General features: G+C 43.3%; 2 protein-coding genes across 2 annotated transcripts in view; one reads left to right on the forward strand and one right to left on the reverse strand.

Moving 5' to 3' along the window:
• stk32a (serine/threonine kinase 32A) overlaps positions 1-28,630 on the forward strand; it is a gene marked incomplete at both ends in the record, with an annotated part of 196,378 nt that extends 167,748 nt beyond the window's left edge. Inside the window, 2 exons of the mRNA XM_080749165.1 lie at positions 27,579-27,643; positions 28,504-28,630. Of these exons, the coding sequence (XP_080605291.1) occupies positions 27,579-27,643; positions 28,504-28,630 (192 nt within the window). The remainder of the gene's footprint in view (positions 1-27,578; positions 27,644-28,503) is intronic.
• An 11,467-nt stretch (positions 28,631-40,097) lies between these two features.
• On the reverse strand, positions 40,098-121,287 carry dpysl3 (dihydropyrimidinase like 3). Its single transcript, XM_080748859.1, has 14 exons — positions 121,161-121,287; positions 95,401-95,489; positions 90,434-90,618; positions 83,104-83,268; positions 82,390-82,451; positions 81,009-81,089; positions 77,958-78,026; positions 74,970-75,090; positions 70,361-70,517; positions 68,376-68,517; positions 65,424-65,594; positions 53,956-54,135; positions 46,350-46,506; positions 40,098-40,221 (listed from the first exon to the last, which is right to left on the reverse strand). Exons 1-14 carry the CDS (start codon positions 121,206-121,208, stop codon positions 40,130-40,132), a joined length of 1,719 nt encoding a protein of 572 aa, XP_080604985.1. The 5' UTR covers positions 121,209-121,287; the 3' UTR covers positions 40,098-40,129.
• Positions 121,288-122,151: the final 864 nt, after the last annotated feature.

Below are 122,151 nucleotides of genomic sequence, written 5' to 3' on the forward strand. Positions count from 1 at the left end.
ATCCCTATGGGAGGTATTGCAACCCTAGATTCATCCGAGTATAAAAAAATCTAGTGTTGCAATTTGCGGCTAGGTGCCTAGGATGAAACATGTATTTACAGGGGTGCCCTGAGCCAAAAAGGTTTGAGAACTGCTGCTGTAGGCTAGCCGCAAATTGCAACACTAGATTTTTTTATACTCGGATGAATCTAGGGTTGCAATACCACCCATAGGGATTCAATGCATGAAAACAGTTTTTTGCTAACTGATTGTATTAAACGACTTCAAACTCACCAATATTGTGGCTCTATGGAAAGCTTGGAATTTACTCTTGCTAACTGCAAAGTGTTTGTTTCTGAAAAATCCACCGAAGAATTGTTATGATTTATTTTCTGTTAATAAAATCCGAGCAGCCATGTTTTTTTTTCTAAGTCTTGAACTTAGGAAGCGCTCGTCTTCTATAACACCACGTCCCGCTGCCTCCTGCATTAGGCTATGTGACAGAACCAGCTGGTACACAGGACTGCTGAGTGACTTCCCACGAGCGCTTCCAAACTCCAGCACTTAGAAAAAATAATCACCCGAACTGAATTTCTTGACAGAAAATAAAATCATAACAATTAACACTTTGCAGTTAGCAAGAGTAAATTCCAAGCTTTCCATAGAGCCACAATATTGGTGAGTTTGAAGTCGTTTAATACAATCAGTTAGCAAAAAACTGTTTTCATGCATTGAATCCCTATGGGTGGTATTGCAACCCTAGATTCATCCGAGTATAAAAAAATCTAGTGTTGCAATTTGCGGCTAGCTGTAGGCATACACTCACAGTCACACACGCACGCACACACACACACACACACACACAGACAGACAGCGAAGAGCAGAAAGGTCAACACAGATCTGATACTCCATAATTTGAAGAAAATGCTATTTCTTACCTTCTGTCTTCATCTTTTTCCTTTTATACAGCTGTCTTTCAAGTCTCTCTGGGTTCAAGTCCTTTATAATGTCCTTAAAATCCATCTGTTTGGCCAGTTCACACTCAAATAGAGCCTCTATGGAGTTCAAATAGTTCTTCATTGTTTTCAGTTTAGTGTTTAGTGAGGGGTGACAGGGTCTCTCTCTCTCCTCCTGCCACAGTTAAACGTCCTCAGTGCAATACAAAAGTCCCCAGCTAGCCATGCTAACATTAGCTGTAATGTTAGCCTTGTGACTGCCTGACTGGGAGCAGCTTTCTGAGCTGAAATGATGGTTGTTACTTTTTTTAGGTGGGTCTAAACAAGCCCCATGCCATCTCTCTTTTTCTATCCCAATTTATGTAGGCCTACAGTTTTCTGGCATAGCAAGGTCACCAACTAGTAGTTTGGTTCAGACAATGTTTTCAGATAGTGGTGGCCAGCATTGTTACACTGCATTTGGTGTCCCATGATATTCTGTGACCTGCCCTCACCAGCCTCCTGTGGTGCACATTTGTCACTTTGAGGTGGTGCCGTATAATATGCAATTATGCCTTCCCTGTGTATTTTTGGTTACCTCCTGAAATCTGGAAGCATTTGAGTCAAAAGGCCCAATTGGAATAGACCGATATAATGACATCATAAAATCATCCCCTCTCCTTTTCACCATCCAACAACATCTATATGGGTGTGGCTAACTTCAGCTGGGTCAGAACCCACCTGACAACAAGGTAATAAATCTTTCTCCAAGTATAATCATAATACCTGATGATTATGTTGTAATCCAAGTCACTTAATGGTATCACACACGACACACGTGCATATCTCCTTGTATGGGTCGTTCTGTCTGTGACTGTCAGTTATATTCAGTTATTATATTCAGTCAGTTATTATGTCTATACATGGAGTTCCATGCTCAGACATACACACAAAGCCAGACGTATGAGTGATTAGCGCCGCTCAAAAAACAGGAAAGGGGATTTTCATTAGGAATCTGGCCACCTTTTCTTAAAGCTATAAAAATAATAATTTGTTTTATAATAAGTAATTATTATGAGAGGAACAAACCAGTGGAAAAAGAAACACACCACAAAACCTTCTACAAACCTACACAGACAAGACTGGTCCAACAGTTTGCCCGATGGCCAATGATCACTGGTTCAAGATCTACAGCAGACTAGTAGAGACAATGTACGTGTTATGGATTCCATTCTTGAATTCATGTCACATCAGCGCGATCGCAGCACGGCACAAAGTCTAAAATTACGCAGATGCTTGTCCGGTTTGAATTGCACGGCTGCTGTGTTAAGTGGTCTTGTGGGTAGAGCTTTGGGAAATCTTTTCACCCAAAAGTTTCTCAGGTCATTTCCTGTTTTAGAGTGACCATTTCGGTCATGTCGACCTTCCTCAGCGTTGGCAATTCTCCAAACGACATACGCCCAGGTGGGCCATGGGTAATTATAGACCTACTAGCGCAACATCCTGACACAGGGAGCCATGCATTGGTGTAAAGTAACTAAGTAAATGTACTTAAGTGCTGTACAATTAAGTAAAATTTTGAGGTATTTGTACTTTACTTGTGTTTCCAATTTCCAGTACTCCTACTCCACTACATCTCGGATCCAAATGTTGTACTTTTACAATTGAGTTACGTTGTAGATTTAGATTATTATTACAAAACATCATTAACCATTTCAGCCCTATACAGTACATTTCGGCCATTTGAAAATAGCCGATCTACAAAGATTTTTAAATGGGACATTCTGCATACGAGTACTTTTACTTTAAGTACTTTAAGTACATTTTGAAGCCAATACTTTTGTACTCAAGTACATTTTTGTGACTAGTGAGAATTAACTAATTGATTTGCATTATTAAAAATCAAACCTTGGTTCGAAGTGAAGCGGTAAACCTTTATTCTATGTGTTCTAGAGCTTAAGAATTCTGAATTCTGAATGAATGAATGATTTTATCTGGAGGGCCGAATTGTCATGTGAAGCTTGACCAATCCTCAAAGTATGGTCTCATTGGACATTTTTTATCATCCAATCATCAGACCGGGACGGACACTACACACATATTCTGGACGTACGGGACAGATAAAACCTGTTCATTCTGGACTGAAATGACCATATATGGACATGGGGGGACACACATGGGACACACATTTACGGACAGATAAAACCTGTTCATTCTGGACTGAAATGGCCATATATGGACATGAGGGGACACACATTTACGGACAGATAAAACCGGTTCTTTCTGGACCGAAATGACCATATATGGACATGGGGGACACACATTTACAGACAGATAAAACCGGTTCATTCTGGACTGAAATGACCATATATGGACATGGGGGACACACAAAGCCACTCCTTGGAAGCGGCTTTCACCACTTAAAAAATAATGTTACGTCATGTTGTAGTTTTTTGCACTCATCAGGCGGCCGTTCTTCCGTTTTAGTCCACGCCTAGACCGGATCTCACGGCCCGTTTAAAAGCAATACCAGGCTTTCCTCTGAGGTGGAAAGTCTGACACAGGTTACAGGTTACATATAAGGTGACAAAAAAGACCCCAAGGAGTGGGGAATTTCTGATTCTATTTATTAAGCTATTTGAAAAAAAGCCCATCTGCAAGCTCACAACGTGTTGCCATCTGCGGAGATCTGCTGCTGACCACTTGGCGCATCGCAAGTCTCCATATATGGGCATGTTATGTTTGTGACGTCCACTGAAAGTCAAAGGCTGTGGGATCGTGCTAAAACCATGCCTAAATAAGGAGCCATACATCATAAGTTCATCATCGATGACACATGAAGCTGTGATGTAATCATGTGACATCACGACACATCACAAATATTCGGTATATAACAGACGCCCAACCTCACAGCTTTCAGTGCGATAAGAAGAACAATCTCTTTCTTGCCTAGTTGACATCAACGGACGAACCAGCTCAAATAAAATGGAAGTTGCAGTAGCAGAGAATCTGAATCCCAACAGCGGCTGTGAGGGACCAGAAGCCATGTACGTGAGGTTGATCTCTGCCGATGGCCACGTGTTCATCGTGAAGAAGGCGCTCGCCCTGAAATACTCCAAGACCATCCTGGCCATGATGAGCGGGCCAGGCGAGTTGGGGGACGACGAGGTCAACGAGGTGTCCCTCAAGGAGATCTCCTCCCACATCCTGGTCCTGATCTGCAACTTCTTCGCCTACAAGGAGCGCTACAGCAACCAGGTCGGGGACGCCCCGGACGCTCCTGAGTTTGATATCACCAAGGAGGTTGCAATAGATCTGCTCATGGCTTCCAACTTCTTGGATTGTTAGGACGGATACACTAAAGAGAAGAAAAAGACAAAACAAAAAGAGACAGTCCTCGGTTCGTTTCGTTCTCTACACCAACTATCAAATGAAATAACAGCATAAAATGCCAGAAGAAACAAAAACTAAAAAACAAGCATTTGACAGGCTGAAGCAATTTCATGTTGACTAACCTGAGAACACCAAAGGGAGTTGGTGGAGGGAGAGAAGAGATGAAGGCTTGGGGAGACAATCTAGTCAATCAGTGATTCTACTTTTTTTTTTTTTTTTCAAGGGATCACCCCCAGTTTGATATGATCTTTACCTCTGGGACCCTCACACCGATCTTTGTGTCAATACAAAGAAGCCTAGATGCGCGTTCATGTTTCTGGCCCCAACCGTTAAAAAGCTGCAGTACCTCAAACGGCCACCATGTCAATTTGGCTTCAGGCCTCCCCTGGTGTCTGCGGGCTTGGGTGACGCGTCGCGAGGTTACATATAATGTGACAAAAAAAAACAAAGGATTGGGTACATTCCTATTCTAGTCCCCCCAGGAATCCGTGGAGAAAAAGTCATGATTCCGCGGAGAACAATCCTGATTCTGCGGAATTCTGCGGAGAACAATTCTTGATTCCGCGTACATTAAAAACATAACCTAAAATGACCGGTTGTCAAGCAAAATAATTATTTTGTTCTAATAATCAAGTAAAACCCTTCATGAAATAGCTAATATTTAAATCTATAATTTTTGTAATTGTTATCGTTTTTAATATTTAATTTCTTTTGCAATGACTATTGTCATCCAAACCATGCCCATAGTAATTACATTTTAGAGGATATCTAGTATAGGTGTAATATTTATTCTCTTCTACATTAGCATTAGCATTGCCAGGACCATACAGTAGGCATAGAGGAACTATATGTCAGGACATAGTTTCATGTAGGAATGTGGGACCATCCAGCGTCCCACAGTCAAACTATTGCCCCAGGGCCTTGAAGCAAAGTCCTATGAGGTGGCCTCACCATGTAGGCCAGTGGTTCTCAAACTGCCTGGGGGTCCCCAGATTATTTCGGCGGGGTCCCCAGGTGATTAACTTCATGTGCAACATTGTTTTCTCACTCAACGATAAACAAAACAAAATAAAGTTTAAGTGTAGAGAGGGTATCTGCACCTTTCTAAAGTGACAATTTAAGGATTTTTAATCCCTCTAAAATTACAAATTATAAACATTGGCCACATTGTCGAATATTAGAGGCAGAAATTATGCTATTTTGACAATAGCACCTTATCTATCTATAAATGCGAGAAGTCTCTGCGTGTGTCTGTCTGTCTGTCTGTCTGTAATCCGTGTATCTCGAGAACCGTTCGTCCCACCGGCTTCAGATTCGGCACACGCGTTCCCCGCCGTGGCGCGGAGTGCAGTGCTGGGTCTCGACCCGACCCGATGCGCGGTTTTCCCGAACCGGCGCGAAACGTTCGGAATCTCCTTATGCGGGGTTGATTGTTGACATCAGACTGTTCTGGAGGAAATCGGTGCAAGTGCTGACTCATTGTGACATCACTTCATAAAAGGCTCTGACATCACGTACGCCACATGAGTCAACAAAAAATGCCATGGTTACGTATTCTGATGTTCCTATATGGGCATAAAAGGACACAGGCAAACATATGGTCAAAACGGCTCTTATGACAACAGGTATAATGGGGTTTGCAATAAAGGGTGGGGCATTCATTCCCTATTTCAAATTCGGCACACGCGTTCCCCACCGCAGCAGGTAGTGCAGTGCCCGGCCTCGACCCGATCCGATACGCGATTTTCTGGAACCAGCACGAAAGGTTCGGATTCTGATGTCTGACATCAGGGTTTTCCGGAACCGGCACTGTGTCTGCATAGATCTCCATTTATGGGCATAAAATGGATGCAGACAGACAGATACGGATATCTCCTTATATGAGCATAAATGGACACAGGCAAACAGATGGCAAAGATCTCCATATATGGGCATAAAATGGACGCAAAAAGACAGATACAGATATCTCCATATATGGGCATAAATGGACACAGGCAAATAGATGGTCAAAACGGGTCCTATGACAACAGGTATAATGGGGTTTGCATTAAAGGGGGAACCAGCACTGTGTCTGCAACACAGTCGGAGGCACAGACAGATACAGAGATCTCCATAATGGGCATAAAGGGACACAGACAAACAGATACAGAGATCTCCATATATGGGCATGAAATGGATGCAGACAGACAGATACAGATATCTCCATATATGAGCATAAATGGACACAGGCAAACAGATGGTCAATACAGATCCTACAGAGATCTCCATATATGGGCATAAAATGGACGCAGACAGACAGATGGTCAAAACGGGTCCTACAGAGATCTCCATATATGGACATAAAATGGACGTAGACAGACAGATATCCCCATATATGGGCATAAATGGACACACACAAACAGAAGGTCAAAACAGATCCTATGACAACAGGTATAATGGGGTTTGCATTAAAGGGTGGGGCATTCATCCCCTATTTACATTGTTCCCGAGTTGGCCAGGGCACCGACTAGACGCTTCTAGTTATACAAAATGTAATGCCTCAACTCTTAGTGCAGGGTGGGGGGTCCCCAGTTAAAATACGATTATTTGGGGGGTCGCCGGTCGCGGCCTGAAAAGTTTGAGAACCACTGATGTAGGCTACAAATCGTTTTATAATAGGAGTAATAGCGTATACTGTATAATGTCAGGTTTCACTGTTATTCCGCGGACGGCAGAAAAATCAGCGAATGGCCAAGAAATCCGCGATTCGCTGAGAAATCCGCGATAATTTCCGTGATTGCGGAATCGCGGATTCCTGGGGGGACTACTATTCTATTAAAAAGAATACCAGGCTTTCCTCCGAGGTGGAAAGTCTGGTGACAAGAGTTACATCTATCTATAAATTAGGGAAACATATGTCCGTCCGCCCGTCTGTCTGTCTGTCTGAGTCCTTACTTACGCCACCCAATGGGAAAACCCTTGGAAAAACACAGGGTGACGTCATCCAAAGGGAAAATCCTTGAAATAACTCAGAGTGACTTCATCATGGAAAAAGGGTGACATGAAATCAGGGTTTACCTTAAATGAGATCAGCATAGAATAGAGAAACAAGTAAGACCCCTCAGGTTAACAAGCCCAGATGACATGGCGCGACATCGCCCTTTAGGGCGAGCTCGCTTGTCGCCAGGTGGCAGTTGGCAGATCCTGAGAGATACACAACACATATCAGTAATCCATGAAGTATCGATGATCACAGCCCAATTCACTTTCTATTATAAACGTGCTAAATACCTGCATGCGTGTGTATTTTGTACTCCATGTGGTCATAACATTTTAGGGACACTAACAGATACAGAGATCTCCATATATAGGCAGGCTTATCAGCATGACCATTGCCCATATATGGACATATACTGATGATATCAGGGATCTCCATATAAGGGCATACAGTAAAGGGGACCAGAAATGATAGATACAGAGATCTCCATGGGCATAAAAGGGACAAACACTGACAGATACAGAAATCTCCATATATGGTCATATCAGTCAGATTTGATAATATATTTATAAAATCAAACCTCGGTTCGAAGTTAAGCGGTGAACCTTTATTCTATGTGTTCTAGAGCTTAAGAATTCTGAATTCTGAATGAATGAATGATTTTATCTGGAGGGCCGAATTGTCATGTGAAGCTTGACCAATCCTCAAAGTATGGTCTCATTGGACATTTTTAATCATCCAATCATCAGACCGGGACGGACACTACACACATATTCTGGACGTACGGGACAGATAAAACCTGTTCATTCTGGCCATATATGGACATGGGGGGACACACATGGGAGTCGGGACACACATTTACGGACAGATAAAACCTGTTCATTCTGGACTGAAATGACCATATATGGACATGGGGGACACACATTTACGGACAGATAAAACCGGTTCATTCTGGACTGAAATGACCATATATGGACATGGGGGACACACAAAGCCACTCCTTGGAAGCGGCTTTCACCGCTTCAAAAATAATGTTACGTCATGTTGTAGTTTGTTGCACTCATCAGGCGGCCGTTCTTCCGTTTTAGTCCACGCCTAGACCGGATCTCACGGCCCGTTTAAAAGCAATACCAGGCTTTCCTCTGAGGTGGAAAGTCTGACACAGGTTACAGGTTACATAATAAGGTGACAAAAAAGACCCCAAGGAGTGGGGACTTTCCGATTCTATTTATTAAGCTATTTGAATGAAAAAGCCCATCTGCAAGCTCACAACGTGTTGCCATCTGCGGAGATCTGCTGCTAACCACTTGGCGCATCGCGAGTCTCCATATATGGGCATGTTATGTTTGTGACGTCCACTGAAAGTCAAAGGCTGTGGGATTGTGCCAAAACCTTGCCTAAATAAGGAGCCATACATCATAAGTTCATCATCGATGACACATGAAGCTGTGATGTAATCATGTGACGTCACGACACATCACAAATATTCGGTATATAACAGACACCCAACCTCACAGCTTTCAGTGTGATAAGAAGAACAACGTATTCTCTTTCTTGCCTAGTTGACATCAACGGACGAACCAGCTCAAATAAAATGGAAGTTGCAGTAGCAGAGAATCTGAATCCCAACAGCGGCTGTGAGGGACCAGAAGCCATGTACGTGAGGTTGATCTCTGCCGATGGCCACGTGTTCATCGTGAAGAAGGCGCTCGCCCTGAAATACTCCAAGACCATCATGGCCATGATGAGCGGGCCAGGCGAGTTGGGGGACGACGAGGTCAACGAGGTGTCCCTCAAGGAGATCTCCTCCCACATCCTGGTCCTGATCTGCAACTTCTTCGCCTACAAGGAGCGCTACAGCAACCAGGTCGGGGACGCCCCGGACGCTCCTGAGTTTGATATCACCAAGGAGGTCGCAATAGATCTGCTCATGGCTTCCAACTTCTTGGATTGTTAGGACCGATACACTAAAGAGAAGAAAAAGACAAAACAAAAAGAGAGAGTCCTCGGTTCGATTCGTGGCTGGCCAGACCATTTGCTGCATGCTGTTCCCTGTACTCTCCCAGATTCCCGTCTCTCTACACCAACTATCAAATGAAGTAACAGCATAAAATGCCAGAAAAAAACTAAAACTAAAAAAAACAGGCATTTACATATAAAACGTATGGCAGGCTGAAGCAAGTTCATGTTGACTAACCTGAGAACACCAAAGGGAGTTGGTGGAGGGAGAGAAGAGATGAAGGTTTGGGGAGACAATCTAGATCAGTGATTCTACTTTTTTTTCCCCCGAGGGACCACCCCCCAGTTTGATATGACCTTTACCTCTGGGACCCTCGCACCGATCTAGATGAGCGGACGATAGCTTTGAGGCAGATTGCAAAGAGCTTGATGCTGAAAGTGGGAGAGTCCACGCCTAGTCCACGCCTAGACCGGATCACACGGTCCGTTTAAAATGAATACCAGGCTTTCCTCCGAGGTGAAAAGTCTGGTGACGCGAGGTTACATAATGTGACAAAAAAAAACCTGAAGGAGTGGGGACATTCCTATTCTAGTCCCCCCAGGAATCCGCTGAGAAAAAGTCTTGATTCCGCGGAGAACAATCCTGATTCTGCGGAATTCTGCGGAGATCAATTCTTGATTCCGCGGACATTAAAAAAAAAAGAAAAAACTAAAATGACCAGTTATAATAATCAATTAAAACCCTTCATGAAATAGCTAATATTAAATCTATAATTTTTGTAATTGTTATCGTTTTTAATATTTCATTTCTGTTGCAAAGACTATATTGTCATCCAAACCATGCCCGTAGTAATTACATTTTAGAACAGGGGTCTTCAACGTTTTCAAGCCAAGGACCCCTTAGTTGAAAGAGAGATGAAGCAGGGACCCCCACAACCTGTTCATAGATTCCATATAGTTTCATCGTTTGACAGCACAATCATCAGTGTATTTTGGATTCATGTCAGTTTGTGTTTTCAGATATTTAACCATTTGAGCTGTCATTACCTAATAAACTTGACCTTTTACTTTGTAATTAGTCTGCTCTTTTCCCCTACACTAAATCTCTTTGCTGAAAATAGCCGATAAACAAGCTCACGCCTCGCAGCGCGAGGCGTTGTGAGCTTGTAGATCTGCTATTTTTGGCTACAGTTCTCAGAATATGGACACTATAGGGTTCAAGTTCTTAATATAAAAAGGATTGGAAGATTTGGAGGACCCCCTGTAGTAACTCTTGAGGACCCCCTAGGGGTCCCGGACCCCCTGTTGAAGACCCCTGTTTTAGAGGATATCTAGTATAGGTGTAATATTTATTCTCTTCTACATTAGCATTAGCATTAGCATTGTCATTGCCAGGACCATAGGCATAGAGGAACTATATGTCAGGACACAGTTTCATGTAGGAATGTGGGACCATCCAGCGTCCGTTAGTCAAACTGACAAAAAAAAAACCCAGAAGGAGTGGGGACATTCCTATTCTAGTCCCCCCAGGAATCCGCTGAGAAAAAGTCTTGATTCCGCGGAGAACAATCCTGATTCTGCGGAATTCTGCGGAGAACAATTCTTGATTCCGTGGACATTAAAAAACAACCTAAAATGACCAGTTATCAAGTAAAAAAAAAATATTTAGTTCTAATAATCAAGTAAAACCCTTCATGAAATAGCTAATATTAAATCTACAACTTTTGTGATTGTTATCGTTTGTAATATTTAATTTCTGTTGCAAAGACTATTGTCATCCAAACCATGCCTGTAGTAATTACATTTTAGAGGATATCTATGGGTGCAATATTTATTCTCTTCTACATTAGCATTAGCATTGTCATTGCCAGGACTATAGGCATAGAGGAACTATATGGCAGGACAAAGTTTTATGTAGGAATGTGGGACGATCCAGCGTCCCTCAGTCAAACTATTGCCCCAGGGCCTTGAAGCAAAGTCCTATGAGGTGGCCTCACCATGTAGGCCAGTGGTTCTCAACCTGCCTGGGGGTCCCCAAATTATTTCGGCGGGGTCCCCAGGTGATTAACTCCATGTGCAACATTGTTTTCTCACTCAACGATAAACAAAACAAAATAAAGTTTAAGTGTAGAGAGGGTATCTGCACCTTTCTAAAGTGACAATTTAAGGACTTTTTAATCCCTCTAAAATTACAAATTAAACATTGGCCACATTGTCGAATATTAGAGGCAGAAATTATGCTATTTTGACAATAGCACCTTATTATACAAAATGTAATGCCTCAACTCTTAGTGCAGGGTGGGGGGTCCCCAGTTAAAATACGATTATTTGGGGGGTCGCCGGTCGCGGCCTGAAAAGTTTGAGAACCACTGATGTAGGCTACAAATCGTTTCATAATAGGAGTAATAGTATATACTGTATAATGTCAGGTTTCACTGTTATTCCGCGGACGGCAGAAAAATCAGCGAATGGCCAAGAAATCCGCGATTCGCTGAGAAATCCACGATAATTTCTGTGATCGCGGAATCACGGATTCCTGGGGGGACTATTCTATTAAAACCAATACCAGGCTGCCTCCGAGGTGGAAAGTCTGGTGACAAGAGGTTACATCTATCTATAAATTAGGGAAACCTATGTCCGTCCACCCGTCTGTCTGTCTGAGTCCTTGCTTACGCCACCCAATGGGAAAACCCTTGAAAAAACACGGGGTGACGTCATCCAAAGGGGAAATCCTTGAAATAACTCAGAGTGACTTCATCGTGGAAAAAGGGTGACATGAAATCAGGGTTTACCTTAAATGAGATCAGCATAGAGAAACAAGTAAGACGCCTCAGGTTAACAAGCCCAGATGGCCAAGACATGGCGCGACATCGCCCTTTAGGGCGAGGTCGCTTGTCGCCAGGTGGCAGGTGGCAGATCCTGAGAGATACACAACACATATCAGTAATCCATGAAGTATCGATGATCACAGCCCAATTCACTTTCTATTATAAACGTGCTAAATACCTGCATGCGTGTGTATTTTGTAACTCCATGTGGTCATAACATTTTAGGGACACTAACAGATACAGAGATCTCCATATATAGGCGGGCTTATGAGCATGCCCATTGCCCATATATGGACATATACTGATGATATCAGGGATCTCCATATAAGGGCATACAGTAAAGGGGACCAGAAATGATAGACACAGAGATCTCCATGGGCATAAAAGGGACAAACACTGACAGATACAGAGATCTCCATATATGGTCATATCAGTCAGATTGGCCGTGCAGACTGAGGGCCACCCTCACCTCTAATATATATATATATATATATATATATATATATATATCTATTAAGGGTGGGGGAAAAAATCGATATGAATCGATTATCGGTTTCAACACTAGCGATACGGCCGCATCGATGCGCGTTTACCCGGATCGGTCCAAATCGCGGCCGTATCGGTCGATGTATCGGTCCTAAAGTTATTAATCGGATTAATCGGATTTTAGCATTAAATAATTAACCTGCTGTGAAATTCTGAACTTACTTACTCATCGTTTACTGTTACAAATCATTACTTCAAAAGTGAGCGCTGCTAGCAGTCAGTGCTGCAGTGCAATGGAAAGAAAAAAAAGAAAAAGCTGCCTGCTGCTCTGTCCTCCGCTAGAGCTGGGTTTCCGCGTACTGCAGTCACTGTCCTGCGGGAAGCCGCAGATCTACAAGCCCACAGGGTGTTGTATGTGGATGGGTTGTAAACTTATAGATCTGCTACTTCCGACATAGCACACTGGTGCGTGTATGACGCTCGCATGTGCGACACACAGCGACTTGTAAACAAACCAACAACGTGGTAGACTAGTTCCATCACTATTCACTATGGGTTATTCCAGTGGAGAAACGCAAGTTTGGATTTTATAAGAATGCGACAGTAATGGATTGGATAACACTTTTCCCAGTAGAACCATCAGAAGTCCCCGCGCTTGTCGACAGCAAAGGTAATAATCACAGCATCAGCTTTTATTGCAAAGGGCGACTATAGAGTATTGGTTTTCAAAGTGGGGTCCGGGGACCCCCAAGGGTCCTTGAGGGAGTTCTAGGGGGTCCTCGGCAAAATGATAGGAACCAAATGGACCCTTGGGTATGTGTAACTCAGCAGGGGAGTGTACAAATGGAACCAAATGGACCCTAATGAACCCTTGGGTATGTGTAACTCAATGGAGTGTACAAATGGAACCAAATGGACCCTAATGGGTCCATTTGGTTCCATTTAAACTTAAGACAAGAGCCTGATCCATATGTCAAACTGGGGGTCCTTGACATTGATTTTTGATTTTTTTTAGAACTACTGCAGTAGAGCCATACGATAACAAGTAGACATGATGTGTGCCAGACTTCAAATGTTGCACTTACTTTATACTGCTGTTGTTACTGTTGTAAAGTGGATCTCTTCGAAATGATCTTATTGACTGAATAACAGCAGGCTCTTTTACTAGTTTTATTTGGTGATCTGATCTGTGGCATTGCTGAGGATTGATCTGATCTGTGGCATTGGTGAGGATGTATTTTAGTTTTTCAGTGTTATTATAGCAGCTTTGCAAAGTACAATTATTGCACTGTACTGAAGCCTGAAGGGCCAGGCCTTTTGTGTGTTTGTTTTATATTTCTCCACCTGACCAACTGTAACTGCTAAAGTGAAGCTCTTAGAAATGGGTGTGTGAGACAGATTTTCAAACCATGTCAGTAGGCTTTGTAGTTTACATTAATTATTTGTTGTATCTACATGTCTGTGTCTATTTAGAATGAACACAACAATGACATGATACTAAAATGATTTGTCATCCATCTTTCTTTACAATTTTCTGTTATTCCTTGGTCTTTTATGAGATATCCATTATTTGAAGGTCAGCCATGCTACTTTATAGATCAAGTTTCTTAATTAAAAATGGAAAATGTATGTTTCATTAAACGTAAGTATCAGATCACACCGTATCGCATCGAATCGTATCGAATCGAATCGAATCGGATCGAATCGAATCAAATTCCACAAAATCGAAATCGTATCGAAATTGCACCAAATCGAATCGTATCGAATCGTTCTGTATGTAAGCCGTATCGTTTCCGAATCGAATCGTTAGCCCATGTATCGGATACGTATCGAATCGCCTTGTAGGGGATGGATACACACCCCTAATATCTATCTATAAATGCGAGAAGTCTCTGCGTGTCTGTCTGTCTGCGTGTATGTAATCCGCGTATCTCGAGAACCGTTCGTCCCACCGGCTTCAGATTCGGCACGCGCGTTCCCCGCCGCGGCACGGAGTGCAGTGCCGGGTCTCGACCCGACCCGACGCGCGGTTTTCCCGAACCGGCGCGAAACGTTCGGAATCTCCTTATGCGGGTTGATTGTTGACATCAGGCTGTTCCGGAGGAAATCGGCGAAAGCTCTGACTCATTGTGACATCACTTCATAAAAGGCTCTGACATCACGTACGCCACATGAGTCAACAAAAAATCTCTGTGAGTGTGTGTGTATGTATGTAATCCGCGTATCTCGAGAACCGTTCGTCCCACGGGCACGCGCGTTCTCCATATATGGGCGTTCGTCCCACAGGCACACGCGTTCTCCATATATGGGCATAAAATGAATGCCCCCATATATGGGCATAAAATGGATTGCAGACAGACAGATATCTCCATATATGGACATAAATGGACAGAGGCAAACAGATGGTCAAAGATCTCCATATATGGGCATAAAATGGACGCAGACAGACAGATACAGATATCTCCATATATGGGCATAAATGGACACAGGCAAACAAATGTTCAAAACGGGTCCTATGACAACAGGGGTTTGCATTAAAGGGGGAACCGGCACTGTGTCTGCAACACAGTTGGAGGCACAGACAGATACTCCATATATGGGCATAAAATGGACCCAGAACTATAACTGCAGTGATCTCCATATATGGACATAAAATGGACGCCGACAGACAGACAGACAGATACAGATATCTCCATATATGGGCATAAATGGACACAGGCAGACAGATGGTCAAAACGGGTCCTATGAAAACAGGTATAATGGGGTTTGCATTAAAGGGCGGGGCATTCATTCCCTATTTACATTGTTCCGAGTTGGCCAGGTCGCCGACTAGACGCTGGGCCGCCCGAATGAGGTTTGCATTAAAGGGGGAACCGGCACTGTGTCTGCAACACAGTTGGAGGCACAGACAGATACTCCATATATGGGCATAAAATGGACCCAGAACTATAACTGCAGTGATCTCCATACAGATATCTCCATATATGGGCATAAATGGACACAGGCAAACAGATGTTCAAAACGGGTCCTATGACAACAGGTATAATGAGGTTTGCATTAAAGGGGGAACCGGCACTGTGTCTGCAACACAGTTGGAGGCACAGACAGATACTCCATATATGGGCATAAAATGGACCCAGAACTATAACTGCAGTGATCTCCATATATGGACATAAAATGGACGCCGACAGACAGACAGACAGATACAGATATCTCCATATATGGGCATAAATGGACACAGGCAGACAGATGGTCAAAACGGGTCCTATGAAAACAGGTATAATGGGGTTTGCATTAAAGGGCGGGGCATTCATTCCCTATTTACATTGTTCCGAGTTGGCCAGGTCGCCGACTAGACGCTGGGCCGCCCGAAGCTTCTAGTAATATATAATGTGACAAAAAAGACCCCAAGGAGTGGAGACTTTCCGATTCTATTTGTTAAGCTATTTGAAAAAGCCCATCTGCAAGCTCACAACGTGTTGCCATTGAATATTGATTGAATATTTTATTAGACAAAAATGGAGAACAGTATAGTCAATACAATAGAAAATGTAGTACGGTACAAGTACAGTTAAACACCCTGCCAAAAAGGAACATCCCAACCAGTGTCATATAAATAGAGAGTTATGACACTTATGTCGACTCCCATAGTAAGCGTGGAAAGCCTATTTACTCTATGGTGGGAAGCTAACTTAGCCTGGAGCCTGTTCTCATTCCTAGCTAGCCTCTGCTGCTCTTCAGCCCCGTCCGCCCCCATTATAACCGAGGCATTTTCACTCGCTGGTAAGTAGACTAAAATCACTAAATCACGTCTTTTTCACCCTTTTAATAATGTTATCTACCTTGGAGAGGCCCGTGAATGCGTTAACATGGTGAAAAAGACGTGATTTAGTCTACTTACCAGCGAGTGAAAATACCTCGGCTAGAATGGGGGTGGACGGGGCAGGAGAGGAGCAGAGGCTCGCTAGGAATGAGACGGCACTTCCAGTCTGCGGCGAGTTCAAAGCGTGACGCCACTCTGCTTACACTGCTCTGATCCCAACATCCCAAACAGGTCCTTTTACGGTCATGGGCAAGTTACGTTTGTGACGTCCACTGAAAGTCAAAGGCCATGGGATCAGGCTAAAACCTTGCCTAAATACGGAGCCATACATCATAAATTCATCATCGATGAAGCTATGATGTAATCATGTGACAGACATATAACAGACGCCCAACCTCACAGCTTTCACTGCGATAAGAAGAACAGCTTAATCTCTTTCTTACCTAGTTGACATTGACGGACGAACCATCTCAAATAAAATGGAGGTTGCAGTAGCAGAGACCCTGAATCCCAACAGCGGCTGTGAGGGCCCGGAAGCCATGTACGTGAGGTTGGTCTCTTCTGATGGCCACGTGTGCATCGTGAAGAAGGCGCTCGCCCTGAAATACTCCAAGACCATCCTGGCCATGATGAGCGGGCCAGGCGAGGTGCCGGAGGACGAGGTCAACGAGGTGTCCCTCAAGGAGATCTCCTCCCACATCCTGGTCCTGATCTGCAACTTCTTCGCCTACAAGGAGCGCTACAGCAACCAGGTCGGGGACGCCCCGGACGCTCCTGAGTTTAATATCGCCAAGGAGGTCGCATTAGAGCTGCTCATGGCTTCCAACTTCTTGGATTGTTAGGATGGATACACTAAAGAGAAGAAAAAGACGAAAACAAAAAGAACAAAATTTGTTGAGGGTCCTCGGTTCGATTCGTGTCTGGCCAGACCATTTGCTGCTTGCTGTTCCCTGTACTCTCCCAGACTCTCTACACCATGAATGAAATAACGGTATAACATGCCAGAAAAAAACAAAACAAGCATTTACATTATAAAACATAAGTTCATGTTGACTAACCCGAGAACACCAAAGGGAGTTGGTGGAGGGAGAGAAGAGATGAAGGCTTGGGGAGACAATCAAGATCAGTGATTCTACTTTATTTTTCCCCCCATGAGGGATCACCCCCCAGTTTGATATGATCCTTACCTCTGGGACCCTCGCACCGATCTAGATGAGCAGGCGATAGCATTGAGGCAGATTGCAAAGAGCTTGATGCTGAACGTCGGAGAGGAGAAAGCAAAGGCCATAAAATTCCAGGAGGTGATGAAGAGGAAGAAACCTGTTGTCTAAGGAAGAATAAATTCAACTTTATTAAGGGTACTCTTTGACACCCTGTCCCCGAAACACTGGTCAGAGACCTGTGCAGGCCATCTCTACCTGTCTGTACATATGGGGTATTGGGGGACCCCCTGTATACAGGCCAATGGGGGGAAGGGAAGCAGGTCAAAGGAAACCCCACCACCCATGCCATATTTGTGGGGAAACATGGCTGAGCTCTTAGACTCTGAAGTGATTCTAAAGTCTAAACTTTTAGAATTTCGTGGAGTCCTGGAGTTCATTATTAAGAATGGTGGGAAGCACCCTACTTTTTTTTTACCGTTCTCTAAAATTAAAAAAATATTACATATTATAAGAATAAAAAAATATTTATAATTATATGATCATTACTGCGTGAACAGTAATCAACAAACTACACTAAAAAATGGTCAAACATTGGCCAAATTGTCAAATATTACCTAGGAAAGATTTTGATGTATTGAAAATAGCCCATCTACATGCTCATATGTATGAGCTTGTAGATCAGCTATTTTCATATATTTTTCAAATTCGGCCTGAAAAGTTTGAGAACCACTGACTTTTAACCATTAGATTTTAGTGTTGACTATTAAAATATAGCACATATTTTGTATGTGCTATAAAAACTTTTGTTCCCTTTCTCGCCATCTCACGCCATTGTGACTGCTTGTCGAGCTTCATACACAACACATTTTGTTGTCATGGAGGTTAGCCCTGGACAGACAGAGCCACGCTATAAAAAGTTTCATGGCTATAGTGCATGAGGTATAGGCCCCTGACGCACGCGGGACATAACACCCTTCAAGGCAGTCTGCCAGACATACTGTAGCAGCCCAACCCAGTCGTCACTTTGAGTGGCAGTTGGGGCAAAAGCAGTTCCCACAACAATATCTATACTATTCTGTCCCTATTCTGTCCCTATCGAAGTCCGCTGATTCGGTTCCAGCGGACTTCGCAAGGCTTAGCCCGGCGACTCGCTTGCCTTAACCCGCTTAGCGAGGCCTCACACGGCTCAAGTTTGCTTGGGACGGTGTGCCTCTGTCGCGGTCTAAAACTATATTTTATCGGCAAAGGAATCCGGTTGGCGGATAAATATTGGCGCAGGTGGGATTCTATACCAGGAGGTGTGAATCAGGAGTGTAATGATTATAGTGAGGCAAGCCACTGAGGCCAGTGTTGAGATGGGGTTTCGGTCTGTATTTGAATGTGACAACCCAACAACATCCTGTAAAATGTCAGAAGCCCCATCCAGTAGGGTAGACCTACCATATTTCTGGAAGAGGGCCTTCAGGGGTGATTTCCGAGCTGTTATTTCCTGAGTCGTGAGCTTGTAGATCGGTTATTTTCAGCACACAGCCAAGTAGAACTCATGCATTAGGACAGCATCACGGTCCACCAAAATACATGTTTGTCTACTAACTCAACTGTATATTTAGTCAACTAAATCTTATGATAGTCTTATCTTAATCACACAGAGTGTGAAGTGAGCGGTGCCTTTTATGAGTTAATCTCATTTACGTCTTGGCCATTGGCTAAGCTTCAAATGTGGGACATACGGACGGACATACTGTACACACAAAGCCAGATGTAGGAGCGGTTAGTTCCGCTCAAAAGACAGTGACTAAAATATGACTGAAACTAAAGACTATGACAAAAACTAAATAAATATTTGTCAAAATGAACACTGCCATGAAGGCCACTGTTTCTCAACATCTGTTCCGGGCCCTGTAAGGGTCCATTTGGACCCCCTGGTGGTCCCCGGATCCCATGTTGAGAACCAGTGAGGTAGACTATAATTATGACTGTTAAAAGTTTGTAGTGCCCCGCTTTGGCCAAGCAGTAACATTCACCTCAACACCATTTGACATTACCCGCTACCTATCTCAACTGCCAGGCCGCGCGGAACTCCATATTTAGGGGAATTACGTTGCAGTGTGACGTATCCTAAAATAGGGAATAAAGAAATCGCACCGGTGCGAAGTGAGCGGTGCAAACATGACACACGTGCATATCTCCTTGTATGGCCGTTCTGTCTGTAAAGTCAGTAACTTTATGGGTATGAGCATTGAGCACGGATCTCCATACATGGAGAACCATACTAATAAAAAGTGGCTATTAAATACACACATACTAATACACACAGAGTGAAACATAGGAGCGGTTTGCACCACTCAAAGAGTTAATGAAATAATAATACGTACATAGCAGCTATCAGATAACAAAATGGCAGGTTCTCACAGTAATGCAAACAGGCTGACATTAGCAGACAAAAACAGCCAACTGACTGGCAGAGTGCAGGGAGGGGCTTCAGGACATGGTGGACACAGTGCCAGTCTACACATCCTCAGTCAACTCCGTCCGGTGTACAGGCGTGCACAAGAGTGGCCTGGCCTGATAGGCTGAGGGCAAAGAGGTCGGTGAGGTGACACGAGTGACCTGAGGTGAGAGACTTAAACTCGGCATCGCTGATGACCCTGCCATCGCTATATGCCCATTATGGGCATGTATACTGATGACATCAAAACTTATGAGCGTAAAAGGGACATACTGTAGGCAGACAGACATATATCTCCGTATATGACCATCCAGTATGGGACACAAAGAGACAAATCTCCATGTATAGGTTATTGGCATGAAAGGTACGATCGCCTAAAGAAGTCTGTGTTTCCGAGGCTAAAGGTACCCAGACAGACAGACAAACAGATATACTGAAAAGTGAAAACGGATACAAGGGGTATTCTATAACTGCATGGTGGGGAAAGACTTCCCAAGTAGGCTGGTGCCTGAGCACCATCAAGATAAAAGATTTAACTGCTTGTACAGTGCCTTTTTCGCGATATACATTTAATTTTGTGTCATTCACGGGTGACATTCGTCATTTGCAGGGTCACACTCGTCATTTGTCTTTCACGTCACATCATTTGCATCTTGTTTCATGGTGACCGTGCCACACCTATAGTGGCGCCGGCGGTCAGGTTTGCCGCAACAACCAGGGATGAACTAATCCATGCATTACACGTGTACCACTGCCGGGTGGCAGCAGTGTCACCGTGTCTCTACCTCTTTGCCCGTGGGTACTGGGTAGGTCCCTAAGCTCTTGAGGGTAATAATTACCAGTAAGACTCCCTAATCGGGAGATAAGCGACCGTTGGTCGCTTATCTCCACAAATATCACAACCTCCACCTCTCACGTCATACGGGTAGCCATAGTTACACCTGGAATGTTGAATCTCCATATATGGAGATAACCTACGCATCACACAAAGTCTGACCTCACCAGCCCATACTTGGGCATGGACGACTTATATCTCCATATACGGAGATGGCCATATATGGAGATACGATGACATCACAGAGTCCACAGCTGATGATGTGGCGTGATGTCATACAATACACAAACAAGCCCTATATAAAGGGGCAATTCTCACCAGGGAAGAGAGCATTGCCTGGAATGTTGAATCTCCATATATGGAGATAACCTACGCATCACACAAAGTCTGACCTCACCAGCCCATACTTGGGCATGGACGACTTATATCTCCATATACGGAGATGGCCATATATGGAGATACGATGACATCACAGAGTCCACAGCTGATGATGTGGCGTGATGTCATACAATAAACAAACAAGCCTTATATACTGATGCGATACGATGACATCACAGAGTCCACAGCTGATGATGTGGCGTGATGTCATACAATAAACAAACAAGCCCTATATACTGATGCGGAGATATGAGCAGGGCAAAGGTGTGACGTGTGACGTGTGACCGACCGACCGACGGACGGCCGGTGGAGGTTTTCATAGTAAACTGCTCCCTGACGGTCGCAACTACACTGTCAAAACGTGTTCTTTGACCATTCACAGTCCCAAAGCACGCTTCAAGGTCACCTGCATCTGCAATATTGTCTGTGTTTGATTTGTTTGCCCAGGCAATTGCTTAGTAGTCTCTTTAACCCATTTAGGCCTAACCTATAGTTAGGCCTAAATCAGAAATTAGCCTACAAAAACAAATATGTTGCTACATACTGTACATGTACTGTAAGCCCCTCCCATACACTAAAATGTGTTCCCGGCCTGAATGGGTTGTTTAAAAGGAATCTCGGGAAGGCAAATTACATAATACAAATCAGAGAAACGGTCAGATTACGATGTATTTGTGTTTTAAATTGTTCCACTTTTTGGCTGTCTCTCTCTGTGTGGCAGTTATTGCCAGGCCAGCAGTGGTAACAAAGTCCCCTGGGCAAAACAAAAAACATAAACAAAGAGTGACACAATGCCACTTTAATAAGAGATTAATCAGTACGGATGGAGAGTGCCCAAATCTTTGGCTCCAACAACTACTCAAAATCAATACTCCCATTCCAGTCTATGATGAATGTCTCCTGCCGATGAAATGGCTCACACTGGCCACCCGCCAGTCAGAGAGGGTTCGGGTTTCCTTGATTAAAATATAGCTTAAATGTTAATTTAGTGCACAATTATAGACAAGTATATCAAGTTTACAATAGGGCAAGGGTCTTCAACAGGGGGTCCGGGACTCCTAGGGGGTCCTCAGAGTTACTACAGGGGGTCCTCCAAATCTTTGGGTGATACACTTTCTTTCTCCTTTTTTACATTAACCACTTGAACCCTAGCATCCATAATATATTTTTAGAACTTTAGCCGAAAATAGCAGATCTACAAGCTCACAACGCCTTGCAGTGAGCTTGTAGATCGGCTATTTTCAGCAAAGAGTTTTGGTGTAGAGGGGAAAAAGAGCAGACTATACTGAGTGAAAGGTCAAGTTTATTAAGTGTGGATGGTTCAAGTAGTTAAATATCTGAAAAATACAATTGGACATGAATCCAAAATACACTGATGATTGTGCTGTCAAATAATGAAACTATATGGAATCTATGAAGAGGTTGTGGGGGTCCCTGCTCCATCTCTCTCTCAAATAAGGGGTCCTTGGCCTGAAACGTTGAAGACCCCTGCAAAAACACATTCTGTCTGTTGATTGGTTCTACCTGCACTTCTCTTGATGTGTTTGTGACTTCTCAGTGCAAGGTGCAGTCGCACCACTCCTCCCTGTTTCAAAGCAAATAAAATGGAAAATGCAAAGTTTTATATTCTTATCGAGACTCAACATCTTGAATACATTGTTCTCTGTGATTCATTATTTGATCACATGCAGTCTGCCTTACGCGTGGGTTTTGCCCTTGCCCAATGCAACTGTTTTTCATGGCCCTTAAGGGTAGAAATAGCATTTTTGTAGATAATCTCTCCATACACCAAGGCAGAAAGAAGCATTCATCAAATCTTTTTTCTGATAGCCATTGGAGCAAACATTATTCCAATACAAAATACAACAAAATGTAAGTTAAAAAAGTTATAGTTTTTTTTGCCAAAGTATGCACATGGTTCAATGTGGATGCCCAAGTATTTATAATCAGTAACCCTGTCGAATTGAGTACCATTATAAGTACGCAGTGGCGAGATCTTCAGAAACCACTGTGGTCTTTTAAACAGAAGGGCAGGTATACCAGGATAATGGAGTGTCATAGTAAGGTGTTGCTTCTGTTATCAGGCACTGTAATGCCTCGAGGCTCTAGATCTTAGAGAACAGGAAGAAGAGCGACATGTCAAAGTGCTGGTTGCTGAGTGATGCTGCTGTCATAACCTTATCTCTCATATACCAACACGCCAACATTCTCCCTGCCAGACCTGCCTCTGGGTATGTCTGCCTACTCTTCCTTTCTACTGTGTCGCCCACACACACAAAGCCTTTCTCCCTTGATCTCCAGCATAATCACAAATTCCCTGTTGCGCAATATTCATGTGCAGTACCACACACACACACCCTCTCATCTTCTTTGCTCTCTTTGTCTCTCTCTCTCGAAAAAACAAACAAACAAAACATGAATTGTTTCTTTTTGTCTCCTCTCTCTTGTCAGTCTCATGCAGTGCTGGAATGTACTTGTTACTAAGTACAGTAATATATTACTGTAATTTTGTTACTTTCACCAGTAACGAGTAGTGCAAGAGATTACAATCGCCAGAACAGTAATCATATTAAAGTTACTAACCCAAGTAAGTGCATCACTTCTGGTAAAGTACTGTACTTCTAAAAGGATCTAAACAGGTTGGGTGGGGAAGCAAATGTAACATACCGGTACGTAATGTACATCAGTAACATAACTAATTGCTTTTGATAATAATAAAGTAATGACCTGACAAAGATGTATTGATAAGCGTCACACTCCTTTTCTCCTTGCACCCTGCTATTAAAAAAGGCTTCAACTGTCCGAAATGCTCCAGTGCCTTCCTTCTTAATTCTTGTACCGATATGTACGTTAACGCTCGCCCCATTCTGGCGGGACTGTTGCCAATACGAACAGCCGTTCGTTCGTTCTTTACCTTGTTTGAGCACTGTAAGCAGATGAGGGGTCGTGCGGGTTTTTACAGTAAAAACAGCTCCCGTAACGCTGCTCTCAAATCTCGACCACACATAAACAACAATGGAGGTCGTATTCACTTCCTGACTGTTTTCTATGGACTGCTTCTAGTTAATCCATTTCTATGCTTAAAAGTACTGGATCAAACAAGGGACATTTACACCCTCGTTCATTGCATTTGGCTGCCCCCTGCAGTCAGGGTGGCTTGATTACAGCTATGTCTGAGTGTTCAAAAATAATTCGTTTTAAAATAATGGATGGATAATGTTTTATAACATTGCAAAGGTAAGCTACTTTTAAACTACTTTGATGGCAAGGACACAAATAAATAAATAATAAATAAAGCAGTAAAAGAGTTAAGGACAGTTCACACCTACAGTATGCAGCTACTTGCAACCATTATCCCAGATGGCAGTTGCAAGGAGTTGCATTGGTGTGGACTAGTGGCCATAAAACTGTTTTGTCGACCAGTCTTCAATACTACCAGTCCCGGTCCTGAGATGCACCGGATCAGCCTGATCCTAACATAACTAATTGCTTTACTTTTGCTAAGGAAAGTAAAGAGTACCTTATTCCCCTTCTGAGTAACTTGCCAAACACTGGTCTCATGTGAATGCTCTATCTCTCTCTCTCTCTCTCTCTCTCTCTCTCTCTCTCTCTCTCTCTCTTCTCTCTCTCTCTCTCTCTCTCTCTCTCTCTATCTCTCTCTACCCGCCCTCCCTCACCCCCTCCCACCGTGGCAGCACCTGCACCACCACTCTCCTCTGCTGTGTGATCAGACTGACAGTGTTTTCATGTGGCGCTGGATATACGGTTTGCACCAGTGGCTCTCAACCTTATTGAAGCTCTGGACCTCTAGCACTGTGAGCTCTTTGCACATCTGCTATTTTTGGTGCATGACAGACAAAGCACGTGCAACAAAGTATATCAAGCAAAGCCCAACAGTCATTATTTCATTTAAAGCTTTCTTTCCCCCCACACTGTGCCTATTAATTCAAAGTTTGTCTTGTATTTGGTGGGCTACTGAAATTGAAAAAGAAACGCCAAAGAAACACCATAATTACATGCAATTACTGTACGCCATGGTCAGTGGAACACTGGTTGAGAAACAGCAAGTTTCCTGCCAGAAGAGTGCCACATGAACACCATAGTATGCTAAATAATAATCTGGGGAAATCAATCGCATCGCCTCCATCTTTCATTCAATTTTCCAACCATAAAGCATGTGAATGGGTCACAGCATGAGTCGGCTGGCCCAGTTATGATGATGCATTCCAGACTGAGAAAGCTATGACCCATCGTCACTTGTCAGTTCCCTTACAGACAGAGAGACTGCCTGGCTGTGTGTGTGTCGCACACAAAGAATACCAAAGAATACTTGCACGTACGCCGTACACGTGCGTTCTTCCTCTTATGCACTTGTTCAGTGTCGCTTTCACGCGCGTGTGCGCGCACACACATGCAAACACAACTGCTCCCCTGTACCGTGGAGATCACTGTCAGGATGATGATTTATCTCGATAAGGTCTCTCCTCACTTCATCCTCTGACTGCTTTTCACAGGTGACATTGAGGCTGTGCTTGTGACAGCGCGGTGCGGGAGCACAGGGCGGCTCTCACATGATTAAGAGGGATTCAAATAATAGATGTGGTGCAGATGTCAGGGGATTAAGTGTCCTCTAAACATTAAAGGAGTTGATGCACCACGAGTCAACATTTATTTCGGCTCCCCGCAGCGGACAACACCTGCCGTCGAGATATTCTTGAGCAAGTCATTGTTACAACCACCCCTCCCTCTTCAGGCTTTTAAGCACAGTATGCAAAGCTGTTTAGCAGTTGTTGCATGGCACTGTGTGGCTCCCAAGCTGTGATGTACTTCATCACAGCTTGGTCAGGGGTCTTCAAAGTATTTCGGCCCAAGGACCCCTTAGCTGAGAGCTAGAGCCCCAGACTACAGTACACATTGAATGCAATAGTGTTGCAATTTAAACCTTTCCATAGCTTCCATAGATAGTTGATTTCATGTTAATATGTATTTTCAGATCAGTTCACTTATTAAACCCTCGATATTTTGTCAACTTGACCGTTGATACTTGGTCTGCTCTTTTTCAACTCTCCCAAAATAGCCGATCTAGAAGCTCACAACACCTCGCAGCGTGAGGCGTTGTGAGCTTGTAGATCTGCTATTGTCAGCTAATGTTACCCATCACACACATATTTGACCCCATAGATTAAGAGGTCCCGGAAGCCCTGTTGACCCTGTTGGCCCTGTTGAGCCCATTTGATGAAATTTTGCCTCTCAGACCCAAAATGTAGAATATTTTTTATAGTTGGAGAAAATGTAGTCCACAATTCCATGCTGTATTGACGTTGCTACCATAGGAGAGATAAGAGGCAAAACATTAACAATAATGTAACTTTTGAGAGTGTAAAATGAAGAGTGTAAAATCAGAAGAGTGTAAAATCATTTTACACTCTCAAGAGTTACAGATTTATAAGGGTCCATTTGGTTACCAACCTCTTCAAGGACCACTGGTGGTCCCCGGACCACTGGTTGAAAACCACTGCCCAAAATGCTCCCCCGATGAGCGCTCAGCCGAAAAGAACGTACGCAATTGAGCTAAAAGTTGTTTTAGCTATAGGCCAACTTGTTCCCCACATCCATAAGTTAATGGAAATATTATGTATCCTTTTCATTATAACAACTTTGTAGTGCATTGGACCACTACGTTGCTACCTTTCTCTCACCATTCTTCCAGTGCTGTTTGCCATTGAATGCACATTACTGCACTGAAGTGGTAGAAAGAACACTGAATGAAGAATGTGTTTACACAAACTGGTCTTGTACGCTCCCCGTACTGTTTTATGACAATAGATTCTCAGAACGAGCTCTCTTGGTTGCTCTTAAAACTCTATTATGACAATAGATTCTCAGAAAGAACTCTCTTGGTTGCTCTTAAAACTCGCCTCATCACCCGCGGTGATCAGGCTTTTACGGCCCAGGCTTAGGCTCTGGAAGAACGCTTTACCAGAGGATCTAAGGCTAGCAAAGTCAGTGTCATATCTTTTAAACCGTCTTTAATAGCAAAGTCTTTTCATCGTTTTTATTGCCTCTCTTATCCATGCTCATTTCCTTGAATCGCTTTTCAAGTTTGCCCTGATTGATGCGTTTTGTTTGATGTTTGGTTTAACATTAGCTTTTGACTTGCTTTTCCTTACGGCTGTGTGTATGCTGTCTTGCTATTACAAAGCACTTTGTAATCTTTGGTTGGCACTTTGGTAAGTACAGTACATATGCTGTGAAAGGTTTCCTGTTATACTGTATTTAACTCTATGATCTATAGTCTATGGTTGTAATTCCGACTATCGTTGTGTTATGACTGACTGACATCGTTTTTCTGCCTGTGTTTTTGTGTTCCCAGAACGGCCAGCTGCAGCAACGCCTAGAAAATGTTGAGAGAGACTTCCTCGTCTTCAACAGAGAAAAGTGAGGACCACATTTCATCCCAGTACACCCAACCGTCTGCCATAAATAACGACTCACTTTAACCACACAAATGAGCCCTAGTTAAGTGACCTGTTGTGAGCTTGCAGATAATCTGTTTTCGTGAAAGAGATTTGGTGTAGAGGGAAAGAAGAGGGGACCAAATATAGACCCTGCTATGAGCGACTTAAGTATAGGCCTATAGGGTTTAACCATTTTCACCATATACTTAGTTGACGGGGGTGCCCCAGATTGGACGGGCGGGAGAACCATTGAAATTAATTGCTATTTTCACGGGACGATCGCACTATGAACGGTGAACGTGAACGAATCATTTGAATGGATTATTGCCGTGAACGTGAACAAAATGATTTGTTCACTGAAATTAACGGTTTTGCCCACCACTACTCAGAACACATTCCAATGAATATACTGTAAGTCACATCTCCTCTATGCGCTTGACATCATCATCATACCCGGAAGTTATGTGGGAACGCCTACTGAGTGGCAAAATACATCTAAACAGAAAAGTCCTATCTGATTGCACTAAACAACGTTAGACAACGTTAAAATCACTTTGCCACTCACCTTGCTACTCAATTTGCCACTCACTTTATGCATGCGCATAACCTCTATAATAGGTCAGTTCCTTTCCCCAGCAAAAAAGAAATGCGTAGCAATATGGCATGCATCGCCATGCTGTGAGCTTGTAGATCTGCTATTCTCGTTCTGCCCGGTATAGTGACGCTAGGGTTCACGTGGTTAATTGGAATAAAAAAACAAACGACAATCAAGACAGCAAAGACGTGGTCACAAACATTTTTGTTCAATGGATATAAAAAAATGTGTTCTCTTCCCTACAGGTCAAGTAAAGTGGTAGCGGAGCCCATTCAGCCCAAGCCCTCTGAGCTGTCCTCGACAGAGAAGACTAAGGCTATCGAGGATGGACAGAACAACAACGTGGAGCCCGCAGCCTTCATATCAGGATAGACTGAATAATGACTTTAGTCCCCAATCTCATTTGCACCCAGATCAGCTTGTAGATCAGCACTTTACCCCTAGTTTACCGATACTGTCATAATAGAAATCATCAACACAGGATCCGTCTTGAATTCCCCCATGTGTAAACAGCACACACACACACACACACACACACACACACACACACACACACACACACACACACACACACACACACACACACACACACACACACACACACACCTATGTGCATCAGCATTCAACCCCTGTAATAGTCTTACCCAGAAACTGTGGGTCTCCTGGAGCTGCAACCATGCCTGACCCACCCAGACCTTCCACTCTTGTCCTGCCCAAAGAGGGACTCCTCCAGAGGCATGGAATCATGCCATTCGCCCCTGACCTGCTCTGGTGCTCCCTGGACAGAAAACCACTCCGCTGACCAAAAAGGGATACAAATCTACACCAGCCCAGTGCTAACAGGAAACAAACTGATTTTGACCGAATAATAATGTTGACAAAATAATTATTGCTGGCCTGCGAAGATTAAATTAGCGCTGCATGGACGCGGACTTGACATGAACTTGGCTTGTGGCATTTGGGATGGCTTTAAATTATTATTGCAAAAAGAATCTAACAAACGCAAACACAGACCCGTGTGCAATGCTTCTGTGGGTCGATATACTGTGTAAAAGACTTGAAAAAACGATGACTGGTCAAGATGACACTTGAGAGGTTAGCTCTAAAATTAGATGGCACGAGGCCTTTAAGGCAGCAGCGACAGACTCCTCTACAAAGATAGAAAATAAAAGTTGCAATGTAGCCTTGAGCTTAGCATCGGATAAATGGTTGTATTGGACTTTTATGCTAAGCTTAGCGACGAGAAGCTAACAAAGATGGTAGGAGTACAACATGTTGTACTAGGCCTCCCCTCCTTCACCAGTGGCAGATACAGCGGGTAAGCTGTGCTGCAGGTTTACTTAAAGGAGAATTCCAGACACGTTTTTATTTTATTTATTTTTTTACCGTAATCTGACCGTAGAGGGGTTGGGATCTAGTGGCCGTTCGCAGCCCATTATTGTCAAAACTCTGGGGATACATCTCCGCCATTATGAAGGAGCGATGTACAGTAAACAAGAAAAATTAGGATTCGAGATGAAGAAATAAATACAAATAAAACTGTACCGATCGTTCTGGGATTATCATAACATCAGAGTAATGTAATAAAACGGCAAGTTCGGAATTCTCCTTTTATTTAAAATGTGTATACTTTTAACCTGGAGGTTTACATGACCGTTGGAAATTTTGACCAAAAGTTAGAGATAAAAGTGGTGGAAAAAAGTACTGAAATGTTTACCTCAGTAAAAGTACCAATACTGCAATGCAGAAATACTGTACTCTGTTACAAGTAGAAGTCCAGATTTCAAAATTGACTTGAGCAAAAGTATTGGTATCAAACTGTACTTAAAGTACAAAAGTAGAAAGTACTCATTATGCAGAATGTCCCATTTCAAGTTTGCAAAAATATAAAAATATTTGAAAATAGCAGATCTACAAGCTCACAATTGTGAGCTTGTAGATTTGCTATTTTCAAATGGTCGACGTGGTTAATGTATGTTTTTTTTAATCTACAAAGTAACTAGTAACTAAAGTTTTCAAATAAATGTAGTGGGGTAAAAGTACAATATTACAGTAAATCGTTACCAAGAAATGTCTTCACCAATGTGTGTCTAAAGGTGTGTAATAATATGTACTAAAAGGTTGAAATTCAACTCCCGGGGGAAACCTCATAAAAGGTTTGTATCCCATTAATTTACTATACAGGAAAATAATACAAAAAATAAATATGCTTTAAGTAGCATGTGAGGGGTCAAACTAGGGGTTTCTCATGATGCTGAATCCATTGCAAGCATTTGTTTTGCACAAAAAATATTCTGTGGGCTACAAATGGCCCCTACAAAACGGTGAAAAGTGATCATTCATCACTAAACCATCGTTTTGTGGGTCAATTTTTTGCTCAAGGAATATTTTTCATGCAAAACAAATGCTTGCAATGGATTCAGCATCATGAAAAAAACATAGTTTGACCCCTCACATGCTACTTAAAGCATATTTATTTTTTGTATTATTTTCCTGTATAGTAAATTAATGGGACACAAACACAAATCATTTTTTTTTATGAGGTTTCCCCTGGGAGTTGAATTTCAACCTTTTAGTACATATTATTACAAATATCTTACAAAATCCCCTTACTAAAAGTATTGGAAATTGGAAATACTCAAGTAAAGTACAAATACCTCAACATTCTTCTTACGTAAATGTACTTCAGTTACTTTACACCACGGCTTCAGCGGCGCTTGCCATGATCTGCCACGGGTCAATGAGGGCTGTGAAACGGTAGGAAAGGAAAGGTAGATAGATGGTAGATGTTATATCGTGTCTTGCACTGAACCTTGCTTTGCACTTGCTTCTTCATTAATAGTAGCATTTATGTATGCACAATGTTCTAGTTGATAAAGCTGAGTAAGGAAACTGCCTACCTTAGGGACAGTTTCACTGGTGTGGATTTAGCCAAGTCCAAACCTAGAATAAATCAATTCCTAAAATGAGATCTGCTTCTAATGTGGCTTTGACTCAAATATATACCGTAGCCATCTTTCTATACTGATGCATTGGTTTCACAGTAATTAAGAAAAAAGCCACGAGGCGATCTTGTCTGTGTGTCTGTATATGATATACATTGTTTAGATATCAAAGTTCCTATAAAAGAACAGGGACGTTTTACATTCCACTTCAGTAGCAACATGCCGAGTGAAAAATCGTATTTGAAACTCTGCACTGTACTTTATATTTAATTAGATGGGTTTTTGCTGAACCGAAATTACCCTCTTTTCCAGATAAACTCACAGTTGCCATTTTATCTCACTTAAAGGAGATTATTTCAGCTCGTATGTTTTTTGGCACTGAACCTTTTCGTTTACAGGTTCAGATCCCCACAGTACACAAGGCTGCTTTTGGATTCAGTGTTGTGGATAAACTGAACCTTTTGGTTCATGAATCTAATCCTCTTTCAAGTGTCTTTGTCCTTCTGATAATCAGCTGATTTGTTTGTTTGTCTCCAGTGTTCAGACTTGGCTGAAACCATACCTTGAAAATGAGACCTACAAGTAGCAGTTTATTATAGGGGTGCCTTTTTTCAACGTAGGAGTGCCTACTTTGAACAACGGTACATACTCAGTTCCCCTTAAACTCAAGTATGTACTGTAGATAGATACTTTGATGAAAAAACCCAGAGCGTTTTCCACTCTTTTAAGTAGGTGATGTGATTTCTACTACTGCATATTATTAATTCTATTGACCTTACTGTATCGGCAATACAACTCTATCCTATCCAGTCTGTAATACTTAAAACTAATAATGTTTAAAACTTTGTTCACTACTATCGAAATGAATTCATTACTGTTGGCACTTTTCTATCAGTACTTGGTACAAATGTTTCAACTTATTGCCTTTGTGTTGTTGTCCTTGGTGTAATTTCAGACCCAAAGGTGATTTCTTGTGTTTCTTGTACAAAATGTATTGTTCTGTATCGCACCGTAGAGCTGTTTGACAGATGGATTAGCACCTGGCTGTGTGTGCTATTAAGATTTATGTGAAACAATATTTGCAAATGATTCCAATTGTTTGTTTAAGCCTTGCCAAAGTAGAGTCTACTGAATCGGGACATTTCATATGTCCTTCACAGAAAGGGACATGAAATAGAATTTCAAAGACTTTCAAGTCTTATTTTGTGGATCCAAACGCATGTGCCCTTTTGGAAAAACCCACCCATCTGCTCTATGCAGGTTAAAAGAAACTATTTGCAAATACTGTTTGACCAACACCCGATAAGGTAATTTCATTTTTCGACAGGTTACCATGTGAATGTTACATTTTTCCGGGGTTAGATTTAATCCCTATTATGTGAACCCTTCCACCTTCCCTGTAAGGTTTTGTCATCATCCTTGTGTCACGTTATGTGTGTTTCTGTTACAAAGTTCAGAGTGAACCCCTACAGAGTGAGAGATTATGGCGAGGTCATTCTCGCGTATAGGCAGACGATGGGAGAGGTGAGGTTTAACAACATACATATTTTATATGACAGAGGAGTTGAGGAGTGATGAATGGCGTGGGCAGGCTAGAATGGCAGGCAGATTGGTAGGCAAGCTGGTACACAGGCAAGAGGTTAGCAGTCAGGCAAGCAGGCAGGCAGGCAGGCAAGTGAGGAATGATGCTGATCCAAGGAAAGACCATGGGTAAAAAAGCCTAGAATCAAAGACACTTAAAGTAAGTGTTCAGTATTCTGTGGAAAGCCTGTCGCTATCACTGGACCTGAAACAAGCTGGATCTGATGAAGAGTGAGCCAAAGAAACAGGGTTTTATGTGCTAGGAGAGGTGAGGAGATGATGGATGGCAGGTGTGTTGTGGCCCGAGGGAGGCGAGTTGCTCATTGCAGGCAGGTGTTCACGATCCAGTTGAGTGAGTGGCAGGACAGTAACACACGCGCGCGCACGTGCGCACACGCACGCACTCAAGCATTGTATTACTATACTACAGTGTTTCTCAAACTTGTATATTTCAAGGACCCTCCCTTAACTCTGACAGTGTACACATGGTTCCATTTGTACACTGTCAGAGTTACAGACTTGCAAAGGGTGAATTTAGAACCCCCTCAAGGAACCATGATAGTCCCTGGACCCAACTTTGAGAACCAGTGCTATGCTTTATTAACTCTAACCCCAACCACTAAACCTGAATGCCTAATCCTAACCCCAAATTGAATGCTTTTCTAATTCTAAGACTACTTCTAAAAAATATATATATATTTTAACCATAAAAACAACCACACCTCTTGTGAGGTCCTGACAATTATGTCTATTTCTCAAATTCGAATATACAGGTACTTGTGATTATATTGAGCCCTCAACAGTAGTAAAACAAAAACACAAACGCTCGCACACACACGTGCACGCGCACACACCGTGTAGAAGGTGAGGGGAAAGCAAGGGAAGATAGAGGGGTGTTTCTTTCTTGTTGGGATGTGATGGAGCAGCAGATATAAAGGTGTGCCTTAAATAATGATTTCTTTTTTCTGATCCAACCTCATTGTCGTGGCCTCTTCTTTATTTAGTCTGTTCTACTTTTGTGTCGTTGATGTTATATATTTTATGTTATTACAGCAGTTTCTGAGGGCCATGGCTGAAGTTTGTGTGTGTGTGTGTGTGTGTGTGTGTGTGTGCGTGTGTGCGTGCGTGCGTGCGTGCGTGCGTTTTCGAGCGTCAGCTTCCAACATTTAAACAAAATGACGTTATCGGAAACAACTAGGTTCACAGTGGCTTGGGGATTATACTGTATATTCCTTCTCATTTATTGGATTTATTTTGAAATAATGGTCAGCATCTCACCAAAACATGGAATAGTTTTGAGCCACAACCAGTCACTCTCTCTCTCTCTCTCTCTCTCTCTCTCTCTCACACACACACACACACACACACACACACACACACACACACACACACACACACACACACACACACACAGGCAGGCAGACACTCAACATTCTCAACCCCTAATTATTTATAGCTGAGATTTTTATTATGAAATGAAACAATAATATGAAGTCATTACTGAGGTCCGGCCCTTGGTGACTTCATAGCAGAGGCGTCAATTGGGTATGGCAAGCTATGGCAACTGCCATACCTTGGCTACAGGGAAAAATAATAAAATGTACTGTAATCGGCAACATGACTGGTGTCTTGCACGCGCGCGAGGGCGCCCGTGCAAGACACCAGTCATGTTGCCATACCTTAGCTTTTTCTGAACTGACGCCGCTGCTTCATAGCTGGCTACAGCCAAACTGGGGTTGAGGATAATTATCCTGGGGGCCTCTTGAGACTCCCTGAGGGAGCCGTGAAGATGAACCCCACTTTGAGAACCACTGCTACGCATAACAACACCAATGAGTTAATAATAGCCCACTGAGCAATAGACGACTATTAGACGTTGGTCTAAAATTGGTCTAATAGAGATTTGAAAGTTTTTTAGACCGTTGATTAGACGTTATTTCAACGGCTATATATAGACACGGTCTATTTATATACGTCTATTAGACGTCTAAAATATAGACTGTCTATATATAGACGCCTATTAGACATCTAATCAACGTCTAGTCTAAGCTTAGACGTCTAAAAAACTTTCAAATCTAGACGTATATTGGACGTATTTTAGACGAGCCTTTAGACGTATATTAGACGTCTAATACACCAAAAAATGTTTAGCGGGAGCAAATGGATATGATGGAAAGAGAGTTGCCACCTAGTTGCCACGCATTGTGAGCTTGTAGATCGGTTATTTTCAAATGGCCGAAATATATAGGGGAGAACGGGATAAGATGAACCTGTGGGTAAGTTGGACCATCCCCTGTATCTTTAAAACTATACGTGAGTCGTGTGACTTAAAATAAGAACACAACCATCATTTCCACCTGGCTGTGGAGTTGACAGACACATGGGCAAAGTGGCAAACATATTTCTACACAAAAAAGTGTTTTTTTCCTGGTTGAAGTAGATTTTTTACATATCTGGTATAACGATCTTTATGTTAAAGCAAATGTACCCAGGTCTAAACTTATATCATGCATGTTGGTGATATTCCAATGTATAAAACTATGTGAATCATTTGGCTAAAGATCAGCCTGAAGCTAGACAGGTTTTGCCAAGTTAATACATTATTTGTTCAAGTTTAAGCTGTTAAAGTTTAGAATATCATGTGGGTCAGCTTGACCCTTGACTTGGATCAACTTACCCCTAACCTGGGGCATGTTGAAAACTTTTTTTTAATAAGTCAATTTTTTATGTCCCTTTGTCATAGATGGTTACTCATAATTTCAAACGAGAAGACATGTCTATGTCTTTGCTTCCAGGGCAACTTAAGCAAAAAAAAAAGTGGTTCATTTTACCCTGTTCTCCCCTATATGGTTGAAGTGGTTAGTGTACTGTATGTTTTTGTAATAGTAATCAATCTTCAAAGTAACTAGTACTAAAGTTTTCAAATAATTCTAGTGGAGTAAAAGTACAATATTTGCCTCTGAGATGTAGTGGAGTAAAAGTAAAAGTACTGAAAATTGGAAAATACCCCAGTAGAGTACCAAAACCTACACATTTTATAGTCAACTTTTTCATTGTAGGGCCGACACTTTGTTTACATCCAGTCAATAGACTAGAATGTAAACAAAGTGTCGGTCTGACAATGGCCAAAATGATTATTTTATCTTTAGTTTACGCTTTTTGTGGTCATTTTTTAATAAAAACACATATATGAAGCTTATTTATTTATAAAATATTTTCGAAACATTATTTTTATTTTAGCATCCGTTTTTCAAGAAAAAGTTGACTATAGCTCCTTTAAGTAATGTACTTATAGTTACTTTCCACCACTGTTATACAGTTGTACTTTATCCCACACCAGACATTTAATAGCCCTTCCACCCACTGACTGTCTGTAGGACACCACCAACTGGAAGAACTAAAATCAGGGCCACAATGGATAGAAATGTTGATCTCTGTGTGTAATATACTGTATTGCGCACTGCCCAGTGCCCACTCTACTGCCTGCCCTGCCACAATGAGATACTGCCCTCTAGTGTTTCCACAAGGTATTAAGACACTTTTCATTGATTACTACAGCAATTATGTGAGAGAATAAAGGGCATTTGTGTTTTTTTGGCAGTACATATTATATAAAAATGAAATGTTGCTACGCGTTGTGAGCTTGCAGATCGGCTGTTTTAAAATACCCCACTATTATGAAATAAGGTAGACTAATAGTGGTTAAATGTGTTTTGTAATCAAAATCAAAGTTCAAAGTTCAAGATTCTACTTACAGTAAGTAATTGACTATATATAAAAAATCTAGGACTTTCTACCACTGATCATTTATTTGTATAGAGTCTAAAAAAAGATCCATCTAAAGCTGTATTGTACAATATGTATGATCACATAGCCTGTAAGTTTCATGGAGAAAGAAAGCTATACTCACCAATAAAAACCCTGTCAGTCCTTTTTGCTTTCCCCTCCGTTCTCAAGAATGTTGTCAAAAATCTGGCCCGACTTCAGGCTATGCTCCCTGAGCTCCTCCAGATTTTGTCGGAACGCCTTTGGCACCTCTTTTAAAATCACACACTGTGTATAGTGTGCAGCACATTTGGAAAAAATGAATAAAAATGTACCGCCAGCCACTCTGTTGTAACTTCATGTTTATTCAAGAAACAAATCATACCTCCACGACACACCACATTGTTTTTTTTTATACCTGCCATCTCTGGGTTCTTGATACAACAGTAAAAAAAAAAAAAAGAAAAAAAAAGAAAAAAAATCAATAACATAAAAACATTAACAAAGATAGTCAAATAAACATAAATATAGAACAAACCATCAGACTGCCTTGGCATTCCACCTCACCACCATTAACCAGAAACATCCCCTTCCTTCTTTCTCTCCTTCTAAAGGCCTCTCCATACTTCGACCGAAATGTTCGGTGAGTTGTGTTTTCCGACGTGCAAATTTCCGAACTCATATTCGGTCTAATGCTTTTCAGAAGTCCACATGGACATAATTTCATGGTCGAAAAGGACCTTTTGACCGAAATCTTCGGTTTCGGTCGAAGTATGGACAGCCCTTAATACCTTAACTCCTCCCTGCAAAACAGAAAGGTCCCCGTCCTTTAATCAGTATAAAATGCACCATGATCCTCTTGCCTTGTTTGAGAATAGCGCACAGACCAAAGAGACACAGAAAACAACACACATATCCCATATCCCATCCATCACCATAACAGCGTCACCATAGTGGTCAATCCAGGGGGATACAGGTAGAGCTTTTATACGCTATGTCGCTTGCTGCATTCGAGGGGCTAACGTTGATTTAGAAATCATCAATGTGTTCGTGATTGTGAAAGGAATGGAATAGTCTTTCACTTTTTTTTTCCTGTTCTCAAACAGAAGCCCACAGTGTTGTCAGGAACTAAAAAAAGGGACAAACAAAAGCCAGATGTGCATTACTGTTATATCAAAGCAGGTTTTTCAGTTCCTTTATGGTTTATTCGCTTTAGTTTTTTTTTTAGTTTTTAGTTTTGTCATTGTCCTTGCTTACAAAGCTCATCATTACAAGTTCTAGACAGCTGAGCTTGGTATTACTTATTAGCGACTTTACGCCCCCTCCCCCGCCCCTTTCCCCTCTGGAGATGTTTTGCTAAAAAGTTTGACGCGAACAGGCAAAGCGCAGGAAGCAAATGCGAATGTCGTCTCATAATGTTTTTTTTTCTCTTTTTTTTTTTTTTACAGCTATGAGAAATCGCATGGGGGGGCATGAATGAGGCAGAATTACATTTGGGGGGAAAAGAAACATGAATACCACAACCATCATGCGCTTTCGGGTTCACAAATTCTCTTCGTTCAATAGTTCCGTTTATTAACTTTCCTACATACTTATGCTAGAGATAAGCCCCAGGATGGTAATTAATCAATTTGGTCAGAGCAAGAGTGCCACTGTCTGGAGAAGACAAAAGCCCCGAGGTACTCCTCTGAAATGGCACTGTAAAAATGCAATTTCTCTGACTACTGTAAATCCTACATCATCAGTTTCGACATGTGGAAAAACTGAGCTTTCAAAATTGCAGTGTTTAAAAGTGCAGGACTTTGGGATTTCCGATGACAAATGTCATCATCATGGATCACATGGGCTCTGTCTCTTAAGTCATGTTTCCATAAACGTATTCGAATATAGGAAACGAATGATCAGAAATGCGCATTAAGACAAAGCAAATGTAGCTTGTTTCCATTAAACTGATGAAATGCGATTCTTGGGAGATCCTGCCTGGGTCCATCTGACCGACCTGCTATAAATACTTCCCGCGGGCTTACACAGTGCACAGAGGGATGGGGCTGATTTTTTCAGACCGAATCCGGATGCGAGCTGCTGTGAGCTTGTAGATTGGCCACTTTTGGCACGCGCAACACGGTGTGATGACGAAGGGTCACTCCGTGTGTAACAACCGGTTTGTTTTGTGGGCTAACGCAATACAATGGACGTTAATTAAGCGGCGGGGGAGAGTGTTATAGGAGGACCAGAACGTCATAATTTATTCGCATATATTGTCTGACCCGTTTCCATTCACAAATGCGCATTTGGTTTATTCGATAAAGCCTCAAAATCCACCTCCTCCAAGCGGATAAAGGTTTTTGCGGATAATGAAAGTTTCCATAAAAAGATTTATTCGCAAAACTCTTAATACGCATTAAGAGGCTTTATGGAAACGCAACTTTAGTGGCACAGTGCTCCAGCTCTGAGATAAACAAAAAAAAAGAGAGATACCTCATCCTTGACCTTGGTCCAACAAACTCACACAGGGGTGTGAAAAAAACATCATTCACAAAGCTACGTTACATCTACAGTACACACAATGCCACCCAAAGAGCTAATCAACGGTACTGCATGATATTATTACACTGCTAAAAGAGGGAACTAGACATTCTTTTAAATGATGTTCTTGCTGAGGAATGGCTACTGTAGGCTACTCAACCAAAAGGTGTGACATTACAAGCCGAACAGGATGGAAGAACCGTAGCATTGTTCTGACTAAAAGCAGTATTCATTTTCCCTTTTCAACGAATAACAAGTGACATCTTTCTTGGATGACAATGTGAGGCCAGACATTTTTCTTTTATACTTTAACTATTGAAAAATAGCAGATATACAAGCTCACAGCGCGAGCTTGTAGATCTGCTATTTTTGAAAAATCTTTGAATATCTTTGACCCAATCTTTGACCCGACTTCTAAATCCTTCCTCTAAATCAGTTGTTCTCAAATCTTTTCATGTCAAGGACCCCCAAAATTACAAGTATTTGGCCGCGCTGTGAGCTTGTATGTATCTGCTATTTTTCAATAGTTAAAGCATTCAATAATTCTAGGCCTAAATGGCTTAAATGACTTTCAGCTCCCTAACACCAAAGTACAGCCTTACGGCTTGGATGTGGCTGATAACCTTGCAATGTTTCCACCGTGTTCCTACAGTTTGGATTTCTGTGACGAACATGTGTGGGTTTTGGTGCAAAATGTACCTTATTGAATGTGATTAAAACGGCTGCCGATATTCAGTGCTTTGTGGCATAACCTCCCCTCCCCTCCCCTCCCCGACCAAACACACAGACACACACACACACACATGCACACACCCAGGAAAAGGAATACTGTTTTCAACCGAGCAAAGGTAGCATTGTGACACAGATAAGGCATGAGGATTCAGTGTTTTGTTCTTTTAACTTTTTAAACTAATGTTCTCCTTCATCATCTTCACCTTCTCCCCCTCCCCCAACCCCTTTCCCTCCCTTTCTCCATCCATTTCCCCCTCCCTCCCTCCCTCCCTCCCTCCCTCCCAGTTGGCCGTGGGGCTGCCATTCCCTCTCCCAGACACATTTAGCTGAGGGACGTGATGTTGGAACGACCACCAGGGGGCACTACGATACGCCGTCCAGCAGGCCTGATGGGGATGTCATCTGGGGAGGGAGCTGTGTGGAGGGAGAGAGAGAGAGAGAGAGAGAGAGAGAGAGAGAGAGAGAGAGAGAGAGAGAGAGAGAGATCAGAAAAGAGAGAGTAGGAGAGGAGGGAGGTAGGGAAGGAAGGGAGGGAGGGAGGGAGAGAGAGAGAGAGAGAGAGTTTTTCAATGGTGGAAAAAGTAGTCAAATGTTTTACTTAAGTAAAAGTATCAATACTGCAATGTAGAAATACTCTGTTACGGTGCCCACACACCAAAGTACCTAGAGTGGAATCCGCCAATGCATTTCAGTGAGAATGGAGCATTTTTTGGAGATTTTTTTGATCTACAAGCTCACAACGCGTCGCATTGCGATACATTGTGAGCTTGTAGATCGGCTATTTTCAAATAGCATAGGAATAAAATAGGGCTAAAGTGGATTAATGTATGTTTTATAATCTAATAATTTATATCTGCAAAGTAACTAGTAACTAAAGTTTTCAAATAAATGTAGAAGAGTAAAAGTACAATGTTTGGATCCGAGATGTGGTGGAGTAGAAGTAAAAGTATTGGAAATTGGAAATACTCCAGTTAAGTAGAAATTACTCAAAACTGTACTTAAGTACATTACTTAAGTAAATGTACTTGGTTACTTTACACCACTGGAGTTTTTACAATCATGAATCACATCATGCTGTTCAGTAATGTTCTGTGTTGACCTGGGTGAAGAAAAGACACAGCAGATGTTTTTCTGGCATTATTTATAACATTGAACTGGACTGTTGCACTACGGGGGCAGCCTCGGAAGCCTTTGAAATGCAGGCCGCCTCAACCATTTAGTTTAAACCCCAGCTGGAAAAATGGCCATCTGTCAACGTAAAAACCTGGCTAAAATGCATTGTTTTATGTAGGCCAGCTATAAGCCAGCGACTCGATGGCATTTCGAGACACAATAGAACTATAGGATTCACATTAGATATCAGTGAAGTTGCCCTTCTTCAGCAAAAGCAAGCTCTTCCAATTCCATTTCCAGATCTAATTGCTAAGAAAAAACAATAACTACGATTTGTGTGATGATATGTGATACAGTGTGTGTGTGTGTGTGTGTGTGTGTGTGTGTGTGTGTGTGTGTGTGTGTGTGTGTGTGTGTGTGTGTGTGTACACTATGTGTCACACCTAGAATTTAAAAAATGGCATTACTACATAGTACGTGGTCTGAATCACATCTGAATCACAAGGGCACCCCAGTAGCTGACCAGTCAGTCCGTTAGTCACCCATATAATTGCAAATGTTCCCAGTTTGATTCCAGCTGCTTGTCCTTCCATCTCTCTGCACTTATTGTCCTGTCTCTCTCTGTTGTGCTATCTGAATCATAATTTGAATCCTAGTCTAATAAATCTACAGTGTAGTAGAACATCTTATAAACGAGATTATAGGTCTCCGTTTTTAATCCTCCCCGTAAGACGGAAGGCCAATTAGAACGTGCTCCCACGTGACTTGAGATGGACTGGATTAGACGGAGGATTAAACAGACATACTGTACAGTAGATCCTCTTCTCTTCTCCTCTAGACCGGTAGATTAGGAAGACTCGTGCTGAGATTGTTCAGTGTCTTTACAGTGTCAGACAGAGATCTCTTCGGCCTCTCTTTCCAGAGGGAATACAGACGGGTTTTTTTGAGCTGTGCTGTTTGTACGTATGTCCTGCCTCATCCCACATTGGCCAAGCTTTGCGGGACGCTTTAGCGAAATGAACCCATAAAAGACACCGCTCACTTCGCACTGGGTGTGATTTCTCAGATGTAGTAGTGGTACTGGTGTGAAAACCTGATACTTGTGGTATTCTTATTGTGACACAAATGTATTTTATCATAGTTTTAATTTAAGTTCCCTTTATGAGGGATTAACAGCATGTGTATACAGAGACAAAACGACATGTGGTCTCCTATAAATGCTATGGATGCGGTAAGAGGAGACAAGAGTGTGAGCCGTTTGGATTGGGACTCATTTTCAGCCCGGGAATTTGCATCAGACCAGCCCTGCATGCGAGTGCGCACAGCGCGCGATATATATTTTTTTGCATTATTCATTAATACAAACAGTAACAAACACCTATTTATCCCATCTACTTTACTTTAAATGAGTGGTGGGAGTTTCAATATATGCAACTGCTCCTGTCAGGGCCTGATTAACCCTGTGTGGTGCCCCAGGGTGACCTCAAATTGAAGTTTCCCTCCCTCCTTAATCATACCGGCCGCCGGTGGCACAGCGGCCGACCGGGAATTCTCCAGAGTCTCCAGATGGCCAGTCCGAGCCTGCGTTTGATAGCCGCTGAAATATTGTTCACATCTGTCCGACAAAAGGAGCTAGTGGTCAGTACCAGTAGGACGCAGCAGTCTTTACTCTATTTGAGTTTTTCCAATGGATGAGCCAAGGGAGTCTGTCTGCTACTACACCATCACAATGAGTAGCCATAGACAGGAATGTGTGGAGTACAGTACTGTGGGATTGATCCCCATGTGTCGCATCATAATGATGTACGTCCGGCGTACTGTACTGTACTTACTGTACACCACATCTAAGACAAGGATATTTCAAATGAACGTCCAGACAAGTAAATCAACTCTGCAGGTGATGTCTGGGATAGGTGCGCTGTAGTGATGTCTGGGATAGGCGTGCGCCGTGCTGTAGGGTAGATGATCGACTCATTTCTGAGGAGGCCCACGCGCTCAAATAAACACGCACGAACAGCACATGGACTACATTACATTGATTATAATATTTAATCCTTTAATCTTCATAAAAGGAACTGCATGACACATAGACGTGTCCTGCACACATAGACACACACTACAAACAGCATCACCATTGCAAAGCCTGGGAAATTGGGAGAAGTCTAGCCCCCCTGTAATGGTGAAATTCCTTCCAGTGGAGGTCACCTCTTCCTCTGCCCTTCATCATCACTATTCACACATCAGATAATGATGCCTGCGGGGGCTAAATAATATGAGAATGATGGCATGAGAGTAAAAGCCACTGTTTAATCATTTTCGTATATTTGGCTAATACTGCGCAAAAAAACTATTTTCTGAAAATTACAATTAGCTTTTTATTTATTTTCTGTTGCAACGCCCTTCTCAGGCCTTGATTGTCAGTTTACGCTTGTGTTTGCTATCCTAAACTGGAGTGTGGGTTTCTGTGTGCCAGGCAACCAACCAAAGGCTGACGTGTTCAAATTGATTTCCACTACCTCGGTGTGCCCACATCCACATGCCCAGAGGCAGCCTGCTGGCAAGCAGAGGCTGCACTGTTCACACAAGTTGTTCTTAGTCAGCCACTTAACCACTTAAAACCCACTAGACTTGGTAAACTGGACATGAGGTGTGGCAGGGGTATAGTGGCCGGTAGAGTGGCCAGATTGGAACCGCAAGGTTCCCAGTTCGATCCCGGGCTCCCCCAGACTTAGTGTCAAAGTGTCCTTGAGACTCTAAACCCCTAATTGCCCTAGATGAGTAGGTTGGTGCCTTGCATGGTTTCCTCCGCCATCGGTGTATGAATGGGTGAATGTAATGCACAATCTATGTAAAGCGCTTTGGATAAAAAGCACTATATAAATGCACCATTTACCATTTATGAGTTGCCTCTGTGTGTAATCTTGGTCTGCTCTTTTTTCCATCTACACCAAATCAAACCAAATTTTAGGTGTACAGTAGACCACTTCACAACCAAAAACGTTCCCCCCAGAATAGGGACGCTAGGGTTCAATAAATCCTATTTTATACTTTGAACATTTGAAAATAGATTATCTGTAAGCTCACAATACGTCACATCGCAAGCTTTTAGATCTGCTATCGTGAAACATTTTGATAAATTGTGAAGAGATTTGCCTACAATGACACAGAGATGGCGCAAATAGCCAATCTACAAGCTCACATAGTGTCACAAACTCACAACGTGACGTGTTGTGAGCTTGTACATTGGCCACGAAGACTACCGACGATGGCGTATATAGGGATCAAGTGTGAAGTTTACACCGTGACCAATGTGGGAAAATAAGTCTATGTGCTGTACATTCTGCATTATACCCGCTGTCAAGCAACTCGAGGAAAAACACATTTTTACTGTAATCTGATGTAATCTAACGTCTATACGTTTTATACGGTTTACATATGGGCGCAATCAGACTGTCAATCTGTGGATTGTATAATGAACAGATGTCGTATGTCTCATATGCACTGTTACGATGATCAACCTCATTAGGCAGGCTTTTGTTAAACAAACCATGACTAAACTCCACAGATGTCTGATATCTATATGTCTATGAAGCCTTTTTTCAATGCGTTCCTACCGGGTCTTGGATATCTGTAGTAATCTGCATTTGAAAGCTCTGTATTTTATCGTTTTCCAGAGGGTTTCACGCTAGCTTTAAGTATGAATGCAAAGATGAAAAACCACCATGGCGGGAGCTTATATAACTCCAGAAAAAAAGGTCAAACGTGCACACATGCTAGTGACCTGACCCGTTTGGGCTTTCTGTGGAGGCGCTGACTCATGTACAGTCTACGAGACATCAACAGAAGATGATGAGTCAGAATGTGAGCCTGTAATCACTCAAAGCATGCACTACGTAACCCTCATTATTTTGTCTTTACCGGGGACTCAGACCCGCGTCCCCTGGTGCACTAAGTGCTGACATTTTTTACCACTGAGCTAATAGAGCACGCCTGCACAGTCAGTCAGGGGAGAAATTGAATTTTGACCTTCAGGCGGAATCACTTGTCGACCAGTAGTGGTCCCTCAGCACCAGTCCAGACCAAAGGATCTGCAGTTCTCAGTAGAAGAGCAGGGAGGGGGCCTCTCCTGACAATGAATGCAGCTTTTACTGTGGTGAAAGAAATGCAAATGCCCTCTTTCCATGCCATACCTGATTAACCTGAAGGCAGCATTCAAGAGAATTGCCTTGTCCAAACTCTCCTGAACTGGAATGCAGCTTCTTACAGTATGTTGAAAGAATTGCCCTCTCTGTGTAGAAATCTACGCCACATCTCCAGTATTGATTATGCTTAGTTCAGTGTGGTATCAAGCACTGAAAATAGCCGACCTCCAAGCTCACAACGCGTCACTATTGTCAATATTTTTCACCAAAAGGCCCTTTTAGAAATTCCAGTCCCTGCCTCTCTAACATTCTCTGCACGTCCCTGAGGGAGACCAAATACAACCACTGCAGTTGTGTTAGTTATATTGTACTATGCCGATGCTTGATTCTGAATCAAAGGCCGCTGTCTAACCAAAGGGACAGAGCACCTGGCTGCACCGCTTGAATGTTATGCCTCCTTGTTTTCCGAGGCGACGGTGTTGCACTGGGTGGACGGCCAGTGCAACACTTATGGAATACTTTCATTACCGTAAGCAAGAAAATACTTGGTTTTGTTGTTACTTTTGGGCCAATTTATTTATTAAGTAGCCAAGTGACGACAAGCTACGCGTCGATGCCTTATCACCCTGTCTGAGATTTATTTCTCAATAATGACCAGTGACCCGGCAATTATCCCTTGTCTAACATACTCTTCTACCATACAGTAGGGCATTAACAACTTGTGATTTTTGCAAGTCGACTCAACTCAGTAAAAAGTTGAGTTGAAGTCGACTTTATTGTTTGACATCAAATTGATGGATGGGGGGTGCATGAACGGAGGACAAAACCCGAAACCTTGTGCTTAATTCTATTGAAAAAACACAGTTGGAAAAGGAGAATTCTGTCCTTGACAATAAGCAATCCTACTTTGAATGCTGTAGTACACACACACACGCAAAAATAATTATGAAAAAATACGTTTTTAATTTGATGTTCGATGTTTTTTTTTTTTCAACTTTCGACTTTCCCTGGTGGGAGTCGACTTGTGCAATGAAGTCGACTGAGTCAACTTGTCTACTTTTTGGTTAATGCCCTACCATACAGATTGGTCAAAATAACCTTTCATTCACTGAAACAAAGTGAAGCCTCTGTATGGGTCTCTGCACAAAACCAAACCACATCTATACCAGTGTATGTTATGGAACTTATGGTCAGGTATGGAGGGGTGATCAGGAGTAAGACCGCTGGTCTCACGGCAGGGTTCAGGGTTCAGGGTTACTGTACCTGCAGGGTTCAGGGTTACTGTACCTGCAATGCTAAATCCAGTCTGGTGGTGCAGGTTCCTGATGGGCTGCTTGGTGGGGGAGGTGCGGGCCGAGGCCGAGGGGGTCCCGCCGCGCGACATGGAGAACTCAGACACAGGCCCGTCGTACATGCCCCTGGGCACTGCCCTCAGCACCGCCAGCTATACAAGAGAGAGAGAGAGAGAGATGAAGAGAGAGAGAGAGAGAGAGAGAGAGAGAGAGAGAGACAGAGAGAGAGAGAGAGAGACAGAGAGAGAGAGAGAGAGACACACACACACATATGATTACATACTGTACACACACACACACACACACAGAAATTGATGACTTCAACTTGGTTGGTTGTTTTAAGAGCGATGCAACCAGTGGTGGACAGTAACAAAGTAATGTACACTTACTTGAGTACAGTACTAGAGAAAGATTTTAGAGTAACTGTACTTTACTTGAGTATTCGTGTTTAAGCTTGTGACTTTTACTCCACTACATTTCAAAAACAAATGTTGTACTTTTGACTCCACTGCATTTCCAGGAAAGGACACCCATAAACCAAACTTTCAAAAATACATCAGGAATTCATGAACTCCTTAAGCCCTATTTCATATAGTGAAACATAGCCAATCTACTACATGCTCAAAACACTGCTATTAGACAAGTTGAGAATTTATAGCTACTGTATATATGCATTGGTATTAACGCTTCCAGTGCCAGGCCACTTGGGGGCGCCCAAGGTCTGTTGAGTGGCCAGGGTCTCTCTCATAGACGAGTGTAGTAACATACAGGGACCCACGTGGCAGTGACGCGCGTGTACACGTTTGTGCATGTGACACAAAAGACCCGGATGAAAATAGCAACAGGATAGCTATAAGCTATCACGCATTTAAAGCCCGATTTTCGGCGATTTAGCCGTAAATAAAACCTTCCCGCTTCCACAGAGAACACAGTTCAGAGAAAAAGGGCTTCAAAGATGTGAGTTTTTATTGGATTCGGCGGTGCGATGCGGCGGCGTTACCCGATTACGGGCCGGTGGAAAGGGCTTTCGGTCGGCGGCCTAGATTGAAAATTTAGAGCCAGGCTTCGGTGCGGCCTCGGATTATTTTATTCATTTTATTAAAAAAGCCGTACTAGTTCGGGATCGGCACACTGGAATACGTCGCGCCGCCGACAGTGAACATTCGGTGAACATTGGGGGGGGGTCTAAACTTTATTTTAAACCATTTTCAATGGAATAAATCGTCGGACCATCTAAAATGGCTCGCTGGAAAGCGCTGGACGAGCCAGGACCACCCACGTTGGTCCAAGCAGCTCAGGGTGAGTAAAAAAAAAAAAAAAAATGTTTTTTTGCCAAAAAAAGCCAATGCTGTCGGGATAGTTGAGTTAAAAATAAAATGTGCTTTACAATACGTATTTTTCTATACTTGCAAGTAAGTACTCCAGTATTCTACTCAAGTATAGATTTGACTGAGCATTCTCTGAGGAGAAGAGGCATTTGACAAGAGTCAAAGGGACATCGTGCCAGGGTTTCTCAACGTGACGTGTTGTGAGCTTGTAGATCTGCTATATTTGGTGAATGTTCCCCCCAGAATAGGGATGCTAGCTGGGGTTACACTTATAAACACCAGGTTTTCCCTCATGACATAAACAGCGCCGTAGGCGGGAAAGATTGACATATTTACGTAGCGCTAATATGACATAAGGTGCTATAAATGTAATTGAGGGGCGCCGTGGATGAAAAGGTTATTTACAAGGGTGACATGAGCCAAAATGTCTGAGAAGCATGGCTCCATGGTGCGTAAAGTGCCCACAGATAAGCTGTCTTTAACAGAACCAAGCCGTCTCTATGCCCACACCTGTTTATCATTATTACATTCATGAATCTCATATGGGCTGTTTGTGTAACCCTTTGTGCCTGAATGAAATATGCATATTTCACATCCTGTTGCGGGGAACCAGCTACAGATTTATACTGATGCATGCAGATGCTCAAACTCTCACTCTCTCTCTCTCTCTCTCTCTCTCTCTCTCTCTCTCTCTCTCTCTCTCTCTCTGTCTCTTTCTCTCGTTGGGATACACTGGTGACACACTCACGTGCATGCACATGCTGTACTTACGCAGAGATTTTGTGCATTTATAGTATGATGTTTTTTTGTTGTTATGACTAATTTGAATAGTATTATGACTAATGCTATCGTATGTCTTTTTTTATTTCTGTCCACACAGGCTCCAAGTACAAGAACTGTACTTCCTGCAATGTTATACCACAGCTGTACTTTAAGAGCATGTGACAATAAAAAACTTAGACCCTAAACCACATGGCACACACACACGCGCACACGCGCACGCACACGCACACGCACACGCACACACACACAAACACACACACACACACACACACACACACACACACACACACACACACACACACACACACACACACAAACAAACCAATGTGTACATGTGCAGTTTGTGCACACACTCATGAATGCATATATAGACACGCACACACAGACACACACACGCACGCACACACACAGCGCACAGTAAAATCCCAATTGATAGTAGACGCATATAGTTAAGGCGTGTGTGCGCACGCACGCACGCACGTGTACACACACACACACGCACACAGAACACTAAAACGCGGTGTTCTCAGTCTCCGCGGACAGACCCTCCACTGTCTTCCTGTCAGAGGGGTGACTCAGTGAAAGGCTTTGGAAGCCCAACTTCCCAAGTTAAAAGGAACATCTGTTAATGAAGAAAAACGCACACACTGTCTGCTACCAGGATAAACATCTCGCTGTTGCCATGGCCCGCGCTGACAAACAGCACCGCTTTCTCATCATTCAAGCGGCTACAGCATGAGTAGAGGGATTGTCATAAGGGTTTGATTTCATAGGCCCCGGGGGAGGTGTGGTGGGTGGGGGGGGGGGAGGCTTTACAATTAAGATCTGTATTCAGTTTAAGTAATTAGAGAAGAGAGAATAAAGTCATTTTATGGTCAATTCACTTGAATTTCCAAAACGTTAACAGTAATGGCTGTTTATTTTTGCTTGACGACAGCAATTACAAAAGACCTGATAAAAGACAACGTCTCTCAGTCACTGGAACTTGCAGAACGACTAACGGATCCTTGTAACTGTCCAAGAAGTTGAGAGAACAACAAGATGTATTTTGTTTAATTCTTTTGTTCTCACAGTGTCTTGATGACATCAGTCTGTTTGGAGGGGTTTGGAGGATTTGTGTCAAAATAAATCCCAGAAAAGACATCTGCGCTGTATGATGATGTGTGGCCCAGGCCTTTGTTGGACTTACGTGTAGAGCCTGTAGACGTAGCTACAACAGCAGCTATTTTGACAGGTAAACACAGCTGAAGGTAATACTGCTAACAGTGGGTGTGTTTCATTTAAGGTTCGTCTGTGTGCCAGTATCAAAGTTCACCGAAATGAAACACCCATGTCGAATAGGACGTCTGCTGTGAAAAAGGGTCCAGGGTTGAACAGCAACAGCAGTGTTGTTTTTGACAGCAAATTTTGATTTAGTTTCAGTCATAGTCTTTTGAATAAAATGTCATTTAGTTTCAGTCATAATTTAGTCACCTGAAAAGTTTTAGTTTTAGTCTAGTTTTAGTCGACTGAATATCATAAGATTTTAGGTGACTAAATGTACAGTTAATTTAGTCAACTAAAATGTATTTTGGCAGGCCTTGATGGCATCGTAATGACTGATTTTACACTTGGTTGCGTGCTGAAAATAGCCGATCTACAAGCTCACAACGCGCCGCGCTGCGACGCGTTGTGAGCTTGTAGATCGGCTATTTTCAGCACGCAACACCGGAGAGAAACCAAACATAAAATTACTCTCTTCTCCACCGGTCCCTCCCCAACATTTTAGTCTAGTTTTTATTTTGTTGACGAAATTGTCAATAAATTTAGTCTTAGTTTTAGTCATCACAGCTTAGTTTTTATTTCATTTTTATTTAGTTTTTGTCAGTGAAAAAAACGACAAACATTTTTTGTCATAGTTTTAGCTGACAAAATCAACACTGTTGAACAGCCGGATAATCTATCCCATCCCTCGAGGTATTATTGCTCCTATCTACATCAATAACTTTCCCCGAATGCTTTGTGTGGTTTTGAAGGAAAGTATCCTGACCGCCGTACACCACTGACAGGCAAAGCTTGGGTCCTGCTTTCACCACGGAACGAGTTCTAGGAACAATGGTTTTCATAGAAACAAGGCCCAGCGGTACCTCCACCAGCGACAACCCACATCAGAAAGCTTTTTCATCCTCGTAACATGAAACAAATGTTTCCTCCCCCCCCAAATAGTCTTAGGAAAGGCTGACGGTAGTACTTGCAGTCTGGACACGTTTAAGCGATATTATCGTTTATCGTGATAAAAATCCCTTGAGATAATCGTATCGCGGAGATTTAATTTATTGTGATATCGTCCTCCGACATGCACTGGGATCAATTCACCATCTATTTGCCAAGCTGCATATCCGGTACCACTTAAACCCTCTATAATTGGTAAAAGGTACAGTACTTAATAATAATATACTACAGTCTTTTTTCCACTCTCTATCAAATGTCTTTGCCAAACAAATTGCCGATCTCGCGTTGTGAGCTTGTAGATCGGCTATTTTTGGCAAATGTTCCGCCCCAGGATAATGGATTTTGATTATCGCGATAATATCTTAAATCGTGATTTCTTTTGTCACAATCATCGTGATATGAATCGTGATATGAATATCGTCCCATCCCTGGCTGCGTTTTATACCTACTGACAGCCCTTTTGTGTGGAGGTGCACAAGCTATGCACGTTGGTGGACACTGCACCTCTTCTACATTCATCAGACCACCCTGGTAGGGGAAAGGTTTGGACAAAGTACAGCCCACACCCTCTGGTTGACATAATAAAAGTCTGATATGAACCTTATCTCCGCCGCATCCATCCACCCCCCTCCCTTCTCTCGGCTCCATCTCTACTCCTTTCTTCAATTTCTTTGTTCTCATGTCTCACTCCCGTCCCATCTTCCATCTCTCTCACTACCGTTGAGCACAGCTAAAATGTCCATGCGTTTTGTCTTTAAACAAGCTACTGTAACGTGACTTTGTTGTCACAAAGTTGTCAAGAGCTCCCTAATGTTTTTCTTCACAACGTGGCATACGCCATTTGATGCACACTTCCACCGAAAGCAACGTACAGAAGGACCACGGTCGAACATGATTCCCATGTTATAACCATCCAATTATTTTTCTATAATCATATCCCATGGGGGAACTTCAGTTTCCAGCTTCACCCAGCTGACTGCTTCCCACAGAGGGGAGTAGTAGTTAGGGGTTAGGTGTCTTGCTCATGGACACTTCAACTCATTGCTGAGAGCTGGAATCGTACTTGGGACCTCCAGAGTCCTAGGCAGGCTCACTGACCATTCAGCTACGGCCGCCCAAAACATACGTAATGCCCCTGAATTCCCATGAGTAAAGCTTTTTGTATATTTTTATTTAATTAGTTCACCCTGATCTCACCACAGAGGCAACAGAATCGAAGAAAACAGAAAGATTATGCAGCATTATTAACAACATCTGATGTCCATTTTCCCCTTTTCCTTCCACCTCTCCTGTTTCCCCTACCGCATCTATTCGTCCTCCTTTTCCAATCTCTCTCTCCCGTGTCCTCCTCCTGCGAGACAAATGAGCTCACACTGCTTATAAAAGGCACCATTACCACATTCTCCGGCTATTCTGATCCGCCTTAACACACTCCCAGTGCTATTTTTACCCTGACGCACAATTCAGTGGACAGGACTGCAATTAATCCACGCTTAGCCGTGAACAAACAAACATGCAGATGGACAAACGGAGCTAGAATGAGACAGTGTGGGACAGATGGACAGAAAGTCAGGAGGACAGACGATGGATAGATAAGATAGAAAGACAGCTTCTTCTGTCCTCTCTGTTTGGGTAGGGCTTGCTGTTCAGGCCAGCAGTTTTCTGTCCCTACTAAAAAACACCAGGCATTCTTCGGTCCACACCACAGCAACCCAAATAAACAGGTTTACTGTGACAAACAGCTATGCTGCTTGAGAATATGACATGTTTGCTACTTTAGGACACGACTGGGAAAGCCTAGTAAGTGGGGTTTTAAGAGACAAAATGAAGCATTTGGTATAACATGGCTATCCACACTGGGAAAAGCATACAGTGTACCCTGTCATAACTGTTTCTACACTGTCTGTATTGACAGACATATAACCTTTGTGAAGGTCCCACTTATCATACAGTGTATCAGTTGTGTGGCTGCTGCATGGGGCAGCAGTGGCTCAGGAGGTAGAGCAGCCGCTTGGGAACCAGAAGGTTCCCAGTTCGATACCGGGCTCCCCCAGAGTTAATGTCAAGAGTCATTGAGCAAGACTCTGAACCCCTAATTGCTCCCGATGAGCAGGTTGGTGCCTTGCATGATGTCCTCCACCATCGGTGTATGAATGTGAATGTGAATGGGTGAATGTAAAGCTCCTTGGATAAAGGTGCTATATAAATGCACCATTTACAATTATATAATGCACCATTTACCACAGAGGAATTAAATCGATGCACACGTCCAACATGCTGTCCATCAAAGTAAAGTAAGCCTTGCCGAGCCATGAGGCACATAGGGCAGGAGTTTATCTCCTGTTTCTGTAGTGTGAGACAGCTTGATGTACAAGTACACCCCCTGGACATGACACTAGTATGTTGCTAGTATGTCGCAGGGACCCCAATCCAACCCTTGATGCTGAGTGCCAAGCAGGGAGGCACTGGGTCCCATTTTTCAGAGTCTATGGTACAGTATGACCCCCATTGACCCAGCTAGGAATTGAACCCCGGCCTCCCAGTCTCAGGGCAGACACTCCAACCACAAGGCCACTGAGCTGGTACATCCAAGTAGACAGAGACAATGGCCTCCGTGTGCACTTCAAAACTAAACTAAAGTGTTATCTGTGCACCTGTAGTCTTGCAGATCCTCAGATCTGGCCATAAACACCAAGATCAGGATCTTTAATTCCATGGGGAAGCCTGTTCTGCTGTTTGGAGCAGAAACTGGGGAACAACTGTCAACACCATGAAAAGAATCCAGGCTTTCAACAACACCTGCCTTAGAGGAATCCTCCTCTAAGTTTGCTGGCCAAACACAATCAGTAACCTGGAACTCTGGCAGCGAACAAGGCAACACCGTGTTATGTAGAGGAATAAAACCTCCAAAGACGCTGGCGACGGATTGGCCACACTCTTCGCAAACCTGCATCTAATTATCACAAGATACACCCTGTTCTGGAACCCACAGGGGAGAAGGAAGTACCAAGAAACACCTGGCAGCGTGACCTGGATGCAGATGTGACGAGAGTTTGGTACAGTATTTGGTCTCAGAACTGTAGTCCTACCACCTTCTACAGTCTGCAGCAGTCATTTCATCAATTAGAAAAGCGTTCTGCCGTCATACGTATGTAGTTCCCTATCTATCCATAAGTACAATCATAACACTTGATGATTATGTTGTAGGGGGGAAATCATGGCACCCTGTCTTAAAAAAAAAGAAGAAAAAAAAGCACAAATCCGACCACAAAGACAAACCTGCTTCCTGGCCTTGACGCGCTTGTAGGCGTAGTCTGGGAAGGGGGTGCAGGGGATGAAGCGGCCCGCGCCGGAGGTGGCGTGCATGTTGCCGTCCTCCAGGACGATCTTGCCCTGGCAGATGACCACCAGGGGCGCCCCGCGCAGCTCCATGCCCTCAAACACGTTGTACTCGGCAGCCTGAGAGCAACACACAGGATGGAAGGGTTAGCATCGTGTTATCAGTCATGGAAAGCAAATGGTGGTGGGAAAAAGTATTCAAATGTTTTACTTAAGTAAAAGTATCAATACTGCAATATAGAAATAGAAAAAGCAAATGGCCAGAAATAGTGCTATTTACACTAAATTTTGAAAATGTCAAATGTCAAAATGTATGAACATTTTCCACATGGAAACGATTACAACAATTGCACAAAAATAATTGCGATTATCTCAAATAATTGCGGAGAGATGATTCTGTAAAAAGTGTGACAGCCCTAACAAGAAAGATATGTGCAAACCACAAACAACATACAGAAAGAGGGTGATACTGTAAAAATCACACCAGTGTGAACAGTGTGTCCATTCATTTCAAGGCTGTGTGTGTGTGTGTGTGTGTGTGTGTGTGTGTGTGTGTGTGTGTGTGTGTGTGTGTGTGTGTGTGTGCGTGTGCGTGCATGCGTGTACATTTCAAGGCTGCTCAACACCACCTCTCTGGTCATCTAGCGGTATTGCAGTCCAGGCTCAGGCTACAGACACACATAGACGCATAGACGCATAGCTACACACACGGCCACACTAAGGGGACGGTGTGGCCACCGCTCAAAAAGAGAGAGAGCGAATTGGAGAATTGTGCAAGAGGCCACAGGTCATTATTACATGATACCGTAGGTCTTCCGTGTAATGAGCTGTCAAATGAGACTTTTCCAGCCAAATGTGCAGTAATTAGAGCGTTCAGCTGCGCACTCAGACAGCACTTGAGTTTCACAACACGGCAGCCAAATGCTGAGCATCTGTGAGACCTGTCATAAACCTGTTATTCTTTCTCTCTCCTCTCTCTCTCTCTCTCCCTCTCTCTCCCTCTCTCTCTCTCTCTCTTTGTACATATGCGTTGAATGTATAAAACACAAAAAAAGCGAATTTCCATTTGGATCCTTTGAGTGCTACGTGTTGAGAGGGGTGGGGTGACAGAGACATGCAGAAAAATTACATGAATAATAAAAAATACATTCATACAATTTCCAACTAAATTAGAAAAAACTTCATGGATACTGTAAATTGGACCTGCTACATCTCAACTCATTGATGGTTATACACTGTAATTTTCAGCCCGCTCTTACTGGTTTGATCCTGTCTATCTGTTTAATTGAGTGTGTCTGTGCATGCGTGCGTGCGTGCTTGCTTGCGTGCGTGCGTGTGCAATAATTCTGGTTAGTGCCAGCGCAAAAGCTCACAACTAAAAAAACGTAAACTAAAGCTTGCTAAAGCTGGACCATGATTTCATGAGCAACCAGCCTGCAAGTGTCTTTCTGTGCATGCACAGGTCATGTGATCATGTGTTTGTGCGTTACAAATCAAGTACACTAACATAGTGTAGCGGGTGGAATGTGTGACCACAGCACTCAACACCACAAAGCTGACCGTTGTGTTTTACATTACCATCCGACACTCTGGATTAATATAATGGGCCTGTGAAGCAAAACAGTGTAACACAGACTAGTGGCTGCCAGTGGTGGACATTAACAAAGTTGGCTATACTGTATTTAAGAGTACCGTACCTAAGTTTTTAGTATCTGTACTTTATTTGAGTAGACCTATTTGTATTTTCGGACACAGACATTTATTTTTATTTTTGACACTACATTATTTTTGACACTACATTTTTAGGAAGGGAAAAAGTATATTATGAATTAAGCCTAACCACTTAAGCCCCACTTCAAATATAGTAAAACAATATTTTGCAAAGCATGTACTTTTGAATACATGAAAAGCAAGTACTGAAACTCAAGTGCAAATTGATCAAAGCAACTATCACTTGCAGTTGAGCAATACTTTGACCCAAGTACTGGGGTTGAGTACTATGGGAGATCTCTGATACGTCTAGCTACACAACACTAACATAACTGTACAGGAGCAGACAAGGGTGTACTGTACTACTGTACTGTCTGAGAGGAACATTAAAGGAACGATCTCTTATCAATTTATTATTAAAATGCAACATTCTCGCGCAGGATTATCGTTTTGGAGAAACCGTAACCGAGGACGGAGCCACGGAGGATTCTTGGAGGAATGGCACAGCATGAGAGAGGGACAGAGAGAACAGGGGGAGACAGAGAGAGGAATAGAGGGGGAGAGAGAGAGGGAGAAAGGAAGAGATTACAGAGAGGGATAAAACGAAGGAGAATGAGAAAGGGATAGAGAAGGAGGGAAAGAGAGAGGGACTTTTGAAGAGATGGACAGTGGGAGATCAAGAGAATGAGAGAGCAGTCACGTGCACACATAGACATCAAAGGGGGCTTGAGCCCATCTGTAAAAAGTGCCCTCTCCAGACCATGAATGCAGTTAAAGAAATGCATATGCCTCCTTTCCATGCCATATCTGAAGGCAGCATTCAAGAGAATTGCCTTGTCCAAACTCTCCTGAACTTGAATGCAGCATCTTATGTTGAAATCAAGAAATGTGTAGAAATCAAGCATGGAAAATAGCCGACCTCCAAGCTCACAACGCGTCGCAGTGAGCTTGGAGGTCGGCTATTTTTGTTATTTTTAACCAAAAAGGCCCTTTTAGAAATGTCAGCCCCTGCCTCTCTAACATTCTCCGCACGTCCCTGTGAGAGAGGGATAGAGAAGACAGAATGAGAGAGGGATAATAGGGCTCAGTATTAATTACCAACATGTGTGGGAAAGAGGGGAGAGAAATGAGACCCCTCCCTGTCCCTCCCTCCCCCTCTCTCTCTCTCTCTCTCTCTCTCTCTCTCTCTCTCTCTCTCTCTCTCTCTCTCTCTCTCTCTCTCTCTCTTCATACGTGTCCATTTGGCATGTACACAAACAGCTGGCCCCTGATGACTCTGTAGCATCTCTCTGGCTCTCCTTCTCTTGCCGTTATACTCCCATCTCTCTCTCTACCTCACGCTTTTCCCACTCTCCCCATCTTTCTCCACCCCATTTGACACGCACACACGCATGCACGCACGCAAGCACGCAAGCACACACACACACACACACCCCAATCTCATTTGGATTGGAAGGATATATCCTCTGATCTTGGTACTTAGTTAGGATGGTTTCTCATTAGGTAGGCCTACTGGTACTGTCCAAAAGGTTGCATGATTTGAGAGAAACCCCAGTGTCTTATAGCCTCATATGATTCACACAGCTCGATCCCAAAGGTTTCCATGGCAATCAAGCCTCTTGCGCAAGGAAATATAACTCTGGATGACACTTTTTTTTTTTTTTTTTAGTTCTTTAGTAATTTTATTTAGAAGGATCTGAATGTGTAATTTAAGGGCTTCGCCGCACAGCCTCATGTGATATCCTATGCCACGAAGGAACAACTAGGAACCAAATCAAGGAACCTAACTAGATGAATCCTATGGTTCCTAAGCAGTAATATTTCCTAAAACTTGACCGATTCAACTATGACGCTTTCTTGCCAATGAGACGATACATGAGACGATGAGACGATACATTACTCTCTCTCTCCATCATTTGATGTGTCTCTCAGTGGTTCTCAAGCTTCGTGCAGCAGGGGCCACTAGAAAATCCGGAAAGCGTTCACGGCCTACCCATCTGACCACAGTGGTCCCCAGCCCACAGATTAGGACACGCTGATTTATGTCATTCTTCTCGTCTTTCCGGTGTCCGCTCATGTCCAACTTCAGTGGTGTAAAGTAACAAAGCACATTTACTGAGAGGTAAATATTGTACTTTTACTCCACTATTTGAAGACTTTAGTTACTAGTTACTTTGTAGAATTTGATTATTATTGCAAAACATACATTAACCACTTCAGCCCTATATACATTTTGGCCATTTGAAATTAGCCGATCTCAATGCTCACAATGCGCCGCATCGCGACGGATTGTGAAAACTTGTGAAAACTTGTGAAACGGGACATTCTACATAATAAGTACTTTCTACTTTTGGTACGCTGAGTATATTTTGATACCAATACTTTTGTACTTAAGTTCTTATCTTCTAATATTTCTAACCCTAACCGTAACCTCCTTTACTCAAATACATTTTGAATACCGGACTTGTTAACAGAGTACATCTACATTGTGGTATTGATAATTTTACTTAAGTAAAAAAAACACCACTGTCCAACATTCTTATCTGACATGCTTGTTTATAATATTATGTGATGCCCCCTCTCCCTCCCTCCCTCTCTCCCACTCCCCCCCACTCTCTCTCCCTCCCTCCCCACTCTCTCTCCCTCTCATTGTTGCTCTCTTCCTCTGCACACGGCTCTGTTTTCAACTGGCTTCCAAACTTGGGCCAGAACAGGACAGAACTAAGGCTCGCTGTCTGTCTGCCAGCCATGAGGTCATGACAGAGCTGTTTAGTGTGTGTGTGTATGTGTGTGCGTATGTGCGTTTGTGGCATGTGCGTTTGTGTGTGTGTCTGCATGTCTGTACCATTTGCACATCAGTAGGCGGCGCACACACATAGCTGTACACATATTACCGGCATGTGTCATATACTATCTATGCTCACTTTTTGTGCTTATTACTCGGTGTGTGTGTGTGTGTGTGTGTGTGTGTGTGTGTGTGTGTGTGTGTGTGTTTGGGTGTTGCCTAACAACAATAAGCAATCCAGACCAGATGTACTCCTGCTGATAACAGACTGAGATGCTATGTGTGTATTTTTACTGCGGGGGACAGGGGGGGTCCCCCTGGACTGTGGACAGTAAAACAGTTAGCATTCTCATTCGGCCACACATCAAAGTACTACATATACAGTATATACATACGGTACACATACATACAGTGCATGCTGGAGGTGGATGCATGCATTCTGGGAGCAGTGTGGTGTTGCTATGTTCTGCTCTGTTATCTGGAGGGACTCAACAGGAAATGAAGAGAAGGTGACATCACTCTGCAAGAACCTGCGCGCCTCAGTGGAACCGCTAACCGTTCGAATTAGAGGCAGTGGAGATTATTCCTTTATTTCCAACTTTTTTAAGACTTTCCCCTTGAGTGGGGGCTGGTTCTCAACGTGGGTTTTGGGGTAATACTCAGGGGGGTTCAGGGTACACTCACGGCATTGTTACCCCAAAAAACTGTGTCAGAATTTTATACTTTTGCATCTACATCCACAAGCTTACAACGTGTGAGGGACCCAATAGTTTGGGTCCCGGGCAAACGTCTAATTTCTCTTTTGGGAACAGTTTGGGAACAATTTCTCTTTTTAAACAGTTTGGGAACCACTGCACTGCTGTAAGGCACTGGTTCTCAACCTGTGGGCCAGGACCCCCAGGGGGGTCCCCAGAAGATTAGCTTAATGTGCAACATTGTTTTCTCTCTCAACAGTAAACAAACCAACATAAAGTTTAAGTGTATAGAGGGTATATAAAGCTGAGGGAATCGAACCGGTGACGCTGCCAGGCATCCATGCCTATGTGGCAATGCCTAAGACAAGTGGTATGCACCTGGACCAGTAGGCCAGCAGGCGCCCCTATGCACATTTCTAAAGTGACAATTTAAGGACTTTTTAATACCTCTAAAATGACAAATTAAACATCGGCCAGTTACTCAAATATTAGAGGCAGAAATTGTGAAAATAGCAGATCTACATGCTCACAACGCCTCGCAACGCGAGGCGTTGTGAGCATGTAGATCTGCTATTTTCACAATAGAACCAACCGACAAAATGTAATGCCTCAACTCTTAGTGCTTGTCAGGGTGGGGGGCAGTTAAAATATGATTATTTGGGTGGTCGCGGCCTGAAAAGGTTGAGAACCACTGCTGTAAGGCATACTGGTCTGTACTTGTTCCAGACTATCAATCATTTAGCAGGAGGAGACTCCCTGGGAACCCCCTCCAGGACCCCTGGGGGTCTCCGGACCCCACATTGAACACCCAGTGCGCTACTACCTCATCCATGTTTTCATTCTTCCATTCAATCATCATTCTTTCATAACACCTTCAATTTTGGCCATTTTTTTGTTCCACATTAAAATCCTTTCTTCACTCAATTATGGCAGCGTAAACAGGAAGTGCAGAGTGCTGGTTAAACTTCCTGTGCCAGTGCTTCCTAACATGGCGGTATTTCTGACACATCCAGAGCTCTTACAAATTCCGTTTCATTTGTTTCCAAGTTTGGTTTTTCTAACGATACTTTTTTGGATACATACGATTTTGGATCGTATGTATTTTTGCCCATTTTCCCTCGTTAATAAAAAAAAAATCTTTTGGATGGCTGTTCTGCCCTGAATTTAACCGTTAATGATGTGTTTTGTTTCATTTATTAAACCAGCGATTCACAAAGTGGGGTCCGGGGTCCTAACCCCAAAGGGCCATTATTTTGTCTTTTTGGCTATTCAAAAATAGCAGATGTACAAGCTCTATGAGCTTGTAGATCTGCTATTTTAGCTATTTTTTTGTTACATATTTTATATGGTATATATTTTTGAAAGTCAACATTTCTAACTCAAATCTTTCTTTCTCGGGGTCCCTGGAACAAAGTATTTTGAGATGGGGGTCCGTGGTCAAATACCTATAATTCTAGGGGTCCTTGACATAAAACATTTTGAGCAAAACTGATATAGAAACATACATTTTTCAGAAAACTGTTTAGAATTTAGAAGACATTTTTAGAATCGGCCTCAATAGGTTAACGCTCGTTGGAACCCACCTAAAAAAAACGTCCTCATACGTGCTTTACTGCGTTGCAGGTTTGTGCACGACCTCTTTCGCCACACCTGGCCACAGCGGGACGTCTTGTCAATGCATTTCATGCGCACGGACAAAACTGTGCACAAGTGGAGCGTCCGTGCACGGCCAGGGAGAATTCATTAACATGGAGCGGAAGTAAATAAATGGTAAATGGTTCATTATATAGCACCTTTATCCAAGGCGCTTTACAGAGATGGTGGAGGGAACCATGCAAGGCACCAACCTGCACATCGGGAGCAACTAGAGGTTCAGAGTCTTGCTCAAGGACTCTTTGACACTAACTCTGGGGGAGCCTGGGATCGAACTGGGAACCCTTTGGGAACCCTCCGTGTTCTAATGACGGTTTCTCTACCTGAGCCACTGCCGCCTTCAGCGTCCCTGTGCTTATGCTTGTGTTGGTTTATACTTTGTCTAGAATAGAGTTTTCCACAAACTTTCCAAAATCCTCTCTTATGCGGCACGGTCCCTTGGAACATCTTTTCAGACGGGGGTTAAGATATAAATTTGGGGGTCCTTGACATGAAAATGTTTGAGAAGCACTGGTTTCATGTACGCTGATGATTTACACACGCAAAGGAAGATGTAGAAGCTCAAGTAGAAGATGCAGACTGTCTTAAAAAAGTCACTGTAAAGTTTTATCAGAATCTCCCCCAAATCGTCCTAAATTCCATACACTTCTGTTGTTCTGTAATGTGTCCAAACCATGTTTATGTTCCCATTCTTCTGACCATGTTTTCTGCATTGCAAACTAAGATGTTCCCAGAGGCCCTACTCGTCTTCTGTATAGTCTACACCGAGATCATTGCATCACCGTCCGCTGCCAGGGGAATGTGTGTGTGTGTGTGTGTGTGTGTGTGTGTGTGTGTGTGTGTGTGTGTGTGTGTGTGTGTGTGTGTGTGTGTGTGTGTGTGTGTGTGTGCGTGTGGAGGGGGGATATGGTGTGCGGTTGCGACAGCTTATCATGATGGAAGCCGGATAATAAACAATAAAAAGGAAAATAACAAACAATAAAAATGTGGACACAATCGGATGGTAGCCTCCAACTACATTACGTCTACTCTCCAGTCCTTTGTAAATTGTCCTCAGTTAACATGTAAAAAAATACCCAAGCATCACAATAACCACACTGACGAAAAGACTGTCTGCACAAACAAGGCAGTTGCCATCGCCCAGAACAGCATTCATATTGTAAACATGCTGTTGGCATGGTAAAGGCCTGTCCATAGTATCTCTGAAACCTCAGAAATGTTCGGTGAGTTGCGACTTTCCGACGTGCAAATTTCCGAACTCTAATTCGGTGTAATGCTTTTCAGAAGTTGCAACTTCTCGCAAGTGACGTCATTTTGTAGTCGAACCGGACCTTTCCGCCGAAAAGTTCGGTATTGGAGAAAGTAAGGACTGGCTTAACGCTGATGCATGTACAGGCGTCCAGGCGTGTGTTTAACAGTGTTTTACAATGGCTTCGAATGCGGCTCGGGCAATCATCATCTAGGACCGGATCTATCCTTTTTGCCTAACATTGTTGTCGGGTGGAAACCTTGTATGTATGTCGTTTTGTAGTTATCATTTTAAAAAGGATTTCGAATAGTGAAAATAGCAGATCTACAACTACAAGCGCATGTGTGTTTGTAGATCTGCTATTTTCACTAGTTTTGGAGATTCTGGCGATACAAGATTTTTGGCCGACAGTGATGATAAAGACGGTTCCAAAACTGCAGATCACGCGTTCACAAACATTTTCAGCGCAAGGTCAAATCAATTTGGCATCTCCCGAGGACCCAAACGTACAGAAACTAGAATATCGCCCGCCTTCGGCGGGCGAATCCTAGTGTTCGCACATAAATCCTTAGTCTAGTTGTGGGAAGAAAAGGATATCATCATCATCATGGCCCCAAATAACTTTTAAATATCTTGCAATTGGCGACGAGTCTCGACTCTTAATAAATCGGCAAGAGTGCCTCTCATTTTCAATACAAAGGCTAAGCTATATAAGCTCTCCATCATCAGCAATAGTAGTCAGTGGTGCGTGTTCCCCACACTCCCAAGCCCCCACCGTTGCGCTTAGGTTCACCGGGAAAAACTCGGTCGCGAGAGGCGACATGGGTTCTGAAGGCAAAGGTGGAGTCAGTGACGTAGCGGCGGCTCCGGCAGAGAAGTATAGGTTCCACTTGTGCAAAGGCACGTCGCATCCGCATACGTCAGGGACGTTTACTTGAGAGACACGGAAGAAGGAGAGACTGTAAAGGATAAGTGATTGTCGTCTCAGGAAGAAGGACAGACCTTTCAGGAAGAATGATATGTGACGTAGCACCGTTCGCGGCTGAGGCAGAAAAGCGGGGCAAAGAAGGTAAAAGAATGCATAAAGAGACAATAAATAGCGACGGTCCAAAAGCGAGAGGTATGATTGTGCTGTCGGTTAAATGGTTTTGGGAATTGGGCCGTGGGTCTGTGCTAACAACATAGCTGCAGTGTAGCAGCGGGATACAGTACACGGGGCGTGATTAACTTCTCAGGGAGTGGCTAACTTCTAAATTGTATATAAGGATACATGAAGGAATGATACATGAATGAATCCCTAAAGCCCTATTGAAATGAAAATAGCCAATGCACACTCTCATTGACAATATGTCGCGATGCAATTAACTAGCATCAACTGCTGATGGAGAAAAAGTAGAGGAGTAAAGCCTCTATCAGAGTCCAGGGTGAAGAGCTATTCACTTCACCGCGTTGTAGTTTCCTAGCTATCACCTAGGCTTTGTTATGTATTTTTAGGTGATAGCTAGAAAACTACACCGCGGTGAAGTGAATAGCTCTTCACCCTGGACTCTGATAGAGGCTTAATAAGTACAATATTTGCCTCTGAGATGTAGAGGGGTAGTAGAAGCATCAAATATTGCAAAATCGTACTAAAGTATGATTCTTGAGTAAAAGTACATCAGTCCACCACTGGTCACAGGTCAGTTCTGTGCTGCTGATCAGTATTGCCAATGACTGCTTATTATAAGCGACTCTGGGCTTTTGTTTTTTCTGTAAAGTTGCTTGTCTTATTGATAGTTACGGGTTGAGTTTTTGTTTGTAAAATGTAGTTGCTTATTTGGGCTTGCTTCCTAATGTTGCTTAAACCAGTGGTTGCTTAAACCCAGTTCGATCCCGGGCTCCCCCAGAGTTAGTGTCGAAGTGTCCTTGAGCAAGACTCTGAACCCCTTGTTCCTGATGAGCAGGTTGGTGCGTTGCATGGTTTCCTCCGCCATCGGTGTATGAATGTGTGTGTGAATGGGTGAATGTAATGTACAATATATGTAAAGCGCTTTGGATAAAGGCGCCATATAAATGCACCATTTATCCCATCTAAACATATTTTGTGCCAGGACCATACCTTATTTGTGTAATGTGAAATGTTTGAAAATAGCAGATCCAACGCTTCGCATCGCAATGCATTGTGCGTACAGTAAATCGGCTATTTTCAAATAGATCACACATCACGTGGCCTAATAATAGTGGCTTCTTTTGGGCTTGTTTTCACAGACCTGGGCAAGGCTGCTGCTGATGACAGGGCCATATGCAGAGTGAACACAGTGTGTACAGTAATAGACATCTACTTCATTTCCTGTTCGGAGGAACTCAAGAGGTCACTGGAAGGTGGCCAACTATGCGTCTCTCTCACTCTTTTCTCTATAAAACTATGTTTTCCCCCGCAGCAGGGTTACACAACAGCCCCACCCCCATCCCAGCCCAGCCCATATACAGTATATACTGCACGTTTATCCTGTCCAATCACAACTGTGCACAATGTATTGAATGAAAATCCTGCGTGGATTACGTGGAGTAGTTGCGGCTTATGGTGCTGAAGGCTGGACACACAACAGGAACAGCTAACTGCTAACTGTTATGGCTTCAACACCAGTGTGAAAGACAAACATGTTCCACTGTGCAACTATTTGTCAATGAACATTTTCTACGACGAAACATTTGTAGGCTGGTTAGCTAACTATCACTGTTAGTGCAGCCTTGTTATTACGTAGAGCACTCACCCTGTCTATATCGCATAATGTCTGCTTATTTCATTGGATTCATTGGATTGAATGAAGTGGAGGAAGTGTTTGGTAGCACTATCTCCAGAAAATAGCTCAAATAACCTTATATTAGACCCAATGGTGTAGCAGAGTGTTTCCAGCAAGCCAAAATGCCCAATATCAGCACTCAGACTCCGTTTGCCCAGAATGGAACAGAGCCTTTATTAGTATAACTGTGAAGGAATTTAGGAAGAGGCCCTTTTAGACCAAATCAGCACTCTGTAACTATTCCGACCACCTAAACCTAACGCTCAGTAAAACTAACGCTGGTGAATGCTAACCTGGTGAAATGCTAACCTGCCGACGCAGGTGAATTCTAACCTGGTGAATGCTAACCTGCCGACGCTGGTGAATGCTAACCTGGTGTTCGGAATGGGGATGTTTCGGAATGGAAACCCGCCCCCACTGTGGACCTACTGTTGTTTCTTGTCTTTATATTGGGGACTGAAGCACCGGCTCCACCTGGAGCTGCGGTGTGAATCATAATAACGCCTCTTGGACCATGTGGACTGGCCACTCACCGAGGTGTGGGTCTTGGCGGTGACGGTGCGAACGGAGTCAGAGTCCCAAATGACCAGGTCGGCGTCGGAGCCCACGGCTATCCGGCCCTTCCGGGGGTACAGGTTGAGGATCTTAGCCGCGTTGGTGCTGGTCACCGCCACAAACATGTTCTCGTCCATCTTACCGGTGGTCTGGAGGGGGGTTCAAACAAACACACCATACACACACGCACGCGCGCACACACACACACACACACACACACACACACACACACACACACACACACACACACACACACACACACACACACACACACACACACACACACACACACACACACACACAGGTTAGGTTGTGTTTCAAGCAAATTAACAGGTTAGGTTGTTTCTAATCTCTCAAGACAGATTCAGAGCCCTGCAGCTGAATCTGTCAGCAGCTCATGTTGAGTTAGGAATGTTAAGAATGTAAACAAAGACACATGGACCGGAAGAGGAAAGCTGAGGGCGGACCAAACGGGCAAACTTCCTGTTCATTGCACTCTGTAGGGCAAGGGTCTTCAACAGGGGGTCCGGGACCCCTAGGGTGTCCTCAGAGTTACTACAAGGGGTCCTCCAAATCTTTGTGTGATAGATACATTTTTTTCCTCCTTTTTTTATATTAACCACTTGAAACCTATAGCATCTATATTCTGAGAACTTTGCTGCGTTGTGAGCTTGTAGATCGGTTATTTTTGGCAAAGAGCTTTGGTGTAGGGGGGGGGGAAAGAGCAGACAGAGTACAGAGTGAAAGGTCATGTTTATTAAGTATTGACGGTTCAAGTGGTTAAATATCTGAAAACACAAATTGACATGAATCCAAAATACACTGATGATTGCGCTGTCAAACGATGAAACTATATGGAATCTGGGGGTCCCTGCTTCATCTCTCTCTCAACTAAGGGGTCCTTGGCCTGAAAACGTTGAAGACCCCTACTATAGGGCTTAGCAGTGGGTGTGATTTACTGGTGCCACTAACAAATCTTCCATTCATTTTTCCCATAGAGATTTACAAAAATATTTACATCAATTATTTAAAGCCTAGAATCAAGCCATCTAGGATCCTGGTGAATCATTACCATAAAACCTTTGAGAAGAAAGAGGAAATCACACCTAATGTGAAGTGAGCGGTGCTATTTATGAGTTCATTTCATTAAGCGTCCCGCAAAGCTTGGCCAATGTGACCCTGCGTGTACAACAAACGTTGGGTGCTTTATTTGTGCAAAGACGTGACATTGGGTGTACAAACAGACAAAGCCAGATGTAGGAGTGGAGCTCCTTCCAGTTGCACCGCTCAAAATGTTTAAACCGCTTAACAAAGGATATTTATTAAATGTAGTATATAATTAAATATTCATTTTTGTCCGCCACAGAATCAAATGTTTTATGAGGCAAATTCAACTGAAAAAAAAGAAAGAAAAGAAAAAAACAGCAGAAGGTGATGTGTTTTCCTCTTCTTTTTTTTTTTTTGCAGATGGGTTCCCAGATTGGGTCGTTTCAAACAAATACACATACACACAGGTTAGGTCGTTTCAAACAAATACTCATACATGGGTTAGGTTAGTCTTTCTTTGCAAGGAAAGCGAAGGGAGAAATGTCAACGTCGGGTGTGTGGGGAGAATATTTGATAGTTTCAGCAACATTCATGGCATACCTGTACACATGCACACTATACACACAAACAGCAAACAAAGCATGCATGCGTGTGCGTTGCTTATAGTATGCTTGTGTGTTGCTAAACCTTCAGAGACAGTGGTGCACCACCGAGTCCCCAAACACATAAACAAGCAGCCGTATAAATCTACAACCCCCTGCCTGTGTTAGCAAAGAGACTGCAGGGAACAACACGAGACACTGAGGAGGGGATGCTGGTTGGTAAGGGTTAGGGTTAGGGCAAAGAGAATGAGAGACAGACACAGAGCGAGAGAGACTCTGAATGACAGTGGCGTCTAGAAATGCCTAAATATTAGACAATGATACTTAATACGTAAGATTATGAACCGTTGTTCCCTATCGAGATTGGCACATTTCCTGGGGCAAGCTGCCCAGATCACACATGTCACATGTGTCTTCTTATTTTTTCACTCTCAGAAAGCACCTGCAATGTAGTGCATTTGAAACTTTGCAGTGCACATCATGGGGTGATCCTGTGAATTGTTTTATTTTTGTTTATTTTCTGTTTATTTCGTTGCTGAGTGAGGTCAGCAGACAAGTGAGATAAAAAAAAAAACTGGGTGAATTGTGCCAATCTCAACAGGAAACAGCGGTAGGTTAATGTGGTTTAAGTACATGATGACCGTGGATTACATGCCATTACGTGACAAGCAGGCGACTGCCGATATGCAGAGGCATCATGCTGCTCTTTGACTTTTTCCCAAAACACAACAAACGCGACCAGCTCCACCAACCAGATTGGTTGGACGTCACTGGGAACCTGCATATTGCTTGTTTTCCATTGAGGTCTGTACCGTTGTTGCACCTTGCAAATACTGAAAGAGATCATTTATGTCATAATATTGTTGTTGTCGGGTGGAAACCTTGTATGTCCAAAACCGTTCGTTTTGTATTTAGCATTTTGAAAATGATTTAAACTAGTGAAAATAGCCGATCTACAAGCACACAACGCCTTGCACCGTGAGGCGTTGTGTGCTTGTAGATCAGTTATTTTCACTAGTTTTGTGCGACAGTCTTATATGATGAAGCAGGGCATTACTTTACAAAAAAACATAAAAATTTGAAACTTGGATATACCGGTACAAGGTTTCTGCCACAACAGTGATGATATTATACATACAACATTACACATTACTTTGTTTATTCCGGAGGGAGGGGGGGAATTGCCATAAATTCACGTGAATTCTGACATCCCTCATTTTGCAGTGCGGGGGCCCCCAGATGGAAGGAAATATGTGATGTGACGTGACTCTTTTTTCTCACCACAGCTTTATCCCAGATGAGGGCCATCCTCTCCTCCACTCCGTTGACGCCCTCCGGGATCTGAGTGAAGTCGTCCTTGCCGATGGCCTTCTGGGCCACGGAGAAGGTGCAGTGAGCACTGCCAGTCACGTTCAGGTCTCCACTGTGAGAGAGAGAGACAGAGAGAGAGAGGGAGGAGGGAAGGGTATAACGTGGTGTGAAGATAGAGACAGAAAAGAGAAGGAGACAGTTGTAGAAACACATACAAACAGAGCAATTACCCTTAACAACGGCTAATTGTGAATCTTTCCTATGTGGATATATAGGCAAACTATTCCTTACAGCAAATGTACAATTCTTGCCTGAGCTGCAATGTAACTGCTCTGGGAACACATAATTTCCATTCCCTTCGATCGTATTGTTCCACTTTAGCTTTGGTAATGTTAACTATTATTGTAACTATATTAACATTTCTCAACATGGAAACGATTATGACGATTATTCAAAATAATTGCGATTACCTCAAATAATTGCGAATAGTCGATTAATTGTGACAGCCCTACTTTGGATTGAATTGAATTGAATAAGAGAAAAGAAAGATGTTGATTAGAAAATGCTAAACAAAACAGAAAGCCATTAATACGGCAAGCCCCCATTACCTTATAGTTTATCAAGCTGTGCATTGTCCTCGTGCCAAGCGAGAAAACATTAAAATGACACATAAGCTACCTGAGATGAAACGCAGCAATCAATTCCTCCTTCATCCTTTCCAGACCGGAAAAAACTACTTTATATCAAAAGGGTTTTATTGCCGTTCCCACAGGGCCGAAGCTTGGAAAGAAAAGGTTACTTCACCGCAGCTGGAGATTCATGTACTAGAACACAACTTGGACAACAGTATAGGTGAGCTACACCCTGCCAAAAGCCTCTCGTCTACACTGCAAACGGCTGTTGGGTGTTCTCTGTTTCCAGAGCATGCTTTAACTCTCTTACCAGATGATGAAGAGAGCCACTTGTGTGGAATAATAGTATATTTATCATTGAGATGGAAAGCCAACAATCCCATTTCAGCAATATATTTAGATTATAGTCAGCAGACCTGAAGGACACAGGGCTTTGGTTTTCCCTACTAATTTCCTTTACGTACCTATTCTTGACCTCAGTTGCAGAAAGGCAAATGGGATCACTAGGGCAATATTATTCATACCCCTTTTCCCCCTTTTGGCAAATTTCACAACATAAAATACATGGAGTGATCCTAGCCTTACAACATCCACTTTGTTTCATATTTTATGTGGCTGCCATAAAATAGTAATTTGGTTATATTTTACCCTAATATAATTTGTCCTAAACTTGAAATTGAGGTACCGGAAGTGCTAATTTAGTAATTCAAGCCAGAACGCTTTATATTCTGTGGTTTCATGGAAACCCACAAGTGAGATACACTCTACACTTTCTCTCACTGTGTTTGCATTTGTACTACGTCCCAGTATTTCGACGTGGGTGAATGTTAACCTGGTGAGTAGCTAACCTGCCGACGCTGGTGAATGTTAACCTCTATGCCTAAACCTAACCCAAGTCTAACCCTAACCTCAGTAACCCTGACGCTGGTGAGTAGCTAACCTGCCGACGCCCGTAGGCGAAATAATGGGACGTAGAAATAGCGGACAAAACAAGGTACTTGTTTGCTATGTGAATCAGCATCCTTCTCTCAATCCCTCCTTTTCACATGTCCAAATCATCTCAACCTCGACTCTAATGCTTAATCCCCAAAATGTCTAACCTGGGCTGATAGTCATTTCTCAATTACATTACATTACAATGATATAGCTTGAACTAAATGGGAGAAAACACCCTTTAAGAAGGATGAGGTGAAGGATGAACGACAAAACACTATGGTGTGTGACTGTGTGTGCATGGTTCATGAGCACTTGTTCACGTTGCCATTCCACTTTGTGCACCAGGACTGACAAAAGGTGCCCAGCAGGGGTCAGTGTGGTGCGTACCTGGCCAGCAGTGTGTTCAGGTAATCTGGGGTGGTGGGATCCGGGCTCAGGGGGGGTGATGTCACAAAGGACGCCGCCTTGGCCCAGTTCTTGCTCCAATAGTGCGTCCCGTCAGTGCCCAAGCTGGCAGTGATTGGCTCCCCAAACACAACGTTTCCTGAAATACACATTTAAAAGATGCTGGTGATGTGGCGTTCTATGTGAATTCAAAATTCGACAATATGGATTATACAAGGTTTAAAATCCCACTGCAGTATTTGGGATAACTGTCTGATGGTGTATGCAGCAGAGCAATGATGCCCTGAAAAGGCCTAAATATCATCCTTGGAAGCATTCCATTACTTGCACTTAAAAAAAAAAAAAAATCCTCTTTTTTTTTTTTTACTTTGTCATTGTCAAGTCTTCATCTGGCCAAGATATCACAACTCACAATTTGAGCAAACCAGTGATGACCTATAAGATTAAGATTCATACTATTTGTTACATATTGCTGTATGCAAGATTTGTTCGCCGCATTTGACCCATCTCTTGGAGCGGTAAGCCGCAGCCGTGCCGCACTCGGGAAATCACTAGTGGTGATCTAACCCTTGATGCCGAGTGCCAAGCAGGGAGGCATTGGGTGCCATTTTTACAGTCTTTGGTATAACCCGATCAAACCCCAACCTCCCAGTCTCAGGGCAGACACATTAACCACAAGGCCACTGAGCTGGTTATCCACTGAGCTGGTTATAGCATATAGCCTAAGCGATAGAGTAAAATCGCCAAACTTGCACATAATGTATGTCCTAAAACAGTGGTTCTCAACCTTTTCAGGCCGCAACCCCCAAAATAACCATAGTTTAACTGGGGACCCCCCCCCCCCCACCCTGACGAGCACTAATAGTTGAGGCATTACATTATGTATAACATGGTGCTATTGTGAAAATAGCTGATCTACATGCTCAGCATGTAGATCTATTTTCACAATTATTTTCTAGAGGTGTCCTTAAATTGTCACTTTAGAAATGTGCTGATACCCTCTATACACTTAAACCTTAACGGCCATTGTTTACTGTTGAGGGAGAAAATGTTGCACATTAAGTTAATCATCTGGGGACCCCCCAAATTATTTGGGGACCCCCCTGGGGGTCCCGACCCACAGGTTGAGAACCACTGTCCTAAAAGTTAGTTATGTGCATACGTGCAAGTAAGTACAGTACATATATTCTGGAAAATTCTGGGGACATTGCATTCATTCCATATCTGATTTACCCTAACAATAACCATAACCAAAGTATGATTTACAACCTAGCATACTGTATATCCATATAACGTTCTCAGCATCTGGGAACAATCCAACAGCATGCATCTATCTGCAGAGCATCATTCTGTGAACAACCCTAACCTTAACTCTAACTATAACGCTTATGAAACTGGGGACATAAATTCTGTCCCCAATTAAATCAGTTGTCCGCAGACAACTTGATTTAATTTGAAACACACAAAAACATTTTCAGTGGTGGAAAAAGTACACATTGTTTACTTAAAGGGGGCCTGTCACCTAAAGGGTTAGGGAAAGGGTTAGGGAAAGGGAATCATCTTAAAAAACAAGTTAATATTTTTATGATGTCATTGTGGGAATGCGCAATTATAAGCCAATCAAATTAATTGTCTGTATAGCCTGACTGTATGACTACTTACTGTACTGGTCAGCTGTTGTTGGGCAGAGAAAGCAGAGAAACAGTCTGAAAGTTTCAGACTGTTTCAGGATGTACACGGGAGAGAGACCACATGAACTACTGTATCATACTATTATAATTTCGGGGCTGACAGCGGGCCTTTAAGTAAAACTATCAATACTGCAATGTAGAAATACTGTGTTACAAGTCCGGAATTAAATATTTACTTGAGTAAATTTCTTAAAGTACCAAAAGAAGAAAGTACAGTACTCATTATGCAGAATGTCCCCTTTCACAAGTGTTTCTATGTCAGTGGTGCTCAAACCTTTTCAAGTGAAAAATGGCATGTATTTGGCCGACCCCCATCTTAAAAAAATATTTAGTTCCAGGGACCCTCCAGAAGCAAAATGTGAGTTACAAATGTTAGCTTTAAAAATACATATATTCAAAGATTTGCACACATTTCCATGACTTTTCAAAAATAGCAGATCTACAAGCTCACAGAGCGGCACTCTGTGCTGCGCTGTGAGCTTATAAAATATATGCTATTTTTCAATAGCTAAAGTATAAAATAATCCCTGGCCGAACACAGAGGACTTTCCCATGTACTGTATGAGCCCCTCTGGCCTTCCCAATCCTCTCCCCGTGAGGAAAAACAGAGACAGCTTTGTGACAGTTCGAACCACGGAGAAGAACCTGAATGATAAAGGTAGTAATTCCTCTAAAATGTAGCCTCTTTTGCACACATGACTTTCTCTTGCAGAGAGCACTGTGTACTATCTGGTGCCTGGGGACAGATATAGCTAAATCCTCATATAAGGTCATGGATGAAGCGTGTGGGTTCTGTGCATTCCTCGATTAGCAATGCAGCAGGAACTACAGGAAACACAGCGCTGAAGTGAGGTCAGATACCTTTATAGTAAGGACAACATTCCGCTGAGTTTTATAACATTTGATGGTCTGGCATTGGAGCCTTTTTGTATGCAAAAAACTACCGCAAATGTAGGAGCATTAGACTAAAGTCCTGGGACTGCGAATGTTTTACATTGTTGTCTCCACCAGCCGAAGGCATGGGGGAGAGTATGTTTTCCCCTTCGTCCGTCCGTGCGTCCGTCCGTGCGTCCGTCCGTCCGTCCGTGCGTGCGTCCTCGCAGTTTGTGTGCACCAAATCTCAGTCGCCGTTTGCCCGGTCAATGCCAAAGTGAGCACACACATTCCCTGGATGCCAATCTAGAACCTCTGACCTAAATTTTTCAAATGGGCCTTTTCTAGCGCCACCTAGTGGCCGATGTTCGCAAAACACATTTCTGTGCACTACTCTTACAGGTTTTGTCCAAAAATCCTACAAATCGGTAGGAAGTATCTCGACAGTCATGTGATCGACACGGATCTGTCCAATTTTGCATATTCCATCCTGATTGGCTAAGATTGGCTTCCAAAATTTGTAGGATTGAGCCGTTTTGAACAAAATGCCTCAAATCCCAAACGCAAAGTGCAATTATCATGAAATTGCGCACACACAGTCCCACTAGGTCGAGGAAGAAATGCCACTTCAAATTTTTTAAATCAGCCTCATGGTGGCGCTATAACAGGCCGATTTGTGGTTTTACCTACAACTCCACCGATCAGTTTCAAACTTTGTAAGCGCACTCCCTAGAGGCTAAGGATAAACCTTTGCCCTGCATTTCTCATATCAGCCTTTTATAGCGCCACCTTTGGGCCGACTTATGTAAAACCCATTTTTGAATATTACTCCTTGAGATTTTATCCAAAAATCACGCGAATCGGTACACAGTATCTTTATAGTCATGTGATCAAGTCCGATCCGTCTGATATTTCATATTCCATCCTGATTGGCTAATATTGGCTTCCAAAGTTTGCAGGATTGCTCCGTTTTTGAACAAAATGCCTCAAATCATCAACGCAGCTTACGATTACCGTGAAATTTGTCACACATATTCCCAAATGCTACCTTTTTCACATTGGCCTGTTATAGCGCCACCAGCAGGTAGACTTTAGCAAAACACATTTTTGGAACACAATGCTTCAAATCATGCATGCAGCGTCCGATTGCCATGAAAGATCTATGGTGAAGAACATATGCCACCCTTTTTACATTGGCATATTATACAGTAGCACCACCAGGATGCACGGCCTGGTGGAGACCTGTGCTCGGAAGAGCACTGCTTCTAGTTTTTAAGTCGTTTTTTGTTGTCGTCTTCTGCAAGAAAGAGCAAAGGTGTCGCGTCGCCACTGTCGGGCAAAAAACAATACCAACAGACAATCAATATGTTTTTCTTTAGTATTTTCTTTGTGGTGTATCTTGGTGTATGTACATTCCATGTATAATTTGTGAGTGTCTTGTAAGCCCGTGCGGGCTGGGCATCATATAAAAAAATATCTGTACATTTGTCATACAACTTCACACAAAGTAGTGACCAGTAGTGAGCTTGTAGACACACTGCTTTTGAAACCTTTTTTGAAAGTGGTGACGTGTGTCTGTGGGTTTCATATATTTAACCAATGAAAGGTACTAACAAGAGCTTGTAACTAAATAATAACTATACTGTATCCACTGGACCACATGTTCTTTTTTCCCCCTTTTTCCCGGATGGAAACGGTTCTGGACATAATAAGGTTTCCACCCGCGATGATAAATCATTTTCAATGAACCAAATCGTCACTGTCGGGCAGAAACCTCGTATCTCCCAAGTTTCAAATTTGTATGGTTTCTTTTTTCAGTACAGCCCTGCTTCATCATACAAGACTGTCGCACAAAACTAGCCGATCTACAAGCACACAACGCCTCGCATCGCAAGGTGTTGTATGCTTGTAGATCGGCTAGTTTCACTAGTTTAAATAATTTTTTAAATGATAAATAAGAAACGAACAGTTTTGGACATACAAGGTTTCCCACCCGACAACAACGTAATGCTGCATAGTTACTGCACCTTTTTTCCTGGCCTGGGAGATGATGTCCGCGGCACTCTTGCTCATCACGCGGGTGACGTAGAGGGGACAGTTGGTCTGGCTGGCGATGGTGATGGCACGGAACACCGCCTCAGCCTCCAGCTGCAGACAAGACAAGACATACTTACTCAGGGGTCTTCGATATGTCTGTACAAGGACAGATCTGTCCGTGGCAGGACTTGTCCTAGTTTTCAACTGGATGACATTTCTTCAAATGAAAGCACAGGTCTGGTGTTGACAGTTTTCCACAGCAGCTGACCAATGATTTGGTGCAACCATGGTTGGGTTTGGCCTCCCTTGGTAAAATGGAAGAGTTTATAAAAGATGCTATTTGTGTGTGATTGAGTGTGAGAACTATTGGTTTAGAAGGCATTTGTAAAAGTGGCCTCAGGTCTTAACTCATCTGGTGCCGATCCCGAACTAGTTCGGCTTTATTTCAATCCAATACAATCTTTTTTTTATTAATTCACTTACCCCGAGCTGCTTGTAGAGTCGTGGGTGGTCCTGGCTCGCTAGCCGCTAGCCAGCTAGCCGTTCTACTCTGTCCGACGATATATTCCATTAAAAATGGTTTAAAATACATTTTTGAGCTCCCCAATGTTCACCCGATGTTCGGCGCCGCTTCCGATGAGTACACGAGTGTGCCGATCCCGAAGTAGTTCGGCTTTATTTAATTAAATGAATAAAATGATAAGAGGCCTTCTGAAGCCTGGCTTGATTTTTGTAGCTACTAGCCGAAAGCTAACAACGTCCCGGCCGGCCGTAATTTGCGAACGCAATCGCCAATCTCCGCCTAATCCAATGAAAGACCGCATCTTTAAAGGCTTATATCTCTTTTTTGTGTTTTAGGAAAGCGGCGTGAGATTTATTTACGGCGAAATCGCCCAAAAATGATCTTTTAGATGACAAAATGGGAATAGCCATTCTGTTAGCATCTTCATCCGGGACATTTCCATGCCGTGCATGAACGTGAGGACGTCAGGTCCTGGAAGCTGAAGTCCTGGAAGCTAAAGCGCTCGCCTATGAGAGATGCGCTGGCATTCTTTGGCCCCTAGAGGGCGCTGGCGCTCAAAGAGTTAATGGACAGTTTTTGTTTGTTTTTTTACAACAAGGGTTCATATTTGAGATTGTAATTAGAGAAAAGAAAAGATGAGTGTTAAAATGTTTTCATTTACTGCTCTCTATCGTCTTAGTGATTTGAATGATTTTGATTTCAGTGGGTGGGAGCATGTGTACAAGTGGCTAAATATGTATTTTTAGACACAATGAATATGATGCACAGCAATCTTTCAAGGGCAGATGTGACGTACTGTATAAATAGTAATAAAGAAATTGCCAGCTTATTGTGTCTAAAAATACATATTTAGCCACTTGTACGCATGCCCCCACAAACTGAAATCAAAATCGCTAAAATCGCTGAAACCAAGAAAGAAGTAAATGAAATAATTGTATTATCTTTTCTTTCCTCTAATTACAATCTAAAATATGAAACCTTGTTGTAAAAAAATAAAGCTGTCCTTTAACGGGCTTTTACGTTTACATAATGACAGTTTGGGAATAACTGCACAGTGCATGCACTTCCTGTACGGGGGTTCCTGTGTTTCTGGTGTCGACTCGACACAATCTGGAGACAATTGCACTCTTCCTCCTCCTCGGACCGTGCAGGAAGTGTCACGTCATCGTGGTTGTGCTTAAGTGTTTGTTGATCCTCGCCACTCCGCACGATTCCATTACGCTATCACAGCACCACGCTCTAACATCAGGACCCCCAGATACAAACCACTCCCATCCCCCCCTCCCAGACATGGGAGAACCCACGCAGCTAGAGCGCTTACACTGGACCACGTGGTTTCCATTGTGTTGTTTATTGAAATGAAATTAGTAGTAACAAGTGCTGAAACCAGGGAATTCTCACACTGGGACACTAATGGGTTTGAAAGCAGATGTGTCGTAACGAGAACAATGTGTGTGTGTGTGTGTGTGTGTGTGTGTGTGTGTGTGTGTGTGTGTGTGTGTGTGTGTGTGTGTGTGTGTGTGTGTGTGTAGTCCTGTACATTCGGCGTAGCTTGGGTGAGCAGTGCAATGTGTTTGTTCTGTGTGTGTGCTGCTTGCTTGTATGTCTCTGTGCGTGTGTATGTGCAGTGGTGGAAAAAGTACTCACATTTTGTAAAAGTATCAATACTGCAATGTAGAAATACTCTGTTACAAGTAAAGGTCTGGAAATTCTAAATGTACTTGAGTAAAAGTACTGCCATCAAAGTACCAAAAGTGGAAAGTGCTCATTGTGCAGAATGTCCCATTTGACAAGTTTTCAAATTAAGTGTATAAAAATATTTTGAAAATAGCCGATTGTCGCATCGTGACGACGCATTGTGAGCTTGTAGATCAGCTATTTTCAAACGGCCGTTAGCAATGTGTGTAATAGGCTAATCTAAATGTACAAACTAGTAATTTAAGTTTTCTAATGATTGTAATGGAGTCAAAGTACAATATTTGACTCTGAGATGTAAAGTAGTAGAAGTAAAAGTTCAGAAAATTGAGTGTGTGTTTGTGTTTGTCTAGCTATACTTATGGGGACTAAACGCATGTTCACACAGTCACCTGCAGGGGACCTCTGACAGTGTGGGGACAAAATAGTAGGTCCCCACAATGGTTAGGGTTAGGTTTAGGGTTAGGGTTAGGGTTAGGGTTAGGGTTAGGGTTAGGGTTAGGGTTAGGGTTAGGTTTAGGGTTAGGGTTAGGGGTTAGGTTTAGGGATAGAGGTTAGGGTAAGGCCACAGGACTTGCATAAAAATGAATGGAAGTCTATGTAATGTCCCCACAAGTGATGTAAATATATAGTGTGTGTGTGTGTGTGTGTGTGTGCGTGCGTGCGTGCGTGCGTGCGTGCGTGCGTGCGTGCGTGTGTGCGTGAGTGTGCGTGCGTGCGCGTGCGTGCGTGTGTGTGTGTGCATGCGTGTGTCTCTCACCTCCTCTGGCCTGCTCAGAACATGCCCCTCAGGTCCTGTGATGCCCATCTGTAACATGCGAGCCTGCTCCTGTTGGACAAACAAGTAGACGACAGCTGGTTAGCTCACAGATGGATGGTTGCATAATATTCATGGGTGCTCGCACACGCACACACACACACGCACGCTTGCGCCCAGTACAGACCGGTCATGGTACATGTGTCAATTGTGACAGTGGAAAATTCAGCGTTTTCAACCAATTTCACAGTCAGAGACTGGAATGTTGGGATGGGATGCGTGCATCTTTCACAAAGTCACAACCCGATCCACTTGAGCTGCTCTTTACTTCATCATACGATAAACAGCACAAGCTCACAACAACAGCGCGCTGCTGCTGCGACACATTGTGAGATTGTAGGTCGGCTATTTTCATGAGGTTCTTTTAATTCTTTAGTAACGTTTAGGAAAATGCTTTCCTCCATTTCTTTATATAACGACATACCCAAGACAGGGATGCCAGGTTTGAAAGTGGTTCAAGGTGTTGCCTTTTCCATGAACCCAGTCAGAGAGATCTTCTCCAGCTTCTGACCCGATCCACTGGCTGACAGACACTGCTTTAAATCTTCATTGTTCGACCGAAAATGTTTCTTTTTTTTTGTATCCGTCTGTGAAAAGTGTGCAGAGGACGGAAACAGCAGTTTTTTTTAACATCTGCTGAATAAGGCCGCCTTGAACATCTGCATCAGACCACACGCTGAGCCTTATGGGTATCTGTGGTCCGCCAAGAGCCAGCGTGGATTACATGCACCTCCCAAAAATGTCAACAACATCATTTTCTTTGCGTCCGTCTCGCAGGCAAATGCACGGATGAGGTTTGCAGGGGCATCCAGCTGTGTGTGCCGGCCCCGTTCTCAACCTTCTCTTTCTTCTCGTCTCTCTCTCTCTCTCTCTCTCTCTCTCTCTAGTCTCTACTGCAATAGAGCTTTAAATCTATTAATGATGGGGTGCCATGATTCCCCCCCCCCCCTCCCCCCAAAACATAATGATCAGGTATTGATCTAGGTGATTATACTAGGAGGAAGATCTTTTCCAAAAAAAGTGTACAGAAAGTGTTAAAATGTGTTTTTTATGTGGCCACACCCACCAGTTCATTAAGTATGCATGGTTGTCAGGTGGGTGGTGACCCAGCTGAAGTTAGCCACACCAATATCTCAGTGTTAAGTCATTTGACAATAAAGCAATAAGCATTAGAACTATAACTTTAAAGATATCGTTTTTTAAATTGTTCTAAGTAAGTCAAGTACATGGCAGGGACCACACCAAAACTATAACAAAGACATGTATGAGGACAATATGTAACATTATGATGTTTTAGTCAAATTGTTCCTGTTGTTCTACATACTGCCAACCAGGTGAAGAAGTCACAGACTGAGGCCTTTGCTTTTATACAAAAGTATGAAATAGGCGAGACTATTAAGATTTTATTGAAAATGCTTCTGTCTGAACATAATTGCTAGCTTGAACGCTACAATAATAACCGAAAACAGACAATCTCAATGCGTCTGCGACTCACTGAGAGCTTGTAGATTGGCTGTTTTTTCAACATGCTGCCATAGAAGACATACTCACTTTAATGAACTACATGGATTAAAGTTCTTCATTATAGTTATTATAGTTATAGTGCTTGGGGTGAAAGCCTTAACACTTGTTATGTTTCACAAGTGAATGCAAGAGGTGAGCCCTGCATGTTCCGACACGTCGTCTACGACGTTTAAAGCGCATTAACGTGACTTTAAACACGTACAGTGTACTCTACTTCCCCTATGTGAGCGGTTTGGAGGTAGTCCAGGGTCGGGATAAGAATCTTGTGGCTCACACATTGTTTTGGTTTAAAAGCTGACATGCATCAGACCCGTTCAAAGTACCAGGTTTAGATTAGATAGGATAGCTGCGATTTACAGGGATTCTTTCAGACCCCAACGCACACCACACAGTTACAGACAGATATATGCGCACACACACACTCACACTCACACACACACACACACACACACACACACACACACACACACACACACACACACACACACACACACATACACACACTGACAGAATCCAGACGTGCTCTGGAGTTATGACTAATACCAACCCTTTCAATCCAACAACTATTACTGTCCGTTCATTTTCATTTGCCCACAGATACAGCGCAGGCTTCTATAAACTACACCCACACATTACTGTCAGGGAAGAAGCCGGCTCTATACCGCTCTCTCATCATCAGTAGCAGCATGTTTAGTCTGTGGCGACGGTGGAATGCATGACTGCATGCTGATAAGCCTTAAAGGTATGGTAAGCGATTTCACTTAGCTTTCAGTTTTCATGTAGGTGACATCAAGTGGGGGCGGGCCTTGGTGCACCCCCCACTCGACCATAATTGGAGGAACGCCCCACTCTATCCTGATTGGAGGAAAACCTGTCGCCCAACAGTTTTGGTGGAGCCACTGAAACTGTTTTTTTTTTTTTTTTTTTTCTCCTCACAAGGGATATAAGGCTGAAGTCCAACTATGGACCAAACACTCTATAGTAACTAGTACTATCAGAACATAGACCCACTTTGTCATTATCTGAATTAAATGAAATCACTTACCCTACCTTTAACTATACTAGGCTGAACCAAACTGGAGCTGGACTGAAGGGAACAACAAAATTAACTGATTTGTGAACTAAACTATACTAAATTAAACTGATGGATAATAAAGTAACATGCACTAGACTGAACTCAACTAACCCAAACCGATGCACACTAAACTACACTAAGATGATGATGCACACACTAAACAGAACCAAACCTATCTGCTTCACACATAAACGTAACTAAACTGATGCGCACTGAAGCTAAAATGACACTAAACTAAAGCACACTCTACTGATGCACGCTAAACTGAACTAATCTAATCAAACCTCAACTCAGCTGAACTCAAGCACAGAGGAGGAAGGCTAGATCAGAGAGGGAGATGTAAGAGGGAACGTCGTGCGGGAGGAAGTGCGGTGAATTTATTTGAGTTTGGTTACCTCGGCAATGATCTCTCCATTCTCAGCGTGGACCTGAGCAATGCCTCCGCTCTCTGCCAAGAAGCTGAAGATCTCATAGATCTGGAGGGGACACACACACACACACACACACACACACACACACACACACACACACACACACACACACACACACACACACACACACACACACACACACACACACACACACACACACAGGGAGATGTCAGTAAATTAGCATTTCGACGAAGGCTCAGGATTGTTTATTCAGGAGTGGGACACTCCTTTTCACTGTTAAGCCAGGGATTTTTTAAAACAGCCCACAATTTACATGATGTCTACCGTGGCGCACTGCAATTACTTTGTGTGGTCTCTCCAGGAAAGGTTGAATTCGTGTGGGACGAACGGCTGTAAATAATCCAGCTCAACCACCAAGTCCCGAGTTAAATCAGTTTTCAAGCGCCCGCTATTTCCAGTGCTACGGTTCACTCAACGTGTGCTTCCTCAGAGCGAGTCAATAGGTCACGGGAGAACGGGAAAACACAACAATACAGTCTAGTGGACCTGTTACTGTTTATAGGAGAGCTTTTGTCAGGTGTAGGTCATTACTGTTGTCATATTGTTTGGGCAATTGCTATGACAATAATGGTCTAAGGCAATGGGTTACTAGGACTGTGTTCATGGACAAACACACAATGACAAGCATCATTGATGTGTCAAGAGTGGACAGCTGAGCTACATAAAGCATACTTTTTCCATTGTATTATTGTGTGTATTTGTTTTTGATTTTGGGGAAAAGGAGAAAAATAGCACTCATTGTTGCAGGTACGGTACATAATTGCATGTATACTGTTGTATATTTTTTACTACTCTCATGTCATTTGCAAAAAAAAATGAAAAATATTAAACTACATATGAAAGCATATGAAAGCTGGATACAAAATTATTTGCAGTTTCTTCAGCCTAATTGGAACTGTAACCAAATAATGGCCTGGTGCAGGCCGGTGTAAAAATAAATAAACGCCTGCAGCAAACAGCCGCATGGCTCTTTTAAACGCCTGGGGTCCAAATCGATTTTGCGTATTAAATGCCCCGGCTACTATTTGGTGATGTATGGAGCTATAAAATAACATAGATTGTATTTACATGTATGCCACGCAAAGATCTGTTTCCAATATCACACATAAGAAATAATTTAAAAAAAACAGAAAAGCAAATTTTACATCTTGCGCACCAGATGTCTGGGGGCACATTTGAATGCATTTGGAAGATGTACTGCCAGTGTTAGTAGCATATGATGGCAAAACTGGAAACCTACTGTATGCCAGCTTTTCTGAATTAACTGAATCACAATCTATCTTTTGGGCACCCCATAAGTTGTTATAGATGTTAGACTTCGTACCTCACTGTTGGTCATCTGGTAGTAATCCTTGTACGCCATGTACACCTGGAAGGAGTTGACACCTGCAACAGGTGGGGGTGGGACACAGGGATAGTTATTAGGGAACGATTTCACACTGTGGTAATGGTACACATGTGGTGTTTGCAGATTTGCCCCCAGAGCTATGTTTTGGTTTGATGGCTGCAACAGGCTGCAGTTAACACTCAGTGAGAAGGTACTGTAATGCCTGCAGAGTATACACATGGAACCAAATGGACCTGTAAGGGTCCGGTTCCATTTCTAATCCCGATCCCGATGATCTTTGCTTCATGTCACTTCCCATCTGTCTCCCCATTTCCTGTCAGTCTACTGTCCAATCAATAAAGGCATAAAAGCCCCAAAACAAATCTTAAAAAAAAAAAAGAAATACCATAGTACTGTAGCTATCATGCTCATCCAAAGCTGTGGTCAAACCCAAAAACGGGTCAAATGTTTTCACAATTGTGGTCACTCTCTACCAAATGTCTTTGCCAAAAAATAGCCGATCTGCAAGCTCACGCGCTGTGAGCTTGTAGATCTGCTATTTTTTGGCAAACGTTCCGCCCCAGGATAATGGATGTTGGGGATATTTTGATTATCGCGATAATATCGTAAATCGCGATTTCTTTGGTCACAATAATCCTGATATGAAATTGTCCCATCCTTCTAGATAGCAGAGAACATTCTACTACCCACCTTTCTCCTTGATGAGCGTCTCCACCTCCTGCTTGACGCTGTCGCTCCAGTGGGTGACGTCCACGTGGAGGGCGTAGTCACAGCAGCTCTTCTCGTCCGCCCACTGCCTCCACTGGTCATAGGCCTGCAGCAGGCTGCTGCCCGGCTCCGGGATCACATGGTCCACTGCAGGGGAGGGGAGCAATAATTAGCAATAAGCAGACCCCTGGGCGAATAGAGCATTCAGTGTGGCAGCCCCAACCCTCTGGAACTCTCTACCCATGGAGATTCTCCAGTTGCCAACATTGGACTCCTTCAAGTCCGCACTAAAGAGACCCTTGTTTATTCAGGCTTCAGAATCAGATCAGAATCAGAATCAGATTTATTGTCTCATCACAGGTTTACAGAAGTAAAAAAAAAGTGGGCGAAATTAGTTTTTGTTGTACATGGGATAAAGGTGCAAAATGTCAGCGTGTGTTGACCACATAATCCATAAGGTGTTGTAGACTGAACACTGGTATAATCCACTGTAGGGCCATGAGGAAGAGCAAAGAAAAAGAGGAGAGGAGAGGAGAGGAGAGGAGAGGAGAGGAGAGGAGAGGAGAGGAGAGGAGAGGAAGCACGGTAGCAGATGAGGGAGAGGACATTGTTAGGGGGACAGGAAGGATAAGCGAAAAGTGCGAAAGGAGGGGCGATAGGAAAGGAGAAAGTGCAGGGAGAGAGAGAGAGAGAGAGAGAGAGAGAGAGAGAGAGAGAGAGAGACAGGAGGATCAACAAATTAGAAGATGGATAGGTGGAGAGGAGGACGGAACAGGGAGGAACAGACAGTAAAGGAATGAAAACAGGGAGGTGAGAAACACAGAGGCACGGAAGAGGAAAGGGAAGAGAAAGGCTGATGTCAGCTCGCGAGTGTTTGTTTGCGCGTGCGTGCGTGCGTGCGTGCGTGCGTGCGTGCGTGTGTGTGTATTGGCTGGTGTTTCTTTCATCTTACATAACCCCCCGGCGTTTTCAGCAGTGTTCACTCAGTGGGAACCAGTGCTGTCACATGTCATGCTGCATTTACAACGTCTTTGTCTCTCCACTGACATTTGAGTTCCTTGAAGAATTTTGGGACCGCTGCTGCCACCGGCGACGTCGCAAAGCATTGACATGAAGCCACAGACGTCGTCCGCTAACAGCAGAAGTGTCACATTATCTATCCTAAAGCACTTTGACTTTCACTTTAAAGTTTGTCAAAGTTTCAAAGAGCATTTCGCTGAATCATTTAATGAAAGTAATGCACAAACATATTAATGTAACCCTGACATATTCCATTGACCTGATGCGTTTGCAACTCTTTCTTGATCCAACACTGTTCTGTCTCTATACTTGGTCTGCTCCTTTTTCCAAATCCCTTCACCTAAGCTAGACCAGTGGTTCTCAACCTTTTCAGGCCGTGACCACCCAAATAATCATATTTTAACTGGGGACCCCCCACCCTGACGAGCACTAAGAGTTGAGGCATTACATTTTGTATAGGGGTTCTATTTTGAAAATAGCAGATCTACATGCTCATAACGCCTCACAACGTGATGCGTTATGAGCATGTAGATCTATTATTTTCACAATCTCTCCCTCTAATATTTGACAATTGTTTATTTTAGAGGTATTAAAAAGTCCTTAAATTGTCACTTTAGTAATGTGCATAATGCCCTCTACACTCTATACACTTGAACGTTATGTTGGTTTGCTGAGTGAGAAAACAATGTTGCACATTAGGTTAATCATCTGGGGACCCTCCAAAATAATTTGAGGACCCCCTTGAGGTCCCGACCCACAGGTTGAGAACCACTGAGCTAGACCATCTACAAGCTAGATCGGCTATTTCCGCCGATTGTCCACCCCCCCAGATTAGGGACGCTAGGGTTCATGTGGTTACGATACCGCCGGCCATCTCCTCTTCATCACCATACAGTACCACAATTCTTCTGCGGTGGAACAGGGCTGCCTGCTGCTCTGCCATCTGACCAGCCTCTGTATCTCATTAAAAAGACAACCCAGTCTGCCCAGAGCCTGTTTTGCATGTTAATGGGATGAGGTCCTGCAAACAGCCGCAGCCAAAGAAAGGCCCTCTTTGTCTTCTAACAGGAGCCGGCTATGAAATGCGGTCTTGTTTGGCCAGGATGCTCAGACTAGACATGACAGGGAATGGACCGTTGATAGAGAGAGGAGTGGACGGTGTGGTCAGTGTGTGTGAGGAAGAGAGACCCAGTTGCACACATGTATGGGATTATGTGTGATCAGACAAAAATAATAACACACATACTGTACAGCCACATGGGCAGTGGTGGAAAAAGTACTCACATTTCAATACTGTGATGTAGAAATACTCTGTTAGAGTGCCCTCACACCAAAGTACCTATGAGTGTGGAATCTGCGTTCCGCCAATGCATTTCAATGAAGCGGTTTGATGCCAGCAGAGGATTTCTGCAAAAAACGCTCCCTTCTCATTGAAATGCATTGGCGGAACGCGGATTCCACTCTCATAGGTACTTTGGTGTGAGGGCACCCTTAAGTAAAAGTCTGGATTTCAAAATGTACTTGAGTAAAAGTACGAAAGTATTGGCATCAAAATGTACTTAAAGTACCAAAAGTAAAAGTACAAAAATGTTCGAAAAGAGCAGTAGCTACAAGCTCACAACGTGTCGCAGCCGGCTATTTTCAAATAGCCACGGTATAAAATAGGGCTAACGTAGTTAATGTATGTTTTATAATATTATAATTTATATCTGCAAAGTAACTAGTAACTAAAGTTTTCAAATAAATGTAGTGGAGTAAAAGTACAATATTTGGATCCGAGATGTAGTGAAGTAGAAGTAAAAGTATTGGAAGTTGAAAATACTTAAGTAAAGTACAAATACCTCAAGTACCTTGTATTTAAGTACAGTACTTAAGTAAATCTACTTAGTTACTTTACATCATGGGCATGCACTTTCTTGCTCTCATTAATGGGCACATGCAGGCACACAGATGTGGGCGCACTGAGTGGACCCAAAGAGACGCACGCGCGCGCGCGTGCACACACACACACACACACACACACACACACACACACACACACACACACACACACACACACACACACACACACACACACACACACACACACACACACACACACACACCCCGCTTTCCTTTACAACCCTCACAGATACATGCCTAACCTCAACCCCTTACCTTATGAAACTGCAGTAAAATCCCTAAAAGCTTTCACGGTATGCTTAGAATTCCCATTTATCCTCCCTATGTTGGAAGACACAAAACAACTGTGGGCTCTGTGTGTGCATGACTGTAGTCCCAGGTCTCTAGAAGGTGGCATACATACCCGTTTCCTCGTTCACTTCAGTGTCCCATAGCTTTGTCTGATTGGCTCGGGAGCAGATTTGAACGGGAAACACACCTTTATCTGTGTTTCCAGGTTCAAATCTGCTGGCGAGCCAGTCAAACGGGGATAACGAACCGGAACAGGAAAAAGATATGTCACCTTGTAGAAACATGGAAACTACATTATGCACAGAACCTATTGCCGTGTTGATGTATGAGCTATACTGTATATCAACATAACGTTGTTGTCGGGTGGAAACCTCTCCAAGTTTCAAATGTGTATGTTCTTTCCCAAGTAAAGCCCTGCTTTATCATACAAGGCTGTTGCACAAAAGTAGTTTTGCTAGTAGTTTCACTAGTTTAAATCATTTCTAAAACGATAAATGCAAAACGAACGGTTTTGGACATACAAGATTTTCACCCGACAACTACGATAAGTATAATCATTTATCGTTTTGTCTTTTTCCTGGATCTTGTAGAGAAGTCACAGTGGAAGACTAATCTCATGCTTTTCCAGTGTTTTACTGTACCTAACTACTACTAACCAGGCACAGCAATTAGGCCTTGTCTTTTAGGGAAAGTGGTTACCATGGTTACAGTCAGCCGTGCTAGTAGAGAACTACACAGACCTTTCGTGCAAGGCCTCTATCGCGGGGACACAGAGTTTGTCCCTAATTTGGAATTGGAACGTTGCTGTCCCCAATTCACCAGACTAATGTCCAACATTTTGACCATGAATGAGGCCAGGAACGCACGCACGCATGCACACACACAAACAAACAAACGCATGCAAGCATGCACACACACACAGTCACACACACACACACAGTATGGATGGAGGCTGTGAATAGGCCAGACCAGTGGTTCCCAAACCTTTTAGCCTGTGACCCAAAAGAGAAATCAGACATTCACCCCAGGACACAAACTATAGTGAAAATCGGGTAGCAGATCTACAAGCTCACAAGTCACAATGCGTTGCTTCGGGTCGAGAGCTTGTAGATCGGCTTTTTTCACTAGCCTAATTCTTAATTATTATTATATTTTATGTGATTTCTTAGATGTGCTTGTTTGTTTGAAAATGTTAAAATTCTTCTGTCTTTTTTTTTCTAAAAATAAAATAATGATATATTTTTAAAAAATCCATCTTTTGAAATATAAGTTTTATTTTTTGTAGGAAAAGAAAAGGGTATTTTTACCCGAGTCGTGACTCACAAAAATTGGTCTGTGAACCACAAATGGGTCCCAACCCACTGTTACAGACTACAGTGGCATGGCTGTCTGTCAAAGCTCAGAGGCAGGCTGCCAGGCAGGCAGTACTGTAGTACTGTGCAGGCACGTGCACACACAGACATCAAAGGGGGCTTGAGCCCCTGCCCTTTTACCCGTTTGTAAAAAGTGAACCATGAATGCAGTTATCACTATGGTGAAAGAAACGCCCTCTTTCCATGCCATACCTGAAGGCAGCGTTCAAGAGAATTGCCCTGTCCAAACTCTCCCTCTCTGCCCTCTCTATGTAGAACCCCATGCCGTACACCACATCTCCAGTATTGACTTGATTATGCTTAGTTCAGTGTGATATCAAGCACCGACCTGCGACGCCTTGTGAGCTTGGGCGAGGTCGGCTATTTTCACCAAAAGGCTCTTTTAGAAATGTCAGCCCCTGCCTCTCTAAAATGGTAAATGGTAAATGGTGCATTTATATAGCGCTTTTATCCAAGGCGCTTTACATAGATTGTGCATTACATTCACCCATTCACGCACACATTCATACACCGGTGGAGGAGGAAACCATGCAAGGCACCAACCTACTCACCGGGAGCAATTAGGGGTTCAGAGTCTTGCTCAAGGACTCTTCGACATTAAAAATTTTGCTGCCATTTTAAACATAGCTGTAGTAAGCAGCTGCCAAATTGTCCTTACCTTTTAACGTGGGCACGCGCACGCATCGTGCACAATCTGTGCGCGACTCATCTAGTAGACGTGTAGACTCGGTGACAGCTTTCGAATAAAAAAACCCCCATTGAAATAGACATATCCGTTGCCACGCTGTATCCCTGCTTATCCGCCAGTGTTTAAATGAAAAAACATTGAAAAAAGCCAGCTGTGCGCTATGGTAACACGTGGACACGTTCGCGCACAAAACGCACAATATGTGCGGGGATCATAATCCAGGCGTGTAGAGACTGGATCAAAGTTTACAAACGCAAAAATCGGATTGAAAAACGAGCTTTCCATCGCCGAGTAGCTTTCTCTTCTGTTACAATGTAAACCAATGGAGGCGGGACAATGGCCCAGGCTCAGACCGGATACGGAAAGCTAGATCCGGTCCAGAACCGGAAATACGACCGGATACAGTTAGGAGGCGGGCCTAAAGAGCCAGAATCAGCGAAAATCAGCGATAATACTTAAAAAAGCTAATTAAATTTCCAGGATCGACGGGCATGGCACCGCGGTACAGCGGGAAATCTCCGGTTTCGACGGGGATCGCAGAGTATGAGTTAACTCAGGGGGAGCCCGGATTCAAACTGGGAACCCTTCGTGCTCTAATAACGGTTTCTCTACCCCTGAGCTATACCGCCCCATCTCTAACATTCTCTGCACGTCCCTGGTGGTGGTCAGTTCAAAGAGGAGGCTGACCGCAGCATCCGGCAGCTGTCGGCTAAGCCAGGACATGGCCTCAGATCAGCACACGCACACACACATACACACACACACACGCACACGCACAAACATAATGTCAGACACAACCATGCACACACACACACCGTTTCCATAAGTGTGGGTGTGTTTCTCTGTCTGTCTGTCTGTCTGTCTGTCTGTCTGTCTGTCTATGCATGTGTGTCTCTGCCAGTCTGTCTCACAAACATCCTACCACCCAGTGCTCTGTCCTTTGTGCTGTCCTTTGGACGGATGCCCGTAAAAACAGCCCCCTTTAGGCACAGACATCTGACTGGCTGCCCTGCCCCCAGTATCCACCCCAACCCACGCCACTCTTTTTGTGTTCTTCCGGCACATCCATATATGGGAGATGTAGTCTTTCCAGCTATTACCTCTATCTATTTTTTTTGTTTTGGGGCCCTGACAAAGCTCCAACATCTGGCTTTGTCAGGGCCCCCCAAAAAATCCCCGGCGCCCAAACATGTCCGGGCCACTGAAGCGAGGCCCTCATCTGGCCTACATCTTGGCACAAAGCACTCAAAGTTTGTTGTACGCCCAGGGTCTCGCTCTCCCTGTTTCCTGTCTATCTCCACTATACACTAAAGCCCCAAAATATCTCCAAAAAAAGTCTGTGACTGACTGACATGTCTGCCTTGGCCTGATGGGGGGGCAAACCCCACCCGCATGACATGCCAAGGAGGTCTGTGTAGTGTGTACAGTAATCAAACGCTAGCAAGAGTGAGTAAATCGGAGTAACTTCTGCACACAGCCAAAGAGCTCCTACTATGTCCTGTATGTAGACTGTACAGTATATCTGCCGTACCATTCACACAGCCACCTCCAGCCACTGTCACTTCTCCATAAGGGCAGTGTAGTGGCTGTGACTGTTGCAGTGAATCCATCTGGTAAGCAGACGTGTCCCTGAGCAAGACCCCTAGGACCCTGTTTTGCACATCTTAAGTACCACCAGGTCTTATGACCAATGCTGTTTCGCTATTTTCAGTGGCCAAAAAGCATTGGCCACACCTCCAGGTCTTAAAGGAGTAGTTCACCCCCAAAATGACTTTTTTTCTATTGATTACTCACGCCACGAGACAAAAATTGGATTACAAGAACACAAACGCATTCGGGTCCCCATCCGGAAACAATGGGGGTACATTTACTATAATCACATGGCGTGAGTAATCAATTTTGAGTGTGAACTACTCCTCATAAGTCATAAGACCTACCTAACAGCTGGCCATCTGAGCAGCCATCGGCTGGGTGAAGCTGAAACAATATTTCCCCATGAACCCCGGGATGAAAAAAGAAAACGCTCCCTCCTGCTCACCGATCATGGTGGTTCCTCCGACCAGCGCGGCCTTGGTGCCCTGGTTGAAGTCGTCCACAGTGGTGGTGCCGCGGTAGGGCATCTGGAAGTGGGTGTGGATGTCGATGCCCCCGGGGATCACCATGCGCCCCTGGGCCTCGATGGTCTTGACGCCGCCGGGCACGATCAGGTTGTCTCCAATCTGCCTGGAGGTGGAGAGACCGAGGTGTTTAGAGGCATGGGGTCTTCAACAGGGGGTCCCCAGAGTTACTACAGGGGGTCCTCCAAAGTGATAGAAACTTGTCTCCTTTTTTATATTAACCACTTGAACCCTAGAGTCCATATTCTGAGAACTTTAGCCAAAAATAGCAGATCTACAAGCTCACAACGCCTCGCACTGTGAGGTGTTGTGAGCTCGTAGATCCGCTATTTTCGGCAAAGAGCTTCGTTGTAGTGGGGAAAAAGAGTGTAAGTACAGAGTGTAAGGTCAAGTTTATTAAGTATTGACAGCTCAAGTGGTTAAATGTTTGAAAACACAAATTGACATGAATCCAAAATACACTGATGATTGTGCTGCCAAACAATGAAACTATATGGAATCTATGAAAAGGTTGTGGGGGTCCCTGCTTCATCTCTCTCTCAACTAAGGGGTCCTTGGCCTGAAAACGTTGAAGACCCCTGTTGTATAGTTTTTGTGTGTTTCTTATTATATACGGTAACAGTGATTTTCAATCCTTTTCATATCAAGGAACATTATTTATTCTGCATTTGAGCTACAGAGCCATTTGATGAGATTTAAGCCTCTCAGACCCAAAACGTAGAATATTTTGTTATCGTTGGTAAAGACTTTGTCCACAATTCTATGCTGTATTGATGTTGGTACCATAGGAGAGAGAACAGGCAAACGTTGATCAAAACAAGCGTAAATCTATAAGGGTCCATTTGGTTAATAACTCTCCATCATTTAGCTGGAGACCACCTGGAACCCCTTCAGGGATCACTGGTGGTCCCCGGACCACTGGTTGAAAACCACTGATCTATAAGACCCCTGAGAGCAGTGATTCTAAACTAAGACCACCTGTTTGATGTGCATTAGGCCCCATTTGATGATTTATTTTTTATCTCTGTAAAATAAATCAAAATTAATTAATTCTGAGTGTACAATTGGTACCAAATCGACCTGTAAAGATTAATTCATTCCATAATATATTTAATAAACGTTAAAGGCTTATACTGTATGTGTCTATTTGGTTTGTAACTATCAATCATTTACGTGGCTGGGGACCCCCATGGAAAACACCTCAAGGACCTCTAGGGGTCCCCAGACCCCACATTGAGAACCACTGTGTAATTCCTACCTCCATTTTGAAAGTTCTCATTTAACCTCTCTGCCTAACTTGTCTTCATCTATTCTTTGTCTTGAAGAAAAAAGTGGTAGAAATGGAAAATCCAGCGGTATTCCACTTGGTCATAGACTATTTGTTATGAATTCTTTGTAACACAAAGAATGCACTGTGTGCTGTGTACTGTATACCACTTAGTTAGAGGACACGACTCCTTGCTTATGATGCAAATCGTCACTGTCGGGCAGAAACCTCCTATCTCCAAGTTTCAAATTTGTACAAAGTAAATTCCTGCATTTATCATACAAGATTGTCTCTCAAAGTTAGGGAAAATAGCCAATCTACAAGCACACAACGCCTCGTGGTGCGAGGCATTGTGTGCTTGTAGATCTGCTATGTTCACTACTTTAAATCCTTTTTAAAATGATCAATACAAAACGACATCCGAGGTTTCCACCCGACAACGACGAAATGTTCTCTCAAGTAAATGTAATGAGTGCTTGGTATTATAGAACAATGCAAAGTTCCAGAAGGAAGTCATCTTTAGCTGTCGATCACTTGTTGTTGAAAGGCGAGCCTGAAACAGATGAACCCCCGAAGCAACAACAACACATCCCTGTTGCCAAGGCACATTTACCACATTAACTCTGACTGACATCCCTGTTGGCACTGGCATGTCATAATCTGGGCAAAACATGTTCCAACCTCTAAAATACAGTACATTCTCAGAAAACATTATTTGCGGTGCAACACACTGTGAGCTTGTAGATACTGAGCTATTTTCTTAAATATTTGTTTTTTAGGATTTTATGCCTTTATTCGATAGGACAGTAGACTGACAGGAAATGGGTGGAGAGATGGGGAGTGACAAAGGTCGTCCGGATCTGGAATCGAACCAGCAACGCCATCAGGCATCAATGGCTATGTGGCAATAGTTATGTGGTATGCACCTTTTTAAAAATGTTTCAAACTTAATTTTATTTCATTTTATGCTAGTCTTGTGCCCAGGGGTGTGCGATGAGGGATTGCATGTAGGAGTCTCAGAAGTAATATTGGAGAACCCAGACCGGTGCCCGCTGGGAAGAATAGTCACCATCGATGTCCAGTTCTGCAATACCCGTTATATCCGTCTGTCTGTCTGGCTGGCACTCTTTTATGCCCATATACTGTATGGTGTTCCATGTCGAGGCCAGTCTGTGATGTCATTGAGCACCGTAGTGATGTCAGTCAGTGATGTCAGTCAGTGATGTCAGTTGGGCATTGTTACCATGGTGGCGACACTGTTTAGTACCAGTGATGTCAGCATGCAGACAGACGGTCTGACGGCAGACAGACATTCAGTAAATTAATAGTTAGATTTAATAGTTAGAAGGAGCTCAAGTGGTTACTTGAACAGACCCACAACCACACTCAAGCAGAGGGTAGTGTGAGTGTCTACTCTATAGCATTAAGTGGAGCAAGCAATCAGCCCACCGCTATAGCAGTAATCCAGGCTAATTATTATGCAAGTCCGACGTTCCTGTGTGTGCGCCTGCCTCTGTGAAGAGATGGGTGGGGTGGGGGCTGGGGGGCAACAGGGACAAAAGGCCTAATTGGCAGATTGACAAGGGGGTGTGTATAGGGGAGAGAGAGAGAGAGAGAGAGAGAGAGGGAGAATGAGATAGAGAGAATGAGAGAGAGGGGGGCAAGCAAAGAGAAACAGAGACAGACAGAGACAGAGGTAGGGAGGAGAACTTGGACACGGAGTGAGAGAGAGAGATGGTGTCTTTCAGTGCAGAGTAAGCATGTTTTCCATAGTGACGATGCCTCTTGTCTGGCGGGACAGTAAAAATGACTAGTTTCCCTGGTAAATAGAAAACAGGGACTATGAGGCTGGGTGTCAGCAGCTGGCCCAACGCCCCTGTTGGCAGAAGAAGTAGACGTGACTCTTTAGTCCTGTGTAGGGTTGGGATCCGGAACCGGGGGAACCGGTTGGAACCGGGTCCAACATTGAGGAAGCAGGAATCGTTCCATCATCACATTTGGAACCGTTTCAGGAACCCGGTTTTATCACACTGTCAGAGCTGGACTTCACTTCACCTCTGCTATACAATTACAATACCGGTGGTTCTCCAACGTTTTAATGTCAAGGACCACCATAACTCTGAGAGTGTACAAAAGACCTGAAAGGGTCCATTTGGTTCCATTTGTACCCTCTCAGAGTTACGGATTTGCAAGGAATAGGAATCGTTAAGGGAACCGTTAAGGAATCGGACCGTTGAGAGGGAATCATCAAGGAACCGCAATCGTTAAAATCTAAAATGTTCCATTAGTCCTGTAGGTCCCTGGTTTTTCGTTTCAAGGACCCCCCAGTTTGAGATGCATTATTAGGCCACAGACCCACACATTTACAGACCCGTAAAGGTCCACTTGGTTCCTAACCATCAATAATTTAGCTGGGGGCTCCCTGGAACGCCTTTGGAAATCCCGGAACCCCACATTATGTACTGTAGGTCGTATGGTGGATTTGATCACTAGGGAATTTCTTTTTAGATCGGACACTGTACAAGTAGAAAGATGGATTTCTTGTCAAGTTGACTGCTGAGTGCAGTGAAATCTAATCATGAGCTAAAAATGCACTAAAACAGTCTACACAGTCTAACAGTCTATTGGATATTTGGGGGATTTTCATTCACAAAGAACTATTTCATTTATACTAGACTTATGAAGCACAGCCTTAGTTTAAGCAGGACACAAGAGTCTTGCCCACCGAGCTGAAATCAGCTGTCAGTCAGATGTTTTCCCTATTCCTCAGTCACAGATCTGCTGATCATTACATCACACTGTCATTATCTCGCTCAGTAGGGAGGCTCCTTTAAATACAGCTTGCATTCACTATGGCAGGGGTTTTCAAACTGTTTTGACTCAAGGCACCCCTGTAAATAACCTTTTCATCCTGTTGTATTCCATTTGTTGCAATAAATGGTTAAATCTACTTTGACGTGAGTGTTCCTGACTAAAATGAGAATTATAAATAAAATCTACAGTAGATTTTGTCAACAAAAATGTATTTAGGCGGGCCTTGATGGTGTCGTAATGGCTGATTTTACACTTGGTTGCATGGTGAAAATAGCAGATCTACAAGCTCACAACACGTCACACTGCGACACGTTGTGAGCTTGTAGATCTGCTGATTGTCAGAGTGCAACACCCGAGCACACTCAAACATGAAATTACTTTTTTTTTTTTTTTTTTTTTACCTTTTTAGTTCTACTTGTCCTGGATCTCTTCTCCACTCGTCCCTCCCTAACATTTTAGTATAGGCAGGCCCAAAATGTCAAAGGTCAAGGCCAAGATCAAGATCATGATCAAAAAAAAAAAAAAAGTATATATAAAAAAAAGAAAAAGATCATGATCATGATCAACATTGATAACTTCGGCTCGATTTAAATGAAACTTGTTCGGAATTATTAGAAGGCTTTCCCCCGAAGACAAGCTTAAGACAGGGTCACAGTCAAGGTCAAGCTCAAAATTACATCGTCCTTACCTCAGGACAGAAGCGGAAAGATGTAGAACAAGTATATTTTTGATTGTGTTAATAAAAATGAAAGGAAATTGAAATGAAATGAGAGTGGACAGGAAGAAGGGAAACGGTGGTGGTCTTACTTAATGACGCCATCCTCCATGTAGATGTCAGCGTGGAAGGATTGGTCATCGTTTACGATCCGCCCTCCCTTGATCAGAAGCCGGTCGCTCTGCGGAGAACGAGAGAACAAGACAGTTTGAGAGAGAGACAGGCAGACACACCATTATAAGCCCGACCTTAATAACAGTGCCCTACTTTGAGTTAAAACCGTGTGCAGGTTAACCACTTCAAAGGCATAGTTCACCCCCTAAATGACTTTTTTTCTATCGATAACTCACCCCATTGGAGACTTGAATTCATGGATGTTTTTTTTTCTTTCGTTTTTGTCGTATTCCTATTTCCTAAGCCAATAATTTTGTGTCTCCATAGGGAACAAAGCAGGCTCTTTGTGTCTCCATAGGGAACAAAGCAGGCTCTTTGTGTCTCCATAGGGAACAAAGCAGGCTCTTTGTGTCTCCATAAGGAACAAAGCAGGCTCTTTGTGTCTCCATAGGGAACAAAGCAGGCTCTTTGTGTCTCCATAGGGAACTACTGCTGGTCAACAAATTATTGGCTTAGGAATACAACAAAAACAAAGAAATACCCATGAATTCAAGTCTACTTGGGGTGAGTTATCGATAGAAAAAGATATTAGGTTAAACTATATCCCTTTAAAGTTGGCCTCACAATTTTGGGCATATAACTTTTTTTAATACAAATTTTCTAAATAGCCGACCTACAAGCTTGCACTTTTGACTATCAACTACTTTCACCATCTTGTCCTATATGACAATTATCCTGAGGTTAACTTCACCACAACTTCAAGCAGGATCTCAACGTGCAGAGATCTTGTGTCCTGCGCCTCAGATGAGGTCATTTTGGATGTGCATGCATGCTACTCATCATCATCAGAATTCCCCCCATCTCTTTCTCTCTCTCTCTCTCTCTCTCTCTCTCTCTCTCTCTCTCTCTGATTTCCTGCTATTTTTTCCGCCCTGTGCAGATGTGCTCTTGGACGGTGTTTCTTCTTAGCAGCTAGTGGGAGAAGTCATGCACAGCCCTGACTCAAACTCCCCCATCCAACACACACACACACACACACACACACACACACACACACACACACACACACACACACACACACACACACACACACACACACACACACACACACACACACACACACACACACACACACACTAGGGATGGGACCATATGAAAATGTCATATCACGTTTATTGTGACTAAAGAAATCAATATTATCGCGATAATCAAAACATCCATTATCCTGGGGCAGAACATTTGCCAAAGAATTGCAGATCTACAAGCTCACAACGTGTCGCAACGCAACACGTTGTGAGCTTGTAGATCGGCTATTTTTGGGGGATTTGGTAAAAAAGAGTGAAAAAATTACGTATGTTTTACCAATAGACGGTTTAAATGGTACTGGATATGCAGCTCGGCAAATAAAAGGTGAATTGATCCCAGTACATGACGGAGGACGATTTCATGATAAATTAAATCTCCACGATACGGTTATCGTGAGGGTTTTTTATCACAATAAATGATAATATCGCTTATCGTCCCATCCCTAACACGCACACACAGCCTTGTCCCTACACTGTCATTGCAAATTTATTCCATTCAATACCGACATAAATGAACGATGTGAAACATACAGCATCGAGATGTCAATCATACGTTTTATTTTCATTGTATCTTCTTATCTCACAAAAGTAAGACAACTTCAGATGGCAGACTGTGAAATTAAGGAGAGCTTAATGTGAAAACATCAAGACATATGGTACTACTGTACAGTATATCCAACATTTGAGTAACACTGTAATATCGCTCCAACTCTGCATATTGTCATTGAAGTGATTTGTGATAAGTACATTCCAAGTATAAATCCCATTTCACAGTGACTGCTCAAACTCTGTTGTGTGACAGAGAGAGCTGAGCCAGAAGGCAAAGCTCTCAATCCATCAGTCAGTTGGAGTTGAAGTTGTTTCCTATACGCTCACTACGTGCATGAAATTGGGGTCATGACCGAAAGAACAAAGATTGAGGATACGAGTGGCTAAAATAGGTTTTCTCGGGGAGTGTGGCTGGCAGCTCCCTGATGGATACGGTAAGAAGCTCAGTCATCCGCGGGAGACTTTTTGGCGTAGAAAGGAGCCAGTTGAGGGGGTTCGAGCATCTAGTACAGGGTTCCCCAATAGGCGGCCCGCGGGCGGCTACTGTCTGGCCCCCACCAACCCCAGTAATAATGGTGGTATAAGAGCAGCAACAACACTAGTACAGTATATTGTCGTTGTCGGGTGGAAATCTTGTATCTCCAAATGTGTACGTTCTTTCGCAAATCATACAAGGCCGTCTCGCAAAAGTAGTGAAAACAGCTTATCTACAAGCACACAACGCCTCGTTTAAATCATTTTTAAAATGATGATCAGGGTTTTTTTGCTCCCGATCCGATACTGATCAAATATTATTGCTTCCGATTCGATCCCGATCTTTCCCGATCCGATCTTTTGGCAAGGCATTAAGAAAAAAAAATTCTATTCATTCTATCACTTAGTGCAGCACTGAATCAACAAATTAAAAACAAAGCTTATGAGTAGTGTATAGTGATATAGGCCTACTAGTGCAGTGTTTCTCAATCATTGTGCAGCGGACCTTTGGTGTGGCCTTTGAAATTTGGCAGTGAAGTCACGATTTAAGGACTTTTAAAACCTGTTTAATATCTCAAAAAATAAAATAAAATAGACCATTACAGCATCAAAAATAATCAACAAACTATATAAAAACTGGTAAAACATTGGCCATTTTTAAAGTTGAAACAAAATAAGTTAAGAACCAATTAACCAGTCTGCTTGAAAAGTATGCATCTGTAGCAGCTAGTTGACAGTGCAGAGAGACATAATTGCCTTCCTTTGATCCATTACAAGGGGCCAATTACTACTTATTGGCATCAGCTGCCAGCTGGACACAGAGTCTGACACAATCACCTTCCCTCTGCAGTGCTCTGTCTGTCTCATTTCTCCAAAAGCCCTTGAATATGATTGAAAATGATTAAGGATTACTGTTATTATGGTAAGCTTACATTTCATATCGCATTCACCTTACCTGTAACTTTCAGTACTCCCAGAAAATATTTTTTGAAAAAAAAAAAAAAAAAAAAATTCGATATTTTTTTCCCGATCTCCGATCTTATAAAAACGGCCATATCGGCGGCCGATCCGATCACGTGATCGGGATCGGGCAACACTAATGCAAAACAAACGGTTTTTGGACATACAAGATTTTCACCCGACAACAACGATATCTGAACTGTCGCTGGAGTAGCGGAAACGCCACCGTCGCCCCTGCAATGCTGTGGCCCTCGGCTTGGCACCCTAGACATAATTCGGCCCTTGGGGAAAACTAATTGGGGAACCCTGATCTAGTATAAGCATTAAGGGTGCGGGAAAAAATCGATATGAATCGATTATCGGTTTCAACACTAGCGATACGGCCGCATCGATGCGCGTTTACCCGGATCGGTCCAAATCGCGGCCGTATCGGTCGATGTATCGGTCCTAAAGTTATTAATCGGATTAATCGGATTTTAGCATTAAATAATTAACCTGCTGTGAAATTCTGAATTTACTTACTCATCGTTTACTGTTACAAATCATTACTTCAAAAGTGAGCGCTGCTAGCAGTCAGTGCTGCAGTGCAATGGAAAGAAAAAAAAAGAAAAAGCTGCCTGCTGCTCTGTCCTCCGCTAGAGCTGGGTTTCTGCGTACTACAGTCACTGTCCTGCGGGAAGCCGCAGATCTACAAGCCCACAGGGTGTTGCATGTGGATGGGTTGTAAACTTATAGATCTGCTACTTCCGACATAGATGGAACTAGTCTACCACGTTGTTGGTTTGTTTACAAGTCGCTGTGTGTCGCACATGCGAGCGTCATACACGCACCAATATTCACTATGGGTTATTCCAGTGGAGAAACGCAAGTTTGGATTTTATAAGAATGCGACAGTAATGGATTGGATAACACTTTTCCCAGTAGAACCATCAGAAGTCCCCGCGCTTGTCGACAGCAAAGGTAATAATCACAGCATCAGCTTTTATTGCAAAGGGCGACTATAGAGTATTGGTTTTCAAAGTGGGGTCCGGGGACCCCCAAGGGTCCTTGAGGCAGTTCTAGGGGGTCCTCGGCAAAATGATAGGAACCAAATGGACCCTTGGGTATGTGTAACTCAGCAGGGGAGTGTACAAATGGAACCAAATGGACCCTAATGAACCCTTGGGTATGTGTAACTCAATGGAGTGTACAAATGGAACCAAATGGACCCTAATGGGTCCATTTGGTTCCATTTAAACTTAAGACAAGAGCCTGATCCATATGTCAAACTGGGGGTCCTTGACATTGATTTTTTTTTTAGAACTACTGCAGTAGAGCCATAAGATAACAAGTAGACATGATGTGTGCCAGACTTCAAATGTTGCACTTACTTTATACTGCTGTTGTTACTGTTGTAAAGTGGATCTCTTTGAAATGATCTTATTGACTGAATAACAGCAGGCTCTTTTACTAGTTTTATTTGGTGATCTGATCTGTGGCATTGCTGAGGATTGATCTGATCTGTGGCATTGGTGAGGATGTATTTTAGTTTTTCAGTGTTATTATAGCAGCTTTGCAAAGTACAATTATTGCACTGTACTGAAGCCTGAAGGGCCAGGCCTTTTGTGTGTTTGTTTTATATTTCTCCACCTGACCAACTGTAACTGCTAAAGTGAAGCTCTTAGAAATGGGTGTGTGAGACAGATTTTCAAACCATGTCAGTAGGCTTTGTAGTTTACATTAATTATTTTTTGTATCTACATGTCTGTGTCTATTTAGAATGAACACAACAATGACATGATACTAAAATGATTTGTCATCCATCTTTCTTTACAATTTTCTGTTATTCCTTGGTCTTTTATGAGATATCCATTATTTGAAGGTCAGCCATGCTACTTTATAGATCAAGTTTCTTAATTAAAAATGGAAAATGTATGTTTCATTAAACGTAAGTATCAGATCACACCGTATCGAATCGTATCGAATCGAATCGGATCGAATCGAATCAAATTCCACAAAATCAAAATCGTATCGAAATTGCACCAAATCGAATCGTATCGAATCGTTCTGTATGTAAGCCGTATCGTTTCCGAATCGAATCGTTAGCCCATGTATCGGATACGTATCGAATCGCCTTGTAGGGGATGGATACACACCCCTAATAAGCATGCTTCCTGGTGGTCACCTCCCCAGGGAGGTTTTCCAGGCAAACCCTGGCTGGGAAGAGACGACGCAGGGCAGACCAAGGACCAGGTGGAGGGATTATATCTACATGGTGATGGGGATGGGACGATAAGCGATATTATCGTTTATCGTGATAAAAAACACTCGCGATAATCGTATTGTGGAGATTTAATTCATCGCGATATCGTCCTACGTCATGCACTGGGATGAATTCACCTTTTTATTTGCGTATCCGGTACCACTTAAACCCTCTATTGGTAAAAGGTACTTGATACAGTCTTTTTTTTTCACTCTCTACCAAAAAAATAGCAGATCTACAAGCTAACAATGCGTCACAGCACGACACATTGTGAGCTTGTAGATCAGCAATTTTCAGCATGCAACCAAGTGTAAAAATCAGGCATTACGACGCCGTCAAGGCCTGCCAAAATAGTTTTTGGAGACAAAATCAACTGTAGATTTAGTCGACTAAAACTCGACTAAACCTAAAACATTCCAGATGACAAAAATGGAACTAAAACTAAATGGGATTTTATTCAAAAGACAGTGACTAAAACTAAATCAAAATTTGTCGTCAAAATCAACACTGTAATGTACCTCCGCGACCCGACTCACTCCAGATAAGCAGATGCAGATGGATGTATGTGACAGACCACACCTCCTTGAGTCTTTGTAATGCAAAGGTCTGTCATATAGTCACTTCTTGGGGCTTATTTTTGTAGACATGGTTGCTTATTTCTCTCGCAAAGTCTGGCAACACTGGTCTTTATGCTGCCGTAAAAAAACAACAACGAGATGCCTTCATGATATTTTAGGCTAGAAATAGAACTTATACATGTTAATCCCTGCATCCCATAATGAATGAATGAGAAAGAGAAAAAACTGTTCTTTCCATGGATTAAAGTCTCACGTGGTTAAAGTGACTTCTCGCGCTAGTATATCACGTTCATGCCGCCACAATGATCAAGTGAAAACGGTGTCTTATCCGGCGATACCACCATTTTTGCAGCCAAAGAGAGCATGTGAAAACACCCCAAAAACGTTATGCAAATAATTTAGCAGGAAAGATTCCGGCACTGTAATGAAAACATGGCTAAATATGACCTTTGAGTCTTTGTGATGGGCCACACCCCTCTGAGTCTCTACATGACTGGCAATGCGTCTTTGAGTCTTTTTTTATGTTACAGACCATGCCCAAATGAAGCAATCACAATCATCCTTCACACATGACCTCATGTGGGCAACACTTATAATGTTTGAATGAGGATATAGTGACACATGACATCGTCATCATCATCACTAGCTTGACTTTAATATGTTAACGAACCAAATAGCAATGCTACTCCTCCCCTTGGGGGATACATTTTTCAGCAAACCACTTGAACCCTAGCATCCCTAACTCACGACGCATCAGCTATTTTTGGTTAAGAGAGATACGGTATAGAGGGAAAAGGGGCGCACCAAGTATAGAGGCAACTAATGTCTCAAGTATGGTCTAAATGGTTAAAAATTTAAAATATATCCTTTGAAAACAATAAACTAACAGTGCTGTGAATATGTCTCTATTAGGCCACACACCTAAAAGAGTATGAATCACACGTACTGTAGGCTAGGCTACCGTAACATGATCATGTGCACCGAGCACAGCATCTTTCTCTGGCTGTGACTGTGAGCAAGCTCTTCAGCCATCCCTCCGATAATGTGGTGTGATCGGGGCGTTGCCACGGCTACACAGACACAGTCAGACGTTAGCGATGCTGCCGCTGCGCCCCCAGACGGCCGCTAGCAGGCCGTTGCCATGACGACAGCTTAGCTGCATTGAGGGAGAGAGCCGGGAGAGGAAGGTACGTTAGGGAGTCTTGGCTGGCTGGCTGGCTGGCTGGCTGGCTGGCTGAGGGACTGCTTAGTCTACTGACTGACTGCACGTGGCCTGCTTATACTGGCCTGCTGAGCAGAGAGACGACGGTTACATGGCTAGCAGGGTAGCGGGTTGGATGGTGAGTGGAGTTGAGTGAGGTTTGGCTGAGCGGTTTAGGCAGCTGGCCGATCTCCTGGCCGTAAGATCAGATGGATGCATAAACAGTTGAACCGCAGACTGTAACTGTTCTAATTAAAAATCCTGCTGAGTGTGCAGTGCGTCATGCTATCGTTGTTGTCGGGTGGAAACCTTGTATGTCCAAAACCGTACCGTTTCGTTTTGTCATTAAAAATGATAAATACAATGACCTTGCGGTCCAGGCGCATACCACATAGGCTCTGTCTGATGCCTGACAGCGTGTCGCAGGTTCGAATCCCGATCCCGATGACCTTTGGTGCCTGTCACTCCCCATCTCTCCCCATTTCCAGTCATTCTACTGTCCTATCAATAAAGGCATAAAAGCCCAAAAACAAATCTTAAAAAAACTGTTAAAATAGCTGATCTATATGCACACAACGCCTCGCGGTGCGAGGCGTTGTGTGCTTGTAGATCTGCTATTTTCACTAGTTTTGAGCGAAAGTCTTGTATGATTAAGCAGGGCTTCACTTTACGAAAAAACATACAAATTTGATACAAGGTTTCTGAGACAAAATGCTTTTTTAAAAATAATATAGTGTTCAATATCTCTATGATCTAATCATTGCTATGGCGTGTTTGCTCAGTAACTGGAGCCTTTCCAGCTCTTTGGTAATCAGATAATGCATTTCCATGGACCAATTGTATCCAGTCAGGAGAGAGAAGTCATGCAAGATACAGGATAAACAAGTGAAAGTGATGACAACAGAAACGAGCAGACAACATCGTTCCTGGAACACTATAAAACTGATGCTGATAAATGGGTGCTCTCCCCTGATTGAATGGAATTGGCAACCGACCTGAACAAATATTTTACGTTCATTAAAGTGATGGAGAGAAAGGGAGATTTACATTTCTTTCCCCTAGGGATGGGACGATACGCGATATTATCGTTTATCGTGATAAAAAACACAGATTTAATTTATTGTGATATTGTCCTCTGTCATGCACTGGCTTTGCGACGCGTTGTGAGCTTGTAGATCGGCTATTTTTTGGCAAATGTTCCACCCCAGGATAATGGATTTTGATTATCGTGACAATATCGTAAATCGCGATTCATTTTGTCACAATAATCGTGATATGAAATTGTCATATCGTCCCATCCCTACTTTCCACACAAAGGCATTTAGTTTGAACAATAAAATATCACTTAACCCTACCTACCTTTAACGGCACCACATTACCACAACAAGCACCTTATACTAGATTGTCTGCTTTTATGTAGAGTGCTTTTTACAAATGTGTGGTCACACTTGATGCCAGAAGCAGCTGGTTAATCGAACCCAGAGACAGTGGTGTAGACTAACTAAGTACATTTACTTAAGTACTGCCCTAAGTAACATTTTGAGGTATTTGTACTTTACTTGGGTATTTCCAATTTCCAAAACTTTTACTCCTATTTACTCCACTACATCTCAGAGGCAAATATTGTACTTTTACTCCACTGCAATTATTTGAAAACGTTAGTTACTGGTTGCTTTGTAGATTTTGATTATCATTTCTAAAGATTAACCACTTCAGCCCTATATACTGTACATTTCGGCCATTTGAAAATAGCAGATCTACAAGCTCACAATGGGTCGCGATGCGATGCATTTGAAAACGTGTGAAATTTTGATACCAATACTTTTGTACTTTTACTCAAGTGCATTTTGAATTCCGGACTTCAACTTGTAACCGAGTATTTCTACATTGCAGTATTGATACTTTTACTCAAGTAAAGAATTAGAGTACGTTTTCCACCACTGCCGCCGGGCCGACACCAGGCCTGGGTGACTCAGTTACACCAACCATGAGCCAAACCCAAAACGAGTCCCATGGGCCATGACTGGTGTTTTAGGACCATCATAATGCTGGTCCATATTATGGTTCATATTATGCTCTCACAAATGGGCAGTTTAGAATTTACACCAGACGCCCGGCTCCTTAGCTCAGTGGTTCTCAACCTGTGGGTCAGGACCCCCATGGGGGCCCCCAAATTATTGTGGGGGGTCCCCAGATGATTAATTTAATGTGCAACATTGTTTTCTCAATGTGAACAAACCAGCATAAAGTTTAAGTGTATGGAGGGTATCTGCACATTTCTAAAGTGACAATTTAAGGACTTTTTAAAACTACAAATTAAACAATGGCCAAATTGTCAAATATTTGAGGCGGAAATTGTGAAAACAGCAGATCTACATGCTACATGGAATCAGATGCATATATTGAGACTGGGTCTTTGTATTCCACCACATTGAGGATCGTGTCCACACAGACACACGCGTGCTCGCTATCGCCCTCGGAAAACACACTAAAAACACTGATAACGCCGGCAGAAGCTACTAGATTCATTAATACATAGCTGGCACAAAATGTTCACCAGTTTTGTGCGACAGTCAAATCTGAAGCTTGGAGATACAAGGTTTCTGTCTGACGGCGACGATATGCATTGAAAGACCCATATCAGATGACCTCTGGTTGGCTTTCACAGCAGCAATGAGACAGCAGTTCACACATTCTGTGTGTTCCCATGAGCACTGACTGCATCATGTGTGTGTGTGTGTGTGTGTGTGTGTGTGTGTGTGTGTGTGTGTGTGTGTGTGTGTGTGTGTGTGTGTGTGTGTGTGTGTGTGTGTGTGTGTGTGTGTGTGTGCAGTGATTTACTGTCCTCTGGGCCGTGGAGCCGCCTCTGACTGCAGCCCCTCCCTGTACACCTCACAACACTGTACTGCATGTGGTGATGTAAGACCAAGATATGAGCTCACACAACACACACACACACACACACACACACACACGCACGCACGCACGCGTGCCCAGGTAGTGTGTGTGGTGTGTGTGCTGTGTAAAAGCATATCGTTGTTGTCGGGTGGAAAGCTTGTATGTCCAAAACTGTTAGTTTTTTATTTATCATTTTAAAAACGATTTTAACTAGTGAACACAGCCGATCTACAAGCACACAAGGCGTTGTGTGCTTGTAGATCTGCTATTTTCACTAGTTTTGTGCGAGTCTTGTGTGATGAGGCATGGCTTTGAAACTTGGAGGTACGAGGTGTTCTGCCCGACAGTGATGATATTAGTAGTCTCTCCCTATTGATGTTATTCTGTGTTTTATCTTGGTGGGTGATTGTGTGTGTGTGTCTGCGTGCAAATGTGTGTCTGCGTGCATGCATACGCATGTGTGCACATGCATGAAGAAGTGATACTGATGGAGTGCAGTGAAATAGATCCAAGCTCCTTCCCAGACATACCACACCCTGGAGCTCCACATTACAGCATCCAGCACTCAGTAGTGTAGCATAGATCCTCAGCTATGTTAAACCTCATTAGAACACAGTACTGTAGCATAGATCCTCAGCTATGTTAAACCTCATTAGAACACAGTACTGTAGCATAGATCCTCAGCTATGTTAAACCTCATTAGATCACAGTACTGTAGCATAGATAGATCACAGTACTGTAGCATAGATAGATCATCATCTAAATTACTGTAAACCCCATTAGGTTACAGTTGAGTTCCTCTTAAGACCAGCTCCAGTTATCACACCCTGCACTATACAGCATTAAAGGCAATCGCAGAACACAACACGATGAACCACTGAAAGCTGCTCTTGATGTCCTACGATAGAGAATCAAACCCAGGTCCACCATGCACGTGCTGACATACCTTTTGTTTTACTACTGAGCTAATAGAGCACGCCTTCTTAGTCTCACCGAGGGGAGAAATTGTCAGACCCTGCAACTGGACACCGATTTCTCAATAAAAGACCGGAGAGACCAAACTGAGACCAAACTTCTCAATAAAAGACCGGAGAGACCAAACTGAACCACCGCAATTAGTTATAGTTGGTAACTATAACATCAAATCGTTGCTTACAGGACATTAGACATTATCTTTTCATGTATTCAGTGGAAAAGAGCACCCCCTTGATATAGACTAAGTATAGTGAAAACTGGTTTACAAATGGGTTGCTTTAGGTGTTTGATATAATGAGAACACTAACACGTGGTTTCATCCATGTGTATACACATACACATTTATTCTACAAAACACATTTATTCTATAAAATACATCCTCAAAATATGGGGTCGTATTATAATCGGGGACAAGAAATTTTCACCAGAGAGATACGTTATGTATCTTTCAGGACCTTTCCCTGCTCTCGTCACAGCCCCCCCAAGCTCCTACGGTAATTACACTACATGATGCGCAGCGAAATTTGGACCCTGGCTCATTTCACCTCCCGCTTGGCAAAGTCGGATGGCTTGACTTGCATTGGCATTGAACTTACCGGGGTGAGTGCGTGTACGTTGTTCTCGCGAACATCGGCGTGATGATGTTCGCATGCGCCTGTCATTCAATGACAGGCGCCCATGTGATCTTTAGCGTGGTGAAGATTAATCCAAAGCACAACCAAAGCTGACGTTGCTAGCAGCCTAGTCAATAGCATGGATCCTGTTTACAAATGAATCGGCTATCGCTACCATGCGTCTGGCGCACAGTGTAGAGAACTAGAGGTTCGCGGGCCTACGGCCCGCTCACATCTAGAGTCCACGCCCGCTTCTTTACTAAAAAAAAGTTAAAAAAAAATAGTTCCGCCACAATAGTCCCCCCCCCCCAAATTTTTTTTAAAATTTATTATTATTTTTTTATTACTTTTTTTTCAACTTTTTTTTTTTTTTTCTTTTTTTTTTTTTTAATATTTTCTTTTTTTTGTAACTTTTTTTTTTTTCAAAACACTTTTTTTTTGTTGAAAAAAACAGTTTTTTAGTAAAGAAGCGGGCGTGGACTCTAGATGTGAGCGGCCCGAAGGGCCGTGAACCTCTAGTAATGAATAATTGAGGACTGCTGTGCTGCCTTTCTCCATGCCGTTGTAAAGTTTCACTTTCGGTTTAGAGCCACGGGGACCGTAAGCCTCTCTCTCTCTCTCTCTCTCTCCTCTCTCTCTCTCTCTCTCTCTCTCTCGCGTTGTAAAGTTTCACTTTCTGTTTAGACCCACGGACTGTAAAGCCTCTCTCTCTCTCTCTCTCTCTCTCTCTCTCTCTCTCTCTCTCTCTCTCTCTGTGTTGACTTTTGTGTGGCGCTGGTGTGACGTGAGGACGTGTGCGTGAGGACGTCGGCACGTTTGCCACGTGATCTTCCTAGCCAATTGGAGTGCTGCATTTGGTCGTGTCTGAGTGATCACACACAAACTGACAAAAACCGCTGGCTGCAGTTCTAAAATGTAGGTATAGATAGATGGAGCAAAGATAGACCGATCTGCGGCCGCTAAGCTTGATGGGAAATGTAGTGTTTTTTATTCCCCAGCCAGGTAGTAGACCTCTGTGAGTAATGGACTGTAGTTAATGCAATACAATACAGCAGAATGTTATCTCCGTATGAGCTTTTCTACAATAATTTTACAATAAAAAAATATTTTTGTCTTCAACATATTTCTTTCCCAAAATGATATTTGAAAAATAGGGGTCGTCTTATAATCAGAGTCGTACTATATTCGGGCCAATACGTTATTATCCAGATGGCTAGAGGAGATGTGTGGCTTTGAGTACCTGAGAGGAGGCAAAGCCCTTTCTCTTTCATTAGCCGTCAGGCTGCTTGATGGAGGGCCTATAAGGCTAGCCTGGCCCTGATGTACTGTACTGCAGTGGAGGGTGTGCCCCTGATGATGTACTGTACTGCAGTGGAGGGTGTGCCCCTGATGCATGGGTCCCTTATACTGCAGTGCCATAATAAGCCCTCACAGATGCATGTGTGTGCACGCACGCACGCACGCACGCACGCACGCACGCACGCACGCACACACACACAGCCCCCACTCCCCACCACACCATGAAAGAGAGCACAGTCACTGTAGAGATCAATAGCTTTCCATTACCATTGCAGCGTCTGCTAAATAAAACATTACTTGCTCTTTGACCCACTGCAACTCATTACACACATTATTTATACTTTGCGTGGATTGGATTGGATTTGAATTATACAATAATTTCATTCTGGAAAACAAATATGTCAACTTGTCAAATAGTAAATGTATGCAACTATATTGATACAGTATACCGCAGCTCGTTTGAGCTGCAATGAGGCTGCAATGACCGAACTGTCAGAGCTTTTTTAAATACACATACACATTTGTTTGTTATCTCTATCATTGCTATCAGACTTCACACTGCAATGACGCCAAATGCTATCATAAAGGTTGTCACGCAGTGTGTCTTCTCTAGGAATATGTCAGAACTAATTTCATCCACGCCATGATATGTTTTATCCTTTCATAATACGCACATGACAGTCTTCCATTTAGCTACTGTTAGTGGCAGAGATTCTACGTAAACAAACACAGCAGTTTTAAATTCAAGGATGCCCATGCAGAAGGATGCCCATGCAGTTTGATATGAATTAGGCCATGGACCCAGGACCCCTATTTGGTCAGGGGGTTAAAGTATAATCCGATTCTGACCATATTTGATATGATTTCTTTCTATGTTAATTGAACTCTGCGAGTGTATAATTGGAACCATTTATACACTCCAAATTAAGAACAAAGAGGTAGTCGCCAGCACTCAAGGAATCTCCTTTTCACATGATTTTATTTACCTAAACTGGACATAAGCAACGTACCGGTACGTGTTTCGACCCGTGTTTCGACTACCTCTTTGTTCTCATGTTATTTTGAGCCGTGCACCAAAAAGACTTTATCTAACTTGGAGTGTTGCAGGCTTTCTGCCCTGTTGCAGATATCTTTCTACACTCCAAATTAAACCATGGTTTCATGTGTACACTCCCAGAGTTAGAGACCCTTAACAAGGGCCCATTTTGTTCCTAACTATCAATCATTTAGTAGCTGGGGACCGTTGAGAACCACTGGACTGTATCACTGTTACCAGTTTCTATCAACATACACGTAGCCTACATGTATAGCTCTTCATATTACCATTGCTAGATGTATGCAAGCTACATTGCAACGGTAATTCTCTCAACCAAGACAACTGTGAGGTCCATTATTATAATATTAAGAGTCTCACTGAGGCAGAAAAAGGCTAAATGCGGTCATTATTGCAAGGCCGCTTTGGCTAAGAAAGGCATGCAAAGCAATGGCCAAAAGTTTAATCATAATGCTTAGTTAATTCCCGCCGGTTTCAACTGTAAACCAAACTCCCTCATTCGTAGAAGCGGCGCATTCCTCTCCCTCGGCCCGTACTCCATTATTACAGAGAAATGGCTTCGTGGTTAGCGGCAAGAAATATATGCACCCTTTGTCACAACATAAATGTAACAAAGCATCACCCACAGGGTGACAATAATAGGAGTCCTAGACTACTAGTACTGTCGGCCCAGTCAATTCGGCCGTGGCTTTTGGTTTAGCGTTCTTTTAGTTTTCTGCGGTGCGGAACGTTTCGACGGCATCTGATGGGAGGTTTGTGTGGGCTTCACTTGATAGCAGTCCTAAACCCACAGATGTGTTTGGACGGCACGCCACTGCTCCGTGATGGCCAGTTTTCAGACGTTATGACATCATACAGTAAATATTGCTGATGTGCAACCCATGAAAGATTTCCTCATTTGAGCGTGTTCCAGTGTTTTTTTCTTTTTTTCCTTTCTTTTGGATGATTCTCCTTTAACCACTTGAACCCTAGCATCCCTATTCTGGTGGACGAACATTTTGCAAATCAAGAGAGATACTGTGGTAAACACTACTGTAGCCTCAAGTCTGCTTTCTTCCTCAAATTGACAAAGTGAATGAGATGAATGAGAGTTCTTTCTGCTGAGTTAATAGGATATCTTCACTGGGTCTCCATCCAGAATGGGCCGACGGTGACAAAGGGTCTCCTCAAATTATTGTCTTAGGAATGTGACAAATACTAAAAGATCTTATTGAACTCAAGTCTCCATGGGGTGAGAGTAATCATCGTCATTTTGGGGGTGAACTACTCCTTTAAACTAAGTAAAACCCTGCTTTTCATACAAGACTGTCGCACAAGACTAGTGAAAATAGCAGATCTACAAGCACACTACGCCTCGCGATGGGAGGCGTTGTGTGATTGTAGATCAGCTATTTTCACTAGTTTAAATGATTTTTAAAATGATAAATACAAAACAAACGGTTTTGGACATACAAGGTGGTCTCCACCTGACAACAACGATATAACAGTCATTATAACCAGCCATATGACTTAGCCATCCATTCGTATCTACTATGTTTGTTGAACCTTATTGAGGAGATAACACAGCAGCACAGTGAGGTCTTATCAATCCAGCATGCCCCAGAGTTAGTGTCGAAGTGTCCTCGAGCAAGAATCTTAACCCCTAACTGCTCCCGATATGCAGGTTGGCGCCTTGCACGGTTTCCTCCGCCATCGGTGTGTGAATGTGTGCATGTGTGAATTTAATGCACAATCTATGTAAAGCGATTTGGATAAAAAGCGCTATATAAATGCACCATTCACCATTTATGGGCTATTTTCACCATAACACCATCGTACTACAAAGTATAAAACAGGAGATCCAGACAGTCAAAAAAAACACCCATGTTGCCTCAGGCTGTCTGATGATGGCATGGTTAAGTGGACTTAGCCATTACATCATCACCAGTGATCCTTCAGCTGGTCATTTGTTTTGACCTTGACTAGAACTACAGTAGGTCATCCACTCTAATGTACTCGCCTGTCAATCATGGAAATGCTACACAGCACAGAAAGAGAAACGAGAAAGAAAAATGTGATATAAAACCATGACATACAATTTAAGGCACCATTAGAGAATAAGCCACAAAGCTCCACATGCCAAGCACACAGGCTTGCAGTTGCTATGGATTTAAACACTTAAAATAGAAAAAAAAAGCTGAAGCATTAAAGCCACAATTGAGCAAAAATATTGTTTTAAATGATCTGGTGTCACTTGAGTGGGCCAATAGCAAAGCAAGGGGCTGACGGCTATTGCTTTTGACAAGGAAAATATATCGAGGACATTTGAAAATCTTTTCTCTGTCATCTCATATATTAACACTTCTTTTGGGGGGTATCGATAATCATAGGGAGGGAAATCTGAGAAACATTGAAGGCTGGTCCGGTTTCACTTTGGTTTTGGCGACAAATGGTTTTCAGTTGCTCGTTGCCGTAGCCATTGACAGGTCTTTGAAAGGCCCGGCGGCTCTTGGGAGAACATCTGTTAGTGCACATTTACATTCAAACATATCGAGTCACGGGAGAGGAACAGGCTAACATCCATTATTCCATCTCTAGAGACATGCATGTCAAATATCTTACTCTTTACGGTTCCCACACAAAACATGTAAAAACTGGAATATATACTGCAAAAGATAAACGAATGATTTACTATGATGTACCGTATGACAGCAGTGCAACAATGCAAACAGTGCTCTCCCGGATTTTAAGCTCATAAGTCAAATGCTCATAAATTGTAGGCATGGTATTTGTTTTTGGCCCTGGGAATTATTAAAATGCCTTGCTCTTCCCAGCTGGTTGTCTCCACCAGCCGAAGGCTGAGGGAGAGTATGTTTTCCCCTCCGTCCGTGTGTCCGTCCGTGCGTCCGTGCGTGCGTCCGTCCGTGCGTCCGTCCGTGCGTCCGTCCGTGCGTGCGTCCTCGCAGTTTGTGAGCGCCAAATCTCAGTCGCCGTTGGCCCGGTCGCTGCCAAAGTGAGCACACACATTCCCTGGATGCCAATCTAGAACCTCTGCCCTAAATTTTTCAAATGGGCCTTTTCTAGCGCCAACTAGTGGCCGATGTTTGCTAAACACATTTCTGTGCACTACTCTTACAGATTTTGTCCAAAAATCCTACAAATCGGTAGGCAATATCTCGACAGTCATGTGATCGACACGGATCTGTCCGATTTTGCATATTCCATCCTGATTGGCTAAGATTGGCTTCCAAAGTTTGTGGGATTGAGCCGTTTTGAACAAAATGCCTCAAATCACAAACGCAAAGTGCAATTATCATGAAATCGCGCACACACGTTCCCACTAGGCCGAGGAAGAAATGCCACTTAATTTTTTTTTAATCAGCCTCATGGTGGTGCTATAACAGCCCGATTTGTGGTTTTACCTATAACTCCACCGATCAGTTTCAAACTTTGTAAGCGCACTCCAGGCTAAGGATAAACCTTTGCCCTGCATTTTTCACATCAGCCTTTTATAGCGCCACCTTTGGGCCGACTTATGTAAAACGCATTTTTGGATATTACTGCCTGGTGGAGACCTGTGCTCGGAAGAGCACTGCTTCTAGTTCCAAATGATTTGCCCTGGACTACCATTGATTGATAAAGTAGCGAACAGTGCAAGACTCGACGTTTCTGATTCTTCCACAAAATGAGAGACGGACTACATGATTCTGTATCGTAGCTTCTCTGAGTCAACCGCACAGGTCTGCCCGAAGATCCATTCCAAAACAACGCTGAGCACAAACAAATCGGTTAATGGCATTTCAGGCTGCCGTATGTCTTGTGATACAAGATTCAATTTAAACCAAAGGGGAAATGGAAGGCAAAACATTGTCGACTCTGAAATAATTCTACGTAGTAAAGGCCTTTGTGTGTTTCTGTTCACCGGTGTTTAGCAAAGTCTCCGTTTTACAACCAATAAGAGAGCGCTGGGGTGAACGCTCAACAGCCCACCGCTGCCTGTGATGAGAGGCAGGTCATAAGGCTTCAGAGCAGGCTGCTGCTACAGAACAGTAGGGACTGCATTCATAAAGGAATTTTGAACACAAACTCCCCCTCTGTAAGGTGATAAGAACCGGCCAGCTCACTCCTCAAGGAAGCATGAGCTCAGTTCAGGGCTCTCCCCAGGTTGGCAGAGCGAGAGCAGCACCCAGGATTACAGCTTATAGGCAATTGGCACTGGGTGAAAAAATGGGTTACAAAATCATATGATAAAATGTAGACAAAAAATAAAATAATAATAATAATACACTGAAAGCGTGTTTCCATTGTGGTCCTTTTTAATGTTGCTGATCTAGCAGAATGTGAGCCCACTATGATACGGGGAGGAGGATCAGGTCAGATGCCAACAGGATTGACCTGTATAGAGCCAGCCCAGGGATGCAAGCATCAATGAGATCCATATCAATATTTGTATCCGATATGGATTCTCAACACAAAATCACACTACAAAGCCACCCTTGACAGAATAACTGAGATATATAGCCCTTTTTTCTTTGTTAGAGAACTCAAGTAAACTCAAGTAAAAAGACAGATTAGAGATAAAGACAAGTGTACGTTTATGGTAGTTCACTTCATTTGACCCCTCTAGAATCATAAGATTTAGATAAGCAGCCTTTTGAGGAACCTCTCCAATAATCATAGGCTCCTATTTCTGCCTATTATAGCACCAGCCTGATATATGAAACCTATTCAGAGTCAAATGAAGACAGGATTTTTTTTTACTAAACTATTGTTCCGCCATGTACTTCTTTATACAAAGACAATCTCTTTTGGCGGCACAGGAAACTGTCCGCTGCGCCACGATCAAAAAATAGATCCACAGGATGTGCTGATACACAGTGACATCTATCACCGGGACGAAGGGAGAGAAGCCTGGTCGTAAACTGGGACACGAGCTCCTGGGGGGGAGGGGGAGGGGGGAGGAGGGGGGGAGTGCTCCCTGGCGCAAAACAGATAATAAGAACAACCGTGTCCTGTGTGTTGCTGCCTGCTAATGTTGTTGCAACACAGCGGTGCCCAGGGACGTGCAGAGAATGTTAGAGGCAGGGGCTGACATTTTTAAAAGGGCCTTTTAGTGGAAATTTCGAAAATAGCAGACCTCCAAACTCACAACGTGTCGCGCTGCGACACATTGTGAGCTTGGAGGTCGGCTATTTTCAGTGCTTGATACCACACTGAACTAAGCATAATCAGGTGAATTCTGGAGATGTGGCATAACGGCATGGATTTCTATACAGAGAGGACGATTCTTTCAACATAAGATGCTGCATTCAAGTTCAGGAGAGTTTGGACAAGGCAATTCTGTTGAATGCTGAATGGTCTGGAAAGGGTACTTTTTACAGACAGATAAAAGGGCAGGGGCTCAGGCCCCCTTTGATGTCTATGTGTGCACGTTCCTGACAGCAGTGGTGCCAGAAACAAACAGCCAGAAGCCAGTGACAGGATACACGTTCTCCATTAGCTCTGAGAGAGGGAGAGAGAGAGAGAGAGAGAGAGAGAGAGAGAGAGAGAGAGAGAGAGAGAGAGAGAGAGAGAGAGAGATTTCTATGCATGGACAGTGGGCGTGAGGGTGTGGGGATGGCAAGGACACTGGGGAGGGGAAAAGAGTGGAAGAGGAAAGTCATTCTGCATGCGCGCCAGTGCTTCTGCTTCAGCCCTGTTGCCTGGTGACCCCAAAATATTTACACTTTTCTCAAGAGCGCATGGGATTTTCTTTCCCTGACTTTCTTTTTTTTCTTTCTTTCTTTCTTTTTTCTGCACGCAAGGAAAAGTCAAAACAATGCAGCTTATCGATCTAAATCAGGTCGCTCACATGAGGCAGGGCTCCCATCAGATGTAATCACACAGATATAAACTGCGCGGTTGTTTCAGGAATCTGGAGGCTCTCTGTCAGTCTGACAGGCCCAAAGTGTTCCGGTCGCCTGGGCACCCGGAGGCCCTGATGATTACGGTTCCGACCACTGCCGACACTTTCACTCAAGTGGTCTGAGACTCTGAGGAGTGTGTGTGTCTGAGGTTTAGGCTTTGTGTGTCTGAGTATGTGTGTGTGTGTGTGTGTGTGTGTGTGTGTGTGTGTGTGTGTGTGTGTGTGTGTGTGTGTGTGTGTGTGTGTGAGTATGTGTGTGTGTGTGTGTGTGTGTGTGTGTGTGTGTGTGTGTGTGTCTGAGTATGTGTGTGTGTGTGTGTGTGTGTGTGTGTGTGTGTGTGTGTGTGTGTGTGTGTGTGTGTGTGTGTGTGTGTGTGTGTGTGTCTGAGTGTGTGTGTGTGTGTGTGTGTGTGTGTGTGTCTGAGTATGTGTGTGTGTGCGTTTGCATCAGGCACATGCACACATATAGACATCAAAGGGGGCTTGAGCCCGTGCCCTTTTATCAGTCTGTAAAAAGTGCCCTCTCCAGTCCAGACCACAAATGCAGTTTTTACTATGGTGAAAGAAATACAAATGCCCCCTTTCCATGACATACCTGAAGGCAGCGTTCATGAGAATTGCCTTTTCCAAACTCTCCCGAACTTGAATACAGCATCTTATGTCGAGAGAATTGCCCTTTCTATATAGAAATCAAGCATCAAAAATAGCTTACCTCCCAGCTCACAGCGTCGCGCTGCGAGCTTGGAGGTCGGCTATTTTCACCAAAAGGCACTTTTAGACATGTCAGCCCCTGCCTCTAAAATTCTCTGCACGTCCCTGGTTTGCATCACATCATTTCCCCCGCGAGGAGACCTGAGACGCGGGTGGTGTATTTTTCCTGACATCAGTTCTGTATGCCGGTCACCATGGTGAGTCGCACGGCAACCTGTGGGTGGTCACACACACAGACACACACGCACACACACACACACGCAGCGGTGTGCGCTGCGTTCTCAGTCAAGCCCCGCTTTTCCTCCCCGCCACACACAGCCCGCGTGGGGCTGGCATGGACCCCCAGCTCTGTGGCTGCGCCAACAGGAGGGGAGGAAGACTAGGAGGGAGGGGGAGGAGGAGGAGGGGGAGTTTAGAGAGATCCACTCTGGGCCTCGCCCGCCTCTGCCCACAGATGCTGCTTCCAGCTGGAGGGATTATCGATGACATGCACCAGCATGCTACAAACACTGTGGCTACTGTTAGCGAACCAAAGAAGGAAGGAGGGGGGAAATATATATATATATATATATATGAAATAAATAAATAAAAAGCGAAGAGCCACACCTTGGAGTCTGGAGCCACCGTGGCAGCGAGCGAGCAGACGTGAGGAAACGGCTGGAACGGAGGAGAGGAACGGAACGGAACGAGCGGCGCGGGCAAACACAGTCGGAAAATTATTGAGTGCGGGCTGAGATGCTCGCCAGTCAATGTGTCCTCTCGCTCTTCGCCATGGCAACAGATGCCCTGTATTCCCTACCTACCGCCAGGATATACACTACATGGTGATTAAGGTGCTGGAGAGGTGAATTTAATGTGGGGTGTGCGAATGGAACCAAATTCACATCCAGCGGTGTGTGTTAGTCCAGTGGTTCTCTACCTTTTCAGGTGGTGACCCCCAAAATAATCATATTTGAACTGGGGACCCCCCACCCTGACGAGCACTAAGAGTTGAGGAATTACATTTTGTATAACATTACATTAACATTACAATTACATTTTGTATAAATTATATTGTGAAAATAGCAGATCTACATGCTCACATTGCGAGGCGTTGTGAGCATGTAGATCAGCTATTTTCACAATTTCTGCCTCTAATATTTAACAATTTGGCCAATGTTTAATTTGTCATTTTAGAGGTATTAAAAAGGCCTTAAATTGTCACTTTAGAAATGTGCAGATACACTTAAACTGTGTTTACTGTTGAGTGAGAAAACAATGTTTCACATTAAGTTAATCATCTGGGGACCCCTCAAAATAATTTGGTGATCCCCCTGGGGGTCCCGACCCACAGGTTGAGAACCACTGTGTTAGTCGACGTCTTACTAGCCCCTATCACTGTGTGCAATCTTCTGCTGTCCATGTTGTACACTGTAAAATCATCCTTGAACAGGGTCCATTTGCACACGCCCTTGGGGTTAAATGAACCCTTGGGATTTTACAGTGTGCTGATGTTACACACGTATCACACGCATGATCGCATGACAAGGCACCTTGGTAATCTCTGCATTTCTCCGACCCCAAACCGGCCACGACACAAATCCCCCGGTGGATTTATTGTAGTCGACTCGGTAGAAACGCTGGCGTAGATCGTGTTTCGCGCTCTGATCTGGAAGCATCTTGTGGACGTGCATCAGCAAAAAAAAAAAAAAAATCCCTGTTGCACGGGATTATGTTTCTGCTGTGCGGCAGAGACACTCTGGATGACAGTCAGAGAGAGTGGGACAGTTGTTGGGATTCTGGATTGGAAGACACGAGGACCATTTAAAATCCAACCATTTAATCAGGGCAGCTGCTATATGAGAGTAATACTTTATGGTTTACTTTAATCTCCTGTTGACAGATAATAGACATAGCTGCGCTAGGAGCATCAGATGTGGGTCTAGAGGTAAAGCAAACACATTATAACCAGGGAGGGAACATATCGTCGTTGTCTGGTGGAAACTAGGGATGGTCCGATCAGGTTTTTTGGAACCGATCACCGAGCACCGATCACAAAAGTTTGATCACCCGATACCAATCAATCACCGATCAAGTTATTATTTATATATTATTTATATTTTCTAAATGTTAATGTTTTAACTTTAATTAATTAATTCACTCATGAATTCATTTATATATTTGCCTTATAGTTATTTACCAGCATTACTATGTATTTATTATCAAAGAAGTAACTAATTATTCCTTCAGCACTGTGGAAATCAATACCCCAAAATGGCCTCAAGTGGGCATACTGAACGGCTGGTTGATCGGATGCACCGATCGGATCGGATCGGTGAATTTACCTTTTGATCTAAACCACCGATTATCGCCGATCACGCTTTGATCGGCCCGATCCGATCCATTGCCGATTGATCGGTAACATCTCTAGTGGAAACCTTGTATGTCCAAAACTGTTTGTCTTGTAATTAGCATTTTAAAAATGATTTAAACTAGTGAAAACAGGCGATCTACAAGCACACAACGCCTCGCACCGCGAGGTGCTTGTAGATCTGCTGTTTTCACTACTTTTGTGCGACGGCCTTGTATGATGAAGCAGGGCTTTACTTTGCGAAAAAACTTACAAATTTGAAACTTGGAGATACAAGGTTTCTGTCCGACAGTGACGATATACAGTATGTATAGCCCAATGAGGCCTAGTTTTAGTGATAGCTTTACCTAATCGTTGCCCCCCAGCCATTTTGGCACTCCCTGAATGCTGTTTTATGCTGCATCATCAGACATCCGAATATCCTGTCCTCTGCCCCACAGAGTAACGTAATTTCCATCCTTTCATTTTTTTAAAACATGGGTGGAAAATATTGACCTGGTGCTTGTTATGGAAAGCCGGCATAGCTCTACTTAAAAGCACTGTCCTTGTCCCATTTTATCTGCCACAGAAGCTTAGAGTGATGCTGTTCTAAACTAGAACACCCCTACAGGCCGGCCCTGTGTTGGTCTCTCCCCAAAAATCTAAAGAGCCAAGCAGAGACAAAGGGTGTCTCTCTTTCTCTCTTCTCCCTTTCTCCCGGGGAGGAGAAACACACCCCTCTGCCTGTTTGGTTGCAGCCAGTGCTGCAACAATGCACTGGCCAGCCCAGCATTTCACGCACGCACACACGCACATACACACAAGTTTTTGTATAAAGCCAAACATAGATGATATTTTTGGTGCACGATAGGCCATACAACTCTTAAACCCAACCTCGAAATATCTCATCCTAAAAACCTACTTACAGCAAACTGATTCTTAACTCCCCAAGTCTGTGTAATGACCAAACAACCATTATCTTAACATCTGGCCCTCACAAAAAGCATAGTAACACAGCACCCCCCCCCCCACACACACACACACACACACACACACACACACACACAGACAGAGAGAGAGGGGCTGTTCTTGCAGAGTGCAGACGCATCGACGCAAACCCACTCAGGGACGTGCAGAGAATGTTAGAGAGGCAGTGGCTGACATTTCTAAAAGGGCCATTTGGTGAAAATATAAAAAATAGCAGACAACGCGACGCATTGTGAGCTTTGAGGTCGGCTATTTTCAGTGCTTGATACCACACTGAACTAAGCATAATCAAGTCGATACTGGAGAAGTGGTGTACGGCATGGATTTCTACACAGAGAGGGCAGTTCTCTCAACATAAAGAGTTTGGACAAGGCCATTCTCTTGAATGCTACCTTCAGGTATGGCATGGAAAGAGGGCATTTTAGGTTTCTTTCACCATAGAAAAAATTGCATTCATGGTCTGGAGATGGCACCGATAAAAAGGCAGGGGCTCAAGCCCCCTTTGATGTCTATGTTGCATGTTCCTGAACCCACCCATCCACGACAGTCACCTCGCTGTCCTGAATCCATCCAGCCCGCCCTGGACCCTCCTCACTACTGCAACCGGCATGAACCTCACTCAGTCACAATGCGTTAGGAATCTCTGCCACTGATGCAGCCAGAGCTATGTACAGTGCAAGTGGCCCATTTAATAAAGGAGCGGCTGGCTCAATATCACAACTCATGACACATCATGGGCGTGGGGGGAGTTTTTCTCAGTCTCCTCTCTGCACAGTCTATGCTCCACATGCAGCAGCAGCAGCAGACCCGCAACATGTAGGCTGGCTGGCGCGGTGGTTCTCAAAGTGGGGGTCCGGGGACCCCCAGGGGTCCTCCTTGAGGGAAGGGGTTCCAGCCTCAGGGGTACCCCCAGTCCCCAGATGATTGATGGATAGTATAGGAACCAAATGGACCCTTATGTGGCTGTAACTCTGAGAGTGTACAAATGATTTGGTTCCATTTGTACATCTCTCAGAGTTATGGTGGTCCTGCAAGCGTATAGGCTACAGTAGATAGATAATGATCACATTTAATAAGGCTAAACAAGGTCAGAGTGACTTTAGACTAGAGGAGAGTAAAGCAGCAGCAAACGGTTTACTTTGATTGTTTCCACATGACTTCATAGTATTGACATTAGAGCATATAATATTTGTCTTGCTGTCACTTGCATGTGGGCAGGCAGACAGCAATAAGACCATTATAAAATGATCATAAGGCCTATACTCTGTCATATCATGTGAGCTAATAGGCCCTATTCTGATTCTTAAAAATAAAACGATTAATTACAAACTTAAAAGAGCTGGACTGCTATTACATGATGAGGTCACACATTAACATTTTTAACAACCCTGGCCTCTGTCAAATCCTAGTAGGCCTACTATTAACCAAATGGACCCCTCAACTCTCATTGGCAGTGGTCATGTGCATGCATTGCATGGCAACGCGCACTTTAACAAAGGATGCCGGGTTAGCTTTAAGAAAACGCCTTGCCTTGTCTCCCTGCCTCCCAGTCCCATCCCATGTCTGGCTGTCACTGATGCAGCCAGACTCTATTCCATTATTCTGCATATTTACCCTCCCCTCACACCGGTTCTTTTAGCCATGTGCGATGATGAAGAGAGAAAGAAACACATTACATTTACTAACCCCCCGGATCTCTTTAATTAGCGCACAGCTGCTGTGTCGATCACCATAATAATTGTGTTCTATAATAATCTCATTCTCAGCAGCAGCATTGCACCATGGCAGCCGGTAGACTAGAGCCTCTGCAGTGCTTTTCCACAGACAGACACCCAAGTTCTCCTGACAGACAGGAGCCAGTGAGGCATGAATAAAAACTGTCGTGATAGCCTACTTACTGTGATCTTCGGGATGTTCTTTTTGCCTTGATAAGACATGTTCGACATGATGACTGCTGCCGCCTCTTAGGCTAACCGACGCTTTATAATAATACAAATAAAATAAAATAAATGTGATATTCCCTGCTTCTGGGTTGGATGCTGCAGAGCGGGGCCTCGACTGGCTGGATGGGTGGAAGAACAAGTGTGCTGGTGGTGCGATGGAAAGTGCGTCTCGCAACGAAGCAGCAGAGAGGAGCGTCTAGTCTACTGTCTGATCCACACACACGCTCTCACAGTCACACACACACACGCACACACCGGCCCCTCCCTCAATGGGGTGCTATGACAAGATCTTTCCACAAGAGGGCGCAGTGCAGCAGCTGCTGCCTCCAGAAGAGCATTCTTATGGGACAGCGCCCACACACATTTGGCTTTAGCAGTGGTGTAAAGTAACTAAGTACATTTACTCAAGTACTGTATTTAGGTACGATTTTGAGGTAAGTGTACTAAAAGTACATTTTGAATTCCAGACTTTTACTTAACAGTGTTTCTATATTGTAGTATTGATAACTGAGTTAAAAAAATGTGAGTAGCCTACTTCCCACCACTGTTCTTATACGCATAATAAACGCATAGAGCTACATTCATTTGCCTGGCCCGGTTTACTGTGGATTGGTAATAGGCCTATATTGTTCACAGGATCAAATCTGTTCAAGATTATAATTGGTGACAGTCATACAGAGATGATGAATTGGTGACAAGTGGAGGACAAAAGGGGTCCTCCTGAGTAACAAATAGGCGAGAACAGAAGCAGCCCAACACATTTGTCTTCATCAGACATCAGCTGGAACAGCATGATAGGCTATACCAGGGGTTCTCAAACTATTTTAGGCCGTGACCCCCAAAATAAACATATATGAACTGGGGACCCCCCACCCTGACAAGCACTTGGAATTGTAGGTATTACATTTAATGTGACTCTGTTCCACAGATGAATATTGTGAAAATA

Source organism: Nannobrachium achirus (genome assembly GCF_963921795.1).
Source record: "Nannobrachium achirus genome assembly, chromosome: 19".
NCBI classification, from domain to species: domain Eukaryota; kingdom Metazoa; phylum Chordata; class Actinopteri; order Myctophiformes; family Myctophidae; genus Nannobrachium; species Nannobrachium achirus.

Bases quoted from the DNA above. Each gene is read 5' to 3' on its own strand.
- dpysl3 (XM_080748859.1), bottom strand. From the start codon at position 121,208: ATGTCGAACATGTCTTATCAAGGCAAAAAGAACATCCCGAAGATCACA. The intron at 90,619-95,400 runs GTAAGACCACCA...CTCCACCTCCAG, and splicing joins ATGGAGGATGGCGTCATTAA to GCAGATTGGAGACAACCTGA. The intron at 82,452-83,103 runs GTGGGTAGTAGA...CACCTGTTGCAG, and splicing joins GACGCTCATCAAGGAGAAAG to GTGTCAACTCCTTCCAGGTG.